General features: G+C 43.2%; 4 protein-coding genes across 9 annotated transcripts; 2 read left to right on the top strand and 2 right to left on the bottom strand.

The window, feature by feature from the left end:
* Positions 1-3113: 3113 nt before the first annotated feature.
* IKBKB (inhibitor of nuclear factor kappa B kinase subunit beta) lies at positions 3114-28539 on the top strand. 2 transcript variants are annotated; one of them, XM_084615344.1, is made up of 22 exons: positions 3114-3268; positions 3640-3753; positions 5814-5908; positions 8201-8318; positions 9127-9196; positions 14884-14972; positions 16226-16315; positions 16730-16854; positions 17493-17600; positions 17933-18062; positions 21057-21251; positions 21482-21596; positions 22014-22137; positions 22537-22688; positions 22813-22874; positions 23950-24059; positions 24300-24349; positions 24868-24967; positions 25197-25344; positions 25941-26050; positions 27424-27514; positions 27917-28539. In XM_084615344.1, the coding sequence occupies exons 2-22, from the start codon at positions 3652-3654 to the stop codon at positions 27983-27985; spliced, it is 2253 nt and encodes a 750-aa protein (XP_084471470.1). In that variant the 5' UTR covers positions 3114-3268; positions 3640-3651; the 3' UTR covers positions 27986-28539. The 2 variants fall into 2 exon arrangements, with proteins under 2 accessions (XP_084471470.1, XP_084471471.1); XM_084615345.1 differs by lacking the exon at positions 3640-3753 and having other exon boundaries at positions 3134-3268.
* Positions 28540-28657: 118 nt separating this feature from the next.
* On the bottom strand, positions 28658-61609 carry VDAC3 (voltage dependent anion channel 3). Of its 2 annotated transcripts, XM_084615351.1 has the most exons (10): positions 61502-61592; positions 54212-54323; positions 50727-50798; positions 48746-48795; positions 41034-41186; positions 37248-37300; positions 33490-33717; positions 32238-32388; positions 29579-29636; positions 28658-29166 (listed from the first exon to the last, which is right to left on the bottom strand). In XM_084615351.1, exons 2-10 carry the CDS (start codon positions 54243-54245, stop codon positions 29075-29077), a joined length of 891 nt encoding a protein of 296 aa, XP_084471477.1. In that variant the 5' UTR covers positions 54246-54323; positions 61502-61592; the 3' UTR covers positions 28658-29074. The 2 variants fall into 2 exon arrangements, with proteins under 2 accessions (XP_084471477.1, XP_084471478.1); XM_084615352.1 differs by lacking the exon at positions 54212-54323 and having other exon boundaries at positions 61502-61609.
* Positions 61610-61732: 123 nt separating this feature from the next.
* On the top strand, positions 61733-79499 carry DKK4 (dickkopf WNT signaling pathway inhibitor 4). 2 transcript variants are annotated; one of them, XM_084615354.1, is made up of 6 exons: positions 61733-62262; positions 69400-69551; positions 69641-69825; positions 70688-70838; positions 73611-73757; positions 78300-79499. In XM_084615354.1, the coding sequence occupies exons 3-6, from the start codon at positions 69715-69717 to the stop codon at positions 78548-78550; spliced, it is 660 nt and encodes a 219-aa protein (XP_084471480.1). In that variant the 5' UTR covers positions 61733-62262; positions 69400-69551; positions 69641-69714; the 3' UTR covers positions 78551-79499. The 2 variants fall into 2 exon arrangements, with proteins under 2 accessions (XP_084471480.1, XP_084471479.1); XM_084615353.1 differs by having other exon boundaries at positions 61733-62363.
* On the bottom strand, positions 70972-99416 carry POLB (DNA polymerase beta; the record flags this gene model as incomplete). Of its 3 annotated transcripts, none has more annotated exons than XM_084615349.1 (14): positions 70972-71045; positions 81760-81899; positions 83248-83312; positions 87965-88051; positions 89866-89936; positions 93540-93612; positions 93708-93762; positions 94517-94568; positions 96312-96361; positions 97066-97124; positions 97968-98042; positions 98472-98538; positions 98909-98966; positions 99233-99416. In XM_084615349.1, 14 exons carry the CDS (start codon positions 99414-99416, stop codon positions 71032-71034), a joined length of 1050 nt encoding a protein of 349 aa, XP_084471475.1. In that variant the 3' UTR covers positions 70972-71031. The 3 variants fall into 3 exon arrangements, with proteins under 3 accessions (XP_084471475.1, XP_084471474.1, XP_084471476.1); XM_084615348.1 differs by lacking the exon at positions 70972-71045 and adding an exon at positions 79644-79935; XM_084615350.1 differs by lacking the exons at positions 70972-71045; positions 87965-88051 and adding an exon at positions 79644-79935.
* Positions 99417-102028: the final 2612 nt, after the last annotated feature.

Here is a 102028-nt window from a genome sequence, read left to right as displayed (position 1 = left end):
CAATTACTACACAGAATACAATATATATGAAAATGTAGAAAAACATCCAAAATATTGAATACATTTCAATTGGTATTCTATTGTTTAACAGTGCGATTAAAACTGCAATTAATCATGATTAATTTTTTAATAGCAATTGATTTTTTTATAGCTAATCATGAGTTAACTGTAATTAAGCGATAGCCTTAGTTATTACTGTACAAAAAATAGCTTTTGGGATAAAGCTATGACTGTACTGATCCCTGCACCCCCAGAGAACATGGGGAATGACTGTGGGATCCCAGGTGCAGTAGGAGAATTATGTGACCCCAGAGAATAGAGAGTTGACTGTGTAACCCCAGGTGCACATCTGGAGACCTTTCTAGATAGCCCACACCAGTTTTACAACATATACCCCCTCGAGAGCTTGGTCCTTTTGCTCAGGGAGAGATTTGCTCAACAGCCTTTCCCTGCTACTATAACATTGTTTTGCTTCTGTACTTGTTCCTTCTCTGGCAGGTCTGGTAAAACTCCCTCCTTGCCCGAGTCTGTATATTTGCACATTTTCCTTTATATAAAATAAATGTACTTTGTGTTATGCTGTTTCTTGTCAGCTGGTAGAGCCTAGTGTTATGTGCTCCTATAAAAGACTCTTTTGTAATACATACACACAAGGGGGCCAAGTTCCTGTTGCTATGGGAACCTTAAGTGTGAATTTTCTGACTTCTGTGCAAGTGAAATGTGAATCTTAAATTTGCATAGGTCTGATCCTGAGACATGCTGTGCACTTTGGGACCCTGCTGCATTCAGTAAAGAGAATCACTCAGAACCTCCTCTGGCCAGGCCGTAGTATTTTGCATCTGTGGGATGTATCCATTCACAATAAAGACTCTGTGTGTCCAGAAGGGAGCAATATATGAGGCTGCTATTAAAAGCAGCTTTGGACAAGGGTCATACCAGATTGCTGAAACTTCTTGTAAATAATTAGTAAACCTTACACTCCTTGGGGAATTTCCAGCCCATTGGGTGTCAGAGGAAATGTAATGGTACAGTAATGTGCTCACTTGAACCCACAGATTGGACCCATCCCTCCTGAGAAAATCCCCTGTGCTAATTCCATCCCCATAGAAATAATTTTCCCACCCATATCTTGGGCATTTGCACTCACACTTCTATATTAGGTGCTCACCAGGTGCCTGGCAATGGTGCAATTTGGAATTCATGGTGGTCTCAGACATCAGAAGCTGATCTTATTGATTGCACTGGAGGAAAAGATTATTTTTTCTTTCATTGACCATCAGCAAAGGCTCCAATATCTCAGTATAGACTCCTTTAATGAGTCTCTCTCCATCCTGGTCTCCTTCAAGGACCCTGGAGACTTTCTTTCTCTTGCAGACTGAGAAGTACACTCTCTCTGGGAAGCCCATTTGCTCCACATCTCCCTTCCCTTCCCTGTCAAAGTCTCTGACCTCATCTCCTCTGAACAAAAGCACCTTCTCACTGGAGCCCTGTCTCTGGAGCACTTAAGCCATATTTATATGTTGCCACCATCAGCAACGTCTCTAATCTACCTGCCTCAGTAGGGGTCTTGATAAAATCTTCTCTCCCAACTCTGACCATCTCCTCCAGCACCAGCATTTGTCTAGGAGAATACTAGTGAGAAAAACAAAACCCTTGATCCCTGAGTTCAGCTGTAAGCTCTCATTTCAGAGAATTTTTAAAACTATAGGTGTTTCAGTGCTGAACTTCCTTCCTCCTTGCTGCAGGGCGTGAACAAGACAAACAAAGGACTGGATCTGCAGGGAGGAGAAACTGTGACTCAGGTGTCTTTCCTGTTCTCCGAGCTCACCCGGCTTTTGAAAGGCACCTCTGCCGCTCTCTGGGTGCGTTAACTCAGAACATTGGGACGTGGAGCACGGTGGGTGGGAGGGAGAGATGGGTAAGGTGAGTGGGGAGAAAAGAGCCAGGGAAGGGGGAGAGTGTGGGAGAGAGCAGGTGGTGACAAGGAGTGTTGGGCATTGGGTAAGACACGGAGAGAAACCAGTCCTACCAAAATGATTTTATTTACTTAAATAGCTTATCCCAGCTTTCCTGGGGAGGGGAGAACTCATGCCTGCAAAAAAATTGCTAGCGCCAAGAGAGCTTGAATGAAGCACAAGGTAGAGTGTGCAAGGAGTGGTGCATTGCACTTGACTCCCTGCCTCACTCCCCTTGTTATCCTAATTAGCTTTAATTTGTTAGTCTCTAAGGTGCCACAAGGAGGACTCCTTGTATTTACTGACAGACTAACATGGATACCCCCCTGAAACTTATCCCTGTACTCAGCAGCTCCCATTACAATATAAACAGAAAATGTTACCAAATAAAGCAAAGCCAAAAATTACTCTTGACACTGAAGTAGTGGCTGCAAATCCAGCCACTTTGTCTAGGAAGGCCCCGCCTGGGCAAGCATTTACATCTATTAGTAGTCCTAAAAAGAACAGGAGTTCTAGTGGCACCTTAGAGACTAACCAATTTATTTGAGCATGAGCTTTCGTGAGCTACAGCTCACTTCATCGGATGCATTCAGTGGAAATTACAGTGAGGAGATTTATATACACACAGAACATGAAAAAATGGGTGTTGTAAATCTCCTCACTGTATTTTCCACAGCATGCATCCGATGAAGTGAGCTGTAGCTCACGAAAGCTTATGCTCAAATAAATCGGTTAGTCTCTAAGGTGCCACAAGTCCTCCTTTTCTTTTTGCGGACACAGACTAACACGCTGCTCCTCTGAAACCTATTAGGAGTCCTAGCGACTTGGGTTTTTAATTCTGTTGCAAGTTAGAGAGCTAGCCTGCCCGTCGCTGGAAAGCTTTTTCTCCATTCTTCCCCTCAGGCCGAAAGCCCTCAGGATTTGCAGCTTTGTGTGTGTGACACCCACGCATTTAACGTCAGGGAAAGCACCGTACAGCCTGCGTTTCGCGAACCACGTCCGGCCTCTCCTGTGTGACAGCCGGAGCTGAAGCCAGCGCCGTTCTCCCAGGGGGAGCCTGGGCCAGGGCTGGCGTCCCTCCAGCAGGGGGCCCGAGTCGGGAGCCAGCGCGAGCCTGGTGGTGGCGGCGGCCGGCAGGGGGCGCCGTGGGGGGCGCGCGGCGGCACCACGTGTCCTGTGAGGTCAGCGCAGGAAGCGCTGGCGGAAGCGCGCTGCTGCGGCCCTGGTGCCAGGCCGCTGCTGAGTCCCGCGGGCGGGCGGGGGCCGGAGCCTGGGCTCGAGACCCGGCCGCGCCTGGCTCGTCGCGCGGACAGGTGAGGGGCGCCGCGGGGCCGCCCGGCTGGGCTTGCGGGGCGGCGCCGGGCCCGGCTCTCGCCTCGCCCCGCCCTCGGGCTGGCGGCCCGGCCCGGCCCGGCCGCTCCCTGCCTGCGCGGGGGCCGCTGTCCGCACCTGAGCGGGGAGCCCGGAGCCCGGCGTCCGCCGGCCGCTCCCTTACCCTGGCTTCTCAGCGTGCGAGGGCCCAGGCCGAGCAACGGGCTGCCCCTGAGCCCGGCAGCCGAGGCCGCGGGCGGCGGCCCTGGGGCGGGGGGTCTTCGTCCCTCTTCGTTTGCTGCCAGAGTCATTCGTGCCCTTCCGGGAGAGTTAACGCCAGGGTCTCTGTCCCCCCTTTCTCGTGCTGCTTTAGCCACCCAGCGCCATGAGCCGGCCTCCCCTGCAAGTCCAGACATGCGGCCCCTGGGAGATGAAGGAAAGGCTTGGGACAGGGGGCTTTGGCAATGTCCTCAGATGGCACAACAAGGTAGGGGTTCCCTCCCCTCTGCGACGGGGAGAGGCTACTGGTCCCTCATGCGCCAGTCGCACTCAGCACCCGCTCACGTGCAGCTGGGGACAGGGCCGTCCTCAGGCACGCGCAGCATGTGCGGCTGCGTGGGGCACCCAAAAAGCTGGGGCGCCGTTGGGGCAGCCGGTAAGAGCGAGTCGGCCCCCGCACACATAGCGCGCGCTGCGGTCTCCTTAGGCGGGGCCGTATTCACAGAGCCACATGCGCTGACGCGGCGCATTCTGCGTGAGAGGGGGCGCAGGGGTCTCCGCAGGGAACTGTAACTCTCCTCTGCCATGAGGTGGGCCGGGCGGCTTGGCATCCTTCATCCCTCCACCCCCAGGCGGAGCCCAGGCTGCCACAGTGTCTGCTGCGTACAAAGCTCGGTGTGTGTCAGCAAGAGGGGGATTCTTCTGGGGGTCTGCGGGTGGAGATGGGGGCTGTGCCCCCTTGACACACTGGGGTCAGCGGCACTGGCTTGGGACCGCCTTCAGTGGAGCCCCCGCCTGCCCCTCTCCCGTCCCTCAGTATCCCCCCTCAGGTAACTTGGGAGTATACAAGACAAATCAGACTCCTCAAAGGGGTACAGAAGAAGATCCAGAAAAGAAATTTGAGGTTGAATTTTTTAATTTTATGATGGATAAAGCAATATCTGCTGTTGATGAAAGGTTTAATACCTTACGAGCACACCATGAACAGTTTGGATTTTTGTATCACATAACTAAATTCGGCGAAATAGTAAAACAAGAGCAGCTAATGACAGTGCAAGAACCTAGAGAGCCTCCTGAAGCATGGTGATAATTTTGATTTAAATGGACTTGAACTGTACGAAGACTTGAGTACATTGTCTGTCATCAATGTTGCCACATGCAAAGTTGGTGATGGACATTGTACAGTTTATTTACACCAGCAAACATGTTGACATATATCCTAATGTGTACATTGCCACTCGTATTCTGCTGACAATTCCTGTAACAGTACCATCAGGAGAACAGAGTTTCTCAAAACTAAAGCTCATTAAAAACTATCTCCGCTCTACAATGAGTCAGGAATGCTTGACTGGTCTTGCTATTCTTGCAATCGAACAAGATATCACTTGGTGTTTGTCATACGATGACATTATTTCTAATTTTGCAGCCAAAAAAGCCAGAAAGATTGCTTTTAATTAAAAACAAATCCTTGTTCCAATACCTCTTCATAGTAATTTCCAATAAAATGTTGACAAATTTAAAAAATATTATTTGCATCATTCTGTCAATAAATCAGAATTTTTTCTATAGCTCTGCTTCTTTCGTGCAAGTATAGTCCATCAGCATTATAGTGAGCTTAATTGGTTTAAACTGTTTTTAATAAAGTGCATATGGCAAGTTTTCCCATACTGTTAGCTTATGTTTGTGTGACTAAGAGCAAGTTGGGCATAGGGGCACCAGTTTAATAACACTGAATAGGGCCCCATAAATCCTAAAGACGGCCCTGCCTAGGGAGTAAGAGCTTTGGCACCATAAGGTCAACCTCCAGCTCTCTCAGCTCTCTTGCTCTGCTTGCAGCCTAGACTGTTCCATTGTGTCTTGGAAGCAAATGACTGCTGGCTGCTTCCTATGATGTTGAACCCCAGCAGCCAGCTAAGGCTTATGGAAAACAACTTATCTGAGAACCAGTTCCTTGAGTTGTGAGCATGACAGCTCTGCTGGACTCTTGTCTCTGCTAACCTGGCCTCCGGACACATTCTGTATGAAAAGAGAGGTGAACTTCCATGGTTCAGATTTTAGCCTCACTGTGGAGACTTGCAAGCATGAGCCTGAAATTCAGGGTACTATTCTGGTTTTGAGGGGGGGTGGGGCAAGAATGGTTGTCTTCTGTTCTGGTGCACATTTGGTGCCCTAAATGACTTTCTCCCTGGGAGGGGCCTTGAAGAAGAGCTGGGAGGATCCCCAAGAATAGCCTTACATTTTTTTGGGCCACTATATCTTCTGTTGGTCCTCACAATACTTCCCTCATGTAAATATGTGTTTGTCCTAACTCTCTCTGTGTCTGCGCAGGAAACAGGGGAGCAGATTGCTATTAAACAGTGTCGTCAGGAGCTAAGTCTCCGAAATCGGGAGAGATGGTGTCTGGAAATACAGATAATGAAAAGGTAAGCACTGTGTGATTCTTTACTCCTTGATATCTTGCTCAGTAGCTGAGGGGCTTAGATTTGTGTGTAGAAGGGTCTGAATCCGTGAGGGTGGGGAGAGGAGGGAAGGGAAGGGATGGTGATGGCCACTGTCAAGCACTTTGAAGGTGAAGTCTGTTTCTTGACATGTCTTCTCCATTGACTGTTTCCCCAGAGGGAATCTGTTTTGGTAGGAATCAGTGCCGCTGCCTTTTATTTACTTTCTTCTGTGTTTGTGCATCAGCATCATCAGTGATGTGAAATAAGCTTTAATAATTTGCTGCTGCTTCTGCAGAGACAGTGGGGAAACAAAAGTGCTCATGCTCTTGTTTTGGAGCACTGTCGTGATAATTGGACCTACAAATTTACCGTAATTGTGAGCTCAACTGTAAAAAGTGAATGAAAGCTTATAAAAGGTCACAATAACTTATAATAATGTTGATTGGAAAAAGGTGTGAAAGGGAGACAGGTTGAATTAGTCCTCATGAAAAGGCCTGCCAATATAATTGAAGAACTTTGTTAAGAGCATGCACGGTAAACAAGGTTTCAGAGGTTGCAAGGTTTCAAGGTTGCATCCGATGAAGTGAGCTGTAGCTCACGAAAGCTCATGCTCAAATAAATTGGTTAGTCTCTAAGGTGCCACAAGTACTCCTTTTCTTTTTGCATGGTAAACAAGACTGTGTGACACCAAAAGTTGGTGTGTTGGCAATTAGATCTAATTGGTGGACAAAGTAATGAGATTAGTGATGAGTAAAGATATTCCACCTATCACTCCTTTTGGGGTCCTTTAAAGAAAGACTTCAAGGAAAAAATCAGTGGGCGAATTGCACCATCTCAGCTACTACCCCCTCCATCTCCTGGGATCCTTGTCCTTTGTTATCCTGACTCTGAGAGAGGCACTCACCAGACTAGGGCAAAGAGAGGGACCCAGGGGAACATCACCATCTCTACTGGCTTTGGCTGAAACCCAAACACCACCGGGTCACCACTGTAAGCCTTTCTCTCCCCCTGCCTCCTCCCCACGTGTCCTTTTCTATCCCCCTCCTTTCTCTTTCCCCAAAAGGACAATTATTTTCATTGTTAATACCACTGAAGAGTCTCTTAAACAAGGGTGTCTTTCCTTCTAGAAACTCTTCTCTGCGAAAGGGATGTTAATATGAAAGCCTTACTGAAAGCATTTGAAATGTAAAGTATTCGCTGTTTTCCCTTTCTTGTGTCTTCAATAAAAGGTTAAAGTGGTGTTTAATATTGTTTGCCATGGTACTAAGCAGCCTGAGGTCTCTGTACAACAAACCTTATTTAAGACTGACACTCTTGTTAACATCTCTGTGCTCTTATATTCCATCGAAATACAATAGGGCCCACAAAACTAGACCCATGTTTTCAAAGGGGACTTTACTCATGCTCCATTTGAGCATCTGTAATGTAGCATGTGCTGCCTACAGTGCTTGTGAAGTGCATGCAGAAGGGTTTGTCATACAAGGAGATTTCTAAAACATTTTTCAGCTTTTAGCTGAGCCCAGTTCAGCAATAATGGGAATGCGGTGTGCTGAATGCAGGTCACATTTCTGGGGGGAAAATGTCACTCACACCCCTTTTCTAAGGCTATGTCCTGTAACTTGCATCTAGATCTGCCCCTGGTGCTGAGGTCCATGGAGGTTGGGGCTGCGTTTGGCCCCAGGAGCCTGGGGGCAGTGCATGTTAAGGAACTGCTTCACCTCGCACCTTCTTATTTGTTGTTGTTCCTGTGCTGTCTTCTGTGAGTGTCCTGCACATGCACGGAAAGCCCCATCAGTGCAAGTTACATGACTTTGCTAGGTACCCAGTTTCCAGGCTAATTTACCCCACCGTTTATATCCCTGCTGAATGAGTCCCAAAGACACTAAGTGGCACCCACTTTGTGCAGGCTGCAATGGGTTGAATGTAGCCCTAACTTCTCATGGGGCTAGGAGCAGGCTGCATGTCAAAGTTTGGATGCTCATAGAGAGAATGAGGAAACTGACAGCTGGGAGACAAGTTAGGACTAAAGCCATGCCCTGGGAGGAAAGAGTGGATTGAGCAGGGTGAAGGAAGCTTTTGAAGTGCACTAGTTCTGTGTCCGAAGGGTTACAGTCCCATTGTGACCTTTCCTAATACCTACCTGTGTGTGAGACTATAAAGCTCTTGTTTGGATGATCACTTTTCAGGATGCTGGCCCTTTCCGTTATTGCTTGGGAGGAGGCTGAGATGAATTGATTCCAGTGATCTCATGCTTCCCTCATTTCCTTTCCTCAGACTGAATCATCCCAATGTGGTGGCTGCCCGCGATGTCCCCGAAGGGATGCAGAACCTTGCACCAACTGACTTGCCTCTGCTGGCCATGGAATACTGCCAGGGTGGAGACCTTCGCAAGGTGAGGCTGATGATCCTGGGGGGGCAGGGACAGCTACTGGGGGAAGTGTAGGGTTTCTTCTGAAGAGGCTCAACTGTGATTCAGTGGGATTTCCCCAGCTGCTTCCACATGCTGTTGCCACCTAATCCTCCTGAAATGGGGCTGTGCCTGCTTGTGCCTCCTCTGAGCAAGTGGCAGGGTTGATCCCAGATGCATTTTTCATCCTTTTTCTGGATTTTTATTAGAAATTTTCCATTTCTGTTGGGCAGTGAGCAAATGTGTGTCTGTGGGATGCAAACGTAGAGAGCAAGGGATGTGTAAGAGATGGAGAACAGGATGTGAGTATGGCCCAGAACATCCCAGACCAGGTCAGTGAGTGAACCTCTGCCCAGAAGTGATAAGCTCCCCTCTGTCAGCAGGAAAAGTAACTTGTGTTTTTTTTGGTCATCTTGTTGTTTTTCTAACTTTTGCTAAAAGCCCAAATGCAGATAGTGCCCAAAGCACATGGCTGCAATTAGGGAGACTGGTGCTTGGCTGGCTAAGCCAACTGCTGCGGGACACGGGGAAGGAAGCTGTGAAGGGGTTTCTTCCTCCTGGAGGAGCTGGTGGAGAAGATGATGGCAATTTCCCTATCTGTGGAGAGGGAAATACTGTTTGAAGTTGTAGTTTTACTATTTAAGGACCTGATCCTGCACACATTTACACATCTGAGTAATGCTACTGAGTTCTGCAGAGCTACTCACATCCATAAGCATTTGCAGGATTGGGGCCAAACCCAGGACTGGGGCACAGAGGAGATTAGTTTACACTCTGTTTTGATCCTCTGCAGTACTTGAACCAGTTTGAGAACTGCTGTGGCTTACGGGAGGGAGCCATTCTCATCCTGCTCTCTGATATCGGTAAGTGAACATAACAATGGCCATACTGGGTCCATCTAGCCTAGTATTGTGTTGTTCCAACAGTGGCTGGTGCCAGATGCTTCAGAGGGAGTGAACAGAACAGGACAGTTATCCATCCTCTGTCATCCAGACTTGGCGGCTAGCAGTCAGAGGTTTAGGGACACCCAGCGCAGGAGGTAGCATCCCTGACCATCTTGGTTAATAGCCATTGATGGAGCTATCCTCCATGAATATATTTAATTCTCTTTTGAACCTATAGTTTTGGCCTTCACAACATCCCCTAGCAATGAATTCTACAGGTTGACTGCATTGTGTGAAGAAGTACTTCCCTATGTTTGTTTTAAACCTGCTGCATATTAATTTCATTGGATGATCTCTGGTTCATGTGTTATGTGAACGGGTAAATAACACTTCCTTCTTTGCTTTCTCCACACCATTTGTGATTTTTATAGACCTCTATCAAATCCCCTATTAGTCATTTTTTTTGCCAAGCTGAACAGTCCCAGTCTTAATCTCTCCTCACATGGAAGCTGTTCCATACCCTTATCAATCTTCTTGCTATTCTGTGTACTTTTTCCAATTCTAATATATCTTTTTTTGAAATGGGACGACCAGAACTGTGTGAAGTTTTCAAGGTATGGGCATATGAGGAATTTTATCTAGTGGTATTATATTTACTGTTTTATTACCTAGTCCTTTCCTAATTCTGTTAGCTATTTTGATTGCTGTTGCACATTGAGCAGATGTTTTCAGAGAACTATCCATGATGACTTCAAGATCTCTTTCTTGAGTGGTAACAGCTAATTTAGACCCCATTACTTTGTATGTATAGCTGGGATTATGTCTTCCACTGTACTTTACTTTGCATTGATCACTGAATTTCATCTGCTATTTTGTTGTCGAGCCATCTAGTTTTGTGAGATTCCTTTGTAACTCTTCGCAGTCAGCTTTGGACTTAACTATCTTGAATAATTTTATATTGTCTGCAAACTTTGCCACCTCACGGTTTACACCTTTTTCCAGATCATTTGAGTACGTTGAACAGCACTGGTCTCAGTACAGATCCTTGGGGGACAGCACTCTTTACCTCTCTCCACTGTGAAAACTGACCATTTATTCCTACTCTTTGGTTTCTGTCTTATAACCAGTTCCTGATCCATGAGAGGATCTTCTCTCTTATCCCATGACTGCTTACTTTGCTTAGAGCCTGAAGGACCTTGTCAAAGGCTTTCTGAAAGTCTAAGTACGCTATATTCACTGAATCACCCATGTCCACATGTTTTTGACACCCTCAAAGAATTGTAATAGATTGGTGAGGCATGATTTCCTTTTACAAAAGCCATGTTGACTCTTCCCAACAAATCTTGTTCATTTATGTGTCTGATAATTCTGTTCTTTACTAGTTTCAACCAATTTGCATGGTACTGAAGTTAGGCATATCAGCCTGTAATTGCTGGGATCACCTCTGGAGCCTTTTTAAAAAGCAGTCATTTCATTAATTGTATGCCAGTCATTTGGTATGGAGGCTGATTAAAGCAATAGGTTACATACCAGGCTTATGCTCAAATAAATTGGTTAGTCTCTAAGGTGCCACAAGTACTCCTTTTCTTTTTGCGAATACAGACTAACACGGCTGTTACTCTGAAACATACCACGGTTAGTAGTTCTGCAATTTCATATTTGAGTTCCTTCAGAACTGTTGGGTAAATGCCATCTGGTCCAGGTCATTTATTACTGTTTAACTTATCAGTTTGTTCCAAAACCTTCTCTATTGACACCTCAGTCTGGGACGGTTCCTCAGATTCGTTGCCTAAAGAGAATGGCTCAGGTGTGGAAATCTCCCTCGTGGGAATCTCCATTACATCCTCTGCAGCAAAGACTGATGCAAAAAATTAATTTAGCTTCTCTGCAGTGGCCTTGTCTTCCTTTAGTATTCCTTTAGTACCTTGATCATGTAGTGGCTCCACTGTTTGGCAAGCTTCCTGCTTCTGATGTACTTGGAAAAGAATTTGCTGTTAGTGTCTTTTGCTAGTTGCTCTTCAGATTCCTTCTTTTTAGGTCTGCCTAATGCGGCTTTATGGCAGCAGGGCCTGCCGCTGTCCTAGTCTGGGAAGGGAGCCATTTTAGTTCCATGAGTCTTTTCCACCTGGGGGAAGTTAGGTGTGTGATCCTGGATGCCTCCCCTTTAGATAGGTATCTCATAGTATTTTCCTTCCTGCCTTGCTCTGCAAGCCTCCCCAGAAGGGAAATGGCCTCTGACTTGTCTCTGACATTGGGATGTGGAAAGCAGTGTGTTTCCTTTCCCAGCTCAAGGGATTTCCTGGGAGGTGCTAGGCAGGATGAGCGAGTTCCAGCTTGTGTTCTTCATAGGGATTCCCAGCTGCAGCCCATCCTCGGGGCTAGGGTGGGCCCCTCATCTCTGCATTGACTTACATCATCACCATAGCATCTGAGACTGATGGGAATGCAGACTGACACTATTATGGTGCTTGTTGTGGACTGTTTGCTTTGAACAGGCCCCCTTTCCTCAAACATATATCACCCTAAGTGACCTATGGTAATGAGGTGATGCCCCCAGCACAGCCAGCCTCCAGTCCCCAAGCATGAGTATTTAGGGATTGGGGACAGGTGAACCTCAAAGATCTCTGCTGTTGTGGTGAAGCATGGGACGGAACCATCTCCAGGGCAGCCAGGCCCCCATCCATGTGGAACTCTTTAGATTAGAACCAAGACCTTGGTTCACACGTGGAAGCAGCAGATGGGAAGCCAGTGCCGTATTGGTGCCCAGGTGCAACCTGCTCTCACTAGCTCACTCTTGGGATGGCTCAAGCAGCGTGACCTGCACTAGCTAAAGCCCCAGTGGCAGCCCTAAGTCAAATGCACCATTAATCTGTAACTATGTGGGGGAGTGTCTTTTGTTGTCTCTGGGGCTTCCTGATGCTAGATTCAGGGGATGGCTGGCATGAAGTGGGTTGGTTGTGACTCTTATGTAGGTCTTGGCCGATACAGTGTATTTCGGAGGAAGGAATTTAAAAAGTGCCTGTTGGGCTGGTGTGGGCCTGGGGTATGAGCAAGAGGAGGAACAAACTGCTCTTCCTGGAGGCACAAAAGCTGAACAGAATCTCCTCCTCCTGCCCCTCAATCTGAGAACCTCTGGCCCAGTGACAGCTTTTGTTTGCCTCCCCGGTTCTCATTCTTGGCCCAAGGAGAGGCTGAGGACTGGTAACAGAGGTGGGGGTGTCATGCTGAGAGGACAGGTAGTGGAGGGAGCAACCCCGGGTATAATGATCCAAGGCCCTGACCCTGGTTAGCTAGAAATGTTCCCTTCTTCTCAGTAGTACCCCTAGTGGCCCAGCTGAAACCCTGGGATCGGGCCATGCTGGGGATTAGGCAGCATCCTAAGGGTTAAAGTCACCTCTTGAGTAGCATGATTGTTGGTGTCTCCCTGAAGTCAGGCTAGGCAGACTGACGCTCGTAGGGGAGTTTCGGGGCACTGGATTCTCTTCTGCGCTCTGTGTCGCCTCATGAGCGATGTGGAGGGAGCGGGAAGTGAGTCCCTTTGAGTCAGTGCTGGGAAGTGCAGCTGCAGGCTATGGAAATGCTGCTAGCCTCTTCCTTACAAACAGCCGGAGTGAGCTGTGTCCCCACCTAATGGCTGCAGGGTTTTGCTCAGGGATTGGCTTGGCTGAACATGAAAAACGCAGGCTTTGGTCCCAATTCTCCATCCAGCCTGAGTTTCTCTTGACACAGAAAAGTGGGGAAGTGGCTCTGATATACCTCTTTGTGCCTGCCCATACCCTGGGGTGATCGTGTTGGCTCAGCATAGCTGGAGTGTGTCGGCCCTCCAGCCATGACTCTGTCCCCAGGCATACCCTCTGCCTTTGGTGGTTGTGAGCCAGGATGGTGCAGAGATGGCTATGCCAGATGGATGTGGTAGAAGTATTTCCTGGTGGGGCAGACTGCAGCTAGCCAAAGGACTCCCACAGTATTCTTGTCAGCAAGTTAAGGAAGTATGGGCTGGATGAATGCACTATAAGGTGGGTAGAAAGCTGGCTAGATTGTCGGGCTCAACGGGTAGTGATCAATGGCTCCATGTCTAGTTGGCAGCTGGTATCAAGTGGAGTGCCCCAAGGGTCGGTCCTGGGGCCGGTTTTGTTCAATATCTTCATAAATGATCTGGAGGATGGTGTGGATTGCACTCTCAGCAAATTTGCGGATGATACCAAACTGGGAGGAGTGGTAGATACGCTGGAGGGGAGGGATAGGATACAGAAGGACCTAGACAAATTGGAGGATTGGGCCAAAAGAAATCTGATGAGGTTCAATAAGGATAAGTGCAGGGTCCTGCACTTAGGATGGAAGAATCCAATGCACCGCTACAGACTAGGGACCGAATGGCTAGGCAGCAGTTCTGCGGAAAAGGACCTAGGGGTGACAGTGGACGAGAAGCTGGATATGAGTCAGCAGTGTGCCCTTGTTGCCAAGAAGGCCAATGGCATTTTGGGATGTATAAGTAGGGGCATAGCGAGCAGATCGAGGGATGTGATCGTTCCCCTCTATTCGACATTGGTGAGTTCCTTTACTACCTTTAGTACCTTTTTAGCCTCCTTTAGAGGCCTCATCTGGAGTACTGTGTCCAGTTTTGGGCCCCACACTACAAGAAGGATGTGGATAAATTGGAGAGAGTCCAGCGAAGGGCAACAAAAATGATTAGGGGTCTAGAACACATGACTTATGAGGAGAGGCTGAGGGAGCTGGGATTGTTTAGCCTGCAGAAGAGAAGAATGAGGGGGGATTTGATAGCTGCTTTCAACTACCTGAAAGGGGGTTCCAAAGAGGATGGCTCTAGACTGTTCTCAATGGTAGCAGATGACAGAACGAGGAGTAATGGTCTCAAGTTGCAGTGGGGGAGGTTTAGATTGGATATTAGGAAAAACTTTTTCACTAAGAGGGTGGTGAAACACTGGAATGCGTTACCTAGGGAGGTGGTAGAATCTCCTTCCTTAGAGGTTTTTAAGGTCAGGCTTGACAAAGCCCTGGCTGGGATGATTTAACTGGGAATTGGTCCTGCTTCGAGCAGGGGGTTGGACTAGATGACCTTCTGGGGTCCCTTCCAACCCTGATATTCTATGACTGAGGGCAATGCAGACTTGGCCTGGCATGGCACAGTGGCCATTGGATCATCACTGATTTTAGGACAGATGAGGCGCGGAAATGCTGAGCATAGCACTTCCTCTCTCTAAAGTGGGCTTGGCCCTTACAGCCCGTCTCCCACCTGGCTGCCTCATTTCCTCCTTGCTGCAGCCGGAGATCCCCTAGGTACCTGTCTCCTGGGGGGATGCCAGGAGGAACTAGATTGGGATAGGGAAGGGGTCAGTGAGGATTTTCCATGGATGTGATGGAACTTTCATGTATGCAAAGAGGTCAGCTGCCAACAGAACAAGCTCTGCTTCCATATCCTGGAGGAGCTGTACCCAGCTCCTGTCCCTGCTACTTCAGGGTACAGCGTATTGCAAGTGGCTTCCAGGCCAGACCTTCTCATTGTACTACATCCCCATCCCTGTTCTCCCTCACTGTAATCTCTTCTCAGCCATGTTTGCCTTTTAGAGCCTGCAGGCTTAGACTCTCTGGAGTAATGCTGGGAGGTGTTAGTTGTGCTGAGTAACAGCTGTCTCTCTCTGTCTCAGCCTCTGCTCTCAGGTACCTTCATGAGAACAGGATCATCCACAGAGACCTGAAACCTGAGAACATTGTCCTACAGCAAGGAGAACAAAGGGTGAGTAGGAGCTCGGTGACTTTGGTCATATAGACAGTGAGTGGAGTGTACGGGCGGGAGCATGAAAGGGTGTGTGTGTGTGTGTGTGGGAGCGAGAGAGAGAGAGAATGACTAGGAGCTGAAGCTGAAAACATGATCCCTCTCAGAGATCTCGCAAGCTAAAACGACTAGCCCCAATGAGGGTGTCTGAACATGACACTATCTGAGAGGTGGTGGTGGGGTTCATCTTGTAATTCTTGGTATTTATACAAACTGCTAACTAATGATTTCTCTGAACATCCAAGTACTATGAATTGTATCCTTCTCTTTCCCCCCATCCCACCCTTTACAGACTGGGAAGTGAGGCAGAGAGGAAGTGACTTTGTCAAAGCCAAAGTGATAATAGGTGTCAGAATTGTGTGGAAATTGGCTGGGGGTGTGTGTGGTTCCCGGCTTACAGACCGAGCTCAGACCATCAGATATCTCTGCCTCTCTGACGCTTCCTTGATATGCAGAAGCAATTCCTATGAGGCTTTAGTTTAAACACTCTGTGCCTAGTCCTGGCTGTGTGATGAAATGGTGGCTGCACTGCTGCAGACTGCCACTCTAAGCACGACTATTTGGATTGCCCATTCCCAGTCAGGGCACCATGGGGTGGCACATGACACCTCACATGGTGGTTCCAAGGGAGCATTAAGCCATCTCTATGCTCCCCTGATCCTGGGGCCAGGTTGGACTGCAACATACACCAGAGTAACTAGGGAAAGTTATGGCCATGCCCACTTTTCCCTGGTCACATCCCCTACATAGGGATAGCAGGGGTGCAGCACAGGAGTTCTTATAATGTGAGGATTCTCCCCACTTGATGGCTATGGTAGCGTTGTGCCACCAGAGGCACAGATCTGGCCATCTTTCTCACTTCTCCTTAAGGGAGCATGAACATCTCCTCAGGAAATAGAAATAAACTCCTATTCAAAGGCCGGAGTGATCCAGCTCTCTTAGGAATGTCCCTCCATTCAGACTGGGCTCTATTGTAAGTCAGCAATAGTATCTCCAGTTCCTTGCATCTCAAGCTCATAATGACCCTGAGGAACTGCTTTACCAGCAACTTTGTGCTTGTGATCATGCAAGAGTGCAACACTGCCTTGATGCTTCCTGCCCTTTCTCCCAGTGCTTCTGAGTACTGAAATCATCTGTTCTCTCTAGAGAAGTGCATGCTCTCATTGCAGAATGTGTTTTCAGTCCTCTTACTCCCTGCCATCTGTCTCTCTCAGTTAATACACAAAATCATTGATCTGGGGTATGCTAAGGAGCTGGATCAGGGCAGTCTGTGCACTTCCTTCGTTGGGACACTGCAGTACCTGGTAAGGAGTGGATTTAGCTTGTAGTGTTGCTGTGACCGGCAAGGTCTGTGGGGCAGAGCAGGAGGAGGGAGCAGGCACTGTAATCTGGCTGTGGGGTGGGAGAGGAGTCCCAACCATGCAGGTGTGGATGTGTTTGGGATACACGTGCTGAAGCAAAAGAACAGGCTGTATTGTTGCTCTTTGCCAACATTTGGGTTTTCACATTTCATTGCTAACTTTCTCCTGTATAGAGGGTATGAGTTTCATTAGCCCCTAGGACTGGGTCAAAGAGGCCAGTAAGGTTCCTAAGTGATAAAACACTTAGCAGGAGCTTTCCACAGTGATGCGCAAACATTAATGAACATCCTAGGAGGCAGGTGCAGTTGAGGTCTGAGAGAAAATGGCTTAATCTTCAACCTGTGTTGGCTGACCCAGGCTCCAGAGCTGCTGGAACAGCAGAAGTACACGGTGACAGTGGATTACTGGAGCTTTGGCACACTGGCATTTGAATGCATAACAGGTTTCAGACCATTTCTGCCCAACTGGCAGCCTGTGCAATGGTGAGTAAGCTGGGGCCAGACAGGGAGGAGGAAGTTCTTATAATGTGGCATCCAAACCATTGTCCTGTTTTCATGGTGTGCGAGGGAAGGGGTTCTCAATTTTAGGGTTAATCATTGTTTCATGGCCTACTAGGGATTTGAACTTAGGCATTGTAAGAGCTTTCCAGGCTTCAAACACTTGACTGTCATGCAGCTTGAGTGGTTCCTGGGGCTGATGGAATTAGTATCTCACCCTTCCCATTAGGTTGGGGGAGTTGATCCCTTCACTTGAGAGTGTTGAATTGGCTACCAGGTTCAGTCTTCCCTGGTAAATCTCTTTGTGACAGACCTAGGTTATCTATGGGACCAGTGGGATTGACACTCTTTGGGCAAACAATTAACCTGGAGCAGCATCAGCGTATCTGCTGTCAGGTTTAAATACGAGTTGGGATGTTTTGCAGGGGAGTTGCAAATGTCTGAATAAGATACCTGGGACAGATTTTGTTAGCTGTGTGTCTGTGTTTTCAGCAGCATCTCTGTGTTGTGAAATAGGCTAGAGGGTAATGTGTGTCCTGGGAAGGGTGAGGTGCAGTTGTGATCATGCAGAGAGATCACAGAACCTTCTTTACTTTGTCACTGTACCTGCTTGAACTCCTTAGGCACACAAAAGTACGACAGAAGAGCGAATTGGATATTGTTGTCTATGAAGACTTGGCTGGAGAAGTGAAATTTTCTAGCAGTTTACCATATCCCAATAATCTAAACAGGTGAGGAGTAGGACCCAAATGCATCCTATGGGGATAAGATGGCTATCTCCTCCTGAGAATAGGAAGGGGTCTATTTTGTTTCTATGACCTTGCTGATCTCCTTGAAAAATTTAGTACCCAGTGCACATGGTACCATCTGGCTGAAGTTTCCGTAGATGAAAACAGGAGGATCCTGTTAGCTTGCTGTAGAAGGTTCCATGCTCCTTTCTCTGTTCTCCAGTTAAGAGATTGGGAGGGGGAAGTCTGAGCTTCGCATCTCTTTTTGTAGATGCGAACTGGTATGGCCAACTGAAACACATCTTTCTTCTCTGGTTCTTGTTTCTGCCCCATAGCATTTTGGCTGGGCGGCTGGAGAAATGGCTGCAACTCATGTTAATGTGGCACCCGCGGCAGAGAGGGACAGACCCTGTTTATGGCCTCAATGGCTGTTTCAAGGCATTGGATGATATACTGAACCTAAAGGTGAGTCTTGGGACTGGATTTTCATGGACAGACCAGTGTCCAGAGAGTACAGCTTATGTTAGCCTATGAGAGAAAAGCAGGCTAGACATGGGGCTAGGGAAGGATGTGAGGAAACCCCATTAAGATGGGAGAGGCTGGTTTGTAAAAAGGAAAAGCACTGCTGAGGGCTGGTCTGAGCAAGTATATCCACAAGAGTGAGTACTGTTATTTAGTACCAGGCTATAACAAGAAACACATACTGAACTCTTACATCAGTAGATCTCAAAGCACATTCAAAGGAGGAGGTCAGTATTGTTCTCCCCAAATGCAGAGCTGACCCGCAGGGAGTGGAGCTGCAGAGAGCTGTCCAGTAGAGCAAAGATTTGTGGCACAAAAATGGACGGACCCCACAGTTGGGAAGCCCCTTCTGTACTGAATTGGTCTATGTTGTGGTGAGATAATGTGGATGGTTTATTTTAGGCTCTCTGGGGCTGCGGATTGCTGAGTGCAGAATGACTGTAGAGTTTGGTCCTTATGGTGACTTCAGAATTGTAGAAATGTAGGACTGGAAGAGACTTCAAGAAGTCATCAAGTCCAACCCTTGGTGCTGAGGCATCAAGTAAACCTAGACCATCCCAGACAGGTGTTTGTCCAATCTGTTTCTAAAAACCTCCAATGATGGGGATTCCACCACCTCCCTTGAAAGTCTGTTCCAGAGTTTAACTACTCTGAGAGTTAGAACATATTTTCCTAATATCCAACTTCAGTCTCTACTTGCTGCAGATTATAAGATTATTACTTGTCCTACCTTCAGTGGACATGGAGAATAATTGATCGACATCCCCTTTAGCACAGCCCTGAACATATTTGAAGACTGTTATCAAGTTTCCCCACAGTCATCTTTTCTCATGATTAAACGTACCCAGTTTTTTAATCTCTCCACATAGATCAGGGTTTCTAAACCATTTGTCGCTCTCCTGGATTTTCTCCAGTTTGTCCACATTTTTTCTAAAGTGTGGCACCCAGAATTGGACACAGCACTCCAGTTGAGGCCTCATCAGTGCCAAGTAGACCAGGACAGTTCCCGCAACACTCCTGTTAATATAGTCCAGAATGACATTAGCCTTTTTTGTAACTGCATCACATTGTTGATTCGTATGTAATTTGTGATCTACTATAATGCCCAGCTTGTTGTCAGCAGTATTACTACCTAACGAGTTATTTCCCATCCTGTAGTTATGCATTTGATTTTTTTTCTTACTAAGTGAAGTACTTTTGAACTTACCTCTATTGAATTTCATCTTATTGATTTCAGGCTAATTCTCTGATTTGTCAAGGTCATTTTGAATTCTAATCCTGTCCTTGAAACCCCTCCCATCTTGGTGTCATCCATAAATTTTGTAAGCCTACTCTCCACTCCAGTATCCAAGTAAAATATTGAACAGTACTGGACCCAGGATTGACCCCTGCAGTGTGAACCCACTAGATATGACCTCCCAGTTTGACAGCAAACCATTGATAACTACTTTTGAATACAGTCTTTCAACTAGTTGTGCACCAAACTTATAGTAACTTAATCTAAATTACATTTCCCTAGTTTGCTGATGAGACCGTCACTGTGTCAAAAGTGTTACTAAAATCAAGATCTATCATGTCTGCTGTCCTCCACCCCCCCCTCCCCCATTAAGATAGTAATTCTGTCAAAGAAGAAAATCAGATTGGTTTTGCATGATTTATTCTTGACAATCCATTATTTACTGGTTATTCCTTATAACCCTATTATCCTCTACATGCTTAGAAATTGATTGTTTAATAATTTGTTCTAGTATCTTTTCAAGTATCAAAGTTAGACTGACAGGTCTGTAATTCCCCAGGTCCTCTTTGTTCCTCCTTTTTAAAGACAAGTGGTTTGTCCAGTCCTCAAAAATAATGCTGATGGTTCCAAGACTGCTTCAGTTAATTGCTTAAGTACCCCAGGATGAATTTCATCAGGCCCCGCGCACTTGAGTACATCTAATTTATCTAAATTTTCTTTAACCTGGTCTTTCCCTATTTTGGTGTCTGTTCCTGCTCCCTTGTTGTTAATGTTAAATGTGTTTGAGTATGTGGTCACTGTTTAACCAGTTTAGTGAAGACTGAAGTAAAACAAGCATTAAATACCTCAGCCTTCTTGTCATCCGTTATTAGCTCTCCTTCCCCACTAGGTAGAGAACCTACACTGTCCATCTTTATTGCTTGTGATGTAGCTAGGTGTAATGCTCTGATTTTGTTCCTATATGCTTGTTACTCTTTTGTACTCCTCATTAGCCATTTGTCCATGCTGCCACCTTTTTATTATAATCCTTTTTTATTTCAGGTCATTTAAAGAGCTCCTGATGAGCCATAGTGGCCTCTTAATATTCGCCCTGTCTTTCTTTCGGATCAGAATAGTCTGAAGTTATGCATTTAATAATGTCTTCTTGAGAAACTGCTGGTTCTCCTGAACTTGTTTAACCCTTAGATTTTCTTACTTACCAGTTCTGAGTTTGTTAAAGTGTGCTTATTTTGAAGCCACAAGGGGACCTAGATTTTTCTGGAGGCTGAAAGATAGTCACTTGGTAACAATCAAGGGAAAGTACTCGGGAAAACTAGCAATGGTTTATGTGGAATAGGATGTGTTTGGCATGTGGAAGGGCGAAGTCCAAGACACACTGGCTTCTTCCTGGTCAGCTGAGGAGAAATATTCACTGACCCAGGGCTTTTCCTGTCTGTTATTTCACTGAGCATCTATGCCTCTCTCACTCTGGTGGAGGGAAGGGGAGTTGCTGGTCCCATTTTCTGTGTCGCGTGGCCTCCCTTCTGTCTGATACAGGTCAAAGACCTTAGCATGATGTTGCCAAGCAGCCCCTAAAGTGGCCATATGAACCTGGTGTTCCTTGTTTACTTCTCCATCACCTGGTCTGAGTCCTGGCATCTCTGCTCAACCATGACCTCCATGCCCTAGCTTCTTCCCATGTCCCACTTCTTTTCTTGCAGCTGGTTCGCATCCTAAACATGGTTACTGGCACTCTGCACATGTACCCTGTGACAGAAGAGGAAACCTTGCAGACTGTGAAGGCCAGGATTCAGTCAGATACTGGTATTCCAGAAGAGGAGCAGGAGCTCTTGCAGGAGGCGGGGCTTGCACTATACCCTCAGAAATTGGCTGTTCAGTGCATGGCTGACAGCAAGGTGAGCCTGGGGCTGAAACCTGAACACCTGCTGGCCAAGCCTGCGCCTGCACTCTGAGCACCTACCCCAGTCTCACACTCCCACCTGTTTTCACTGAAGCAAAGCAGTCCTCCCTCCTGCTGCTCACACTATCCTGGGCCATGGCAAGCCAGCTGGCTCTGAGTTATTTCAGTGGAGGCTGCTTGGGAATACTGTATCGGAGAGTACTGAGATAGGTCTCATCTCGGCAGGTGAATGATGCCACAGCCACGGACACAGACCTCCTCTTCCTCTTTGACAACCGTAAAGTTGCCTATGAGAGGCAGATCTTCCTGCGGCCTCATCCAGAAAGTGTTGACTGCATCCGTAAGGACTTCCCCTGGGCATGGGTTATTTCCAGGGGGAATCAGCAGAGAGCTTGCTGTATATGTGAGCTGTAGGGGGAGGACATTCGCTCTTGAGAGCGGAGTGGGCAGCGAAGCAGATTGTCATAGCATTCAATCTCAGGGGCGGGATTTAATTGAGGGTAGAGAAGAATCATGACCCGTTGAGTTACTCTCTCAAACTGTGGCCAGTTGCAGTGAAATAGCCTTTCTAGTGCCCAGATGGGATATGATGGGCACAGAGACTTGGCTGTGCAGGCTCAAGAGGAGGTGGCACCCTATCTCAGACTTGGATTGGGTGGTGCTAACTCCTAGCTTGTAGCACTGCTCCGGTAAGTCTCTCTCTCTCTTTGTTGTTTTAAAACAAACAAACAAAAATATGCTCTCTCTGTGTTTCCAGTTCAGGATCCAAAGAAGAATCTGTCCTTCTTCCAGCTACGGAAGGTGTGGGGTCAGGTCTGGCACACGATTCGGACTCTGAAGGAGGACTGTAACCTGCTTCAGCAGGGGCAGCGAGCAGCCATGTACAGTGGGGGTCCCTTTGGGAATAGTTGGCTCCACTTAGGCCTCCTGGCTAGAGGGAGATAACAGGAAAAGAAACCTGCTCTACAGTGGTGTAGGAATGAGGCGCTATCTGGGTGGGGGAAGTTCTTGGTAAAGGTGGAGTTATTTGCAGTTAATGGAGAGCTAAGAGCTGTGGCCTCTAACCCTGTTGTCTTTGTGCCATCTCAGCTACACTCAGCCCTGTTCGTTTGTCTTGGTGACACAGGAAAATGTGGGCTGATCATGGGTCAACTGGAGAATACTGGGGTCTGTAAGCTTGAATGAGAGTGGCTCTGAAAGCTGCATGTGGGATCAGTTGGGACACTGTGTGCAGCTCCTATGGGGCTGGACCCACGTGACCCTTCTCACTGTCTCCACAGGATGAATCTGCTGCGTTACAATAGCAATCTCTCCAAGATGAAGAATTCCATGGCCTCCCTGTCCCAACAGCTGAAGGCAAAGCTGGATTTCTTTAAAACCAGCATCCAGATTGACCTGGAGAAGTACAGTGAGCAGATAGAGTTTGGAATCAGTGAGTACAGCCCCTGTGACATGCAGGGGAGTCCTCCATCCGCTCCCCCAATCCCAGCATGGTAGCTTCCTTTCCTCACATGCAGCACACAGTAATGTACTTGTTTCTTCCTTCTTTTTTTGAGCCTCTGAGAAGCTGTTGTTTGCCTGGAAGGAGATGGAGCTGGCTGTGGAGCTTTGCGGGCGGGTATGTTTCTAGATTTAGGTTTAATTGCTTGCCTGAAAGAGGCAGCTTTCTGCGGCTACCCTGCATTTTCATCCTCCACTCCATGGCTGGACTGGCCTTCCTTTGTTTTAGGTTGCATCAGTTTTTCCTTGTCTACTGGCCTAGTAGTGTAGCCCTTTCTGTATTGGGAAGGGTCAGGGAAGAAAGATATGGAGGCGATAAGGAGAGGATTTCTAATGTCTAAACTGAGAGATACTTGTAACAGGCCCAATTATAGACAAAAGCAATTGTACTGTTGTCAAGGGGACTGTCACTGGGGTAACGAGAAGACTCACCAGGAGGTTAAAACTGAAAAGGAAAGTGGCTGGCTGGCAGTGCTCAGAAAGACTTTAGGAATGGAAGTGTTAATACCCAATTCTAAAAGTGGGGATTCTTCCCCATCTGCTCAGTGTGTGCACTCACCGGTCCCAAATACTGGGACTGAGTGACAGGGTAACTTGAGATGGCATCTGAAATACAGAAGTCTACTGAAAAGTGGCTTCTTTGGTGACTGTCCTCCTACCTGCCCACATACATATCATCTTTCCCCCAGAATACAGGGGGACAGAAGGTTTCTGCCTAAGGAGTCAATGATCCTGTTTCCTGGCATTAGTATATCACAGGTTGAGATAGACACTGGATATGAGGACTGGGATGCTGATATCTGAGGGGTAAGGTTAAGGGTATTGGTGGGTGAGGAGAGAATTACAATAGCCCTTCGGAGCAGCTGAGAGGAAATTTTGTTCCCCTTTTTGTCATTAGCTGCAGGTTCACCTTAGAATGTGAACAAACAGTGTCTCTTCACCACAAGCTGAGCTATGGTATCGAAAGCGGCAAGATCATTAGAAGGGGCCAGTTTGAGAAGACCAAATCAATCTATTTATATCAAAGGGAAATCTTTGCACAAGCCCTTCTTCCCTGTCTAAGGCTGTAGGATTGTGGATGAAAAGGGAAAGCAACTTCTCTTCCATTTAAGGCCTTTTAGAACCAGAGTCCCTCACCCTGTGGCTGGCCTATGTCTGAGAGTAATGTTGTTAACTGAAGCTCCTTCTTTCAGGAGGAGGATGTGGATCAGCTGGTGAAGAGGATGATGGCCCTGCAGGCAGACATTGTGGACCTGCAGAGAAGCCCACTGGGGCGGAAGCAAGGGGGCACCCTGGAGGATCTGTAAGTTGGAACCCTCTCTAGCCTGTGGTGCTAGCATTTCTAGCACAGTGGCTCTTTTCTGAATGTGGCAATCAGAGGCACCTGCTCAAAGGCCCAAACCACAGGCTGGGTTGGCAGGGCCTAACAAAAGCCTGCACTGGACTGTTGAGATGACTCAGCTGTCTGGCAGCATGGTCAGGTATGTGAAGTGTTTTTGAGAGCCCTTGTTCCAGAGAAACACTTGTGCCTTTTATTTTGTAGGGAAGAACAAGCCAGAGAACTTTACCGGCGACTGAGGGAGAAGCCAAGAGGTAAAGAACCTGTAGCTGCTGTTGTCTTGTTGCTGTGTGTGTGACAGTTAATTGGAACGACCAATAAACAGCATTGAGAATTCTCCATTCCAGGCCTGTGGCCCACACTCCAACATATGGTCTCTCTCCTCTTTTCCAGTTCCAAAAGAGCACTGCTACCCCTACCCCAATCGTGGCTGCCTGGGAAAGAGGTGGTACTTCAAAGCGGGGAGGTCAGCTTTGCTCGCTTGACCAGTTGGTTCTAGCAGCTGGCTGCCTCTTCAGGATGAATCCATTTTGGGCCCTTCTTCCCAAACCACTGCTGAAGACATGTGCCCCTGCTTGTGCTGTAGGCAGGACTCTTGCCCAGCCCTTCCTCCTTATGACCACAGACCCATCCCCCAGTATAATCTCTGGGCTACAACCCCCTGCCAAGTGGCCTTTTTCCAAAGAGCTACAGAAACCATGACTGATTCTTGTACTCTCTAATGAACTCACTCTCTGCCCTCACTGTTTCTGATCCTTTTTCGTCTCTCTAGACCAGAGGACCAGTGGTGACAGTCAGGAAATAGTGCGACTGCTCCTGCAGGCAATCCAGACATTTGAAAAGACAGTCCGTCTAATTTATGCTCAGCTCAGGTGAGTCCCAGAACATCCATTTTCTGGAAGATAGACAAGGAATGCTGGGCAACCTTCTCTGTTGCTCTTACTACAATGAGGGGATGGATGTATTAGGCTCAGTAAGACAACTTCACAAATTAAGAATCATGTTCTTCTCCAATTATTAGGAGTTAAACAGTTGGAGCTGATGGAGTTTCTAACTGACACAGTGCAGCTGCTCATCTGACCTGATTATTATTCTTTACAGTAAGACAGTAATTTGCAAGCAGAAGGCACTGGAATTGTTCCCCAGAGTGGAGGAAGTGATGAACCTGATGAATGAAGATGAGAACACAGTTGTCAAGCTTCAGGAAAAACGACAGAAAGAATTATGGAACTTGCTGAAAATTGCTTGCGTGAGTGAAACAGAAGTGAATGGTCTATTGAACCTCCCCCCTCCCCCCCCCTTTTTGATGGTAGAGACTTGGATGAACAAGTGCAGCTATATTCATGAGCCTGCACTGGCTTTAGAACCCCTTCTTTGAAATGCTGTGGGCATTTCATCACCGGTGTTGGGAATTTCACAGGGGAAACCCTCCCCTCTCCCCCCCCAACACAATTACGCTCTTTGTTCTTTTCCAGGGCATTTATAGATTAAGGGGGTGAGGTTCTTTAATTGCTCTAAAGAACATATGATAAAAGATTTTTTGAAAATTGTTTAATTCTGAGGGAAGATAATATTCTGCAACTTTAGTGGGGTGACCAGGTACATGAAAACCTGTTTTGGGCTAAAGGCAGCATGCAGAAAAATGCTGCGTAGAACATGAAGTAAAAACGGGATATCCCACCTCCCTCTGTTGAATTTGGTTTGAAAATCTGGGCCTATCTTAATATTAAAGAAAACCTCAAACCCTTACTTGCCATTAAGAGAAATGGCAGAACTTGCTCCTGGAAGTAAGTTTATGTAGAAATAAAGTGCATGCAGCAATCGGAATCTGCCTTCTCCCTTCAGAGTAAGGTGCGTGGTCCTGTCAGTGGCAGCCCAGAGAGTATGAATGCATCACGGCTTAGTAACCCAGGCCATCTGCTGTTGCAAGTCCCAGCTGTAACTTACAATAAAAGGTAAAGTGAAGAATGATGGAGTTGCATCTGTGCATATGTTAAAAGGGACACATTGTTTATCTATGGTTACAGTTAACACCTAAGATTACTGTTAGCTGACAGGGATTTTTAAGATTACTTTGGGCACATCTAGTAGAGCTGAAAGGTGTATAAGTTCCAGCTCAAGGAGATGTACACATTTACTCCTGGGGGAATTGTGCCAAAAAAACAATGTAATCTCACCAGTTTCAATTATTTTTGGTAATTTATTTCAAAATACCTGTTAGCAAGTATGTCTAACAATACAGACAAAAGATTCAGAAATGTTTTTTGACAAATAGATTCCTTATTAGGCATATTAATACAAAACAATATTTCCTCCACCCTCAGAAATAGTGCAAAGGCTGGGGAAAAGTCAGAGGTAATAGAGGAGCTGAGGGAGAAGGAAATAATTGCTGAGAAAAGTACAGAACAGGATTTTTTGTATGTACGCGCACCTCCCTCCCTATATGTCTGTGCCCCTGCAACTCCACTCCCATTCAGCCCCTGGCCTGCTGCGTTCAGTCACCACAGTGGGCACAAAGTTAAAAATCTGCACAGCTCAATTATGTGCTGAATTCCCCCAGGAGTAGCTTCCCAGAATAGGATCCTGTCTGAAACACTAGGTACCTAGGCTGTGGCTAGACCTTCCTGCTGCTTGAGCTATGCTCTTACCTTGTTTTAGAGAGAACACACATCTCCTTGAACTGGAATTATACCTTCCAGCTACAGTGTAAATGTGCACTTCATGTCTAATCAGTTCCCCTGTGGTTTCTGTCTCAACAACAGGGAGACTTAAATATTAAAATTTCACTGTGAAACCACATGGCAGGGCTGGACTTTAAACAGTGTCCCTGTAAAGCACAATGGCAGTGGGAATTTGCACATTCACTGACAAATCAGGGGATAAGCAGTTGTAATTGTGGCTGGTTTACAGGAGTAAATTGAACCAATTCCTCCTTGGTTAATTAAAAATGTAATAGTCTGGTCCCTTGATTTCAGAAATTCAGAGCCAGGCTTATTTTGCGCATCAGGTCCCATTCTAGTGTTTGATTTCTGGACTCTTTTCATTAGTGCACAGGGATATAAGCTTGATGCCATGTTGAATGCATTTTCTAGGTCACTTTACCAGTAAATCTTAAGGTGCTATGGACTACAATAACAACACTTTTAGTTGATGTAAGTGGGACTGCGGCAGCATACAAAGGATTACAGTTTAGTCTTTGTTGCTAGCTTGAGTACATATCCCTGGTGTACAGGTACTATGCAAGGTTGGAAAAGGCAGCTGCACCTCTAACACTTGAGAGACTTCCAGTTTCAATTGGTGTAATCATTTGTACAACTTTCTTTTTCAGTGAGGAACTACTGATGGAATCACAAAATCTCTGCAGCCAGTTAGAAAGTGTGATGCATGACACAATGAAGGATCAGGACCAGAGCTTTATGGTAACAACTTCTATCACTTTGAACAATAAGCATACTTTTGGGAGGAGTGCTGGCCAAGCAAGATTGTGGAAGGGCTGTAAGAATACATCTCTCGCCTCTGCCATTAGTATATGCAGTGTGTTACATATCTCATTCCCTAAACAAAAGGGGGTTACTGAAATAAATATTACAAGAGACTGTCAGTAATACATTATATGAAGCAGCTTCTATTGTTTAAGTAAACCAGGAAAAAAAGTAAAGCCCTACATCCCTTCCCCTTCAGTAGGGCACTTTTTTTTTTGCCATACAGTTTAAATGCCCAAAATTATGTACTTAAATACTATAAGAGAACCCAGTATATTTGCTTTGGGTTAGAAAGATGGCAGCTAAACTCTAATCAGTGTTTCTGTGCTTCATTTTTAGTCTCTAGACTGGAGCTGGTTGCAGCTTGAAGGGGAAAACAGAAATAAGCCAGAACAAACCCAGATGTAAAAATCACTTCAGTCACAGCTCGGGACAGATGAAGCATGACAGACATTACTCCACATGAAAATGAAACCCCCTGAACTCTATTTATACTACCATCTAGTGGTTTCATGGTGACATGTATTCCTATTTTTAAGGAAAGCTGACAGCCTAATTTTAACAAAATTTAGATCACTCTCACTGTTGTTTTTCCCACAAATGTACAGCAGGGGGCATGAGAAATTTCTTACTCACCCTATAAAACAGCAGCTGAAGATACTTTGTCATCTTCCACAACTCCCATCCACCTGCTGTGCTACCTTTCCTGACATTTATGAAAAAAAGCACTGAATTTACTGATTTGGCTAACCATGCTGGGTTGCACTTTTTCTCAAGTGTAATGTCTGTACTTACCGAATACTTGTTTCCTGTATGGGAACGAACTACCTGAAATATGTAAACTTTTGGTTTGCTCTATTTGAATGTTAAATAAAATTTTAAAAGGAGAAATATTTTTCACTATACTATACAAGTGTTTGAGAATTGGGCTAAGTCCCTCAACAATAAAAAACCACACATCACTGACTGACTGTGCCTGAATCTTTACTGCTGCAAGGGATTTAGTTTTGTCCCTGAAAACCAGCACCTGCCAAATCTAAGGACACCTTGAAGAAACAGTACTGGAACACACAGAAGGGATATGTTCCAAATGTGATTGATTTATTTCACTTTGATGCAAAACCAAAGCTTTCACTAACCACACGGAGACCAATTTCATAAGTGGTCATCAGGTGTAGGACATGCAGGATGTGATGTGCTAGCTGGGATTTTTTCCCCTTGTAAGGAAATGCTATGCTCTCTTAAGGAACAAATTTAAAATAACACTGAGGAACTGAAATGTGGCACAACCTTTACAAATTCCATGCATGCCTTCAAGTATCTCCTTTTATGATGAGTTTACACCCTATAGCTTAGGGGAGGGGTTACAATTCTTTGGAAGAATAAGAAGTTCACACTTTTGAAATTTCACAGAAGAATTTTAAGGCCAAAACATGTTGGGTTACTTTTTTCCCCTTCATCTCCAGGAAGGGAGCCGCTGTTCCACTTAAAACTGCATTAAGCCTCCAGTTCAAAGCCCAGCCCAACCTTGTGACCACCAGCACTGAAGTTCTTGCCATCAACCAAACCTGAGAGCGTCAGCTTCACACCTGCAAAAACAAAACAAACATTGATACTAATACTCAAGTAGAAATGCAGTCAGTCACTCATGCACAAATAAGGAATTTGGGTATATAGTAAGAGCTAATGACACAGCTGTGCTAAAGTACCTCAGTCTTCCTCTGCAGTTTGACTTGGGCAGGGACTTGCCTGAAATGAGATGCCTCATTTCAGGCACTACCTGTATACAAAAGTCTACCTCACACACCCACAAAGCAAAGTGACTCATGTAGGTCTGCAAACATGAAAGAACAATTCCATTAAAACTGCTAATCCTTGATTGCTTAATGGCTGCCACCTCCATAGCTACCCATTCTGCTGAATAGCTCAAATTAAAATAATATTTTCTATTAAGCCCAGCAGGAAGCGATTCCCTTTAGTATTTTGTTATGGCTTACATACCAGGTCGAAGGGTCTGAGTGTACCCGATTCCAATCAGGCTGGCATTATTCACTTTAGCCTAGAGGTAGAGAGAGAATAAAAGCACACATCAAAACAGCAGCATCGCTCCTACTTTTATAGGCATGCAGGCACAATAACTTTTCCACTGGAATCAGCAGCAGTTGCAGAGAAATCTACAAGCATCAGAAAGTGGACATATTAACCAGCAATGGAAAAAAGATCTCAAAAATATATGTCCCTGCAAATGCAGAGTAGTTGGTTCTATAGAGTTCTGTTTAAAATTAGAACAATAATGTGCCAGTTTCTTTGAGAGATTACTCTGTCTCATAGACATGAGAGTTTGATAGGATAGCAGCAAAAACAAAAAAGAAACCCTCTTTTTCCCTCAATTTTAGCCCATTGCTCCCACCGATGAACCCTCAAGCTTGCCCACACAGTTCCCCTCCAGTCTTGCCAACTGTATTGTTCTAGGCACTTCAATTTGCAACCATCTTCTTGTTACTCAAGAGACTTGAACATGAGTAACAACTACTTATTAAGTAGGCAGAAGCAACTGAAGTGTGTGGAAGGTCGTAGTAACGTTTATCTAAAAGTTTTTAAGGGACTGTGCTCAGCCTACGACTAGTTCAAGGGTATAAACAGGAATGAGGGGAATAGAGATGTTATGCCTGCTTTATTTACCTCCATTTAGTAATCTTGAGGTAAGAGTACATAGAGTAAGCTAATGAAATTCCCAAGGGATTGAGTTATTTACCCAATACCATGTTGTCATCATATTAGGGATTAAACACTTTCAGAGCTGCAAGCCCTCCACTGTGAATTAGATGACCCTTGAAGTTCAACCCAGGAGTTAAATAAAGGTGTTACAAACACCAGTAATGATGATGAACTAACCCAGGGAGATTAGACATATGGGCAGTAACTAATGCAGTTACTTTGCTTTCTGCAACAGATAATCTCATAAAGAGGGAGAAACCCAGGAAGCAGTAATTCCTTGAAATTATTAGGAGCTACAGCAACCAGAAAACAGGTGTTTACAAGTGAATATGGCAGTTATTTCTATTAAAGTAACATTTTTCACTGCATGCATAAACCCATTCTGGAGAGAAGAGGTAATACTCCTTTATAGAGTTTGTAGTTCACCTCCCATCAACTCAATAAATGACAGTTTATTTTTACCTCTATTTGGATAGGGTTTTTCAGCAAATTTCAACCTGTTTCAAATTAGCTAGTTAAATTATTCCTCCCCCCAAAAGCCACCCTCTCACATGCTTTCCTAAAATCTAGATATATTGCACCATTATAGTGCCTCACATAAGGCTAAAGTAAAGTAATGGCACAGTATGAAACCACACTGTGCATCACTCGTTGCTAAGGGCTTGTCTATATGGAGAATTAGCACAGAGAAAGCTGGGGTATGAGTCTACAGCACTGTAGCAGGCTGTGCACTAACAAGCAGCGTGGACTCTGCTACATGCACTAGACGTTCCCTAGTATGCTCTGACCAACTGCAGGAGACTCAACATATCTCAGCTTAGTGGCAGTTGGTCAAAGCACACTACAGGTATACTGTAGGGTATGTCTACAGTGCAGTTAAACACCTGTGGCTGGCCTGTGTCCCAGACTCAAGCTTGCAGGGCTCAGGCTGCAGTGCTGTAAAATTGTGGTTTAGATGTTTGGGCTAAGGCTAGAGCCTGGGTTCTGGGACCCTTCCCCCTCACAGGGTCCCAAAGCTTGGGCTCCAGCCCAAGCCTGAATGTCTACAGCACAGTTTTACAGCCCAGTTGCCCAAGCGTGCGTCAGCCGACACATGCAGCCACAGGTGTTTAACTGCACTGTAGACATAATCTAAAAAGTTCTGACCAACTGCAGTTAAGCTATCTTAAACCTACTGCAATTGGTCAAAGCACACTATGGAACTTCTAGTAGGAGGTAGCACAGTCCACACAGCCAGTTAGTGCATGGTCCTCAACTGGGGTCTGAGTTATCTCCGGGGCTACGCACAGGTCTTCCAGCAGGTACTTATCAACTTATCTAGGTATTTGCCTAGTTTTACAACAGGCTACATAAAAAGCACTAGCAGAGTCAGTACAAACTATAATTTCATACAATGACTTGTTTATACTGCTCCATCCAGTTTACACTGAAACGGAAGTACAATATTTATATTCCAATTGATTTATTTTATAATTATATGGTAAAAATTAGAAAGCAAGCAATTTTTCAGTAATAGTGTGCTGTGACACTGTTGTATTTTTATGTCTGATTTTGTAAGCAACTAGTTGTTAAGTGAGGTGAAACTTGGGGGTACACAAGACAAATCAGACTCCTGAAAGGGGTACAGTAGTCTGGAAAGGTTGAGAGTCACTGCACTAGAGTGCTGTAGATTTGCACTCCAGATTGTCATACACCAATGGTCAGTATAGACAAGCCTGAGAGAGAATGCATGTCACAGAATGAGGCTTCAGTAAAGTATATTCCATAATTCATATTCCAGCTGTCTACAACATACGCTCTCCATACACCAACAACTTAAAAAGGGGCAACATAATAACACAAGGTGCCATAGGTTTAAAAAATAACCACCCTGTGCCACCAGTTAACAGCATTTAAGCAAACTCCAGTTGTGCTGTAAGTGCTAATCTGGTAAAATACTTACCGCAATGGAAGTATTTTCATCCAGCTGGTACTTTGTGGCAATGCCAAAACGGGTATTGTTACTGCCAGCAGTCCAAGCAAGATTTACTGATGTCTCAACTTTATCATTAACCTTCTGATAGATTGACCCACCAAATTCAGTGCCATCATTCCTGTTTGTAACAGATAAAGAGTGTGTGAAGATCTCTCCAGTTTGCTAGTGTTTAACCCTCCGATCACCACAAAGTCTCATCTTGCCCTCTCACCGTCTTTCAAACAAAGTAAATTCCTAACACCACTTCCCAAACAAACCTGAGGATAACCCTAACCCTGTGGGCATATTCAATCCCACACTTCTCTCAGCTGGATCCATGCCTATTCACTCCCTGGCCAGACACCTCACCTGGGCTCTGTAGGTTCTTCACCAAGAGCTAGGTTTAGCCTGGGGAATGAGGGAGCTTTCCAGGAGCTAAAACATTGCACTAAGAGGTTTGAAATTTTGACAGAAGAGTTCAGCTTTTCCTTCCCTGGCTAGAAGTAGGGAGGGAAGCACATTCCATGCAGAGCATAAACCAGTGGGTTCAGAGGGAGCTACATGCAACCCTCATTGGCTAAAATAAGTCTCAATATAGCTCAGCTTTGGTGAGGAGACTGAAAATGGGGAAATGCAGACAATTCCGCCCCCAAAACACTGCCTCTTAAGTACATGTGGCAAGGCAAGTATCACGACACCCAACACCACTGAGAGTACTGAGTCTCCTCCCAGACAGTAATGTTAAATGTTTACTTCCACATAGGAAACTGCCATGATCTAGGACCATCTAAGAGAAAAAGGTAGAAACGTTGCATTAATCCCAATCCTCCCAGTTGACGTTTTAGTAAATGTTAGTATGTGGAAGTGGGCAACTTACCAGAGATTCAAGTTCCTTCAGTAAGAGTGCTACAAACCAGCAGTCAAAATTATGTTTACTAACTTAAATCCCATAGTTATCCTAAACATACCCTCATTAAAAACTACCCTAATTCCAAAATGCCTTTTCCACTACCAAATTTAGGGGGACAGAATTACCCTGAAGAAAAGTCTCAAAAGATAGCAAATTGGGAAGTGACCCTCCTGTACCTGTCTCTTGGGGAGGAAAATAAGGTATGTAAAGCCTTTCAAAATTCAGTCTGAGATCAGTGTCCTCCCTTTCTCCACCCAGTATACATCTGATGCAGTTAGCCACACAGCTTGCTTGCCATAATCTAGCCTGGCTCCTCTGGTATGTACTCACACATTAGTGTGTAGTTGGAAGTCTCCTGCCTTGTATCCTAATGCAAAGTTATTCTGTGATAGTTTAGACTTGGCAGTATCAAAAGCCATCTGATAACCAGCAAGCCAGCCTTCATAGCCCAACACAGCCCAGCCATGGATGGTTGGTCCAGAAAGGTCAACGTCAATGTTGCAGCCTAGGTTTACATACTCCCGTTTGTAAGAGGTCTTCAATTTCCCACTCTTCTTTCTGTGGAGAGAAACGTTTTGTTTTACGCATCCTAGCATGGGCCAGCTACATAGTATTTCTGATGTCTGCACAGAGAGCTTAATACTCCATATGCCTTCAAATTTGTGAAGGGTGGGGATTGAGAGATATATTTACAAGAAGTTTTGTCTATATACATTGTAATTATTAATTTATAGGATAGATGCAGACCTAAGCACCCACAGGTGTATTTTAAACATCTGAATTATTTAAATATATATAAAAAAAGAGAGAGCATGAATATATCCATTTTAGTCCTAATGCCATTTTCCTCAGTTTGTCAGCACTGTTACTGCTTACCAGTACTCAGGATTATTAGTGGGGTCCTATCAAATTCTCAGCCATGAAAAACATGCCATGGATCATGAAAACTGGTCTTCTGTACTTTTACCCTATACTAAAAGTATACAAAAGTACACATTTCTCAAACTGGCGGTCCCAACTCAAAAGGGGGTTGCAAACCTACTGTCTGTCTGTCGTCACAGTATTCACACCCTAACTTCTGCACTGCCTGCAGATCTGGGCAGCCGCAGAGTGGTGGGTGCTGGCTGGGCACCCAGCTCTAAAGGCAGCACTGCCGCCAGCAGCAGCACAGAAATAAGGGTGGCCTGGTATAGCATTGCCACCTTTCTGTGCTGCTGCTGGCCGTGGCACTGCTTCAGAGCTGGGCAGCTGTCGAGCAACAGCTGCTGGCCAGGCACCCAGCTCCCAATGCTCTGCTGCTGCTGGCCGTGGCACTGCTTCAGGGCTGGGTAGCCAAAGAGCGGCAGTGCAGCGCAGAAATAAGGATGACATGGTATGGTATTGCCACCCTTCTGCGCTGCTGCTTTCGCAGCAGGGTGGCCGGAGAGCAGAGGCAGATGGCCGGGCACCCATCTGTGAAGGCAGCGCCACAGAAGGGTGGCAATACCATACCAGGCCACCCTTTCCAGGAAAGCGGCCTTGCGCATTCAGAAGTTTTGCAGCCACTGCTCATAATCCCATACCTGCATAACGATGCCATCCCACCAATCGGTACTTGTTTCTCAGGACCAGAACCAACTCTCCACCATGTTCAGCTGCTCCATGACTGCCAATAGCAACCAGGAATTGTTTCGTTCCAGGGCTTCCAGCAGGGCCACCAGAAAGGAACTGTCATATTCCATCTGGTGGCTCCTCTGGAAATACTGCGGGATCAGGCGCATTGAGTTCACAATAGTGCAGAGCTGTGCGGGATCTATGCTTCTCTAGAGATGGCGTACTCCCGGGTACGCTAGGCTTTTGAAAACAGACGTGAAACATTATGGGATGTGGATAAAATTAGGGGAAGGAGAAAAATACATCACGGGATGTTCGAGCCATGTGCCCAGTCACCCTCATGAGAATGTTTTGCCCCCATGAGACATTGCAAACCCTTCCCCTAACACCCTTCACTAGATGGTGGCAACCTGCACAGTGGGATAGCTACCCATGGTGCACTGCTAGTGGGAATGCACTGACACAAGGAGAGTAGCGTGGAGATGCACAATCACTTACTTACTGTGGTGGCTATAGGTCGACTTAATTTTGTGATGTAGACTTGCCCTTACTCTTCACAATACCTCAAGCACCTTAACATCTGCAAAAAGTGATCCATCCTCCTCTTCTCTGAATCTTGTCCTCTCTTGGCTTCTATGACTGTTCTCTTACAGGTCTCTTCCTACCTCTCTAATTGCTCCTTCAGTGTATCCTTAGGAAGATCTTCCGTATCCCCCTTCAACTGCGTAGGGGGTTCATCTGTCCTCATTCCTCATCTCTTTTTTCTCTACATCTCGTATCTGGGTCATCTTATCCGCAAACACAAATTCAACTTTTATCTCTATGCTGACAACTTACAGATCTTCCTCCAGACCTAACTCCTTTTCTCCAAACAAAAGTCTAAGCCTGTCTCTCCGAGATCTCCTCGTGGACATCTAGCCATCAGCTCAAGTTCAACATGACTAAAACACAGCTCCTAATCTTCCCTCTCCCCGCAAGCCCTTTCCTACAAGAAACCTCTTTTCTCTATCACTGTGGACAACAGCAGCATCCTGGCTTGTCACTCAGGCCTGTGACCTGGGCATCATCTTTGACTCAGACCTCTCTCTAGGTCCTTATATCCAGGCTATGTCTAAATCTTGGGAGATTCTTGCCACATAACATCTAAGATATGGCCTTTCACTAACCACCCACTAAGTAAAAAGCTCCTCCAAGCTCTCCATCTCATATCACAATTACTGCAACCTCCTTCTCTCTTGCAAATACAATTTTGCCCCACCCATATCCAATTAGAATGCTATTGCAAGAATCATTCTCCTAGCCCATCACTTTTACCATGTCACCTCTCTCTTTAAATTCATCTAGTCACATCAAACTTATCTGTCACATCAAACATAAGATGCTTTTGCTTTCAAGGCCCTTTTGCAGCCTACCCCCACCATCCCTATCATCTCTTATTTCCTATGGAGATGTCAACTCGTGTCTCCAAATGGCCCATGATGCTAGCCTCTATCACCCACTTGTTAAACTTTCAAACAAACACCTTTGTGCTTTCTCCCATGCAGCCCCTCATGATTCAGTGGAGCTCCCCATAAACACCAGCAAAGCTAACTCATTATCCTCCTTCAAACTCTCCTTTACTGTGATGCCTACAAAAAACCAAAAAACCCTGACAATGGTTAAGCTGGTGGTGCACTGATACCACCGCTGATCATGCTGACTAATATTGCCTCACTGTTTCTTTGTACTCTGTTCTCTGTATTCATCTGTCATCTCTTGCCTTATATTTAGATTCTAAGCTCTCTGAGGCAGAGACTGCCTTACTGTTCTGTGTCTGCACAGCACCTAGCACAGTGGGGTCATGGTCCACAACTAGATCTCCTACGTACTACGGTAACACAAATAATAATACTAATAAAAACATAAGAATGGCCATACTGGGTCAGACCAAAGGTCCATCAAGCCCAGTATCCTGTCGTCTGACAGTGGCCAATGGCAGGTGCCCCAAAGGGAATGAACAGAACAGATCATCAAGTGATCCATGCCCTGTCACCCAATCCCAGCTTCTGGCAAACAGAGGCTAGTGACACCATTCTTGCCCATCCTGGCTAACAGCCATTGATGGACTATTTTCCATGAATCTATCTAGCTCCCTTTTGAAATCGGTGACACTTTTCTACTTTCACACAATCCCCAATGTTAGAGGTATAGAAGTACCATTTCTGAGTATTTATTTATTACACATTTTTAGATGGAGGGAAAATTATGTTTTTGAGAGGAGTCTTTCATCTAATATGTTATTATAAACCTGATATTAGCTGCGCCCTTACAAATATTCTACCAAGCTCTTCAGAATCAAAAAAAGTTCTTTATTTTTACCCAGAACGCCTACCTGTTGGGATACTGGAATAGGACTATGCTCATTTATCACTGCCACTGAAGACAGACAATTAACTTTTCATATGTTTAATCCAATTCTAGGAATCTTTAACACAAAATTGAAGGAGGATATTTACCCTGTGTTTGGTACAAATATGGTGTCAAGAGTCAGCTTCAATCCCTCAGCTAACTGCAAAGAAGGAAAAAAAGAAGTCAGATTATCTGGACTCCTTCTATTGAAAAAGATGATTGGCATTATATTCTCTTACCTTACTATAATTCCCATCTCCTCTTCTTGTCTGAATAGAAGCTGATCTTTGGCACAAAAAGTAAGTAATTTGCAGAGAACTCCACATTGAAGATTTAGTTTGAGTGAATAAAGCAAGTAGCTTCACTAGTTTTCCACATTCCCGGACACCTTATAAATATGTACTCAGAGCATAAGAATGGCCATACTGGGTCAGACCAATGGTCCAACCAGCCCAGTATCCCGTCTTCTGACAGTGGCCAATGGCAGGTACCCCAGAGGGAATGAACAGAACAGGTAATCATCAAGTGATCCATCCCGTCGCCCATTCCCAGCTTCTGGCAAACAGAGGCTAGGGACACCATCCCTGCCCATCCTGACTAATAGCCATTGATGGACCTGAACTTACCTAGTTCCTTTTTAAAACCTGTTATACACAACATCCTGTGGCAAACAGTTCTACAGGTTCACTGTGTGTTGTGTGAAGAAATACTTCCTCTTTGTTTTAAACCTACTGCCTATTAATTTCATTTGGTGACCCCTAGTTCTTGTGTTATGAGGAGTACATTACATTTCCTTATTTAGTTTCTCCACACCAGTCATGATTTTATAGACCTCTGTAAGATTCCCCCCCTTAGTTGTCTCTTTTCCAAGCTGAAAAGTCCCAGCCTTACTAATCTTTCCCATGTGAGGCCTTACATTCAACTTGATGGCATTTCTCTGTTTCTATATATGTCTGTATGTAATGCAATAACTTTTGAATGCCCCATCTGATCAATTCTGAAATTTCAGAGAATATTCTAGACATCAGTGGCCAGAAACTTTTTATTTTGGGGGATAATTTGAACACTGAATGGCAGGAAAATGGGGGACAAAGTTGCTGTCATCTGTTGATGGCATCCATTAACAGTTTGCAGCATAACAATACTCCTGGACAGCCAGAGGGAAAGGAGAGAGAACATTTCATTCCTTCTCCCTAATGTTCTGCCTCCTCAAAGACAGCACCAGTTGTCCACTCCTTCCTTCTCAATCTTGTGGGAAGGAAGATATTTCAAGGGGCATGGCAGGGAAAGACAGTGCCTCCATTTGCACTTAAAAAAAAATTAGACAAATCTACAGAGCAAGGCCTACACGAGCAATGAAGCATGCAACCCTCTAGTGTGTGTAGGCAGCAGGAGAGGGTGCCAGAGTTTCTGCTGCTGCTGCACCAAATGGACACACTGTGGGCTTGATTTTAGCTGAAAACAGGTTGTTGTTTTTTTAATCTTCACCAAAAATCAAAACAACATTCCATGAAATTTTTCAATTAATTGGATGCAGTTGTCAAGAGTTATTGCACAGCACTGAGAAACAATACTGAGCTGAGTATAGGACCTTGCTTTGGTTGGCCAACTAGTAAATCTTTACTTTAAGTCTAACTTTTTTATTTGCACTCACAGCGCTAACTATTTAAATATTTTGCATGGCCGGTTGGACAACATCTAAACAACCCCCTTGAATATACATATAATATTGTATTGCTGCATATATTAGTTTTTAGGTCGTTAATCTTTCTTATATGTTAAATGCAAATCACCAGTTTGCAAGATGAAATACTTAAAAGCCAGGCAATTCCAAAAGTAAGGTTGCTTAACTTGACCATACTGCACATCTGGCATATTAAACACTGTGATACCCTGTACCTCAAAGCAGCCCCCTAGAACCCCCATATTCACCACTGTCATAATTATGATATGTTTTGTACAAAGTATGCTAGTTGTGAGGTATCATTTTAAAAGTATTGATCTGTTTAACATTAATATCCTGTTGGATTGTATGTAAAGTTAGGAAGTTTTGCTATGGGTATGTCATTGAAATATGCCGTGAGGTTGGGAACACCCAAAACCAGCCTGTCAGGTAGCTAGACAGTGTTAATGGCTCATTGATACCCACTGAAAATAGAATCCTCTATTCTAGAGGAAGCATGTACGCCTTGGGGGGCGGATTAACCCACCTCAAAGCAAAGATCTTTCGCAAGCTGGAAGAAAACATAAGAGGGGAAGTGACACCATCACTTGGCTCTTTTCCTCCCAGCTCAACACCTGGAAGAAACATCTGAAAGACAAAGACTTTGAATGGGGGAAGGGGGTCCCAGGCTAGGAAAGAGTCCCAGTCCATGTATTGGGAAACCGAAACCTGTTTGTACCATCTACACTGCTTGATTCAAATCCTGTTTAGTTTGCAGAACTTAACTTATTTTTATTTCTTAGATAACCAACTTTGGCCTTTACGCTTGCTACTTATAATCACTTAAAATCTATGTTTCTGTAGTTAATAAATCTGTTTTCTATTTTACTTAAAACAATGTGTTTTGGTTGAAGTGCTTGGGAAATCTCAGCTCAGTTTACAAAGGCTAGTGTGTGTCCTCTCCACATTGACGGAGGATTGGAATGGGTAATGAATTTTGGACCAGTACAAGACGGTATAGTTCTGGGGTGCAAGGCTAGGGAGCTGAGGGGAATTGGTGGAGCCTTCCTATTGATGATTCATGAGTGGGTGGTAGAGCATTCGTGTAACTCAGTTGGGTGGATGTCTGCGTAAGTGCAGTACCCGACAGAGGTTTGTGGCTTGATACAGCACCACAGCGTAAGAGGAAACCCACGACGGTGGACAGAGGGCTCAGCAGTCCCACAGTCCAGATTGCACCCAGGGGACCCAGTAACAAACATCATATGTCCATGACACAGTAATCCTCTGCTTATTTTAACAAGGGAAAGAATAGAAAATACTTCATAAATGCATCACGGCCAAGTTAACTTTAATTTTTAGTTCTTCCTAGCTTCTGAATGGTTCTTCTTGCAACCATAATATTGAATTACAGTTAGTTTACTGCATTTCATGTCACAGTAGTTTAAGAAAAAAATTAAGATTCGGAGGTAATCTGTGTTTGCAATTTACAGGCTTTGGTGGGTTTTCCAGATACACAGATTTGTCTAGTCTGTGTGCACATTAAAAATTTACAACTACCTTTGTCTTCAGCTATCCACCTCATACTGTTTACAAGAGCAGCTGGCTCCACTAGCAGAGCTTGGAGGCAATTTTGAGGCAGAGAACAGACTCAACTATGCATCTTTGCACACTTTAGAATAAAAGTGCCTCCTCTACCTGCTGCTATATTTGTTTTGTAATGTAAGTTAGTAAGTATGCAGGGGCAAGTTACAGTACAAACCAAATGGGACAACCGCTTCACTTTTGAAAGATTAGATTTAAAACCTGGCTTAGGTCATAAATGAAAATCAAGGACTCCTCTAGTCCTTAATGGATATATTTACGTATCAGAAAATAACCTCACAATTTATTAAAATACAATATGAATACTCAGAATGCCCATCTGCAATAGCAGTCCTGCTGCAAATCTGAATTATGATGCATAGTATTGGGAGAGGATATTTGTATGCTCTCTGCCTTTCTGCACTACAACTCCACCTTTAAGAACATCAAATTCAGAAACAGAGTTATATGAAAACTCCCACACACTGTACAAAAAGAATGAGTTGAGGTACTCCCTTCTATGCTATATTTTAGTTAGTCCTAATTTACCATAGCTCACCTATCATTTATATCTTCTATTGGTTTATTCTCACAGTATTTTTACTTGACTTGCTGAATCGCTTTCATAATTTCCACTTTCTCTTACCTTATCCTCCATTGACACCTCTGTCCCCAGTGTGTTGTCTGTGTTCCATTTCTGGGTGAATGTAAGTCCATAGTCCTTGATCTTATATTTGGTCTCTAGGTTGCCTGAGGCCTTCCCAGTGTCTGTGTTGGAGGAACCAGCGGTGGTAAATTCCTGGCAAAAATACGAGACTAGAATTAACACACTTATTACTTTACTAAATTTAATTTCTACTTGATGAGTCCCATCCCTTTGAACCACTTGTTCCCCCCACCTTTTTTATTTTTTTTTTTGTTTGTTTTTTTAAATTTGGAGCACACCCCTTGCAAAATATTACATTCTAATGATGGAACTGGAGACATTAATACATAGATTCCACTAAAGAGGATTCTATTTTAACTAAAATCAGTCCATTGACCCCGTTGTCTAACTCTGCCTAGACTAGGAAACCTTTTAAAAGCACACACCTTAATATCCACAAAGTTTTACAAGGCAGTATTTCTCAATTTCAGAAACGAGTTCAACTCCCATGTGCCATGTCGCAATGCCACTCACTCAGATTTGCTCCAGCCAGCCCTCTGTCATGACAGAGGGTGACCGGGCCAAATTTGAGCAGATGGTATTGCAATCCCATGATTGAGTGGGAAGGCTTGCTGAGTCCCCCTAGAAAGTTTGATAAGACCATAAGAATGGGCATACTATGTCTATCCAGCCCAGTATTTTGTCTTCCAAAAATGACCACTGCCAGATGTTACAGAGGGAAAGAACCAAACAGGAGAATTATCGAGCGATCCGTCCCATCGTCCAGTCCCAGCATTTGGCAGTCAGACATTTAGGGATACTCAGAATGTGGGCTTGTGTCCCTGACCATCTTGTTTAATAGTTATTGATGGTCCCATTCTCCATGAACTAGTCTCATTTTTTATTGAAGCCAGTTATACTTTTGATCTTCACAACATGCCCTGGTAACAAGTTCCACAGGTTGACCGTGCATTGCGTCAAGAAGTACTTCCTTTTGTTTATTTTAAACCTGTTGCCTAATCATTCCATCTGATGACCCCTGGTTCTTGTCCCAATTCACTTTCTCCACACCATTCGTGATTTTATAGATCGCTATTGACCCCTCCCCCCCTTAGTTGTCTCTTTTCTAAACTGAACAGTCCCAATCTTTTTAATCTCTGCTACGGAAGCTGTTCCATACCACTAATCATTTTTGTTGTTCTCTGAACATTTTCCAATTCCAATATATCTTTTTTTGAGATAGGGCAACCAGAACTGCATGCACTATTCAAGGTGTGGGTATATCAGATTTATATAGTAGCATTAAGATGCTAGCTGAAAACCACTGCTTTAAACCATTTGTATAATCATTTTACACACTCATACTTTTCATCATAATACCTGGACCCAGATGACTGGATGATAGATAAAAAGGGCTCCAGAGGTGATTCCGGCAATTTCAGGCAGGTAAGCCTAACTTTAGTACCAGACAAATTGATTTACACTATAGTAAAGAACAGAATTATCAGACACATATATGAACACGACTTGTAGTGGAAGAGTCAACATGGTTTTTGTAAAGGGAAATCACGCCTCACCAATCAGACTTTTGAGATGGTCAAACACACACGTGAACAAGAATGATTTAGTGGATACAGTGTACTTGGACTTTCAAGAAGCCTTTGACAAGATCCCTCATCAAAGGCTCTTAAGCAAAGTAAGCAGTCATGGGATAAGAGGGAAGGTCCTCTCATGGTTCAGTAACTGGTTAGAAGACAGGAACAGGACAGGAGAGAGGTAAATAACGGGGTCCCCCAAGGATCTGTACTGGGACCAGCGTTGTTCAACACATGCATAAATGATCTGGAAAAAGGGGTCAGCTATTAGGTGGCAGACTTTGCAGACAGTACAAAATTACTCAAGATAGTTAAGTCCAAAGCTGACTGCAAAGAGTTACAAAAGGGATCTCACAAAACTGGGTGACCGGGCAAAGAAAATGCAGATGAAATTCAATGTTGATAAATGCAATGTAATCCCAATGTAAAAACATAATCCCAACTATCCATGCAAAATGATGGTGTCTAAATTAGCTAACACCACTCAAGGGAAAAAAAAAAGATCTTAGAGTCAATGTGGATATTCCTCTGAAAACATCTGCTCAATGTACAGAGGCAGTCAAAAAAGCTAACAGAATGTTAGGAACCATGGGGAAAGAGATAGATAACGAGACAGTAAACAGTATAATGCCACTATATAAAGCCATGGTATGCCAACACCTTGAATACTGCATGCAGTGCTGGTCACTCCATCTCAAAAAAGAGATTAGAACTGGAAAAAGTATAGAGGAGGGCAACAAAAGTGATTATTGGTACGGAACAGCTTCCATATCAGGAGAGGTTAAGACAACCAGGACTGTTCAGCTTGGGAAAAAGACAATTAACAAGGGATGTGTTAGAGATCTATCAAATCATGAATGGTATGGAGAAAGTGAATAAGGAAGTGTTATTTACCCCTTCACATAACGTAAGAGCCAGGAGTCACAAAACAACCAAAAGGAAATACTTCTCTACACACCGCAGTGTCAACCTTTAGAACTCATTGCCAGGGTCATCCTGTGAAGGCCAAAAGTATAACTAGGTTCAAAAATGAATTAGGTAAGTTCCTGGGGGATAGGTCCATCAATGGCTATTAGCTAAGATGGCCTGCAATGCAACCACATGCTCTGGGTGTCCTTAAGCCTCTGATTGCCTGATGCTGGGACAGGATAACAGAAGTGGACCACTTGATAATCGCCCTGTTCTGTTCCTTTCCTCTGCAGCAGCTGTCGGAAGACAGAATACTGGGCTAGATTGATCACTGGTCTGATCCATTACGGCTGTTCTTATGACCCTTTTTTCCAAACCTCTTTATTCTACTTCTTACCATTGAACATAATTCTTTCTGTATCTCAGTTACCTACTTCCTGACCCAGTCCACTACTGAACTCCAAATCCTTAAGACAAAAGGCCATCAACTGGAGAAATGCTAGTGCAAAAGACACTTCCTCCACTGTAATGTCTGGATAAATCCCAGACTTCCCTCAAGCCACCCTCCGGTCTGGAAAAATCATCATTTTATTATTCTGTATTCTTTAAAGACAACAAAAATTCCTTGATCACTCTTCAGTTACATTAGCTTACTTCTTCACCACCCTGTCTCCCTCTTCTTTTTCACTTACAAAGTCTGCCATATTCTTCCATTCTAAAACTGCAATAGTATGGGATACCCACCAGCTCCACCTTCTCTTTTTCTCTTTACATAGATTCAATCCTCTCACATCTGATACCACAGCCATCTGCACCTCACCTAACTGATACCATACACTTCAGACAGAAAACTCCCTGAACCCATTCGTGTCTGATCTCTTTCCAACTGTCTCTACTCTAGCTCCCTATCCAGACCACAGACAAAGTGTCAGAGTTTAAGGACAAAGGACACCACCAAATCATCTAGTCTGAACTCCTGTATATCATAGGCCGCAACCATCACCACCCAGCACCCGCATGCTAAACCCAACAAGCAAATTTAGCCCAAGCAAACAAAATTAAATCCAGTGGCAGCTGTCATGACTCTTCTAGAAATCCATCTTTCACCTCGACAAATATAACCCCATATCCAACTTACTCTTAGCAACCCATGTTTCCAACCACCACACTGCCTGCAACATCTTTCATCTTTTCTGTGCTTCATAGCGTCGAAAGGATGCACCTCAGAATTTTCAGTGATTTGCTCTACCTTGTAGACTGTGGCCCCATTAGTTACCCTCTTGGGCCTCTGTATAGCACTTTACACTACTAACCATCTATATCACCCTCTGAACACTTCACTTCAGACACTATGTTGATGCCTCAGGGTCATCCCTCCCTTGTAATTGACTGTCCCTTTTATCCTAAGGACATTTCTCCATCTCTTTCAGATCATTCAATAACTTCTCTTTTTAAATGTCAAGTTGACCCTTGATTCAGTCTTAGGTTTTTTTTTTAAACTTATCTTCAGAGAGGCAAACTTCTTCCTCTGAAAGATAGGTATGCTCAGTTGAGTCTTTAGCTCATTTATCTCTCAGGATCTTCTTACAAGTCTTTCCATTAGCTAGGCCTCCATATTCCACACAAGTCACTACCTCAACACACACTTACTGGAACTCGTATCCATTTGCCTTTTCACACCTGGATTACTGCTGCCCTCCTCCCTCTATAGCTTCCCAAGAGAACCTGCACCTAGACTCCCATCTATTCAGAACCCTGTATCCACCTTCTAACCTTTACACATGAACATAATCACATCGCCACCACTCTGAAAGGGCTCCACAGGTCCTCTATCTACTAGCAAAATCGCACCCCTCACCCTCAAGGCACTGCACTGACAAGACTCTCCCTTCTATTTCTCCAATCTTTTCTCCTTATACTCTACTGGCTTCATCTGCTCTTCCAATTCTGACCTCCTCGTATGTTCTTCATTCTTTACCCTCCTTTGTGAAGTTCATTCTTTGATGCTGCCACACCAGCTGTTGAACAATCTGTCCCTTTTCTCTACCTCACAGATACTTTTGTAAAACAGCTCAAAACCCACATCTTCCGACGCTGCCTAAAGCCAGCCAATTGCTGGTCAGTTCCCCATACCTTAGGGTTTCTTATTGTCTAGACTTCATGCCTCTCCTTGTCAACTGTCCGCATCTACTGTCTAACCCTCTTGTAACTAACTCAGTAAATGCTGTGTGAAGACATGAGCAACACATCAAAAATTTAACTGTATGGTACATTCTAACTACAGTTATAATGCACATCAGGCAAGTTATGAGAAGTGTCTGACAAAAGACATAATTTCAATTCCCATCTTTGGAACCCTAATTGTAAAGATTAGACTTGTTCCAAGCCTGTGAAAACTTGTATTCTTAGATGGCACATACCCATTTCCACACTCCCAGGCCAATGCAATGAGCTATAAGTTTCAGGAAACTCATACTTGGAACAGTTTTAAAGTACCAGAGAGGTACTACCAAAAACACATTTCTGTCACAATATGCAAGATGGCATTTACTTTATGATTATGCCATGCGGCAACAGCACACAACTGTCTCAAAATATATCCATCCAGACAGCAAAGGAAAACATAGGAAGCTGACTTCTGTGGTTGATTAGCCTTTAAACAGGGTTTCAGGCTCCAAATACAAGTGCACAAATCTCTGATTTGTTACTTCTGTGAGATTATGTTTAAGAGACCAATCTATAACTGACTTTTAAAAATCTCTCGCTTGATCTTAATGCAGATCATCAATCTAAACGGCTGAACAGATTTCTCAGATCAAGGAAAACAAAGATCTTGTCTGCCCTTTTCACTAAACACAGTGAAGGGAAAGAATCCTGCTGTCATATGATCAAAAGCAGAAGGATTTTCCTAGCAGTTAGAACTGCATCTCCTTCTGAGAGAGGACAGCGCAGAGTCAACATTTGTTACCATTCATCTCCAGACTGTCAAAAGCAGAGCTCTGACTGGATCATGTCTCATGGGAGCATTTCTGAAATCCTCTGCATCAGAATGCCAGACTGCCTTAATTTCATATACCAGTCTGAATCAGTCCTCAAGTTCACCTTCATATTTGACCTTTCAGCTCACTGTGGCAGACATCTTAGAAAAACACGAGACATTTAGTAGGACATTGAACCAGTTGTGCTGTACGAAGCAACAACATCTGAAAGAAAAGTCTGCGAGGGAATGAAAGCTGTATATGAAGGTTCTACCTCTCAAACTTAAAGATAGCTCAACACACAGTAAAACTACTTGCCGTTATATCAAAACAGAGTTTAGCTTCCATTTGTATAGAATTATGTGGCACATCCCTCATTCTGGACCCCAACTCACTTCCATCCCACACAAGCCTGTTGTTCTTTCATTGGTAATGCAAATACTGATATTATAAATGCTAAATCATGATTCTGAAATAATAGAAAATGTTATCTATACCACGTAATTTCTAGATTCCTTTCCTCTTATTTTTGTTGCGTTTCTATGGTTCTTTGACACAGACTTTAAATACCTGTGTTATACAAATGGGTTATAGTGGAGTGCAAGCCATGCACACAGGAATGCTTCATGTCAGTTACCATTTTTCCTTCACCTCCTAAAGAGATTAGGAATGTCAATGTGTGCCACAGTCCAGAGCAAAGTATGTAAAAAGTAGGAAACCCCATTAGAAAGTGACAACAGGAAAAAACACACAAAAACAATCACTATTCTTACCAGCTGAATAAGTAGCCAAAACCAAAGTTGCATGGAAAGGGGAGAAAACATTTGAGAAATTAAGGATTTTGATCAATCAGCAAACTTAGGCAGATTTGGATGTTTTCTGTATACATTCTGGCCATTATTTAACACCACAGCCTTAGTATAATATTCTTAGCATTTGAAAATTACAATGCATTGCTAAACAAACTGTCTAAAAAAACCTGATATTTCGTACTTTGCAGCTATTTCATTTCCGTCACAATAAAAAACTTGTATTCCCCATATCTTTACTATCTCACTGTGGTACTCCACTTAACTGTGACAAACTACAAAATAACAAGCTACCTTCTGCTATAAGAATGAATTAAGATGTTTGTGCATATTTGAGGTGTGAACGTACAACCAGAAGGGAGAGCTGAAGCAAACGGGGCACGGTAGAGGTTGAAAAGTAACGTGAGTGAAGCAAGCATAGATGGCACTGTAGACATGCATGCACAGGAGTGCAAAAGACCATGCAAGAATAAGTGTGCCTAGTGGGGAGATATTCTCGAGGGTAAATGTAAAAAAATATGGATTCTATTCCTCGCTCTGTCAGGCTTCCTGTGAGATCATGGGGAACTAATAATTTTCCCCCTCTGAAAAATGGCGATTATGATATTTTGTACTTTTCAGAGATCCCATGAGATTTACTTCATGTAAAATGCTGTCAATGCCTCATGTTACAGATGCTATAGAAATGCTATGCTTTATTATTAAGCTTAGCAGCATAAGCATAAAGAAGCAAGGTTCAATCCATTTTGAACAGAGCTGGAAATGCAAGCCCAAGCACAATAAAACTCTAGCTAAATTATGTCCCCCAGGTCACCAATGGTTTAAAAGAGTCAAACTCTCCCTTTAAATCCAGCGAAGGTCTCTGACAATATTTTGATGGTGGGAACTTGGGAGTATAGCTTTTGCAAAGCCAGCCAGCTGGCTCTCAACTTCATCCAAAACCTCCCTTAGCTAAAGGTTTTTGGTGTCCCGAGTCCTTTGGATAAATAGTTAATGCAGGATTGTGAATCCAGACTAACAGTGGTGGATGATCTGGCCTGCATCCATAAGCAGAAATGTGAGCCAGAAACAAATTTAGCTATAAAAAGGTAGTGAGAGAGAACACACATGACCGGAAGCATGACAATGGAAACCCATTTTGAAGACTGGGGTGAAGACACTGCGAAGATGGAAGAGTGAACAAATGTACCTATACAAATCCTAACAATGACAGTATGCTATGTGAAAGTTTGTTTAGATCACAGAGAAAATACTGGGACACCAGTTCTTTACATCATTCTAGTAGCACACCACTCACCTCCAGACATTAAAATGAGAGATGAAACAGAAAAGTAGTAAATCCCAGTGAATTACTTTTGTTACTAAAGAGGTTTACTCTCATCTTTGCTATACTGGTGTCATTGAAAGTCTTCAGTACTCACCACGCCACTGGAAGACTTGGTCTTCAGCTCTAACTTGATCATTCCAAATCCTGAAACAGCAAAGTTCACAAGTTTCTATTACATTGCAATGTAAAAGAATAGGATAGACACTTACTCCAGTATGAAACAGGTTGGGAGTGTTTGCTCGAAACAGCCCACCCTGTTACTAGGTGCTGATCTTCCTGGGAAAGTATTAAATGGTTTCTGATGACTCACCAAGGTAGGTGGCTCATTACCCATCAGGATGTAAGGGAGGCAGAAGCGTCTATTTTAGAGTACAACGAGGGTGTGGGCTGAGCAGTCCTGAATTAGACTAATACATTTTAAGACCAGAAGGGAACATTATGATCATCTGTCTGAACTGCTGCATACCACAGGCCAAATAATTTCATCTACTTGAGCTAGGGCATATGGATAGTAAAACATCCAATCTTTACTTGAGACTTAAAGCGATTACCCCTTGATAAATCGTTCCAATGGTTAATCATATTTACTGCTAGATATTTGTGCCTTATTTTTAATCTGAATTTGTCTAGCTTCAACGGATCTCATTAGACTTTTGTCTTCCAGACTGAAGATATTATCAGATATCTTTTCTCCATTTAGATACTTGTAGACTGGGATCAAACCATCTTCTACCCTTCTCTTTTAGAAGCTAAATAAACAGACATGTTTAAGTCTCTCACTGCAAGGCAGGTCTTCCAGCCCTCAAATAATCTGTGAAGCTCTTTTCTGAAAGCTGTCCCATTTGTCACCATCTTTTCTGTCATAGTCTCACCAATACCACATACACAGATAATACCATTTCCTTACTCCTTCTTGATATTCCTTTGTTTACACATCACAGAACAACATTTGCTCTTTCTTTAGGCTGAAAAATCTAGAAGCAGCTAAGACTAGAAAAAAAGCTTGAGCTGAAATTTGTCAAAATATAGTTTGATCTTTGTTAACAAAAGACAAGTCTGAGAAACAAGGTGAGTTTTTGACTTTACAGTGTGTGAACTTCATTTTAGACCAGTTTGGGAAACGCACCCACTCACACATTGTTTAATAACAACATTTCACAAAATAGAGGATTTTAGAATTCATGACATGTCACTGTACTGTCAATCTCAGGATTCCCATAACTGACCATAATTTAAACCAGTCACAGAAAATGAAAATATAGAGAGCTACCCCACGAGATGGGCTGTACCTCTGAAAGCAGACAGTTATTCAAATGAATTTATATGATATATACAGCAGATGGAGAAACGATCATCAATTAGGAAGAAATCCAGTTTCAAGATCCAGGAAAACACATAAATATATATATACAGAAAAAAAGCCACTTCTTTATCAGCTGTATAGTGCCAGTTTTATGCCACAAACAACGTAAATGCTGCATTAAGGCATTGTTTATGTAAATTACCAAGAACTGCAAACAAGAGAACAGTTCAAGCAGAGAGTTCCTCCCCGAGAGACTTTCTGGTTTCCTTTTAAAATAAATTCTTTTCCAGTTTAAAGTGCTCTAAACTATTTGTACTGTGTCCAACATCACACATAATTTTGTCTCAAACAACATAGGAGCCCTCTATCTGAGGGGATCGTCTGTTGCCAATGGTCTGGTACGGCAACTTCCACGGTGGGGGTGGATCCAATTATACATATCCCTGTATAAAATAAAGAAGGTGAGAAGCACTCTATAAAAGGCTGAAGACACCGGAACACTTCTCACTATTCAAATTACATTTTGTGGCATCTCTCTGGGCAAGAGTCAAAACAGTTTCCTTTCTAGTTTGATACATATTTATGATGTGTTAATATGCTGAGTAAGTAGCATGAGATATTTTTTTCTCCTTCTTCGCTTGTACTTATTTGGCCACATTATTATCACAAAACATTATTTCACTAAATACATATGTAAATAATGTTATTACTTTTGTTAAGGCACCTAAGAAATGTAAGCTTATTAGCATCAACATATGATCATGCTGCTTACCATATCCTTTGTTGAATACATCCCTGGCAGATTTCCCCAGGTCACAGTAGGATGGTGGGACAGCCATTGGGTCTGAAAAGATTGGAAGTAGAGAGAACCCAGATTTTACAAGACAGAGCTGAAAAATCTTACTAAGCGGAGAGAGACGTTCCTTACTTCCACCTTGTTTTGTCAGAAAGAACAAAAGGTATTTTATCATATCAGAAATTTAACATAAGCCAATCTATTATTCAGAAACACTGTACCCCAGGAATGGAATTAAACTCTAGCAATGTACTTGTCCCAGAATCTGCTAATATTGTATCAGAGAAAGAACCCAACAACGTATTGACTCCATTTCTGTTCCAATAATTGAATGCTGCTTTCATGATAGGAACCATTCTGACACGGGCCCTAGGTGACATAGCCCATGGTGATGAATAATCATAGACTCGCAGGACTGGAAGGGATCTCATGAGATCTTCTAGTCCAGTCCCCCTGCACTGAAGGAAGGAATAAGTATTATCTAGACCATCCCTGACAGGTGTTTGTCTAACCTGCTCTTAAAAATCTCCAATTATGGAGATTCCACAACCTCCCCAGGCAATTTATTCCAGTGCTTAACTATCCTGGACAGTTAGGAAGTTTTTCCAAATATCCAATCTAACCCCACCTTGTTGCAATTTAAGCTCATTGATTCCTCAAGGTTAAAGAGTACAATTTTCCTCCCTCCTCCTTGTAACAACCTTTTGTGTATTTGAAAACTGTTATGTCCCCCTTCAGTCTTGTCTTCTCCAGACTAAACAAACCCAATTTTTTAAATCTTGCCTCCTAGGTCACGTTTTCTAAACCTTTAATTATTTTTGTTGCTCTTCTCTGGACTTTCTCCAATTTGTCCACATCTTTCCTAAAATGTGGCGCCCAGAACTTCACACAATACTCCAGTTGAGGCCTAATCAGCGCTGAGTAGAGTGGAAGAATTACTTCTTGTGTCTTGCTTACAACACTCCTGCTAATATATCCCAGCATGATGTTTGCTTTTTTTGAAACAGTGTTACACTACTGACTCATATTTAGCTAGTGATCCACTATGACCCCAGATCCCTTTCTGCAGTACTCCCTCCTAGGCAGTCATTTCCCATTTTGTATGTGTGCAATTGATTGTTCCTTCTTAAGTAGAGTACTTCACATTTGTCCTTATTGAATTTCATGCTATTTATTTCAGACCATTTCTCCAGATCATTTTGAGTTTAAATCCTGTTCTCCAATTGTTGATGAATCAGCAAAATGAAAGCCCATGGAGTCCAATATTAACTAAAAGCCAATTTAGAACTGTATAAGATTCCCTCCCCGCCCCCTCCCCATTATTTTCTTGATTCTTCCCCTCAGGTAGTCTTCCAGAGCTTTGGAAAATACAAAAAGGACATCTGTCTACAGTATGTGGATGTGACTGACACACCAATATTCACCACTGTTACGTAATTAGGATATGTTTTGTACAAAGTATACTTTGTGAGGTATCATTCTAAAAGTCTTGATCTGCTAGGTTATGTTACGTTCTTATGCTAGACATGAATATCTCGCTGGATTGTATGTGCTATCATCGTATGTGAAGTTATGAAGTTGGGCTACGTATGTGTTACTGAAACTTGTTGCGAGGCTGAAAACACCCACAAGCAGCCTTTCAGGTACAACAGTAAAAAGGCCAAACAATGCTAATGGCTTGTTGAGGAAATGCACACAAGCACGAGGATTACCCCAGAAACTGTGTACAATAGAAACCTCTCGAAGATAGCACTACACAGTGGGAACTGTTTGACCCAGCTCACAGCAAAAGAGCTTTCCAGCAAGTGGGGAGAAGATATAAAAGGGATAAAATGACATCATGAGGGGACCTCATTCTCCCTACAACAACCCACCTGGAAACACCTGAGGAATAAAGACTGAACAAGGGGGGGGGGGGGAAGAGGAGGAGGGAGCAATGGTCATAGGCTAAAAGGGATTTCTAGCCTGCGTACGAAAACCTGGGAAACCCAAGCTGCAAAGCCAAGGCAGTTTGTGCCTTAAGAATCTGACAGCCTGTTTATCAATCAGGGTGAGAATTTGTTAATTCATATCCTATCTATCTGGTATGTTAAACTCAGTTTGCAGTTTTGTTTATTTACTAGGTAATCATATATAACCACTTAAAATGTATCCATTTGTAGTTAATAAACTTATTTTATATTTTAATCCAAACCAGTGTGTGTTGAACTAAGGCATCCAGGGAAACTATCAGCTTGGTTACCACAAGTGTGTATGGTCCTCTTTACATTGAGGGAGAGGCGGACTGGGTGTTAAACCCACATTCTGGCCAGATTTGACCAGGGCAGTACAGTACTGCTCTGGGGTCCTAGGCTGGTGGTTAGAAAGCCTGCATGTGACTGCGGCTGGGTGTGTCCCTATCTGTGTGAATGCTTGTGAAAGTCCAAGCTTGGCAGGCTTTGCAACTTGTTACAGCAGCACAATGTGAAAGGGAGCCCAGGCTGGTGGATCAGAGGGCTCAGCAGTACCCCAGTTCCAGGTGGCGTTCCAGGACCTTGCCGAGTCTCTCTCTCCGATAATGCACTTACAAGAAAAAAATGAGACTATGGTCTAACATAAATAACTGTTTGTGTCTCAACTTTAAAACAGAAAAAAGCCAGAAACTGAAAATTATGAGTGGAGTGTTAGTTTTAATGTTGGATGTCTCAATCCTTTTGATTGGTGTCACTACCTAAATATTATTAAATACCATTTTAAAATATATTCTGCTAGTGGCTTCACATTAAAGAAACATAGGTAGCTTTTATTCTAGAGTTTGTGCCTGAGAAATATGGATTTATAACGGCAAATCTTAAACATCCATCATGTTACTGTGGTAGCTTCTGTTCCAGAAAGGACTAACTAACCAACAGCTGAATGGCTCATTTGTTGCAGATCTTCTCTTGAACAGCTGCCACTAGAAATATCTCCAATTCTCCACTTGATAAATTATATTACACCAAAAGCACTGCTGATCCAAGAGAATAATAATAATAATGCAAACTAAGAGGTAAAAATCCTTAAAATCATCAATTCCCTTCAAATACTCACACCACTTACCTTTCCTTTGAACTACACAGCAGTGCTACTGTTTAGTCTTTCTTATTATTGTTGGGTTTCTCTTCCCCCACGCTCTTGCTGAAGAGCAAACTTGTGTTCTTCTGACCTTTGTGTGACAAGAAATCTATTCTTGCAGCAAGCAGTTTCTGACTTCACTCACAAAAAGACAAAACTAATCAAACGCAGAACTGCTTCATAAAGTTCACTGTCTGTCACATATCCTGGCTATAATGCAAGGATATCAACAAAGTATCTGAATTAATTCACAACTCAATCTTGTGGATGAATTACACAGAGCTGAGACAATTTACACTCTCTAATGAACCTCTTTATTTTTAATAGCTGGCCTTCTGATATATATATATACACACACACACATATACCTGTGGGTCTAGAAGGTACAGAACAGCTGGACATGACTGCAGATTCCTTATACGAAGATTAGGTCATAAATTATGTACGTCTCAAATGTGAACTTATAAAAGGCCTTTATACCTGTCAAATATGGAAAAAAATTGATGCATCATTAAAGATGAAAGACAAGTTTTACTTATACTATTACAGCAGCATCTGCAACCTAGTCGTGGAGCAGGCTGCGTTTCTGATAGAAAACCTGATTTTTTACCAAAGAACAACTGTTGAGGTGAGCCAGGAGCAAAGTATTCCACAATTTTTTAAAAAGTTGCTGTTATCTTTTAAAGTTTATTATTGTCAGAATTTTTTCATTCCATTGTTTTCAAAAGAGCTCAATAACTTAAAATCATTACTAAGAATTAAAGCAAACAAAATAAAGAGAACACAGCCAACACCAGGAAAGTGTAAAAGCAGATATTGTGCTTATCAGTAACTGTTTTTGAGGCTTAAAAAATGTATTAGGCACATATACAAGCAAAAGCCAATACCAAAGATGGTGCTCTGCACAAGCCCCATCAGATGCACAAGCAGCATCCTGGTGAGAAGCCTAGTAAATTAAACAGCTTCCACTATCCACACTAGGTAATTCACTCTCCCCCCTCCCACCCACTGACTTTTTGGGGGATATCAAAATCCACAGGACTCACAAATGCTTGCTTAAGGGAGAATTGTACCGTGCCATCCCTGAAGGAGGTGTTGACTATCACCACCAGTTATGGATCGAACACCTCAGCAGCAAAGGCAGATTGGTGTAAGTAAAGGATGATTTCAGCATCCCAACTACTGGGTAAATGGCCTAAATTTTTGCTTGGTCTGAGATACAATGACCATTTCAAGGCAAGATACTACATATATCATTTGAGAGAGGTAATTCTAGGGACCAATGGAAATCTGAGCATGTGACTTATTTCAGTTGTGAGTCACAAGACATCAGATTTTGGAAGTCACATTTGGATTACACTTTTACTCTTCCCCAACTCAACTTCTGAATGGACTTTAGCAGCTGTTCTCTAGGGAACTATTAGAGCTAGTACGAATCAGTGTTACCAGTGATTCATAAATGGTGGTCTGAAAAACTGCTTTTTTCACAAGAGCGATGCATTTGTCAGGCCTCTGGCAGAAGCATTTTCTGCTAGCCACGGGTGGGAGTTTCCACTTTCAAAGACTGTGATCGACTAAGTTCCCTAAGCGAAAGGGCTATATTTAGCTGGGAATGAATGTTCTAAAGGTTATCAAACAAAGATAACTAAGTACAAATGCGAAACACTTAAAATTATTTAAATCAAAAAGTTTTGTGATTGCTAATTTAAATCATGATTAAAATCAATGATCACTTTGATTTAAATTAATGCACCTTGCTACAAAGTGACTTAGGCCTTGATTACACTTAAAAGGGTTTGCCACTAGAGATATACAGTCGGAGACATAATGGTAAATTCTCCTAATGGAGAGACAGCTTATACCGGCAATAGTTCCTTGGTGTGTATAGTTTCAACCAGTACCCCAAATAGAATAAGCTATACCGACAAACGGACTTTTCTGCAGGTATAACTGCATCTACACTAGGGATTTTGCTGCCATAGCTATATATTCATCAGGGATGTGATCTCTTCCCCCCACCTCACTTAACTGAAGTAGCTATATTGGTAAAACTTTCTAGCTTAGACCAGGCCTTCGAAAAGCTAGAGCAATATGTGCTGCAGACAACATGGGAAGATTTGATGCTGATAAAATGTAAACGGTTACACAAAGGGAGAGGAAATAAAGCAGCAGAGACACAAAATGGAAGGCCATAACTAAGTTGCAGTCACATTAAACAAGTTTATTTTCACATTCTTTTTTTCCACATCACTAACCACCTACAGTAGCCACAGAAGAAACGTGGTCTTGTTTTTAGAGACTGTAGTGATAGCTGATCAATGAAAACACTGTGGCACACAATAAGAACTCTGCTACTATCAACTGCAATATTGTAATGCTGCATTTCAATCAGTATGGAGGATTAATCTCTGAGTCATGAAAATACAGGCTTCTATTCATACTATAAGTAAGCATTTTCAGGGTGAGAGGTAAGCAAGAGAGTTATCAAAAGGATCAAATTTTAGATTGACATTTCCTTTATTCCTGTATGTTTTCAGCACTTATCAAATTTAATGTAACACATATATGGATTTCAGCTTCCCAAAAAATTTTAAAAAGTCAATATTTATATTTCCACTGCAATTCCCTCTCCCAGCAAAGTCCAAAAGGCAACGTGAATACCTGGCGGCTGTTGACATAAGAAATTCTTATTTCCACACTGAAGAGTGCCTACATTTACCCGATAAAGTTTTGTAGTGAAATTATTAGACTTGTTGGAATTAAATCAAACATTTTCTCCATTAAACTTCATCAGACAGTTGTAGCAGCTCGGAAACAAAAAACAGCTTTGTGCGTGCAACCTGCAGCAGCTTAGGACTCAAAACACCTCTCAGACTTTGCTCAAAGAGGAAGAAATACCATTTTTTTTTGGGGGGGGGGGGTTGTCAGTGTCAAATTAATAACATCCATCCAAAATACTGAAAAAGTAGTCATACTGTCTTTATTAAAGATATCAGTATTCTGCATCTTGCAAGGGCAGAAACACCCTTTGGGAAAGTAGCAGTAGTACTTTCAGAATGAATAAGGTTTTCTAGACACTGGTTTTGAATGAGCAATCAAAATGAACTAAAAATTCTTTCAGCGTCCCAGCAACGTGAATCCAGGGATGATCATCTACCAGTGGGAGGAGGAAGAGGGAGAAAAGTCATCTGCCTGCACTACAACACAGGCATATCTATTGAGTGTGTGATTGTAGTATCACATGCTAGACTGTGTCACTCAGCGTGCCAGGGTAGATAAAAAAATCAATTATTTTTACTTTTTTTAAAAATCAATTTTTTTGATAAATGCTTTTTGAGGAGAAAAAGAGTTTTAATTAAGATGCATTATAGCTCAATGATATCTTGAATATGGATTATAAATTCTAATTCTATAGTATGAGATGATACATTCATGTAATGTTGAAGAAAAAGTTTTGTAAATGAGTTCCAATAGTTCATGGATTAGGGACCCCATTTTATGGGGTTCTAGGGACTTCTGTATAGATTATTTAGGTTAATCTATCTACCCACCCAATGGGACCCAGTGCTCAGTCTAGAAGATACCATCAGAGATGCTTAGTTTTGCAGTTCTCAAACTGTCCATTTGGGTCTCCAGAGATAAAAACATTTTTGCTGTTAACAAGCATGTTAAGTAAGTAAGTAAGTAAATAAATAGAGGTGAGAAACAACAGACCTCAACCCTATTGTCCCTCTGCAAATTTGTGTACACAGAGTCAATCCCTTACCTCTCTCTAAAAGGGCAAAGTTTCAAAATGTTCAACGAATAGAAGATTGTTGGGGGCGGAATAGATCTGGACAAGGAGAAGTCATCTGGAGATAAATGTGAGAAGGGAGGGACAGGCAGTAGAAACAAAAGTGAAATTGTTGGAGCAGCATATTCCAGAAGTTTTGAGGTCTTCCTGAGTGTAGTCTTCACTGATTTGAGATCTACCATACCATTCTCTCACTAGAAGGGAAAACCTATAATGGCAGCAGTCTGTAAAAGAAACCCAGTTAGGGAATATTTTAATGAAGTTCCTCTACAAGTGGGTGAGACAGGCATGTGTGCAAAATGCAAACAGTGCAACAAAGAAATGCAAGGCCTTGTTGCCCGAATGAAACAACATCATGAGAAGTGTTCCTTCTCAGGACAAAGCTGTGTTGAAGATGATGAAAGGAACATGTCTGAACATGCAGGATCTTCAGGTTGGTAAACTTTTTTATTTCATACTTCTTTCTTAAGGACTACCTGTCTTCCTTCTGGACTATTTTTGAATTCTCATGTTTGAGCAGAACATATAGTTGTTACTCTATGGTACTATTATTTTAGATGCATTTGTGATAAAAAAAATAGCTGAAATAGGCAGATCTTCCTTTTACAATTTCACCTTTAAAGTACTACTGAGTGTCAGCGAATGCAATGAGTAATACTAAATGAGCAGTATGATAATAATAATTAAATAACTGCATTGACTTATTTTGTTTAGGAGAATCCATCCTCAACATACAGGATTTTGAAGACTATCCACCTTCAAGATAACTGTCATTTTCTATTAACTATAGTTTCAGAGTTAACTGCCAAGGATAGTGTTTCAGTCACATCATGTATGTCACATAGCCACAGTATACCACCTGTAGCAAAAAGAAAAAAAACACTCCATCATCCAGAAGCAACCATAGATAAGTTTGTGATAAGAACCAGCAGATTACAAAAAGAGGTAATTGATGAAAAAATTGCCTGGTTTGTTTATGCAACAAACTCTCCTTTCCGTATGATTGAGAACCCACACTTCATTAACATGGTTCAGTCATTAAGACCAGGATACAGTCCACCCAACAGCGCAGATGTCGCAAGCAAATTGCTGGATAAAGGCTATGAAAGAGAAATTGAACAGTGTGCAAAATGTCTAGAGGGTAAAATTGTTAACCGGAATCTTGATGGGTGGAACAATCTCCACAATGATCCTGTTGTATGTGCTTGTGTGACAACAGACGAAGGGAACGTCTTCCTTACAGAAACAATTGATACATCAGGAAATGCGCACACAGCAGAATACTTACAAGCAGCAGCAGTAAAAGCTATAACAAACTGTGAAAATAAATTAAAACGTCTAGTACGCAGCTTGGTCACAGACAATGCTGCAAATGTATCCAAGATGAGAAGAAATCTAGGAGAGTGTGAAGAGAGTCCCAAGCTAACAATATGGTTGCAGTGCTCATTTGATGCACCTCCTAGCCAAAGACTTCAGTGTTCCAGAAATAAAGGCTAACGTTGTTGAAATTGCAAACTACTTCCGTAACAATCACTTTGCAGCAGCTGCTCTGAAAAGAGTGGGAGGAACCAAGCTAACTCTGCCACAAGACGAGCGATGGAACTCAGTAATGGACTGTTTTGAGCATTATATCAAGAACTGGCCTAATCTGATGACACTTTGTGAATAAAATCGTGAAAAAACAGATTACACAGTCACAGCCGAAGTTCTCAACATTGGGCTTAAGAGAAATGTTGAACTCATGTGGAGTACCCTGAAGACTATTTATGAAGCCTTGAACAAAATGCAGGGGAACAGCTGTTCTATTGCTGACGCTGTTGAAATTTGGAAGGAACTAAGTGAGATCTTAAATAGAGAAATAAGTTAAATTACAAGCATTAAAAAAAACAGATGGGACAAGCACTATCTCCAGCTCATTTTCTTGCAAATATTCTCAATACTAATACCAGGGTCAAACCTTAACTGCTGAAGAAGAGCAGTTGGCTATGACATGGACATCCAGCAGTTGTGCCTCCATAATGCCAACTATAATAAACTTCAGAGCTAAGGGTGAGCCATTCAAGAAGTATATGTTTGCTGATGATGTTTTAAAGAAAGTCACAGCAGTGAACTGGTAGAAGTCACTTAAGCACTTGGATTTAGAGGCTGTTGAAGTGATAATCTCACTTTTAACAGCAGTAGCGTCTTCTGCTGGTGTAGAAAGAATATTTTCTTCCTTTGGACTAATTAACTCCAAATTGAGAAATCGTTTGGGACCTGAAAAAGCAGATTATGAACAAACAGGAAAATGGAGATGAAGTCAACTGAGTTAGCCGCAGAAGCCAATATTTTTAGTTTCTCATATTGTCCTGGCTGACATAGTCGATTTGTTTGTTTTCTTTAAATATTTCATTTAACTATTTTAGTTAAAACAATTTTAACAAAAACAAACCTGATTTTAAAAAAAACCTGAATGTTTAACTAAATTCAAAAATTCATGTGCATGTTGTGTTAAAATATTATGTTTGCTGTTGAAGAAAAAAAATCCAGAATACATAACGTTGTCGTTTTAGTTAAATAAAATAATTTAAATGTCTGTCTAATGACCTTCTCCTCCTAATACAGTATGGCAAGAAAATCCTCCAAATATTAATGATTAACCTGTTGAATTGGAGATAGTTCACCTCCCAATGACTTCATAAATATCTGCTTCAATTACCTTTGATAAACGAAATAACCGAACAATCATTCATTTTCTGGTATAGCTGTAAAGCTAATCTGAAAAAGTTTTCAAAATAAATCACTTAAAAATGTATAGTGTGTACTTTCTAAAAATGAAACCTACATCTATCTCTGAGTTGTGAAGAGTTTGCATTAAGGTTATAACAACCAACAAGAATGCACTTCTATATAAAAAGCTATGATTAAATCAAGTCTTCCTGACTACTGATTTAAATCAAATCCACACTGCAATGTGCCCATCCATATCCCCTGCCACCCTTAAAAGATCAACTAAACCACAGGCAAGCATAGTATCCTAAACTGCTTTTAACACAATTAGAAACAAAAGTTGATAGATTTAAGTTTACATTGTCCTTTAACCAGTAATCAAGGGCAGGAGTCAAAGTCACAGGTGTCACAGTCCAGAAATACCCAAGCAATTTCAGACTGTCTGTGAACAAAACCAGTGGAAACACTGTGAAGAGATATACGTATGTACATGTACACACACACACACGCGCACACCTTCTGCCCCCAAGACATGGAAATGCAAAAAAGGAAACAGCTCATATTGCTTTGAATGTAACAGCCAAAGCCATCAGTTGCCATGACAGCACCACAAGGTGACTCTGGAGACACCCAGGGCAGGAAATTGTCAGGTCGCAATTGATTTTCTCTAAGACAAAAAGGTTTTCGTTACTGTAAATACATTATACAGACACCAGAGACAGAAACTCACTGAGGCATAAAGTACGTGATGTGCTGTTCAGCAGCGACGTTCACCTCACGCCCCCCTGAGTGTTATACGACCCCAGCCCCCACACGCACCCCGCGCGGGCCCTCCCCGCCCCCAGCCCTCACACGCTATGACCGTATTAAAAGTCTGTTTGCTAAGATGGTTGATTCACCTCCAGTGATCACACAGCTGGGTCTGTTGGGGTCAGGAACATAAGTATTTTGTGTTTCCTCTAACAATTCTAATACTTTCTGGGCCAAGCACTATTCCAAGCACCCCGCGCGGGCCCTCACGCCCCCAGGCCAGACGCTGACCTAGCCGCTCTGATAGCCCGACGGGGTGTGGGAGCGAACAGACCGGGCACCGCCACCGCTCCCGGCTCTACTCGGCTCCCCCAGGCCCCAGCTTCAGACACCCGCCCCCCCGTACCGTAAGGCCGCTGTCTTCTGTCTCTAGACTCAAGCTGAAGGTCTCGCTCTCGCCACGCCTACCTACAGCGCATGCCCAACGCTCCCAGTACCCAATGACGCACACCCGTCGCTCTCCCTTACGTCACCGCGCGTGCGTAGTACCATCCATTCTAATTCCCGTTGAATCCTTTCTCACAGCACTGCAGAACGGCACACACAGACTAGTACTGCGCATGTACTGGCGGTCAGAGACCACAACCGCGCATGCGCGAGTAAAAAGCGCGGAGGACACACAGCGATCTAAAATTCAGAGCACCAGGGCGATGCGGAGGAGCTCGAGTCTCCGCATGCTCTGTTGCCCGAGGTGGGGAGAGGGAGGTGTCCGGCCCCCTCGTCGTTCTCCCAGTAGCGATGCGCTTAGCTCACCCAATCCCTATCGCCCCAGGCCCTGGCGAATCCCCTTGTCTAGCTCGCCGCCATGAGCGGCCTATTGCCATGGCAACCCCCAGCGGGTCGCCCTTCCCAGCGGGGCCCCAGCGAGCGGGAGCCCGGCTCCCCGGGGGCTGCAAACACAGTTGCTGGCGGAGCCGGCCCTGGCTCGCTCAGCTGCCCTTGGGCGGATCGGCTCCGCAGCGGTAACTGGGGCACGGCAGCACGCTGCCGCCACCTGGCCTCTCCGCTGGCGCCGTCCCCGAGGCCGCTCCGGCAGGCCCGGCCCGGCCCCGCTCCGCTCCACCCGTGCGTCAGCCCAGCAGTGAGACCCACAGGCCTGCGCCAAGGGTAGGAGTAACTGCTAGCTTCCACCATCTGCGGTGCACACTTCCCTGAACGCTACAGGCCCAGCCCCTGCTGCAGATGGTCCCAGGCTCCACCTGGAAAAGGTGATTCCATTCCACCCCCCACACCACGTACAAACTCCCCCATGCGTCCCCCCGCAACCTTTTCTCCCAAGCTGGAGCATGAATGCCTCTCACGCAGAGCCCTCCACCATCGTGACACGACCGACCATACTTCCCCCACACACTTTGTTCACACCCCAATGCTCCCCCAACACATCCCTTCCAACACAGAATCCTAGAATATCAGGCGTGGAAAGGACCTCAGGAGGTCATCTAGGCCCCCCGGCTCAAAGCCATTTCTCCCACCTACAAAGTATGTCTCCCCAAAATGTCATCTTCCTTCTGTTACACACAGCCTTCAGCTCCTCCCTTCTCACACTATGACCCTAGTGTCAATCCCATGCATTTAAAAATCATGAATCAGTTTCCCCCGAATAATAGCATTAACTTAAAAATCACAGTGGGTTGTTTAATTATAATTTTGGCCTCTCTTTTAATTTGGCTTTTGGGTTCTGAACCTTTACAGTGAACTTGCTTCATATTTTCAGGCCTTTTCCCACAGGTGCTAGGATTGGACACTTGACAATTTTTTTAAAAAAAGTAGACTTTTTTTATTCCAACAGCTGCAGATTGGTCGAGGGGGGGAAGGCCGTAGGGGGAAGAGAACTATCCTCCACTATCTCAAGACTCAAAATTGTGAGTTGGCAACACTCATCCCAGTCACATTTTCCTACACCGCACCTGTCTCATAATCATTGTACAAATTATGGCTGATCATATTGGGATCAAGGAAGGGGGCAGCCAAAGCCCACCCACTGCTAAAGTATTCCCCCCCCCCCAGCTTAAGGGTGGGGGGGCGCCACAGAACCTTGAAAACCAAATAATTACGGGGGACAACTAATGAACAAGAGGGACAGGAGTGTGGTCAAAGGGTCAAACGAAGGGAAGTGGACGGGGACACCGAGCAGAGAACCCCGGACAGCACGCACTGCTCCTCAAAGGCGTCAAGGGAGTCAGTGGATGCCGCCCAGAGGAACTCTGCCTGGAGGCATGAACAGAGGGAGGATCGGAAATAGACCCCCCAGTCACAGAAGCCTCCATCGGCCAACCTCCTCACGCTGGTTTTATAGATGGCCACTTTAGCCAGGGCCAGGAAGAGGTTGACCAAGAGGTCCCGTGACGTAGTGGGGCCACAGACAGGGAGTGCATAGATAAGGAGATGAGGGGAAAAGTGCAACGAAAATCTTAACAAAATATTTGTGAGGAGCCAGAATAGGGGCTGCAGCCTGGTGCACTCCAGGTAGACGTGCACCAGGGTTTCCCTCATACCGCAAAAGGGGCAGGTGTCCGGGATTGGGGTGAACCGCACCAAGTACACGCCCGTGCTCACGGCCCCGTGAAGGAGCCGCCAACTAATATCCCCGGCGGGCCTTGGGACCAAGGTGGAATATAGGCTGGCCCAGCGGCGCTCCTCACCCTCTAGCGGTGGCAGGAGGTCCTGCAACTTTGTGTCAGGGCGGGACGCGAGAGTGAGGACATGAAGGGAACGGAGCACGAGCTTGTAGAGATGTTTCCTTAGCGCGGTCTGGAAACGGACTACCTGCAGCTTGTGGAACCGGCTCACGGTGAAGGTGGTGGTGGGGTGGTTTTGGTCGGGTCCACGGGGCAGGAGCCTGATGAAATGGTCCCGAGGGCCTGGCGTGGAGGGTGGACGGGGCACACCCTCCCTTAGGACCTGGTCGAGGTAAACCCAAGCAGCGGGCGGCAAAGCGGCCCTCACCTCCTGAGGTACATGCAGGGGAGTACGAGGTTTGGAGAGCCCCATGCGCTGAGCGAGCATCAGGGGATCCAGCCAGTCTCCCCAGTCGTAGTCCAGGAGGTCTCCGACACTGGTGACTTCTGCAGGACCAACCTCTGGCACACCAAGGGGGACTCCGCCACCTGCACACGGAGCTGGGGGTTGTGTAGCAGGGGCTCCGAGAGGAGATCTTCCCCAACCAAGGCCGCCAAGGACCTGGTCGCTGTGAACAGTTTCCAGGTCCGGAGAAGGTCCTGGTAGAAGACCGGCAGCCCGGAGAGGTCTCGCGGAAGACCTCTCAGATGGAGATAAAGGAGCTGCCAGTCATATCGGAGCCCTCGGAAGCAGCGCAGGAAGGCGTGCGCCAGTACGCTCCATGCCGGACTACCTGCACCATAAAGGAGCCTCTACAGGGCGTGGAGGCGGAAGACATGGACCTGAGTGCGGAGACACTTCAGGCCTTGCCCTCCCTCCTCCAGGGGTAGATGGAGAATCCCTGCAGAGATCCAGTGCAGTCCTGACCAGAAGAACTCCAGAATCAACCTCCAGAGGTTGGCCAGGAAATCTGGGGCCGGGACCAGGGTGTTGAGCAGGTGCCAGAACATGGACAGGACTAGTTGATTAAGCACCAGTGCCCTCCCTCGAAGGGAGAGACACCAGACTAGTCCTGTCCATCTCCGGAGCCGCTCTACCACGCTGCCCTCTAAACCGTGCCAGTTCTCCGGTGGAGACGGATGCGTGGCAGAAAGGTAAACGCCGAGATAGAGCTGCGGACCCACGCTCCACTGGATGGCCTGAAGCGTGGGTGGGTGGGAGGGAGCTCGCCTGCCACCAGACCTCTACCACCAAGCCAGAGCTCTTGACCCAGTTGACCTGGGCAGAGGAGGCTGCCGAGTAAATGGCCTGGCAAGCCTCCACCTGTGCCAAGTCGCCCGGGTCCTGGACCACAAGGAGCACATCATCGGTGGATACCAACAGGACCAGCCGCAGCTCTGGCTCCTGCAGCGCCAACCCCATCAACCTCCTGCTGAGGAGACAGAGGAAGGGCTCGATCGCCAGAGTGTACAGCTGGCCCGAGAGGGGGCACCCCTGCCATACTCCTCGCCTGAAGCCGACTGGTTCGGTCAGGGTCCAGTTGAGCCTGACCAGACACTCTGCGGAGGCGTACAGCACCTGGATAAAACCCACAAACTGGTGTCCAAAGCCAAACGCTCGCAGAGTGCTCAGAAGATACCCGTGATCCACCCTGTCGAACGCCTTCTCCTGATCCAGGGACAGGAGGGCGAACGACAGACCGTCCCTACACCCAAGTTCCAAGAGGTCCCGGACCAGATACAGGTTGTCGAAGATGGTGCGGCCCGGGACGGTGTAGGTCTGATCTGGGTGGATCACGTCCGCCAGCACGGACCCTAGCCGCAGTGAGATGGCTTTTGCTACGACCTTGTAGTCCGTGCTGAGGAACGAGAGGGGACGCCAATTTCATAAATCGCGGAGGTCCCCCTTCTTCGGCAATAAGGCAAGCACGGCTTGCTTACACGAAAGAGGGAGGACCCCGCTCTGCAAAGACTCGGCCCAACGGTGACACTGGGATGTTGTACTATAAAATTGCAGTATTTCTGAATGCCTCTGTGTGACTATGAATCCCATCCTAGCTGCCATGGGTGGTGTCACATCCTCCTAGAACAGATACAATGGGGAATAGTTAGAATTCAACAATCCTATTCTGGTGCAAACCCCTTGGAACAGTAGGTGAGCTAAAGCTTAGGAAAAAGAGTTTTACCCTACCCTTTTTCAGAGAGGGAGGAAAGTAGGAGCAGTGGAAATTTACCAGGAGCAGTACAGGGGGACCAGTCAGGGGGTCAAATAAGGAACCACACAGGGGGAACTTGGAGCAGGAGAGGGGAAGGGAATGGTCTAGCCTAGGGCCAAGAGGTTGAGCTGGAGGACAAGCTTTCACATTTCAGCAGACAAGCAATGCCCTGCAGCAGGATTTGGACCCCAGGCCAAAGAATGACCGGCAATGGTGAGGAAAAAGCAGGGGAAATAGGTGCAGGGTTTACTATTTTGTTTGATCTGTACTCTTTTGTGCTTTATATGATTAAATAAAAGAACAACTGTGAGAGACTCTGGGCAAAGAGTCAGATGTGTTACATGCTAACACATTTACAAGCCTCGTGAGAGAGTTAAAATGGTAAACTACAAGGTCACACCTGAGGGTGGAGTTCTGGGAGAGAATGTTTAAGCTTCTGAGGTATCTTGGGGTTCAGCACCGGTACTGGAGGCCAAAGGGGTTCCATTTCCATGAAAGAGTAGCAGGGTGAAAGTCAGTGCCCAGGAAATGTGCCAGAGAAGGACAAAGGGAGGAAACAGTAGTGCAGCCTGCTGAGACCCAAGAAAGCTTATACCTGGGGACCCACAGTGAGCAAACACAAGGGGCTGCTTGGCTAGGATTTGTGACACAAGAAGACTACTGCACATGTAGAAGGGTTGTTTGATGGCTCAGAGCCATGGTAACACTTTTACACCAGTCTCCCTTCAAGCTGCCAGTGTAGAGAGTATGACCAAAACTTAACCCTTATAAAGTTTTTCCTAATCCCTTACCTAAATCCCCTTTGCTGGACATTAAGCCCGGTACCTCTTGTCCTATCTTTAAGGGACACTTCTTTATAACAGCATTTAGCATATTTGAAGTCTCATCAGATCATCCCCACAGTCTTCTTTTCTCAAGCCTAAACATGCCCAGTTTTTTTAAACCTTTCCTCATTGGTCAGGGTTTCTAAATCTTTTATCATTTTTGTTGCTCTCTTCTGGACTCTCTCCATCTTAACTGAATGAAAAAGGCATACACATGCCTAATGTAATAAGCCACATTATACTGTTACCCTGGCCCTTCTACAACCCCTCCAAATTGTGTGTTACTCAGACTCATGTCACATCTAAGCTTAAATTGTAAACTATTTGAAGTACTGACTTTGATTTCTATGACTAACACACTTTTGAAAAATTACAATAAATATCTCCTGTAATTTTGTCTGCTCATCAATGTCTCCCTTTCATCTGTTACCTCAATAAAGATTTCCTGTAAATTACTGCCAGGGAATTACTTACCCTAGTAACTTTGATTGTTTAAACTTGGTTTTTTTTCCCCTCCAAATCAGTTTTATATTTCTCTTAAACTATTTGAGTCAGGAGTCATAATTATACTTGCTTTAATCTACATGAACAAGAGCAGATATAAATCTAGAGATTGTTACATAGGCGGTGTAGTGGAATGTGGATGTGGGATATTTAATGGAAGGAAGTCTATCACTTGGGAAATATTCCTCCAGAAATACAGCACAGATATGGAAGGTGTTCAGAAATTCTCCCACCTTTGATCTAGCACTGATGCAGCTACACTAGGACTAAACCAGTAGCATGAGAATTGCTAAAAATTCTGTGTAGATAAGGCTACACAGTCCTTGCCAGCCAGACTTGGGTACACTGGGAAAAGGGACTGCCTTGTGCTGCTGCAATTACTGTGACAGCTCTAAGTGGGTGGGTGAGGAAGAGCGAAGTAATGCAGAAGAGCCTCTTTCTTGCCCCAGTGGCTGGAAGCTATTGCTAAAGTGGAAGATTATATGGAAGAGTGGCAGGAATGCTCAAAAGCTGGTGGTGTGTGAAAGGAGGGAAGCTAGGTAGGGCAGAATTAAATTGTGGGTTGGAGCTGGGGAAATAAAAATAAAGCATCTTAAAAAAGGCAAAAGATTTGACCCCTTTTCTTTCCCTGTTCTCACTACTGATGTTCTTAAAAGGGATCTGTGCTGTTCCAGAGGACTAGTGTGTTTCTAACAGGGAACAAGAATTGACCATGGGGAAGCCACTTGTGAAGGAACAAACACAGCTCACTCAGGAAGAAGAGTTCCCCTAAAATAAAACTGCACCCATTCCAGCTATCATTTAATTTCTTTGTGATAAATGTAGGTTTGTGATATAAAAAGGATGATGGTCTAAATTATTTGGGGGGGCTGCTTCCTAGGAAAACTATCACTTTATTCAAGTATAGTAAATAGCATGGCTAGTATCTAAGGCAGACAAAATTTAAAAACTGCTTTTGACAATACAGCAGAGGCAAACACCATTTATATAACTCTGTGAGCAAAGCCCTGTACAAACATTAACTGTTTAATATATCCTTATTACATTATTCTGAAGGGGTGTTTTAATAATGGAGAAACAGAGGCAAAAAGCCACAGAGAAAGTGAATGGTAGAGCCAGTGTTTGAACTCAGGAATTCTTGACTCCCAGCCCTGTGCTCATGCCTCCCTTTGATAGCCAAGTTGCAATAGGACTCAGGAGAAATTATTTATGTCCTACATAAATGTCCTACATACTGCATTAATGGCATAATAAGCAGATCCTGTCAACACTCCAAGTTAATATGAAACGTACAATGATAAAAACAGTAGGTAGCTTATTCTTTTTCTAACTTTAAAACATTACGACAGAGTAGCTTAAGGCACACATGTAGGCTTCCCACTTCCAATCTGTCCTAGGTGATGTTTCAACATGACAACTGATTGGCAAAGTTCTGAGTGAGCGAAAAAGACTTTTCTGATTGGAGATACTTAAGGCATGTCAAATTCTGCAAGTAATCAGCTATAGATCTGTAATCCAGTTCCAATTATTTCAAGTTAAGGCAATGTGATACAGATGACAATCAAATTTTGTGAAGATAAATATTCTGTGATTTTACTACTAGTATAAACCTCCCGCAACTTGGAGTCAGGATCAAAGCAGATACATATCCTAGTTTTCAGAATGAACACTAGCTTCAAACAGCTTTGTTCCACTACAGGAAGCAGGAAAGCTTTCCCAAACAGATATTTGACTCGAGCAGGAATTATTTTGGCAGCTGCCTTGAACCAAGTGATAATTGTGACTGGATGCCAGAGCTAACCAGACAGTTTCCTCTATACTCCCACCATACCAGGGATAAATAAATGTTTAGTAATTGGCAGACTGGCCAACATGAATCACTCTTTCTTGGAGCACAATTAGCTGTCAAAACAGATCTTAGAAAAAAAATTTTTGCAAAGGGATTATGGAGGGTAGGAAATGCAGGTGATTTGCAGTGTCTGCCTTTGATACAAACATCCTGCTCCTCTACTGTCCCTTTGAACTAACTTTGATATGCAATAATTAGGAGTGGCTCAGCCCCTGAGGAGAGGTGGCTGCTGCTGCTGCCCTACCTCCTTGCTCGTTTTATTGAATCCTTGTTTTGAACTATTGATCAAACAGATTTGAAGAGATTTGTTGAAGTCTGTGTGGGCTGAAGAGGAAGGAAGTGAGGAGAGGAGGGGATGGAAAGGACAGCAAACTTGGCTATAAATACCCCAGGAAGGACAGAGCTCCTCTCCACAGATTTTCCTCTTCGGCTAGAGATGTAAAATGTAAGAAAAGGACTTTTATTCAAGAATTTTTCTTTAAAAAGATTCACAAATATCCCATATTTGCTGAATCCGTGTTGCTTGTTTTCAAGCTTCAGCATATCTTAGACAACAGTGCTAAGCGCACCAGACCTCACGGGGGAAACCAGATCAACCTGCCTGAAGAATGGTGGCAGTCTTGCTGCTGGGGCTCAGCTGCATCTGTTCCCCATTGGTAGCCCTGGTCCTAGACTACAACAGCATCAAGAGTTCAGCTGAAGTGCAGGGCACCAGAAAGGTGAGAGCTCTGGGGGTCAGTTGGAGACCTGAATTGAATTTTCAAGGGTGAAATGATCTCAAAATATTAGTAATATTCTGCAAAAATCGCATGATTAATTTCAGTTTTTAAATAGAAGGGTTACAATTGCTTGGAATAGTGCTTGGCCCAGAAAGTATTAGAATTGTTAGAGGAAACAAAAAATACTTATGTTCCTGACCCCAACAGACCCAGCTATGTGATAACTGGAGGTGAATCAACCATCCCAGCAAACAGAATTTTAATATGGTCATAGCTGTTGTGTATTTCTAAATTGGAAACATTTTAAAAATGGAAAAATGTGTCCCTTTGGGAGAAGGGGAATGATATCAAGATTTCACCCTCTTAAAATATAAATGAAGTCAGAGCAAGTGATGGCCTGTCAGCACTGATCAGCTCTTCAGCAGAGCACTATGCTCTAAAATGCACTGAGTGCAAGATGGGGTGAGCAAAGGCTGCTAGAGTTCTAATCTTGATTTGGGAAGTGATTTGCTGTGTAACATTAGGCTAGTTACACTACTGACACATATAATAAACACAAACGTGCACAAACTGCTGCTTTAAAAAACATGTCAGTTTTAACATGCTGTTTCTGTTACTTGCTGAAGATCAGAACTGTGCTGGTCCCAATACAGGACAGAGAGGTGTAGACCTTTGTCCTCGAGAGCTCCCAATCAAATGGGAGATCACAGACCAGACCCAAGAAAGATTATTCCAGAAATAACATGTTGGACTGATCAATGAAGGGGGCAGTAGGGGGGTGTGTGTGTGTGCACGCGCTACTCTAAGTATTGCTGATTTACAGCATTTTCCCCTTCTGAGGAAAGTTATTTTTAATTTGTAGAGCTCACAGTGCATAACAGACCAGGACTGTAATGCTAGCAAATTCTGCCTCAAGCATGAAGATGAAGCGTCCTTCTGTGTTACCTGTCGTGGGTTACGACGAAGATGCAAGCGTAATGCTATGTGCTGCCCAGGGACTATTTGTATAAATGGTAAGCAATAATCATCTGGTGTCTGTGTTATTTAAAGGTTGGCAGAGATTAGAACTACATGATTATAATCTATATGGTCTAAACACAGAAGTGGTTGGTGCCTGTTTTAAAAATTTTCCTGGTTTTCCCTTACCTCCTGCTAACGTTGAGATCATCGAACTCTCCAGCATTTCTTTAAAACAAGCAACTATCTTTACCATGAGGCATCTGTAAAATAACAAAGTAATAAAAGTCCTATACATGCATCTGAACACATGTCAAACAGGGAAGTTGATAGTAACGAGTTAAAATTGGTAGTTAGGAACGGCACACAATTCATAAAAGCTAAAGGTATCAATTTGGGGGGGGGGGGGGAGGAGGAGAATATCTATGGCCAGTAGGGTTAAATACAATCAGAAGGAATTCTTTAAATATATCAGGAATAAATTAAATCTGAACAATTTCATCGGTCTGAAATTAGATAAGGATTGTAAAGATATCAATTGCTATACAGAAAAAGGCAAAAGTATTCAATAATAATTCTGTTTGGGGAAAGTACAGTAGAACCCTCAGTTACAAACGCCGCAGGAATAGACAGGTTGTTCGTAACTCTGAACAACACGTTATGGTTGTTCTTTCAAAAGTTTACAATTGAACATTGACTTTATAAAGTTTTGAAACTTTACTACGCAGAAGAAAAATGTGTCTTTTAATCATTTAATTTAAATGAAACAAGCACAAACACAGTTACCTTACCGTGTCAAATCTTTTTGTTTAAACTTTTCCTTTATTTTTCTAGTAGTTTATGTTTAACACAGTACTGTATCAGTGTGTTTTGGGTTTTTTTTTATGGTCTCTGCTACTGCCCGATTGTGTAATTCCGGTTCCAAAATAGGTGTGTGGTTGACCAGTCAGTTTCTAACACTGGGGTTTGTAACTCTGAAGTTCTACTATAGTACAATGATGTTTTAATATATTACAGTGATAAGACGACATGTTAACATCCTCACTATTCCACCAGTAAGTAGGAACAGAAACTATTAAATATTTTTAAAATCATCAGGACTGGATAATCTGCATCCAAGATTAGAGAATTGCCAGAGTTCTCTGAATCATTAATATTGATTTAACAAATCTTGTTTAGAAAGGGTAACTGTGATGATCAGGAATAACTATAGGACAGTTAGTCTGACATTAATCCCAGGCAAAGTCATGGAAAGGATTATATGGGATCCAGTTAGTAAAGAATTAAAGGATGGTAGCATAATTGGTCATGATCAACATGGTTTTATGGAAAATAGATCTTAAAAATAATCGTGTGTCTGAAATGACAAGTTGGGTTAATAAAATATATCATGTCAACACAACTATCTTTAATTTCTGTAATGTGTTTGAGTCCCATGTGACATTCTGATTAAAAGTTTAACACTATACAAAAATATGGGCCATATTAAATAGATTAGAAACTAGATTAGCTGACACTAACTAAAGGGGGGATGTTTCTAGTGGGGGTCTCACGGGGATCTGTTCTCAGCCAAATGATATTCAATATCTGTATCTATGATCTGGAAAGAAATGTAAAATCAGTGCTGGTAAAGTTTGCAGATGACACAAAAATTGATGGAATGATAAATAATGATGGGAACAAGTCAGTTATGTAGACCAACATGAATCACTTGGTAGGGTGGGCTCACTTGAACAATGTGTGTTTTAACACAGTCAAATGCAAGGTCACAAACATGTAGAAACAAAGAACATAGGGTCACACCTATAAGATGGGAGACAGTATTCTGGAAGGCAGAGATATTGAAATGGAAGATGCCTTGATCATGGTTTACAACTCCTATATAGAAAAGACTTCTGATAGCGGACAGCTGGCTCTTTAATCTAGCAGAAAAGGCATTACAAAATTCAATGGTTGGAAACTGAAGCTAGATAAATTGGGAGTAGAAATAAGGTGCACATTTTAAGTTAGGCTCATTAACCATTAGAACAACTGACTTAGGGACATGGTGGATTCTCCATCATTTGAAATCTTTAAATCAAGACTGGATGCCTTTCTAAAAAATATGCTATAGCTCCGTGACTCTCAACCTTTCAAGAGAACTGTACCCCTTTCAGGAGTCTGATTTCAGGAGTCTTTCATACCCTCAAGTTACACTTAAAAACTACTTGCTTACAAAATCAGACACAAAAATACAAAAGTCTCACACCACGCTATTACTGAAAAATTGCTTACTTTCTCATTTATATCATATAATTATAAAATAAATCAACTGGAATATAAATATTGTACTTACGTTTCAGAGTATACTATATAGAGCAGTATAATCAAGTCATTGTTTGTATGAAATTTTAGTTTGTACTGACATTGCTAGTGCTTTTTACGTAGCCTGTTGTAACACTAGGCAAATATCTAGATGAGTTTATGTACCCCCTAGAAGACCTCTGTGTACTCCGAGGGGTATGCCTACCCCTGGTTGAGAATCACTGCTATATCACAAACAGAGCTTAGAGGTTTCATGCAGAAGTTACTGGGTGAGAATTTATGGTTTGTTACGTAAAATGTCAAACTAAGGTGATCATAATGGTCCCTTTTATCCTTAAAATCTACGCAGGTATGAACCTATAAAAGCATGATGTATGAGGGAGGGAGACAGAAGGCAATTGGATCCATTTTCACATCCGGAATAAAAGATCATTTGTTGTCTCAAAGCAGCAATGTCGCCATCCTCCCTCTCCCCCCCCCCCCCCGTTTCTGTCCAAAATTACAACCTTCCACCTTTACACCAGATGTTTGCAGCCAGACTGAAGAGGTTACCCCAACAGAAGGAAGAAAGACTGAGGAACAGGATGGTTCTGATTCAAAAGGGACAACTCAACACCAGATCCAAGAAAACAACTCTAAAAAAGGACTTGTCAAATCTCCAAGCCATAAAGGTAAAATGGGCTTAAAAGCAGGGAAATAATTATATTCAATCTTGGAGGAGAAATATATTCCAGATTGGAAAAGTAAAATTATACGGAGGCATGTGTATGTAATCTTCCATTAGGAAAAGGAGGAGACCCCTAGCATTCTATTACGTAAAGCAAACAAACAGATGGGTCCCAGCATGTTTTAAAATTATGCACTGAGAATAACCGCATTACTTCCTACATGGAAGTTATAATAATGCCAATCACAGAATTAGGTGTTTTGAGTATTAAATCATCAGGAATTATGTTAAAACAAATGCAGAGAACAATAATCCCCATAAAATCTTTTCCGTAAAAATATAAACTGTTACTTACTAGATTTGGATACAGTGTTGCAGCCACATCGGTCCCAGGATATTAGAGACACAAGGTGGGTGAGGTAACTTCTTTTATATTCAAGCTCTTTGTAAACTCGTCTCTCTCACAAACAGAGGTTGGTCCAATAACATATTACCTCATCCACATGGTCTCTTTACTCACTAGGAATATTTTGACTAGATTCTGGACCCCGCTCTGGTGATGCAAAACTTGATGAAGCAAGCCTTCTGGCTGTTATCTGGAAATTCCCTTTTCATCAGGAAAAGCAGCTCTCTGCCACCCCCGGTGTGCCACTGGCATAGGGGGCAGAGCTGGAATGTCCTTATTCCAAGGCTATTCCCAGCTTTCGACCACCTTTTGAGCTAGGGACAGCCAAGTTCAAATTATTGCAGCCTTTGGGCCCCCGGACAGTTCTAGAATCCAGGTACCAAACCTGAAGTACAACTACCTTGGTGTCCCTCTCCATCCCCGGCTGCACTAAGTGCAGCATGGAATCTGGATCGACTTAGCAATTTACACTGTGCTCATTACAAATCACCTGTCATAAGACAGAAAGCAACTCTGCTAGTTATAGCAAACTAGCAAAGGTGTGTGGGGGCGGGAGGGGGAGAAAGAGGTCAGGCTTTGTTAAAAGAACATTCAGCAATGTGCCATTCTCCATTTATTTAAATTGCGAGTGCTAGTACTTGCTCAGAATAAACATTGTTAGATTAGTTTCTTATTTGTAAATTTTCTAACATAGGTTATTGCCAGGATGTAAGTTCATTTTAGGATACCACTCTTTGGGGCTGTCTTCACATTGTTTGCATTTAATAATAGATAATACCTAGCTGCTATGTTGTGCTTTTCATCAGATTTCAAAGCACTTAATAAAGGTCAGTATCAGTATCCGCATTTTACAGGTAACGTTATAGGAATATCTCTAAATGCAAGAAACTAAATATGTAACCTTAATATTACATTAACAAATAAGACAGGGAATACAAAAGTTAAAATTCATATAACAACATTAACCTAGGGAAACTGACATTATTAGAAAAGGATCAAACAGAACCAAAGCAGCAGAGGGCAATAAGGTCTCAAAGAGCTCAAAGAAAAGGAGTACTTGTGGCACCTTAGAGACTAACCAATTTATTTGAGCATGAGCTTTCGTGAGCTACAGCTCACTTCATCGGATGCATACCGTGGAAACTGCAGCAGACTTTATATATACACAGAGAATATGAAAAAATACCTCCTCCCACCCCACTGTCCTGCTGGTAATAGCTTATCTAAAGTGATCATCAGGTGGGCCATTTCCAGCACAAATCCAGGTTTTCTCACCCTCCACCCTCCCACACAAATTCACTCTCCTGCTGGTGATAGCCCATCCAAAGTGACAACTCTTTACACAATGTGCATGACAATCAAGTTGGGCTATTTCCTGCACAAATCCAGGTTTTCTCACATCCCCCCCACCCCCATACACACACAAACTCAGTCATTATGCAAGGTAGCCTGTGTTCTCTTGTTTTTTCCTACCCCCCCCCCCCAGATGTTCTGGTTTAACTTGGATTTAAACTTGGAGAGTGGTCAGTTTGGATGAGCTATTACCAGCAGGAGAGTGAGTTTGTGTGTGTATGGGGGTGGGGGGATGTGAGAAAACCTGGATTTGTGCAGGAAATAGCCCAACTTGATTGTCATGCACATTGTGTAAAGAGTTGTCACTTTGGATGGGCTATCACCAGCAGGAGAGTGAATTTGTGTGGGGGGGCGGAGGGTGAGAAAACCTGGATTTGTGCTGGAAATGGCCCACCTGATGATCACTTTAGATAAGCTATTACCAGCAGGACAGTGGGGTGGGAGGAGGTATTTTTTCATATTCTCTGTGTATAAATAAAGTCTGCTGCAGTTTCCACGGCATGCATCCGATGAAGTGAGCTGTAGCTCACGAAAGCTCATGCTCAAATAAATTGGTTAGTCTCTAAGGTGCCACAAGTACTCCTTTTCTTTTTGCGAATACAGACTAACACGGCTGTTACTCTGAAACCTGTCAAAGAGCTCAGTTATTCATAAAGCTCAAAAGAACTATTACTACTATTAATTATTCATACTATATTAGCATATGCTAGGTCTGAAATTGCAAACACTTATGCATGTGCTTAAATGGTTGTAGGAATGGGGCCATAGAGAGGAAACAATCTCTTTCTCAAGGAGCTTACAATTTAAGAGTAAATCACAAATAGGCATATATGGAAAGAGAGAACTTAGGAAAGGGAGAGTTAGGTTACTCAAATACATTCTTGTCTTCCACTCTATTCCACGCTAATTAGGCATCAACTGGAGTATTTTGTCCTGTTCTGGGCACCACATTTCAGGAAAGATGTGGACAAACTGGAGAAACTCCCAAGAAGAGCAGCAAAAATGGTTACAGGTTTAGAAAACATCACCTATGAGGGAAGACTGAAAAAATGGGGTTTGCTTAGTTTGGAGAAGACAGAAGGGGGAAAGGATAACAGTTTTCAAGTATGTAAAAAGGTTGTTACAAGGAAGACGGAGAAAAATTACTCTCCTTAATCTCCGAGGACAGGACAAGAAGCAAAGGGCTTAAATTGCAGCAAGGGAAGTTTAGGTTGGACATCAGGAAAAACTTCCTGTCAGTGCAGTTAAGCACTGGAATAAATTGCCCAAGGAGGGTGTGGAATCTCCAACATTAGCGATTTTTAAGAGCAGGTTAAATAAACACCTGTCAGGGATGGTCTAGATCAGTGCTACTCAAAGTGGTGGTCCGCAGACCGGTGCCGGTCCGTGAGCCATCGGCTACTGGTCTGCACGCACATTGGAAAAAAAAATTGCCAGTCCCCCACATCAGATAGTTTGAGAAGCACTCGTCTAGATAATACTGAGTCCTGCCATGAGGGCAGGGGACTGGACGAAATGACCTCTCAAGGTCCCTTCCAGTCCTATGATTCTATAGACAGGTTATGTGTGCAATCTGTAGACAGTGTAGCTTTTTCTTTTTAAAATATTAGACAAAAACAGAGCCATAGTAGTAGTTGTAGCTTCCATTATCAGCTGGTAATGTTCCACAGGCACCCCACTAGCTGCTAATTTCTTTGGTGAATAAAGCAGAGAGATTTCAAAATGGTAAAACTGGGAGGGATTAGGAGCCCAAAGATCTTTTTCAATTAGAAAAATAATCCCCATATGAAGGAAGATTCTTGCAAGCCTTGTCCACAGTTATGACTGACATGTAACCCATTAGCATGCCTGCTGATTTTTAAGCTGGAAGATCAGCTAGAGCAGGGCTGAGCAAATGTTTTGGCCCAAGGGCCACATCTGAGTATGGAAATTGTATGGCGGGCCATGAATGTTCATGAAATTGAGGGTTGGGGTGCCAGAGGGAGTGAGGGCTCCGGCTGGGGGTGTGGGCTCCGGGCTGAGACAAAGGGGTTCGGAGGGCAGGAGTTTGGGCTGTGGGAGGGAGTCGGCCGTGCCGGCTCTGGGCGGCGCTTATCCCAAGCAGCTCCCAGCAGCAGAATGTCCCCCACTCTGGCTCCTAAACGGAGGCACAACCAGGCAGCTCTGCGTGCTGCCTCGTCCACAGGCGCCGCCCCTGCAGCTCCCATTGGCCACGGTTCCCAGCCAACGAGAGCTGTGGGAGCAGCGGTTGGGGTGGGGGCAGCATGTGGAGCCCCCGGGCTGCCCCTACACATAGGAGCCGCAGAAGGGACATGCTGCTGCTTCCAGGTGCCATGCAGAGCATAGAATCATAGAGGCATAGAATATCAGGGTTGGAAGGGACCTCAGGAGGTCATCTAGTCCAACCCCCTGCTCAAAAGCAGGACCCATACCAATTAAATCATCCCAGCCAGGGCTTTGTCAAGCCTGACCTTAAAAACTTCGAAGGAAGGAGATCAGGAAGCAAGCCCTGACCCTGCTGGGAGCTCGAGGGCCAGATTAAAATATCTGGAGGGCCGGATGTGGCCCCTGGGCCGTAGTTTGCCCACCCCTGAGCTAGAGATCTTTGCAGGGGAGGACAGAGGGCTTTCCACAATGGGGCAGATCAGGACTGGTCTGAAACAAGTCCCACCCCTCTCTGCTAGCAATCCTCAGTTTTGCGCTCAGCAACTTTCCTCTGACCCACTGCTCAAGCCAAGAACCTCGAAGACATGGGGTATGTTACACATTTTATTCTGCTTACTGCAGGTCAAGAGGGAAAAAGCTGCCTTCGCACTTCAGATTGTGCCTTTGGGCTTTGCTGCGCTCGCCATTTCTGGACCAAAATCTGTAAGCCAGTTCTCCGTGAAGGACTGGTCTGTTCCCGCCGGGAACACAAAGATGTTGCTCAAGGTCCAGAAATTTTCCAACGCTGTGATTGTGGCCCTGGTTTGTCTTGCCGACCACCGCTCACCAGGCTGCCACAACGGTCGCGCTTAAACATCTGCCAGAGAAGCTAAAGAGCCAATACACACTGGCTCCAGAGGGAGAGCAAGGGATTCGCTGTCTACTCCAGAGTTAATTTATGCAAGATTCTATAAAACTACCCCTAACCTTCCACAGGCCAACAGAGCCCTGCGCTGGAGGAAACATGCAGCTCAAAGTAAGATCTGGGCACTGGGCAACCTTAGATGTACATTTAGGTCACATGGGCTCTGCTGTATCCTTGTGGGCTGCACAAAGTAGCTATCAGACGCTTACAAAATCGCTTCTGCTTTCAGATAGCAGGAAGTACAAAAAGGCTTGATTTTTTGTCTGTTTTTACAAACTATTTAGGGTCCTTTTTTATAGCTATCATACTCAAATTCAAAGGTTCTCCAGCTGCTTTCCAACTATTTAGTTATTTACTAAAATAAAATAAAAAAGTGTACTAAAGGAACTAGTAGATTCTTTCACAGGAATTGCAATTTACTTGTCAATAGGGTCAGACTTTTTCCCAAATGTTTCAAGGATGTTCAGAGCCACAAAAGAAAGCTTTGGCTTGCAGCACTTCAGGGAAATGTATCAAAATTAAAATGCAGTTTTCTTTATGCGGAGAGAGTGACTCTGGACTAATGCTGTTACTGTCAGAGACAAGAGGGGATAGTGTGACTTTTCTTCATTATTTTGCACCTAACTTGGCCACCCATAAATCTATTCACATGGTGACTATTTTAAATATTATGACAAGTGCATTGACTTTTATGAAAGACAAACACAATATCTTCATTTAGAAGCCACCACTGAATACACTAATAGTAATCGTCCTTGTTGAGCAGCCACATTTTTCCATGGAAATTGTATGGGAAAGTAATAAAACAAAAGTTGTGCTTTCTAAACACAGATATCCAGTATCCCAGGGAGACAAAGGCAGACTATAATTTATTATTAGAAGACAAAAGTCTGGACCAATTCCCAATTTAATCTAGGAGGAATTTTATCGTGAGGGAGCTGCTTGGTTCCTCATCTTCCCTGCAGACTTATCTTAGCACCTTAGCAAAGGGACTAATTAAAATTCAGATAAAAACCACGTTTGTATTAAAGATATTTTTGAATAAAAGGAAAGTAATCAAGTTGCAATGCTAGGTGATTTAATTTTACAACATATTTTACTCTAGTGCCATGGAACTATTGTTTAAAAACAGTGTCAGTAATATACACCTTCTGAAGTAATATTCAAGCAATAAATATGCACCTAGCTTTGACTCTGATGATTATTCATAAAAGCTACAAAATAAGTGAGCACTAGCTAGTAAACCTATAAATGCAAGTTATTCACTCCGTTCTTTTGGCTCTCGATACTTCCACTGTATGTAGTCAAAGATATCCTTTTCACTCTCTACTGGGAGGGGCTCCCCAGCAACTCCTGAAAACACAATAAAGATGACAGACGGGTGAAAAACAGCAACTTTGCAAGGCATCACTAGCAGTGCTGTGCAGACACCATTTTATAAAGGACAGGTTTATCTAGAAAAAAAAGGCTGATGTCTGAAAACCAAGAAGCTGCATAAAGAGATGAAAGGGAAAATAGGAGTCTGATTAATAGTTAGATAAGGTCTAAAAACTAGAACTTCTATGCAAAAAAAAAACAAAAAAAACCCCACACCTGATCAACAGGTGTTGAATGTATCACTGTAAATGCAGCAACTCTGTATCCCAACCTCAGAGTGTCAATCCTAGAACACTAGCTCTTGACACAGCTTTATAAATATACACCATCAGTTAAAATTAGACAGTATGCCCATCCCAAGCCAACACAGAGCTACAGTCTTGTTATAGTGCTGGAAAACAGATGCCTGTCCTGTGTGGCACAAATCAGGTCTTGTTCTCGTTGAAATCAATGGCATCATTCCATTGAGCTGGATCAGACAGACCCAGAGGGGGGTTAATATCTTGTGTGAAAGTACCGCTTGGGTGCTGGAGAGAAGAAAGATGCCTCCTGATACTAGGTAGGTCTCTGAAGTCAGAGAGAATAGCGTGCTACATTTAACTATGGCATTTGGCAGTAGCGTCCCAAAATACTATTATGTGCGTATAGGTCTGTTTGGAGAAGAAAGGTTCTCAGGGCAAATGTGAACCTAACAACCCCTCAATGCCAACCGGCAAAGGATTCACTCTTCTGTAACAACACCTGGCAGTCCTGACAAACTCACTAGACCCACCACATTGCTTTTGTAGCATATATCCAAAGAGAGTCAAGTGAGGTATCTAATAAAAGCGTATCATACTGATCCTCAGAAATGTTGCAAAAATCTACGTATGGATGATATTTCAGGAGTTGTGTAAGAGTACTGAAAATGTGTGTTTTAAGAAGACTGTCTTCCAAGGTGGATTTGACAAACCAGTTTTGAGTCACACAAAGGAAGCTTATTCATGTGTCACATTGTTGGCCATGTAAATCAATCACTGTAAACCAATATAATGGAAGCCAAATCTGCACATTGAGTAAATGGGGATGGAAAGACACCAGACACTAAATCACAGGGAGCCATCCTGACTCTGGGGACAAAACAATTAATTTGGGGGGCTAGAAGAGAAGGCAAGAAGGATGCCTCTTTATCCTCCACTGAGGAACCAAAAAGGATAGTGCTTTTTGCATTCATGAAAGGGGGATCTCAGCCATGTTAGTTGGAGATGCTGGGAGACTGCTTTAGGTGAGAAACTACTTTAACAGACTAAAACTTCTAACTCTAGGAAGCATTTTTATATATAACCATTTCTGCTTCCATTGTTATCCTTATTAGCTCTTAAATCTTAGCTTCCAATAATAAACATATGATTGTTTTCATTATAAATACATCTCAGTGCTGTAATGTTATATAGGAGCTGACTCTCAGTTGAATCAAACAAATGTGTGTATACTGTTCCCTGGGGGAGAGCGAATCTACTAATTTCTGTGAGCATCCAGTGACAAGAGTGGGACACTGCAAGGTGCGGGCCAAGGACTCTGAGGGTTGGTGTGTCCTTATTATTAGACTGCACAAAAAGAGATGTATGTGGAGGCCTCAAAAGCAGTCTTTGTGTAGCCAGAGGGGTTTGGTTTCAGGGAGCTGACCTACAGCAGGCACAGACAACACCCCTTCTCATGAAGGGCAGGAAGGGGTGAAGTGCCTCACAACGCTGAGTACCCCTGGGGAGCATCACAACAAGAGAGATTGGAAAAAGCACTTTGCGTAGAGACCAAACTCACCAGTAACTCCCAAGGGCCGGATTGTGTACTCGTTGATTGTGAAGCCCATTTCTAGGGCATGAGTTCTCATGTTCTTATTGAATATGTCACTGCCTGTGAAGTACAGTACTCCACAATAATACTGATCCTTGGGGATCAGCCTAGAGTAAAAAAAAAAAAAAAAACCTCAGTTACAAGTCAGTTAGAATTCACTTAGAATCACAGAATATCAGAGTTGGAAGGGACCTCAGGAAGTCATCTATGTTAGGATACAGATATTCAGGCCTGTATATTTAAGAATTTAGGTGTATTCTTATCACTTAGCTAATTATAGAGGTACAAAACAGGAATCAAAAATCAGTCTGCCTGTTTATTGGCCTTCTCTCACTATGATAGTCTAAGGCCTTGTTCTTAGGCTAAGGCCTTTGGCTAAACAGCAGGGGCAGCCATAAGTTGGGAAGCGAACGGTCACATCCTCACCAGTCACATTGAAATAAGGCAGTTCTGGGCTGTTAAAAAGGTGATTGAATCTATCACCTCCAGAGAAAGGGAAGAGCCTAGAAGATTTAAAGAAAACTTAGTTTGATAGCATCCTGTCTGGCAAGAACTCACTTATCAATAGCTGGGATGTGAAATCCTCATTTCATATAGTAAAACTTGAGTTCTGCTTGGTTAAGGTATAGGTAAGCAGAACTCAAGTTTTACTATATAGACTAACCCATCCTCAATTATATCCCACCACCTTAATTGGTTTAAAAGTATAGGCCTTTGCAGACAGGCCTAAATATCTAAATCCTAACAATCTAGTCCAACCCCCTGCTCAAAGCAGGGCCAATCCCCAACTAAATCATCCCAGCCAGGTCTTTGTAAAGCCGGACCTTAAAAACCTCTAAGGAAGGAGATTCCACCACCTCCTTAGGTAACCCATTCCAGTGCTTCACCACCCTCCTAGTGAAAAAGTTTTTCCAAATATGCAACCTAAATCTCCCCCACTGCAACTTGAGACCAGTACAATTTGAGGCACAGTTTCTCCAGTCTTATTACCATTTACAGCAAAACCCAATGCTCTACTGGCACAACATTTCAGGACTCTGTATAACTATTCCTAGATCACCACCGTCGGAGGGACTGCAATATGCCTGAAAATCCATCATCCTACAGGCACACACAAAAGGAAGGGCAACAACTCTTGACATTAAACTATTACTGAGCAGTTAGGGCACAGTTCCCTGACAAACCTCCCTGTTCAGTAATTGCTGGAGGGGAAGGACAGAGAGAGAGATCCTTGTTCTGGAATCAGGAGAAGGGGGGGCTTGCTTTGCAGTCAGGGACTGGGACATAGCACTTCCATAAATGCCCCATTGTGAAGTTGAGTGGGCTGTGCAGACCTGTTCTGTATGATACACATGACATGGTGCAATCATGACTAATGCCCCCATTTTGGATGATGCTTTAACAAATGCCTGTTCTACCCAAGGGGGTGCAGGCCTATTCCATTTAAAATTTTACCTGATATCAATTCTCCTGTATGGATAATTGGTTCCATCTTCTTTGCTTGTCAACTGACATACACCCTAAAAGGACACAAGGAAAGCAGAAATTATAAAGTTATCAGAGTTTTCAAATGGTCTTGAGCTTTATTTTTCTTTTTAAAAAAAACACAAAAATAGTTTTAAAATGCAGATCATGTAGTCTGTCTAGTTATGTCATCATGCACAGGCATATAGTCTGAGAGGTATATAAAAGGTTTTGCTTATTAAACTTGCTTGTTTTGCCTTATGATTTCCCCCCGTTAATAACCACAAGGATTTCTAAAGAAACATTAAGAATTAGAGAAAGATTAGAACAACAGATAAAGCATCAGATGCCAGCATTTTGTAGTACTGTATAGCTGGCACCTTGCTCCTGTCCCTTGGACTTATCAAGTACAAGGTTGCATTTCGGGAGTTACTGAAGTCACTGCACGTATTAAGACTAAAGCATGCCAGGGATCAGGATCAATAATCCACTATGCTGAAGACCAGGGTTAAATATACATAAACTAATATTTGTGCAATATTACAGAAATGTGGATATTAAGCCATTGCGACCCTATGAATGACACCTGTGGGTGTATAGCTACAGTAAGACATGTATCTATGACATGCCAAGAGTCCCAGACCATTGTGATATCACCATCCTTACTCTACAGCTAATTTGGGTGAAACAATTTCATTGGTTGTATGAAGGAGACTGCACTGATAGTGGATTACTTGGCTCAACTGCCTGCCATATCAGTGAGATACAAAATATCCCAAACACGCACTGCCCTCAAATGTTACTGTCACACATCAGATTTTTTTTTAAAATATTATACATCAGATTGGGTATGTCTGTTAAGTGTGCATATTGAGATTTCACTCAATTTAGCAAGACCACTAGAAACATAAGGATTTTAATTATAATCACGCCATAATATGTTAAATATAAAGATCTGATGACGCTATTCCTGTATAATGTCTCTTTAAACAAAAGAGAACTGTTATAATAATTGTTTTGTTTCTGATATTCATTTGTCAAAGATTTGTAAACTTATTGAAAACCACCTAAATAAATAAATAAATCTAAACTCTGCGAGTATCACAACACTCAAGGCTGAAACTAGCCTGGTGTGTCAAACTTAACACAAACCAGGCCATTTTCCCCACATAGGGAAAATGTACGTAGTACTCTTGATACTAAACTGGAGAGTTACTGAACAGGAATCCCTCTTCCTTTCCCAAAGGCACACAATCAGCTAGAAAACAGTTAGGTGAAGGACTCAAAAGGCCATCTCAACTATCTCTCCCTCCTGCAGGGACACAGACCATATCAATTCTGTAACAGAGTAGCAACTGACATCCCCTAACACAGAAGCTAAAACAGAAGAGAAGAATAATGTGTACCTGTATGCCACCTTTCACCTAAAGAACACAATGAGGTTTTAGGAAAAAAAAAATCAAAATACAACACCTCCCTACAGAGTAGGTAAGTAACTGTTTTGAGGTTGGGGAGCTGAGGCACAAATAGAAATCCAGAGTCCCAACTCCCAGGCCTCTACTTTAGCAATTACAAATATGCTGAGAACGCATGGTCACGAATGGAAAATGACAGCTAAACAGAAAAGCAGAGGGAAAGCATGGATAAAAAGTATAGCCAAAGCAAGTCAGAACGGAAAGGCATTTTCTGACATTAAAAAAAAAAGGCAGAAAGGCTCTTACAGAAAGAATTATTGTATAATCCATTTAATTCACCTTCAATCTTTATTTTATGTGCAGTTGGATAACTGTCAGATGGATGAGGGAGAAGAGGAGTTGCGATGAATGATCAGAGCTGTTTACACAGGAAAACCAAAAAACCCCGTAGAAATGTATTCCAGCTACACTGTAAGGTTTCCCCTTCCTCCCCTGGTTACGTTTGTTCTGAAAGCTCAGCAATTCTGTATCCTTTTGGAATGTGTTATAGATTCTTTTATACCCTCTGTTGTCTTCACTCTGGGACATTTCTACCTTTAGCTGCAGTCCTGATCCCACTTACTTTTCCAAGATTTCAACTGCCTGCCATTTCTACTTATTCTACCCCGTCCTCTCCAGTAATGACTGTTTTACACAGAACATATGCAGTAAAATGTCACATTCTTATAGACTTGTATATGGGAAATGCTATTGGTCAAGATTTAAGTTTAGAGCAAGTTGGTACTAATACCAGAAGAGCTGGCCAAGGTGAAGTAGCAGTTATTCCTACAGAAATTGAATTTCATCTCAAATCCACCATCATTTAATAGCTTTGAAAGGGAGATACAATTCACTGATTTTTGGTGCGTCTTTTAAAAACAAAGACTAGAACATGTAGTGGAGACATGAAGAAATGAAGTTATTACAGTCAAAAATGTTACCACTTTGTTTCCTATCAAACAGTGTCCTTAGCAGAAAATATAAATATTTCTGATCAGAGGAGCTCTGGGGCTAAGAGGACGGAAAACGGAAATATCCTAGGTCAGAGTGAGACACCAGACAATTCACTGCTACTCTACAGAATTCTTTTTAGTTTGCCAGACATAAATCCCAGCGTGACCAGTTTCTGGCATAGATCTAGTTCCATTTGAAAGAGCTTATCCCACAAACTGGTGTTCCAGGTGGTTTTACCTATTAGTCTAACAGTGGATAAAATACCCAGCTGGTGGATTATCAATGGTCACCACTTTGGGTAGGACCCTGCAGCTTCTGCTAATATAAAGGCCCTTCTCTAAATGTGGCTTTCACTGATCTGCTGTGGCTGATAAAGTCCTCCCTCTCCTCCTTTTGCTACTTGAAAGCCCCACATAAGTACATACACATATACACTACATAGTCTGGGGCAATCGAGCAGCTATCCTGCATGTATTCTTCATCAATAAGAGCCATTCTATTAAATTAGCAAGTGGAAATAGCCCAGAGTATTGGGATGAAGTTCAATTTAATTTTACTCTATTTTTTTTTTGTCCCAGGAGCACGGAGGGTAACAACTTCACTGATTTTATCCTTCTAAGAAACGCCAGGAAAACCAACAAGTTTAATTTCACAAGGAACTATACAGAGTTCAACTGAGGTGAGCACAGAAATTCATTTCTGATTCTCATCCCCTTTACTTCAAGTGAAAATATACGGAACCATCTGATAATACCCTTCCCTCTGTAACAGCCTCATAAGTTTCAAGAATAGATATTTATACCCACTTGAAGTAGTTTCTGTGTAGGATCCTGGTTCATATTTTACATTCTTTTCTATGATTTATTCAAATATAATGGTTTCATATAAACTTAACGGTGATCATTTAGCAAAAAGTGGATTCCCACAGCATGCCCAGCAACACCAGTCCCACAAATCTCTGGCTTCCGAAGATCATCATTAAGCGAATATCAATGATTGAGTGGAACTGTTGCTTATGGTTTTACTCATCTGTTGGGATTAACTTTTCACTGGTCTTTAAGAACAAGGTATTTGGAGCCTGTAGAGACAAAACTCCAGGTGGAAGTAAAACATCATAGCACTCACTCAATACTTAAAAAAAGCCCTAAAAAAACCCCAACTTCTCTTTTGGAAAACAAGACGTCAGCTTGTTCTTCCAGACAAAAAGGAGTGCTTAGCTTAAGGGTCTGTATCCTGATAAGGTACATTACAGTAAGTGTAAGACTGGTCATAAACCCTCAGGGCTATTCTGCGGTCAAAGATTCCTTTCTTGTTCTGTTCTATAATACTTCATGGTTTGACTTCAGAAGGAATTTTTCAGAGGAATGCCCTACTTCTGAATGTCAAGCCCGGAAGAAGTCCGGGATTCCTTTACTTTGATTTTTATGTGAAATTCATAGAAAGATGTCCAAGCTTAGCCACAAATGTCTCATATGCCATAAACTGGCATCCAGAACTCAAGAGGATGATACAGAAACTCATACAGAGCAGTCTACATCTTCAAGTAACAGATGCTATTATCACAGCAGAAGATGGTTCCTCTGAATCTTGGAGAGTTTCACATCGAATATATGGTTATCTAGACCAAACTGTGAATTCAAGACAAATTTCAGGATCATCATCTGGCGTAGGCTGAAGGAGCTGAAAGTGCATTATGGGCTACAAGCAGTGACAGCAAGGTGGGAATGTACTTTGAGTCTGCAAATCTGGCCTAAGATGTGTGGTAGGTGTAGTAAAAGAGGTGTGTAATGGGGCATGAGAAGGGAAAAGATAGGTCAGTGGGTGGGAAGCATTAAAAGAATTAGACAGTATAGTAGTTAGTAGGGTGGATGGAGATGTGGTGAACATTATGACATACTGGATAGTAAGTCACCTGGGGATAGGATTTAGAGTTTGCACGCCTTACATACTACTTGTTTTTTGTATTGTTTGTTTGTTTTGTTTTTTACAATTTAAAGAATGCAAAACCACACATTAATCTACAAAAAGAATGTTCACTACCAACATTTCCACACATGTAGCTGAGAGATTTTTTTTTTAAAATATAAACACAATGGGATAAAATGCTTCTTGGGAAAAAAATTCTTTCCTTTAGTTATTGCAAACAGATTGTTATAATATTAACATCCTACAACAAAAAGCCAACTATTACTCTGAGTTACTGCATAAACTTTCCATTTTTAAACAGTAAGCAGCATATTTCTTGTATATCAAATCACAGAAATACTGCCTTTTACATGAAATATTCAGAGAAGACTCACCATGAATTTCGTATCACCCTTTGACAATGTGTCAGTGACAAAGTGGATTTTTTTCAATTGTTCTACAACTTGGTGCAAAAGCTTTGGCTGGAAACAATAATTAATGTCAAATGTAAACAAAGTGAAATGAAACATTACCTAACTAAGAAAGAGGAACCTGTTTGTTTACCAACAACGTGACCCACAGATGTACAATACGTCCTTGTGAAAACCAAGGAGATCTCATTGACGGAAAATATTTTTTCAGGACCAGATTCTGAGACTTGGGCAGAAACTACATACCAGAAATAAATCAATACTTGAGAATCTGGTTAAGGAAAATTGTTCTCTCAAATCTATATTGTATTGCCAGACAAAGAAGAGCACTGAAGTATTTTCATTAGACTTGACAAAACTTGTTGTACAATTTTAAACCTTACATTTCTAAATTAATGACCTTCTGTGTTTCTGTGGATTGCTAGTTTCCATAGGTCCATTAGCATCTGCTTTGATTTAATCTAGAAATATTCTCTTGTAAAAACTAAAGAATAGCACTGCCAACTTTCAGTGACGGTTAAAGATTGTTCTGTGGCATATCTGGTGGGAGACTCGTTTCCCATTCTGTTGGTTCCCTCCATACAAAAAGGTACCTCGTTCCTCTTTAAGACCTATTTTAAAAAAATAGTGATTAAAGTGTGATAAACATATAAATATATGCAACTACGTAACAGGAAAAATTCCTGAAGAGAACGATGCAATTCTTTCAAAACACCTCAGAAAATGTCATCCTGGAAATTCTAAAAAGTTGAGGTTACACTTAAACAAAACATTTGGGTGCATAAAATTACAGGGTCACTCAACTACTTTAAGTTTGCCGTCGTCCTCTGCTGAGCTTCCACCCTCAGTGTCTGTGAAACTGAGTGGAAGAGAGAGACACCGATTTAAAAAAAATTGATAAAAACTTTGCTACTGGTGGACACTTTAAATCCATTACTTCCACTTTAATTGTGTAGCTTGACAGTAGAATAAAGGAACTCCGGAACAGAGTGTAATGACACTGGTAAGTAAATTAACAAGATTTTTGGTGTGCCCCATAAGAGGCTCATAGCTTCAGATACAATAGTCAAGCCTGCATTAAACATTTTGTGAGACAATGTTTTTCCTTTTTAAAACACAAATGCTTTTTTGGGGAGGGGTGGGGGACTGTTCCGAATGTAGCTATTTTTGGTTACAAGATAATAAAATCCTATTTTTATGCCAAAACTGCATATGGTCTTAAAGAAGGCAGGGCTTTTTTTTTTGTCTTGATATAAATCAGGATCACTATAATACTACAGAAAAGTACACTCAATTTATAAATAAGATACCAAGCACATTACACTGAACAAGCAGCTGTGTCATGACCCTGTGCCCTCCATGGTCCTGGCCACTGTCCTTCCAGCTGCAAACAGCAAGCACTTTTGAGCATGTCTGTAGTATTAGGCAAAAGGGATCATGCCCTTTTCCCCACAGGGACTAAGTACTAATTCCCTGCTGACCTGAGAAGCAAGAGACTGAAATAAACTTTATCTTCCTCGCTGCAGTGCAAAGCACTAGCTATTGAGCCAGGCCTGTACACATTGTGTTCATTATGTGAAATTTCTTTAGCATATATAATAGTTATGCAAAAAACTTCTACAAAATTATGAAAACACGTAACATCCATACACATGAAGGGTAGTTTGCAAATTCCCTAATCTAATGCTTAGATCATATATTCAGGATTTTATTAATAAACTATGAAGTTATTATGGTGTCAATGAATAAATGCAAAAAGCTGTAATATGAACCCAAATGCAAAGGAATTTATGATTCTATGAACTCCTGATAAAAGTTTATAAACTCAGCTTTTAAACAGTAATAAGTTGTATAAAGACAGGCACCTGTTTGGTCGATTCAGAAGTAAAACTTGGATGGGTCAGGAGAATATCCATATCCCCACTTGAATCCGCACCTGAGAAAGTAAAGAGTGAAGGGAAAAAAACAAAAACAAAAAACACCTAGCTGTAAGTCTTGATATCAGTAAAGAACAGATCACAGAGGGTTGCGTTTGAATCTTAGTGCTGAAGAAAAGAAGAGAAGCTCCTCTATCCGCAGAACTAGCACAGAATAGTTAAGGTTTTTAATAATAGGGTAGCAAACACCTGTCAGGAATGGTGCAAGTATATACTTGTCTTGCCACAGCACAAGGAGCTTGACTAGATGACCTCTCGAGATCCCTTCCAACCCTACATTTCTGAGTCTATGATTAATAGGACAGCCTCTAAACTATCTCAACCCTAATGTGCTAACACTAAGAAGTGACGTAAGGGACCAAAAACCATTTTCAATTGATAGTAAAAGCATTTAAGGTCTTTCGGCAACCTGTTGAATATTTTCTGCTGTGTGCTTCCACCAAACTTATTTTACACATCTTAGACAGAGCAGATTGTTTAGAACCGTGACAGGTGGCTTTCTTAGTGATCAAAGTCTTGTCAGATAACCATGCTTTATGTGCCTCACGCAATGAGTCGAGTACTGTATGTGCATTATCTTGTGGCAGCATTCCCATCCATAGAGAAGACAGCACTATACGACACACAGACATCATCCATCGCTGGGCCAAACACTTTGTCTACTTAATCGTCCATCTGCAATTTCAAAAGCTGCTATCGATGGTGTACCACAGTTCCCAATACATGAAGGACTCACTAGACTGCCAGTGTTATTGAGACAGAAACAGCCAACCAACAATTGTCACAAGGAAAGGTGCCTGGCTTAGATAGAATACTGCCAGAAGTCTATAAACATAGTGGTTATCAAACATCTGAAATGCTCATGCGGCTCTTCAACATCTGGGAGCAGAAGACCATGCCTCAAGACTTCAAGAGTGCTTCAGCTGTCCATACATACAAATAAAGATGATTGAGCACTCTGCAACAACCATCGTGGTATCTTGCTACTTTCCATTGCTGGGAAGATTTTGGCTTGTGTCTTGCTTGCCAGACTCTTCCACATCACCAATAACATCATTTCAGAGCATCAGCATGGCTTTCGCTTGGGACACAGAACAGCGGACATGACTTTTGCTGCTTGCGAAACACAGGAAAAGTGCTGGGAACAAAACTGTGATTTCTATATGGTGATTGTAGACCTGATCAAAGCCTTTGACATGGTTAGTCAGGAGGGTCTCTGATGGATCATGACCTAAGCTGGCCACACAAATTTGTAACCATCGTACACGCATTCATGCTGGCTAAAGAGCTGGAAAATGGTGCTTCATCAGAGCCTGTGTCACAAACAGTGTAAAGCAGGGACCATTTACCATTGTCCTAGACTCTTCCAATGACGACAGCTGGAGTATTTAAATGCAATTCCACACAGATGGCAGCATCTTCAATCTCTGGGGTCTTTGTGCTCACACTAAAGCAACTAACTTGTTCATTAGGGAGTTCCTCTTCACTGATGATTTGCGCTCACAGCACATACCGTCCAAGACATGCAGCACCCGATAGATGGCTTTTCTAGATCGGCAAAACTATTTGGACTCTATCTGCCTCAAGAAAACCAAAGGGCTTTACCAGACTGCTCCCAGAAAAACGTATTCTGCCGTTGAAATAACAATTGATGACAGAGTGCTTAATGCGGTACAAAAATTGCGCTATGTTGGCAGCACTTCATCATCCGATAATGCCATCCATGATTGACGATGAAATCACGCAGTGCATTTCTAAAGCCAGTTCTGCCTATGCTTGACTTTGCTGCTGCCTGTGGAATGAGATAGACATTCGACTTCACACCAAGATGAGTGTCTACCATGCAGTTATGTTAAGCACTCTTCTCCAAAGGAGTGAAACACGGACACTATGGCAGGCACTTGAAGCAACTAGAGTTTTCACATGTGCTGTATGCATCTCATCTGTAAAATCAAATGGTTGGACAGGACACCAAAAACTGAAGTCCTGGACCAGTGCTACATAACTAGCACTGAATTCCTAATCAGACAGGCGCAATTTTGCTGGGCTGATCACCTTGTACATACGGATGACAAAATATGGCTTTGGGGAGTTGTGTAAGGACCACTGAAAACAGGAGCAGCTACACTGAGAGGCCAATGAAAATGACATGACACTCTGAAAGCTCACTTAAAAGCTGGCCACGTCGACCCGAACACATGGGAAATTGCTGGTGCTGAGAAATTAGGATGGCAGCAGACCTGTCGGTCTGCAATTAAAGCCATCAAGAATAGCAGAAGAGAAAAAAGAGTCAGAGAAACATGAGCAAAGAAAGCAGGCTTCGGTAAAAAAAAAAAAACAAAAAAACACAAAACATGAAGCCACATCGGCTTAACATGTGGGATGCATCTGCAGATCCCTCATCAGTTTACATTTGTGCAAGACAACGCACTGAAACAAACTGACTCTTACATATTGACTATGACAGGAGACTCCAATAGAGCTAAGAAGCGGATAAATTTTCATGGGACTCTCTGATGAAACTGTCAAGCATTTACCAATTAATACCGATTTTGGTGGCAGCCTGCGAGATGTGGATACTTTTTATTGGATACTGATTGGATATCACTGACTCACTCCACAGAGGCCAGCCAACCAAGTTCGTACTTTGACTACTTGATTACACAGCAAAGCGTGTGCCTCTTATTCTTAATGTTTATATAGTCTCATGGTGTTTAAACACAGATCACTGTTATTTAATAAACACAATTTTGAGTAAGAACAACTTCTAAACAACTATTTTATACCAAATCTACGTCTGGCATAGGTATATTTAAAATAAAATTTAAATTGTGGATCAGAACATATACACAAGTCTTCATAAGTCTTTCTTCATTAGAAGGCTAGACTTTTTACTACTGGCATGAACAGTGACTGATTATGGACAATGACATTTATAAAGTTTTCATTTTTTAAGCTCGAGGACCTCATACATAATTCACACAAAATATTACAGTCGACCCTTCACTGCTCAGCAAATTATTAATAGACGAATGTAGTGAGGTTTCTTATGCTTCATACCACACCAGTAGAAATAATCAAAAAAGATTAAACTACCGATGCCAAAATAAATGAACTCGTCACATTTTATGATATTTTAGCTTTGATTTTTTAATTGAGTTGGTTGACTTCCTATTTTGCAAATTTCAGTAATTTTCAATGGCTGTTTATTATTTGTGTGAATTAGCAAGGTTCTGTTATGCTATGTCTGCACATCAGTAATAAGAAAAACTCCAGAGAGAGTAATTCTGGAGCAGGTGTGAGAGTTCTGAGAAGGAAAATTTAAAGGGAACTATTCTTTGGTTTCACAGTTCGCAGCATCCTACTCTGCTTCTTTTTATATCACACCCATAGCCTTATATGTACCAACCGAACTATTCAGTCTAAGCAAAGAGCAACAAATAAGTTTATTCCATCTGGTCAGTGTAACAGACTTTGCATTAAGGACTCTGCACATTAGTACAAATTAAAAAAAACCTTAAGGTCCACAATTCAGACATTCGTCAGTAAGTTTTGACTTCTAGATCCATGATGTAAATGTGACGGCATGGTGGAGTACCAACCTCGCCTGAAACTGCCACAGACTGTAGCAATATATTCGGGGTCCAGTTTCTTAACCTCTTTCAATACAATTTCCTATTGAGAAAAAAAAAGAGCCATGTCAAATAATCTGAGCTGCCCTCTTCATTTGTTCTCATTGCCTTGCTTTGTTGAGGAAGATTATATCTTACCTGCATCTGTAACATCTCTTCTCTAGGGATTCTTTTCTCAAAGTCTTCAAAATATCTGTACAGATAAAAAAAAGTTGAATGACTATGGGTAAGGCAGTGCATTTAAAATTTAACCAAGCAAAATTAGATAAAATTCCATACATTTTACATTAAACTGATTGATTAGAAACTAATAACCTAGACTGTGATAGCAAGCCAGTGATGATAGGTTCCTTTTGCTAGTCTCAGACACCTCAGAAATTCCCATCGCCGTAAGTCCTCCCTTTCACCACCATTAAAACTGATTTCAGAGGGGAGAGGAAGTACTTCTATCGTACAGGAATATTGTATCAGGAGTTTCTTCTGCAGCCTTCCAAAGGGGACAAGAACTACATGGCTTTAAGAATTGACTCAGCAGCAAACAGAAAGCTTTCCTTAGCCAGTGGTCAGAGGCAACCCAAGCCATCAATTTTTCTAGAATTTAGGCTCTCAGTGATCCAGACACAAGATTTCAAATCAGAACAGGAGAGGAAAAGCCTGTTTTTTCCCACGCCTTTAATGACTCAAAAGTGGATGGGCTGAGCTGACTAAACCTTTCTAAAACACTGCATCTTTGGACCGGGACCAGTCACAGCTAATTTCATACCTAAACAAATTGGTTTGGGTAAGTTATGAGCAACTGAGAAAAGGGTAGAACAGGGGATGGAACTGGATCTTACCTATTAAGCATGCTACTTATGGTTGCTATAAACTTAAAGAGTGTACTGGCCTCTGAAAGAACTTTTTACAGAAGCCAAGCAACTACGTCCATGAAAATGAAACTGTCTTACTTTAGCCCAATTCGCTGATGATGATTCAGCTTGTGTTCATTTTTCCTTAGATCTGGAAGAAGCAGAATGACAGAAAAAGTACTCAAGAGGAGGAAAATAACTTTAGCAAGTAGATATTTGCATGTATTGTAAAGATGATTTAACTCAAGAGCATTTAGACAATACCAACTTTAAAGAGAAACAAAAAAAAAGTTTTTGTTGTGCTTGTAAATTATGAGGAGGCTGCCCTATGGCTCACAGAATGAATGTAGGAGCATCTACCAAAACCACACCCCTATGCCAGGACACACCCCTTATGCCACCGTTTGCAGCAAGGGCATTGCAGGGCAGCATAAAATGACTAGCAAAAAGCCTGCTCAGGGGAGAATTCTCCTCTGGCTTGACTGGGGCTCTTTAATTCCTCCAAAACAAACAAAACTCCACCACAAAACCCATCCTCTGCAAAACCCACATAAAACCCTGACTCCTCCCAGATGAAAAGTCCCACTTAGTTGCACCTAAGAAGTCACTTCTAGTCACTGAGCAAAACTATTAGGAAATAGTGAACTTGAAAAAAAAAAAAAAAAAATCAGTCAGGAGTAGTCATTGTAATGTTTAATACCGTGCTCAGTGCACACTTGATTTCTACATTTATAAAGGGCCAAACCTTCAGCTGTATGGGAACAGCTGAAGCAGAAGGTGGTCTTTTGGTTTGGACCATCCCAGACTGAAGCAGCCTCTGGAGCAAGTTACCACAGTCCAAGGGCTGTGCTGACTGACAAGGTGAGATCTTATGTGAAGATAAAATATGAGGTTCAAAAAAGGAGGGGAGCGCCAATCCAGGATCATTTCCCCAGCTTGATATATCTCCAAAATGGCTTGGCCTAGAAACCCCACATTTGTTTTAGTCTGTTGGCAAGAATGGTAACTTGAACTGGTTTTGGAGCAGTTTGTTGGCAGAGCTAGTTACCAAAATCAGTTTCTGCATACATGATGGGCCACAATATATAGTTTATGACATCATAAATTCCAAGGCCAGAAAGGACTATTATGATCATCTAGTCTGACCTCCAGTATAACAGCCCATAGAACTTCCCCAACATAATTCCTTTTGAACCAAATCACATCTTTTAAAGAAATATCTGATCCTGATTTAAAAACTGCCAAGGAGAAATTAAGAGGGGCAGCAGTGGCCTAACATGAGGGTGAGCAGGAGGGAGAGATGGGCTGGGCAACCTGGGGAGAAAGGGGTCTTATCTACTAGCCTAGAGACCTGTGTCCCAAAAAACTTCTTTATGTTCCCAGGCAAAAATATTTAAGTTGCAATTAAAGTATCCATCAAAGTAGAAGACCTTAAAAGAAAATGGCAGTTTTCACAAGAAAAAAAAAAAAGAAAAAAGTCCACAGAGCTATCACAACAGGCAGCAATCCTATCTTCAGCTCTTAGGCGCTGAACCAAAAGAAAGGGACGGATGCAGTGTCAGTGGAATCACGCTTATGCAACGTAAGCACACATGTACTACCAAAGCCATGTACTTCAGAGACTGCCGCACTAGAAGAAATAATTGAAAAAGCCCGTTTCTTCAAACGAAATCATTTTCATTTTCCCCATATTTTGGGAGAAACCCCATCTGAAAATTTATCTGATGCCTTTCTTCCCTGCACTGACTCAAGCTTTGGAATGCTGAATGCCTATCCTTAATTGTATAACTGCTGTCATTTATGCAGCAACCAGTTTTTCACAACTTGAGTCATAACCTTTCCACATTTTTCCAATCAAAGGCTCTGAAATCAGTACACTTTATGGTACACTCACCTTCCAATGTCTTTATCCCTTCATCTACAAGCTTCCTAGCTGCAGAAGGGCTGCAAAGAGACAGGGCACTTCTTAACCAAATCAACACAGGGAAACCTCTCCAGCAGAAAATGTTACATCACACAGTAGTACAATACACCAGAATTTACTAACAGATTACACTGAAGTTTATAATCAGGCACCTAGTTCTCCAGTACCAAAGCCATTTCTTATATTCATTCTCCCTCAACTTAGCATACACTGCTTACTTAGACCAGGAAATGGAGGAAGAGGATGGGAGTCAGAAGACCTGGGTTCTATTCCCAGCTTTAACAGTGACTTCGGACAAGTGACTTTAACCCTCTTGTGCCTTGGTTTCCCGACATGTAAGAGAACAATGTTACTCGCCTTAAAAAGTTTGCTATGGAAAGGCTAAAGTGGTTTGTCATCAACACAAGTTCCTCCTACCTCTTCAGTAGCTCCTTCAGATTCCTTTTGGAAGCTGCTGCTCCCCCTCTCCAATCCTGCTCATCAGTATCTCTCAGGGCTCTGCTCCTCTTTTCTCCCTCTATGTTATAAGCAGGTGACTGCTACCATCTCTTCATTGTCATTTCCCAAATGTACATTTCCCCTGGGCTCAGCCTTGAATCTCAAATGTCTCACTTTGGATGTCCTGGTGCCAACTCAATCTCCATATTCTTTATTCAAACCCGCAATCTCTACACTGCTGTTAGTAACTCTACAAGTAGATAGAAGCATACAAAAAAATTCTTACCCTATGCCACTAACTCGGGTCAAGAAATTGATAGATGAGCTTGTATCATCCTGTCGAATCTGGAGAAAAGAGACTGTACTCTAATTCACTTGAAAAGTCACAGGAAAATAAAGTAACTCAGTGAGTTATTGCACTTGAAAATTGCTGTAGTCTTTTTAGATCTGACCTATTACCTACACATCACAGACTCATGCCATGATTGTCTATATCCGCTCTGAAAGAATCTGGATAGGTGGTTTTCAGCGGCCCTTGGCTCTAGAATTCGCTTCCTTCTTTGGTTTCAGAGAAGAGAGTTTGATACTCAGGGGGATGTTATAAGGTTTTAAGTGAGGCTGGTTTTTTTTTTTTAGTGGAGGGAGAAGAGTCCTTTTTAGTTTTCGCTTACATGTCTATTCAGATTTACAAACACATTTTTAAAGCCATTGTCTGAACCTTTCTATATACTGAAGTAAACTGTGTAAGTTGGAAATAAGTACATAAGAGAGACTTGGTCAGGTTTTAGATCCACTGGCAGAACAAGATGGGGTGTTGCAGGCCAGGACTAACGTACACTGGGAAAAGCCATGTGCAGGAAGCTTTCTACGTGTCTGTGCAGACTAAGGTAGGTGGCCCCGGCTAAAAACAAACTTCCATGAGAACCCACTTCATCAATTTGCCGGACAGAACAGGCAGGCAAACTGATCATATCCTGTAATATTTCCAGAGAGGTACAATTTTATTTCAGGATTTTTTGTTTTTGTATACCTATTTCGTTATTTCTACTCCCCTGGTAATCTACATGCATCTCCCTCCTGCTTCGCCTCAGCCTTTCCAAAAACAGTAAAGAAGTTGCATGGAGTTAGCAGGAAGCCTTGGAAGGTACAAAAAAATTGCCCGCAGAGAAGAAAGTCAAAGAGGTTCACCTTTTCAAGCTTACGTAGTTTTCCAGTGGATAAAAACTCATCGATCTTGTCAGCTATTTTAGCCCCTACTCCTTCCTAAAAAAGGAAACAGAACCAAAAAGTTAATGAAACTTTTTCTTCAGGATAACTAGCATCACAGACATTATGGAAAAACTAAATTCAGAAACTTGCAAAACAGAAACACAATCAAACTTACAAGACAATATTTTGCTAATGTTCATAATTGTAAGCAGCAGCCTTATGAGCAACAGAAGCACACTCTAATTTTCCCTGTTTTACAGTGAAATTTCAAAATGGGCTTTTAGCAATATTTACAATTCCTGCACTAAATTTCAACCTCTGAAGTCTGAGAAAATGCAGAAATAAAGCATATCTTTGGGTCTCCTCAACTAGAACTATGATAATATATATTGTAATGTACTAAAATATTAACACAAAAATGGAATTCAGCTGTGAGGATGAGAGGAACTCTGACAAAACATTATAATCTGTTTTACAGCTTACCAGCTTCTTTGCTTCAGCTCCACTTTTTATCTTGCTTGGATACTTGGATATTACAGAAGCTGCTTTTCTGTATAAAAAAAATGACAGTTCCATTCACTTTCCAGCCTTCAGTGAACAGTATCAAATGACCAGACAAAAATTTTGTATACACCCTCCATACAATGCAGTTTGTGTGGTTCCATCCTGGAGCAGTGGCATTTGTGTAACTACCCCCCTATTACTCATGCACCAGACCCCTGGGGGACACCACTATTTACCCCCCTCCATTCCGAGAGCGGGCCATTTTTTCCTACCTTTTGTTTCCTGTCTTTTAGCCAGCTACCGACCCGTGCCGAATGCTACTGGGCCCGCAGCAGGTTCCCGTGCACCCAGGAGAAGGGACCCCGGGAGGGCTCGGAGGGCAAGGCGATGCCCGGCCGGCTCGCTGGCGCCCCTACCTGTACGCGTTGTACTTGTGGATGGCTCTGTTCACGTTCCTCTCGTAGTTCGCCAGCTCTGCGGCCCGGGGCAATGGGAAGAGACACAGAGACATTTCTTACTCGCGCTCGGAGCTGACCGCTCGCTCCGAACCGGCTCTCACGGAAGCGCGGGCGGGTTAACGACCCCGGGCGGCCCCGGGCACCCCCTTGGCGGGCGAGCGCGACTCGGGGCCAGCGCGGCTCGGGGTCAGCGGCCTCAGCTCAGCCCGCCGAGCGCCAACAGCGAACCCCCGCCCCGCTTCCCGGAGCCCGGCGCAGCCCTCACTCGCTCGCCCGACCCACCACTCAGGAAGTCCGTGATCCCCGCGTTGGGGCTCTCCTGCGGCGCCTTCCGCTTGCTCATGGCGGCCTCGGTCCCAGGCAGCTGCCAGGCCGTGGAGGATGAGGGGAAGGAGGAGCGGATTAACCGCGAACTCCTCCTTCCCGACCCCCACACGCGGGGCAGAAAGGACGAGATGCAGTGCATTGTGGGTAATTTAGCACCGTCTTATCAGCAATCGCGTAGCCTGCAGCACCATGGGAGTGGTAGTTTTCCTCTCGGCCTTCATGTCCCATCAGCCATTGCGGTGCCCAGGGCCCGATGGGAGTGGTAGTGTTCCTCTCGGCCTTCATGTCCCATCAGCCATTGCGGGGCCCGGGGCCCGATGGGAATGGTGGTGTTCCTCTCGGCCTACATCTCCCATCAGCCATTGCGGGGCCCGGGGCCCGATGGGAATGGTAGTGTTCCTCTCGGCCTTCATCTCCCATCAGCCAATGCGGGATCCGGGGCCCTATGTGATATGTAGTTTTTTCCTGTCCTGTATCCCATCAAGCATTGGGAGGCCCAAGGCACCATGGAAGATGTAGTTCTCCACAGCCTCCCTCTCCCATCAGCCAGTGTGGAGCCGTGAAGCCTATGGCATCAGAGGAGGTGTAATTTTCCCCAACTTCTATGACACACACACACACACACACACACACACAACACGCCGACACACACACACGCAACACACATATAACACACACACACAACACACTCCGACACACACACAAACACACACACAACACAAGCCATCTCACACACACACACGCCATCTCACACACACACACAACACACCGTCACACACACACAACACATGCCCACACACACACAAAACACGCCGTCTCACACACACACAACACACACACAAAACACACTCCGACACACACAACACACGCCAACACACACACACACAACACACGCCGACACACACACAACACACAACACACACTGACACCCACAACACACGCCCACACACACACACACACAAAGACTCCGACACACACACAACACACACACAAAACACTCCGACATACACACACAACAGACTCCTACACACACAGAACACACTCACACAAAACACGCCATCTCACACACACAACACACGCCAGCACACGCACACAACACAGATGACGACACACACAACACACTCCGACACACACACAACACGAAGACACCCACAACACACACACAACAGATGCCGACACACACAAAACACACACACAACACACGCCAACACACACGCACAACACACACACACAACACATGCCGACACACACAACACACACACAGCACATGCCCAGACACACACATAACACACGCCGACACAAACACACAACACACAACATACGCAAACACACACACACAAAATACTCCGATACACACACACACACACACACAACACATGCCAACACACACAACACCCACACAGACGCTAACACACACACACAACACATGCCAACACACACAACACCCACACAGACGCTAACACACACACAACACACGCCCACACACACACAACACAACACATACACACAACACAAGCCGACACACACACAGACGCCGACACACACAACACACACACAGACACTCCAACATACACACACAACACACGCCATCACACACACAAAACATACAGACGACACACACAACACAGATGACGACACACACACACACAACACACGCCGACACACACAAAACACAATCCAACACACACACAACACACACTCCGACACACACACAACACACACCAACACAAACACAACAAACACACACCATGACTCACAAAACAGCACACAACACACACAACACAACACATAACACCTAAAACGGCACAACACAACACACACACAACACGACACAAAAGATCATGCACAAAACATCACACAAAACACATGACACCGATACACACACACAACAGGACACACAAGAAGTCACACACACTCAACACAACACTTATGACAACCCACAACACAACACATCTCACACACACAAACACATCTCACACACACACAACACACGACACCGACACACACAGAACACAACACTTATGGAAACACACAACACACACAACACGTCACACATCACACAAAGCGGCACACAACACGACACAAAAATCACACACAACACATGACACCAACAGAAACACAGAACACGGCACACAACACCTCACACGACACACAAAATGGCACACAACACAGCACACACACAACACGACACACAAAAGATTATACACAACACATGACTTCGATACACACTCAACACGACACACAACACCTCACGACACACACAACAGCACACAACACAATATACACAACACGACAGACAACACGTCTCACACACAGAACAAGACACAACACGTCACACATACAGAAACACATGTCACATACAACACACGACACCGACACACACACGACACACAACACCTCACAACAAACAAAATGGCACAGAACACGACACACAAAACATCACACACACAACACATGACACTGAGAAACACACACAACAGACACACTCCACACATCACACGTCGGACATGGCACACAGAGCATGTCGCGTGTCGCATGCACTTTGAGTGTCACACGTCATGCACAATGCGTCCCACTTTGCACACACACAAAATTCGCATGTGCGCACGCACACACAGAATGTCACACACACAACCCATCTCACACACACTGAACACAACACACAACCCATCTCACACAGACACAAACAATACGACACACAACACGTCACTCACATACAAACCTACACAACACACATTTCACAACACGTCA

Source organism: Lepidochelys olivacea (assembly GCF_965140295.1).
Source record: "Lepidochelys olivacea isolate rLepOli2 genome assembly, chromosome: 26".
Classification (NCBI taxonomy): domain Eukaryota; kingdom Metazoa; phylum Chordata; order Testudines; family Cheloniidae; genus Lepidochelys; species Lepidochelys olivacea.
This window is presented reverse-complemented; position numbering and strand designations above follow the sequence as displayed.

What these genes read in the sequence shown, in the direction of transcription:
- IKBKB (XM_084615344.1), top strand. Translation starts at nt 3,652, where the DNA reads ATGAGCCGGCCTCCCCTGCAAGTCCAGACATGCGGCCCCTGGGAGATG. An exon ending in ACTGAGGGAGAAGCCAAGAG is followed by an intron (nt 24,350 to 24,867) that starts GTAAAGAACCTG and finishes TCGTCTCTCTAG; the next exon opens with ACCAGAGGACCAGTGGTGAC. An exon ending in CTAATTTATGCTCAGCTCAG is followed by an intron (nt 24,968 to 25,196) that starts GTGAGTCCCAGA and finishes TATTCTTTACAG; the next exon opens with TAAGACAGTAATTTGCAAGC.
- VDAC3 (XM_084615351.1), bottom strand. Translation starts at nt 54,245, where the DNA reads ATGTCCAGCTGTTCTGTACCTTCTAGACCCACAG. An exon ending in TGTACCTTCTAGACCCACAG is followed by an intron (nt 50,799 to 54,211) that starts GTATATGTGTGT and finishes CAATCTTTTCAG; the next exon opens with ACCCAATGGCTGTCCCACCA. An exon ending in CCAAGTCTTCCAGTGGCGTG is followed by an intron (nt 41,187 to 48,745) that starts GTGAGTACTGAA and finishes TATTTTTGCCAG; the next exon opens with GAATTTACCACCGCTGGTTC.
- DKK4 (XM_084615354.1), top strand. Translation starts at nt 69,715, where the DNA reads ATGGTGGCAGTCTTGCTGCTGGGGCTCAGCTGCATCTGTTCCCCATTG. An exon ending in AGGGACTATTTGTATAAATG is followed by an intron (nt 70,839 to 73,610) that starts GTAAGCAATAAT and finishes CCTTTACACCAG; the next exon opens with ATGTTTGCAGCCAGACTGAA. An exon ending in CAAATCTCCAAGCCATAAAG is followed by an intron (nt 73,758 to 78,299) that starts GTAAAATGGGCT and finishes TGCTTACTGCAG; the next exon opens with GTCAAGAGGGAAAAAGCTGC.